The 138280-nt window shown below is 32.5% G+C and overlaps 20 protein-coding genes across 29 annotated transcripts in view; 2 read left to right on the forward strand and 18 right to left on the reverse strand.

The window, feature by feature from the left end:
• Positions 1–8408: 8408 nt before the first annotated feature.
• On the reverse strand, positions 8409–11942 carry LOC123897686. 3 transcript variants are annotated; one of them, XM_045948421.1, is made up of 5 exons: positions 11848–11942; positions 10967–11120; positions 9359–9989; positions 9021–9256; positions 8409–8922 (listed from the first exon to the last, which is right to left on the reverse strand). In XM_045948421.1, the coding sequence occupies exons 2-5, from the start codon at positions 11039–11041 to the stop codon at positions 8740–8742; spliced, it is 1125 nt and encodes a 374-aa protein (XP_045804377.1). In that variant the 5' UTR covers positions 11042–11120; positions 11848–11942; the 3' UTR covers positions 8409–8739. The 3 variants fall into 3 exon arrangements, with proteins under 3 accessions (XP_045804377.1, XP_045804378.1, XP_045804376.1); XM_045948422.1 differs by having other exon boundaries at positions 11732–11872; XM_045948420.1 differs by having other exon boundaries at positions 11815–11865.
• Positions 11943–12768: 826 nt separating this feature from the next.
• On the reverse strand, positions 12769–16948 carry LOC123897687 (NECAP-like protein CG9132). The gene is made up of 8 exons (XM_045948423.1): positions 16552–16948; positions 16267–16298; positions 15418–15518; positions 15257–15329; positions 15136–15167; positions 13772–13862; positions 13492–13606; positions 12769–13402 (listed from the first exon to the last, which is right to left on the reverse strand). Exons 1-8 carry the CDS (start codon positions 16660–16662, stop codon positions 13094–13096), a joined length of 864 nt encoding a protein of 287 aa, XP_045804379.1. The 5' UTR covers positions 16663–16948; the 3' UTR covers positions 12769–13093.
• A 1107-nt stretch (positions 16949–18055) lies between these two features.
• Positions 18056–21400, reverse strand: LOC123899461 (transcription factor bHLH30-like). Its single transcript, XM_045950595.1, has 2 exons — positions 20491–21400; positions 18056–18840 (listed from the first exon to the last, which is right to left on the reverse strand). Exons 1-2 carry the CDS (start codon positions 20767–20769, stop codon positions 18367–18369), a joined length of 753 nt encoding a protein of 250 aa, XP_045806551.1. The 5' UTR covers positions 20770–21400; the 3' UTR covers positions 18056–18366.
• Positions 21401–28909: 7509 nt separating this feature from the next.
• LOC123893953 (ketol-acid reductoisomerase, chloroplastic-like) lies at positions 28910–33891 on the forward strand. Its single transcript, XM_045943794.1, has 10 exons — positions 28910–29347; positions 29437–29529; positions 29901–29966; positions 30896–31036; positions 31970–32197; positions 32300–32417; positions 32493–32632; positions 32722–32889; positions 32978–33133; positions 33275–33891. The coding sequence occupies exons 1-10, from the start codon at positions 29072–29074 to the stop codon at positions 33641–33643; spliced, it is 1755 nt and encodes a 584-aa protein (XP_045799750.1). The 5' UTR covers positions 28910–29071; the 3' UTR covers positions 33644–33891.
• Positions 33892–35435: 1544 nt separating this feature from the next.
• On the forward strand, positions 35436–38891 carry LOC123893954 (inactive TPR repeat-containing thioredoxin TTL3-like). Its single transcript, XM_045943795.1, has 7 exons — positions 35436–36279; positions 36855–37050; positions 37151–37335; positions 37412–37745; positions 37834–38041; positions 38141–38247; positions 38332–38891. Exons 1-7 carry the CDS (start codon positions 35597–35599, stop codon positions 38485–38487), a joined length of 1869 nt encoding a protein of 622 aa, XP_045799751.1. The 5' UTR covers positions 35436–35596; the 3' UTR covers positions 38488–38891.
• A 998-nt stretch (positions 38892–39889) lies between these two features.
• On the reverse strand, positions 39890–40676 carry LOC123893956. Its single transcript, XM_045943796.1, has one exon. It carries the CDS (start codon positions 40530–40532, stop codon positions 40122–40124), a length of 411 nt encoding a protein of 136 aa, XP_045799752.1. The 5' UTR covers positions 40533–40676; the 3' UTR covers positions 39890–40121.
• Positions 40677–41612: 936 nt separating this feature from the next.
• Positions 41613–46045, reverse strand: LOC123893957 (bifunctional riboflavin kinase/FMN phosphatase-like). 2 transcript variants are annotated; one of them, XM_045943798.1, is made up of 10 exons: positions 45768–46044; positions 45495–45684; positions 44596–44726; positions 44397–44466; positions 43282–43347; positions 43053–43204; positions 42876–42953; positions 42529–42662; positions 42231–42326; positions 41613–41988 (listed from the first exon to the last, which is right to left on the reverse strand). In XM_045943798.1, the coding sequence occupies exons 1-10, from the start codon at positions 45856–45858 to the stop codon at positions 41896–41898; spliced, it is 1101 nt and encodes a 366-aa protein (XP_045799754.1). In that variant the 5' UTR covers positions 45859–46044; the 3' UTR covers positions 41613–41895. The 2 variants fall into 2 exon arrangements, with proteins under 2 accessions (XP_045799754.1, XP_045799753.1); XM_045943797.1 differs by having other exon boundaries at positions 41615–42000; positions 45768–46045.
• Positions 46046–47887: 1842 nt separating this feature from the next.
• Positions 47888–50902, reverse strand: LOC123893958 (14-3-3-like protein B). 2 transcript variants are annotated; one of them, XM_045943800.1, is made up of 7 exons: positions 50700–50902; positions 49935–50241; positions 49742–49829; positions 49055–49164; positions 48822–48970; positions 48332–48387; positions 47888–48245 (listed from the first exon to the last, which is right to left on the reverse strand). In XM_045943800.1, exons 1-7 carry the CDS (start codon positions 50770–50772, stop codon positions 48243–48245), a joined length of 786 nt encoding a protein of 261 aa, XP_045799756.1. In that variant the 5' UTR covers positions 50773–50902; the 3' UTR covers positions 47888–48242. The 2 variants fall into 2 exon arrangements, with proteins under 2 accessions (XP_045799756.1, XP_045799757.1); XM_045943801.1 differs by having other exon boundaries at positions 48332–48384; positions 50700–50871.
• Positions 50903–53230: 2328 nt separating this feature from the next.
• LOC123893959 (heavy metal-associated isoprenylated plant protein 28) lies at positions 53231–59131 on the reverse strand. 3 transcript variants are annotated; one of them, XM_045943802.1, is made up of 5 exons: positions 57577–58684; positions 56610–57077; positions 55992–56167; positions 54086–54161; positions 53231–53926 (listed from the first exon to the last, which is right to left on the reverse strand). In XM_045943802.1, exons 1-5 carry the CDS (start codon positions 58652–58654, stop codon positions 53577–53579), a joined length of 2148 nt encoding a protein of 715 aa, XP_045799758.1. In that variant the 5' UTR covers positions 58655–58684; the 3' UTR covers positions 53231–53576. The 3 variants fall into 3 exon arrangements, with proteins under 3 accessions (XP_045799758.1, XP_045799760.1, XP_045799759.1); XM_045943803.1 differs by lacking the exons at positions 53231–53926; positions 54086–54161 and adding exons at positions 55325–55885; positions 59029–59131 and having other exon boundaries at positions 57577–58751; XM_045943804.1 differs by lacking the exons at positions 55992–56167; positions 56610–57077; positions 57577–58684 and adding an exon at positions 54473–54625.
• A 1396-nt stretch (positions 59132–60527) lies between these two features.
• On the reverse strand, positions 60528–66975 carry LOC123893960 (COP1-interactive protein 1-like). Of its 3 annotated transcripts, none has more exons than XM_045943806.1 (6): positions 66830–66971; positions 66394–66479; positions 62671–66277; positions 61593–62081; positions 61119–61291; positions 60532–61030 (listed from the first exon to the last, which is right to left on the reverse strand). In XM_045943806.1, the coding sequence occupies exons 3-6, from the start codon at positions 66224–66226 to the stop codon at positions 60887–60889; spliced, it is 4362 nt and encodes a 1453-aa protein (XP_045799762.1). In that variant the 5' UTR covers positions 66227–66277; positions 66394–66479; positions 66830–66971; the 3' UTR covers positions 60532–60886. The 3 variants fall into 3 exon arrangements, with proteins under 3 accessions (XP_045799761.1, XP_045799762.1, XP_045799763.1); XM_045943807.1 differs by lacking the exon at positions 66394–66479 and having other exon boundaries at positions 60723–61030; positions 62671–64802; positions 65013–66277; positions 66830–66972; XM_045943805.1 differs by lacking the exon at positions 66394–66479 and having other exon boundaries at positions 60528–61030; positions 66830–66975.
• A 4746-nt stretch (positions 66976–71721) lies between these two features.
• LOC123893963 (nuclear matrix constituent protein 1-like) lies at positions 71722–76360 on the reverse strand. The gene is made up of 4 exons (XM_045943809.1): positions 74200–76360; positions 73115–73594; positions 72289–72461; positions 71722–72182 (listed from the first exon to the last, which is right to left on the reverse strand). Exons 1-4 carry the CDS (start codon positions 76307–76309, stop codon positions 72039–72041), a joined length of 2907 nt encoding a protein of 968 aa, XP_045799765.1. The 5' UTR covers positions 76310–76360; the 3' UTR covers positions 71722–72038.
• A 2752-nt stretch (positions 76361–79112) lies between these two features.
• LOC123893964 (intracellular protein transport protein USO1-like) lies at positions 79113–82774 on the reverse strand. The gene is made up of 4 exons (XM_045943810.1): positions 82388–82774; positions 80161–81926; positions 79807–79884; positions 79113–79690 (listed from the first exon to the last, which is right to left on the reverse strand). Exons 2-4 carry the CDS (start codon positions 81902–81904, stop codon positions 79230–79232), a joined length of 2283 nt encoding a protein of 760 aa, XP_045799766.1. The 5' UTR covers positions 81905–81926; positions 82388–82774; the 3' UTR covers positions 79113–79229.
• Positions 82775–84341: 1567 nt separating this feature from the next.
• LOC123893961 (COP1-interactive protein 1-like) lies at positions 84342–90769 on the reverse strand. The gene is made up of 5 exons (XM_045943808.1): positions 90586–90769; positions 86754–90229; positions 85616–86113; positions 84788–84960; positions 84342–84680 (listed from the first exon to the last, which is right to left on the reverse strand). Exons 2-5 carry the CDS (start codon positions 90220–90222, stop codon positions 84540–84542), a joined length of 4281 nt encoding a protein of 1426 aa, XP_045799764.1. The 5' UTR covers positions 90223–90229; positions 90586–90769; the 3' UTR covers positions 84342–84539.
• Positions 90770–93582: 2813 nt separating this feature from the next.
• On the reverse strand, positions 93583–97482 carry LOC123896606 (DNA ligase 1-like). Its single transcript, XM_045946976.1, has 4 exons — positions 95694–97482; positions 94492–94989; positions 93984–94156; positions 93583–93880 (listed from the first exon to the last, which is right to left on the reverse strand). Exons 1-4 carry the CDS (start codon positions 97480–97482, stop codon positions 93737–93739), a joined length of 2604 nt encoding a protein of 867 aa, XP_045802932.1. The 3' UTR covers positions 93583–93736.
• Positions 97483–99329: 1847 nt separating this feature from the next.
• Positions 99330–101936, reverse strand: LOC123896607 (putative leucine-rich repeat-containing protein DDB_G0290503). Its single transcript, XM_045946977.1, has 4 exons — positions 100535–101936; positions 99888–100376; positions 99576–99748; positions 99330–99473 (listed from the first exon to the last, which is right to left on the reverse strand). Exons 1-4 carry the CDS (start codon positions 101934–101936, stop codon positions 99330–99332), a joined length of 2208 nt encoding a protein of 735 aa, XP_045802933.1.
• Positions 101937–111332: 9396 nt separating this feature from the next.
• On the reverse strand, positions 111333–114757 carry LOC123896608. Its single transcript, XM_045946979.1, has 6 exons — positions 114268–114757; positions 113626–113660; positions 113157–113529; positions 111869–112366; positions 111562–111734; positions 111333–111476 (listed from the first exon to the last, which is right to left on the reverse strand). Exons 1-6 carry the CDS (start codon positions 114755–114757, stop codon positions 111333–111335), a joined length of 1713 nt encoding a protein of 570 aa, XP_045802935.1.
• A 4550-nt stretch (positions 114758–119307) lies between these two features.
• On the reverse strand, positions 119308–122220 carry LOC123896609 (kinesin heavy chain-like). The gene is made up of 6 exons (XM_045946980.1): positions 122079–122220; positions 121047–121805; positions 120922–120968; positions 120804–120816; positions 120097–120573; positions 119308–119399 (listed from the first exon to the last, which is right to left on the reverse strand). Exons 1-6 carry the CDS (start codon positions 122218–122220, stop codon positions 119311–119313), a joined length of 1527 nt encoding a protein of 508 aa, XP_045802936.1. The 3' UTR covers positions 119308–119310.
• Positions 122221–126529: 4309 nt separating this feature from the next.
• LOC123896610 (FRIGIDA-like protein 5) lies at positions 126530–129245 on the reverse strand. The gene is made up of 4 exons (XM_045946981.1): positions 128226–129245; positions 128111–128123; positions 127381–127857; positions 126530–126612 (listed from the first exon to the last, which is right to left on the reverse strand). Exons 1-4 carry the CDS (start codon positions 129243–129245, stop codon positions 126530–126532), a joined length of 1593 nt encoding a protein of 530 aa, XP_045802937.1.
• A 1899-nt stretch (positions 129246–131144) lies between these two features.
• On the reverse strand, positions 131145–135801 carry LOC123893965 (interaptin-like). The gene is made up of 4 exons (XM_045943811.1): positions 135521–135801; positions 132676–135194; positions 131858–132349; positions 131145–131524 (listed from the first exon to the last, which is right to left on the reverse strand). Exons 2-3 carry the CDS (start codon positions 135137–135139, stop codon positions 131892–131894), a joined length of 2922 nt encoding a protein of 973 aa, XP_045799767.1. The 5' UTR covers positions 135140–135194; positions 135521–135801; the 3' UTR covers positions 131145–131524; positions 131858–131891.
• An 873-nt stretch (positions 135802–136674) lies between these two features.
• Positions 136675–138280, reverse strand: part of LOC123893966 (golgin subfamily A member 6-like protein 6) — a 5288-nt gene continuing 3682 nt past the window's right edge. The window contains exons 3-6 of one of the 2 annotated variants that reach the window (XR_006803606.1): positions 137715–138167; positions 137454–137626; positions 137108–137357; positions 136675–136991 (exon numbers count right to left, since the gene is read on the reverse strand). Coding sequence is in view for 1 of the 2 variants with exons in the window: in XM_045943813.1 (XP_045799769.1) it covers positions 137220–137357; positions 137454–137626; positions 137715–138167 (764 nt within the window). In the remaining variant the exon portion in view is untranslated. The remainder of the gene's footprint in view (positions 136992–137107; positions 137358–137453; positions 137627–137714; positions 138168–138280) is intronic. The other variant, XM_045943813.1, reaches the window with a different exon arrangement.

The following is a 138280-nucleotide window of genomic DNA, read 5'->3' on the forward strand; positions in this document are numbered from 1 at the left end:
TTACAAAATTATTTGGATAAAACTCAACCATTCTCAATGATTTTTTCCACATCAAAAACTGCAAAATGACGATGAGGGATTCAAGCATGAAACACATTGTAAAAGTTCAATATTCTCTTCATCAAACCTAATATTTAGCTCATGCAACTATAAATCTAAAACACTAAACAAACAATCATGCTTATAGTGATGCAAATTTCATGCTTATTGCAAATTTCCATATGACCTTAGATATAAGTTCTTCTCATCCATCATTCCTCATTTTGGATGTCAGGATTATAACTTGAAATTGGATGTCTAATTAATTGTTTCCAACAATTCATAATCAACAACTTTAATACTCTCACTTAGATGTTGAGTTTTCAAATGCTTCTAAATTAGTCGAAGAATTAGTTTTATCTCTAAAAAGCACATAATAAAAAATTCTTCATCATATAAAGAAAATAGTGAATCAATTTAAAATATATAGTTATTCGTATACTATAAAAAAAACAATAAAACCATTTAAAATTTCTTTAATACTCTAACTTATTACACAATTTCTATTAACTATTTAAAATAATTATTCATACTATCTAATTCTAAATTTATAAACCACCTAAGAACATCATCAAAATATCGGTGTAAAATGAATTGTTTTGAGACCAACCTGGCTGTTACAAAGAAGTCTATACGTGGGTCTCCTTGTTTTGAAAAATCCTTTTTTATTGCTTAAAACATGTGCATCAGAAAACTAATCAAGTTGCACATGTTATTGCAAAATTATGTTTATCATGATGTAGAGATGTAAATTCATCAATTATGCAAACGATTGTAGGAGTTTTTTTGTTTTTTTAATGTAATTTAGCGGTTAGAAATTCATATTTTAAAGTGAATAGTGAAAGTATCAAGTGTTGAATACCGGTTTATGCATATTTCATGTAATGTTCCTACCAACATGGATATGTTCACGGGACAACGAATGTAAGAGTATAACAAAGGTACAAAAATCTAACTTTTCGCACCCCCTAGAAAACTTCAGTCACCCTCTGAAATGACCAAACTAACCCTATCGCTTTCTAGGATGCGAGTTCTTTTCGCACTGTAAGTAGCAGGTGTCAATATTTTTAACTCAAACCCAATGTATCCACCCCTAGAATGAAAGAAATCATAAAAAAAGTAGTTTGTATTCTAGAAAACGAATTCAGCTGCAGTTTGCTATCTAGAAAGTGAACTCAGCTGCAGTTTGCTATCTGGAAAGTGAACTCTGCTGTAGTTTGCTATCTAGAAAGCGAACTCCACCCCCCCCCCCCCCCCCCCCCCCGACACCCTATTTTTTGCTATTTACACACTCGTTTTATAAGTAGCGAGAGGGGTAAATTCGGAATATTCAATGTTATATATAATGGTATTGGATGCATGCAAAATGAATGAAAGAAGATAGTTATTTTAGCGTAGTTTGTTATTATCTTTTAGCAATTATCTCCTTCATGAACAACTAACACAAAACCACATTAATCTGAATATATTATTTACAACTATGTCTACATAATTACCACCAGTAATTCGCGAGATTATATTTGTTCTTGTTATTGGAAAGTAATTAGGGACAACTGTTTTGATGGAGACATAATTAGGTGTAGATAAGTATATATAGAGCATGCATGCATCTCATGCAAAAAGATATACTATATACATAGTCTCAAACCAAATTAATTAAAACCATGATTTGTTTCCTCAAAACTTAGAGCTTCCTCTATCTACAAAGATTTGTTTGATGAGTACAGTTTATAAAATTGAATACTTGTCATGAAGTTAATTTTAAAAATAAGTAGTTACAAATAATATACTTCTTTTATAGACTAGTTTGAATAAAGGGCAAGGCCCTATGTAAAAAAAAGACGAGACATGAAAAAACACTATATATCAATATGTCAAATAATAAGCAGACCCAATTTGAAGTCTTTTTGTTGGTACATATAATTGAACTTTATTTCTAATTTTAAAATAAAAAATAGCCTAAATTTGAATGGCATCAATCATGGAAAAATAAAACTCAAAGATGGATGAATAATGAAATCATAAACATTTACAAGATTATTTTTTCTCCAAATTTTATTTTATTTTCCACTATAATAAGACATAAAGTCATAATGACGTGTTTGAAAATTGGAAAAAATTGAAAAGGAAATGTGATTAAAAACAAAAACAAATTAAAAGGGTCCTTATATAAAAAATAAAAATAAAAATTAAAAGGGTCCTAGTTGTCTATGTCAAAACCCATTGAAGCTCTTGTCTTGTTAGACTGAAAGTAGTTCAATACCAAAATGAACTCTCTCTATCTCTAAAACAATAAAAGATGGTAGTCGTCACATGACAAAAAGTTTGCAACCCAAAAAAAACTATATGCGTTGTCAATCACCATGTGCTATATTTTTCAAATTTAAATTTTCTTATAAAAATAAAAAAGTTTATTCGATTCAATGAATAATTGAAGGATGAATTATAGTACTATGTTTGCATGAAATTTCTATGCTAATGTGCGACTAAGTGCTGATCCACTTATGTAGCATTTCCTTTCAATTATAGTAACAATATAGTATTATATTATAATTATTATGTATCATTGTATCATTGACCGGTGAGGTCATGGAAATAATTTATCATTTGATGTATTCGCACAGAGGTGTGTTATTCAAACATAAATTTTGAGACACAAAATTAACACAACTCTCTTTCCACTCACAAGCACGCAAAATGAGGTATGCAAAAAATATTAAAAAATAAAAAAATATATTTGTTGTATTTTTGTCAAATAAATGTGTTTACATAACAATTTCCATTCGGAAATCATAAGTATAAAATAAGTAGCAGACAATATACTCATCTTGTCACATGCATGAAGAAAAATAATAACTCAATCGGTCGGTAGCGTAGGAGATGAACTGCAAATGAGCAAATGATGGTGTGAATTGAGTAAAAACTCCAATCTGATTATGCCATTGATTACAAATGAATTTCAGTTGTCCACTCAATATGGTTTAGTGGGTAGCTAGTACGTAAGTATATTATTGGAGTGATCGAAGATGAAAAAAATAATTCAAAAGTTCGATTACAATCGGTGGATAAAATTTGGTCAAGAAATTGTTTCATTCAAGAATAAAATTTGGGTTTTCATGAACAAATTGTTCTTTGGTGAAGTTCATTAACCATTTGAGCTCAATGACTTTAATTTACTAAAATATTATACATTATAGAACTAGATTTTACATGTCAGTTATCAAAATTAAATGAAAATTTGTGTACTTAAAAGTTTGCTTAATCCATTGTGTTCAACTGTAAATATTGTAAAGTTTCTGTTAACATTAATTTTTTTTAATCAAGAATTGAAAGTGTAAAGGCTGTGTTATCATGTACACTTCCTGAAAATAAATTAAAAATATTGAAGCTTGCACTAATGGATATACATGTCCTAATCCTAAATATAAAACAATAGGTACACATATTAAAACATTGCAAGTGAAATTAAGAATCAGATTCTAAAGATGCTATTGGCTCTTTTTGTAAATATAGTTATTATTATTTCACTCTTACTTTTTAAATTTTTTAAAAAACGAGAGAAAAGAATTACACTTAGAATAATGTTATTAACACACTCTCTAATACACAATTTTCAACTAGGGTTGATATACTGGCGAGAAATTTGTGTAATTATGCATGAGGTCCTGAATTCGATATTCTACTCATTGTAAAAAAAATCAACTACATAATGATTCATTGATATAAAAAACATTATCCACAATATTCAATATAGCCAATAGCATTTTTAAAATTTGTTTCTTCATTCCTGTTGTAATCTTTTGAATAAATATCTTATGAGCCTTCCATATTAGATTTATTTTCCCAAATTTTGAATTATCAGGGTTCATTTATTTAGAAAATGGAAATTCAAACCAAGAAAATATTATATATTTTGCGCTTTATTTTTAAAACAACCAAAATCAGTCATTAGTTGTTAATGTTAGTATTTTCTCTTTCACTGGAACTTAAACCGTAAATATTTTACACCTTAACTCCTTTTAACCTTTAGCTCAAACCACCGGTTGAGATATTTTGCGCTTTGAATGGCCACTATCCTCCACTACCTTCTAGTAGGTCCTTTAGATCATTTTATTAAATTGTCATCTTCTTTTAAGCAAAGTAGCATACTATCCAAAGCAATTTATAAGAGTTGTTAACATGAAGGTATATAATCCAAATAAATAACAACTTCATTTATACTTCTGTGTTTGCTAATGTTGCATACCTTTAAAGTGGGCCAGAGAAAGCGGAATCTCTTGTTCAAAAAAAGCTAGTTAGGTTGAGCTGTGTGGACCGTATCCAACAAAAGATCCTGGCCCATAATAATGGAGTTCTAAATTTCTAATACAAGTTGCTTGATAAATGAGTAAAACTAAGAGAGATATATACAATTTGCTCTTTAATTTGGTTTTGCTTAGTAAGTGGAAGTGACGTTTTTTGAATCACGATAATGCAATTTGGGCTGACTTGCTTAGTTACCGTTATGGTCACCTACCTTCTCTATTGCTTAGTCGTCTTGATATTACGCCTAGTGCACATTCCTCTTTGTGGTGGCATGATATTATTAGTCTCGGGCGCAGGATGAGTGACAGTTGGTTTAAATCCAATATTAGTTGTTGCATTGGTAACGGTAATAATATTGGATTTTGGCAATTTAAATGCTACGAAAATCAGGCTTTTGTGATCTTTTTCCTGATTTGTATGCTAAAGAAGCAATCAAGAATGTTAGGGTTTCTGAATGTCTGCGAGGAACTGGTTTAGTGCCGTTATGGAGGTAGAATTGGTCTGAATCATTGAGTGTGAACGAAGCCCAGCAACTTACTGAATTACAAGGTCTGTTTGATGGTTTTTCCCTTCACAATAATAATCACGATCAGTGGCGCTGGATTCCGAATTCGAATGGATTGTTCACAGTTAAATCATGTTACACTAAATTATTAGACCTGCGGCAGGTCGAGCTTCAAGATGTTCATGTGCTCGAGGCCATTCAGCGCATATGGAAGTCGGATGTTCCTTCGAAAGTAAATGTTTTTGGTTGGAGGTTATTATTAAACAGATTACCAACAAGAGCATCTCTTCATCACCGAGGTATATTGACTAATCATCACGAATTATCTCGTGTCTTTTATTTTCAACAAGTTGAGGACGAAAAACATCTTTTCTTTTCATGTCCTTTTAGTAAAGGAGTATGGAACAAAATTTTATCTTGATTAGGGACATCTTTATAAACCGGAGTCGAAGGTAGAGATCGTTTCCTTTTATTTGGTGATTTGTTCAAAATGAAAGACAAAGGTCGTGTCCGGTACTTGGTATGGTTGGCAACCACTTGGAATATTTGGAATCTTCGCAATAAAGTAATTTTTAAGGGCAATATACCGGATGTTTCATCGTTATTGGAGACAATCAAACTTCATTCTTGGTTGTGGTTCACTAGTCGGTATGGGCGTATGACTTGTACTCTTTTTCCTTTTTGGTGTTTAAATTCTATGTCTTGTATTCTAAGCACTTAGTTTAGTGCTCTTTGTTGTAAGGGTTTGAGTACCCCTTGTACTCCCTTATAATATATTTTTGGTTATAAAAAAAGGAAAGAAGAGAGAGAGATATATTTTCCTATTTTATTGAACATGTAAAAATTTTATTTAAGGTTTCACCATAGTATCTGGTCCACTAGACCGTCTAATCTGATTCGGGAGTCAGTTCTGGCATTAAGTGGTTTCACCCCCCTCCCGATCGCAGTTGTGAGGATCGAACTGTGGTCCTTCCTACCAAGTTCAGTGTCAATCGCCACTAGACCAAATAACGATCGGTCATGTAACATGTTTTTGTTTCTAATTGTTCTATCCATTTCAATTAAATTGGTCAATAATGGCAGGCATTATTTTCCCATAAGAAATCAAATGTCTATTGATGAAAGGAAACTTGTGTGCTTTATGGCTGGAATGTAGTATTTAAGAACTAATGGTAGGTGGTATAAAGTACTAAAGTAATATGCACGTTAGAATTGGATGTTTATCTAAAGAAGCATAAATTGACATGTCTTTTCTTGAGCTAACTACCACTTGAAGATATTCTCATTACCTCTTTAAGGGTTTTTTGATTATTTAGTACAATTTGAAGTGATACAAAAGGAACCAAAAAAAGGAACGATGGCACTAAGTAATACCCCAAAAGGGTTATTTGCTACTTTAATTTAATTATTATGTATGAACTTTATTAATATACTTAGTGTATAATCAAATTCTCTACAATATTATGTTAATTGTTATATATTTTTTTATAATTATATTTAAACCAAGGATAATTACTTAAATATGTTTATATGAAATGGACTTCTAAACAAGGTAACAGAATATATCAGAATTTCAAAAATTCAGACTTAGTTCTAGAAAATAAGTCTATGTCAAGTTACAGATTAAACTTAGACCTTCAATATTTTGACGGACTAAATTTAAATTTAGAAAAATCTAATTCGACCTAATCTATTTCTACTCCGAAATATAATTCCAAACATGCAATAAGAATTTCATCTAAACTAAATGCTATTTTTTCTAAAGAAAAAAACTATTTTTATTCATTTGTTGGATTCTGCTTTTACGATGAATATGACATTGCCTAAGAAAAAGAATATGATAGTTGATTAATTAGCAACTAAGGTTCCACAAGATGAATGGAGTGAAAAGAAAAGAAACCGTAGAGACATGTTGATGATACCAACGGTTATTTTATTCTTTCTTTTTTTTTTATTTTTTATTTATTTACTAACAACGGATAGTCTATTGAATTTGTATTGGACTACATTCTACATTGGCAAAATTTATTTATGGGTTGTATAACAAACTTTGAGAATAATATGAATTTGAAAAAATCATGAGTGGTTAAGTTGATCTAAGATCCCCAACTCATTTAATTCTTAGTTCAAATCAGTTGAACACTTATTATATCCATTTTTATCATTATTATTGAAATGATGAAATGATGTATACTTTTTTGTACGTGTGACTAAATGATTTGAATTATTATTTTTCACCATACAAAGATCATCTCTCTTGTTAATGGACAAAACTAAATTGAAAAGAAAAGATTCATCTCATGTGCTCAATATATTTCTTTGTTGGTGGGTATTTTATTTTGTACGTGTAACATGCTTAATAAAATACTAGCATATGACTAGATTAGCTGTATTATTAAACTTTTATGATTTTAACAATTATTCTTTATCTTCTTGTTATTGGTAATAGTTATTAATCATTTAAACAATAAGGAGAAAAAAAAACTTTTAGTTATCAATAAGAAAAGAAGAAAGAAAAAAAAAGGAAAGAAAATTGTTTGGAAGAACTTTTTGCACCATCTAAGATCACTTCATATTTGGGTTCGATCTCCCGTGACTGCGATCAGGAGGGGGCTGGAACAGAACTGACCTCCGAACCAGATTAAACTGGTGGCGAAAACCAAAAAAAAAAAATATTAACATTTTCAGGGTAGGTAGCTCAACTAGTTAAGCTAGTTGAGTTAAGTGTTAAGGAGTTAAGGGTCCAAAGTTCAAGTCCTGACAAATAGAAAAAAATTAGCATCTTAATATACAGAGTAACTACTGGTAACAATTTGCCTATTAAAAAAAATCACTTCATATTTATATACTTTTAAAGAAAGTAAAAGAAAAAAAAATGATGTCATTCAAAAGTACACTTTGATACTCCAAAAAAAGTACACTTTTAAAATAAAAAATATCGAGAGAAGATATCTTTCAATAGGATTGAGAGATTATGAGCAAAAATATAAAAAGATTAACTATCCACAATAACTTTTTTTTTTTTATGATGAGGTGGGGATCGAACTCATACACTACCCAAACTCCACAATAATTACACATTGGCTGCATAGCCAAATCTCCAATAAATTTGTCAATTAACAACTTCCAAGCCTAGATCAAAGCAACAATTGGTTAATCTGGCCATGAAAACTTGGCCTACAAGCTTCCACATCAATAGTTGTCACATACTAATTTGAAACTACAGAAACTAAGGAGGTACACGAGTTTAGTTTTAAATTGTGATTTCCAAAATGATTCATTTTCAAAATATGAAAAAAGCCAATGAAACAAATAATAATATCAAATTAACGCACTTCTTTCCGTGATAAAGCATTTTCAAAGATATCATTAGGTCTAACGCAAGTGATTGGTGCGTAGTATGTGTAAGTGTTAAAAATCCAAAATATTGAGTTTTATTCATTCTCAAAAACAAATATTTCAAAGAAAAATATAAATATAAAAACAGTATATAAACTTAAAAATCAAGCAGAAAGTACCTTGTCAATAGTCAATAGAGAAAATGTAAACAAGCCTTGTATAATTTGAGTGATTAATTAAGGCTTGTTATTGGTTTTTTCCTTTCAGCATAAAAACAAGTAGATACATAATGTGGAATATTGAATGCATTAAGGCGTTTCAGTATCCTGCATAAAAACTAAGAAGTTGATTCAAAATCTGAGTATTGGTAGTGTACCACAGCTCAGGCGGAGACTAAGGTGCACAAGTTGTATCGGTGTGTGTGTCACTAATTATAACCGTTGGATATATTCATATTTAAAAAACAATTGAAATTTTAATAGGTCCAACGGTTATTATTGGTGGTGCACACAGATAATACCTGTGCATACTAGTTTCCACCTACAACTTATTCACCGTGGTATTTTGAGAAATTCCCACTCGGGTTCAGATACATCCTCTGACAAAGTTCGACATAAACTCTCGACGCGATCACCCTTTCCATTTTCATTGTTCCTATGCTTTAATGCAAGCTCTTCATACTCTTGCTTCCTTGTTGATTTCTTAGACAAAGAAAAGGGTTGCAGCCATTTTTTCTTCAAAGTCAAGCAAGTAACAATAAAGAAAAGAAATTAATACAAGTTTAACAGAATGTACTATGTACTAAAAAAAAGAGAGGGGAATGAGTATGTACCTCGCTAGTCTTGATATTAACCGTCGCATTGGGAAATAACGGAAGTTCGTCTCTGTTAATCAATACACAGGTTTCCTCAAGCTTCGATGCATTATCTCGTCGCCTGGTTTTATGGTCTTGCTCTGTAGTAACATCATCAATATCTGCTATAACATTAGAATCAATACCTGGATGAGACACAATGATTGTACTATAAGAACAATCTTCAGGCTGCATAGCTTTGACCATAGAGTACCCTACAAGAAAATTTATGCAATGATTATCAGAAGCAAAAACTTACCAAACATTAACTATGAGATAAAAATGAAACTATATCCAAGAAACACTGAAATACCAACCATATGGATCTTCAAATATGTCACTTGAGAAAGAACTCATATTTTTCTCTTCATCTGGTTCAACCGATACTGGAACGCCGTGGTTTTGTTCAGTACTGACTTTTTCAATTTCTTTGCAACAATCTCCTACAGATGCAAAGTCTGTTGCTTCACCAGAACCTGTCTTTGAAACAGTAGCTTCGTCATTTTGATTTGCATCGGAGATTTCACATGATTGTGATGAACCACGTGTATGTGTTTCCGATAAAGCGACTTCAGTAGCTGTCTTGGATGCAGACATCTTCCTATTTTGTTGATTTTCATCACTACAAACATTCGATTTAATATCTACGCCACAAACATGTGGCCTTGCGCGTGAGATAAAATTATTTGCTTTGACAAAATTGCCTGAATCGCGATTGATACTTGAGTCCTTGGTTGACTGCTTGGTATCAGCCTTTGCCGTTATTTTCTTTGAAACACGAAATGACTTCTTAGAGTTAGAGATACCAGAACCGGCACAGTGAGCTATAGGCAATACTGGGGCTGAACATGAAGATGGAGGAATTAAATCTTCCATGACATCTGAGTAGAAATTTCTAACACTTTCTCCGACAATCTGAATTTGATTCTCTAGGTACTGAACGGTTTCCTATCATCGAAAAAACAAAAGAACACAATTATAACAGAATGTTGATGTAAATCAAATGCAGGTTTATCGGTTCTACTGAGAGAGTGAGTTTGTAGTACACAACTAAGAAATCAAATGTACTGTGGAGCCATGAAATCAAATGCAGGTTTATCAGTTCAACTTATTTGACCCAAGGGTTAAAGGAGTTGAAGGATCAAGGGTTCAAACCCTTGTGAATGAGAAAATACCAATATAACAACTAATAAAGTAATATTTGTCTATCCGAAAAAAGGCAATCAAAGATTACAATAAATACGTATACGACAATTATAAGTGAAAATTTGTTTTCATGACTCCATAGTACATTCATTGTAATAATTTAAGCAGAAGCAATACTAACAATAACTATAGTGTTGGACCGGGAAGGGGGAGTTTCACTGGATTTGATCATCACATTGGGCATTGAGCAACCACACAAGTGACTTGACACCACACTTTCACACAAAACCTTGCATTAGGTTTCTGGGTCCTCTCACTAATAAAGTGCTCAACCTCAACTCTTCCAACCAATGTGAGACTTAACTCGCACTTGATAAGTCTCAACATATAGATAGATAGGATATATAAACAAATGATGAATACTTGCAGCTCTATTATTAGCTGTAAAAGAATTAAAATTGTAATCGTAGGTTTTCTATGATAGTATGGCATCTATAAAAACCTAACGAACATTGACATGTTTGTTATGCTATAAACGCTTCATTAAGTCGTTTAACCTTAAAGCAACGTTGTCAATTGCGAATTGCAGAAAATGGAGATTTTGTCAAATTTCGCTATGGTGCAATGCTACAACGCCACTCTAGCTGCTATTTGACAATATTTTGAACCAAATAACATATCGCAGAACAATAACTATATCGTCACTATAGCCACTATTTTACAACACTGCCTTAAAAAAGTATAGGATAGTATAACTACAACTGAAGACAAAGACACACCTCAACCATTGTAGATTCCACCTCGATGATCATATTCTCAAACTTCTGGTATATATTACCAAACCAAGCCATCATAACGCACTTGTTAGAATATTAGTTAGAGCAATCCAGTACTTGTATGTCCGATTTGAAGGCGGCGGTTCTATCTGCTTACCTAACGAAAAATCATTGAGGGAAATTCAACCAATATGCTTAATTGATGAATTTTTTTTTTACTTCTAAAGGTCTAAAAGTACACTGATCAGTGTTATAACAAAGACATAAAATCAATTGATCATGCCTAGTATAATATTTCTACATTTATATAGAGCAATCAAGTTATAATCAATTCTGGAGACAAAATCAATCGTCGTAACATGCCTAGTGGTCAGAAATTCCACGTGTAGGGTGGATAAGTGGGATGACCGGGGTTCGAACCCCAGCCCCTGCATATATAATGCAATGTCCCGCCAGTTGAGTTAAACTCATGTGTGCTCAATTATACTCCTCTAAAAGTGGAACCAACATATACACAAGGATTCTCTTTTCGTTAAATAAAACAAACAACATGTAAACTCCAAGTTTACTTGATCAAAATTTCCATAAACAAGAGAAGCAGGGAGATAATATAATTTTGCCTAAGAAAAGGTTACATACATAACATACACAAACACAAACATAAAAACAAGCTTGTTAACAAAAAACAAAACCCATTTAAAACATCGCTATAATATAATTGAAAGTGCAACAATAAAACCAATAATTGCATCAGAGAACAGAGTTTACTTGTTGGCTTTTGCAAGACAAACAGAGAAAAGAGAAGACTGAGCAAGTACAAAGTTTGTTGTAGAGTGAGAGGTGATGCTTACATTAGACATGTGGAATCGAAGTACTATATTTACCTTTTTGATGAAATCAATGAATGTTGTTCGTTCATTCACTCTATTTGGTGTTTTGTAGGTCCCATGATACATACCATCAATTTTTCACCTGTGGTTGTTTGTTTTTTCCTTGTAATCTTATCGGTTAAATATTTTTTGGTTAGGATATCTTTCTAAATTTTATCGGTCAATATTTCGATACACATCTTATTTATTTGGATAGGTGCTAATAAACTGCTGAGGTGAATAATTCTTTTTTTTTTTTTTTGAATTAAGGTGAATAATTCTGTTAAATTCACAAATTTATAGTGTTTATTAATTTTTGGATCTACTATACTTATCCAACTCAGGCCTTTTTATTTGTTTGTTACTTAAATTTAATTTCCATATGATCTAGGTCTGTTACTAAATATTTGTATTGGGCCGAAATTTCTGGTTTAAAATCAATATTTTTAAATTGATTCAATTTTTTTTTTTTTTGTTAATGATCTTGCTTTCTTATTTTTTATCCACCATCGAGAGTCGAGACCCACTTTAGAAAAACCAACTAAACCCTAATTACACTAAATGTAATTGAATATTTTTATCAACCCACTTGGGTTGGTTGGTTTGGTAGTATTGGCTTGGAACCTAGGAGTGTGTTCCTCTTTAAGGTCTCAGGTTCGATTCTCTCTGGTACCGATTTGGGTTGGCTAATTTAACTTCTTAAAAAAAAAAAAAATTGAATATTTTTATCACTAAATTATTTACTCTCTTTCTCTCTTCAAATGATAATCTCAAGTACTTGAGAGAATCCAAACTCTACAGCTGCTGCATCATGTTGCAGACTGCTGTGAAGTATCCATCCAACTTGAAACATACAAGGGAACAGATAAACAAGCACATAAACGCTGAATCCGGTTCATTGAACATAGCAGCATTCATCATATCAACAAAGCTATGAACTAATGAACCCCTGATTGATACCAAATAACTATTGAGGCATTGCCAAGCTATGAGAAATGTAAACAAGGCATAAAACTAAAGTGACTCGAGAGAAAGCAAAAGCTCTCATACCACTACTACTAGCCCGCAGTGCAACTAAGATAACCCACCAACCGATTAAACAAACATATATAGGTTGATTCTAAATGATATTTTGTAGGCTATGACATAATTCAATCTCCAAACTGAATCAGCAATCTGTGATATACCAGATAAACAAGGTATCCACAGTTCTGCATGTTTCCTAATCATCACAAATTCAAACTTTATAATGGATATGTATTTAAACAGCTGCTTGAAAATCACCAAAATCATCATCTACTACATCCTGTGTATTTTGGTTTCCAGCAGAATTTTTGTGTTCTGTTTCTGCTTTAACTGTTTTAGAGGTCTCAACTTCAGCAGTTTTCTCAAGGCTGAATTTTGTAGGCGAGTCTGTTGGAGACTTCTGCGGGGTAACAGGTGAACCTGGTGATGGAGGAGGTGGTGGTAACTTAATACATAGTACAGATTCTTTTTTCTCACTCTTTTCTTCCGAGGAGTTGTTTGCACCCTGCTCGAAAAACTTGGACTTCACATTGCCGCCACTTCTCTGCACACAAATAGGATAGTATTGAGATTGTGATGCTGAGAAAAAGAAAAGAAAGTCTCATGCAAAACAGAAGATGCAGATTTGCATACATTGTTCTTGATTTGCAGCACAAGAGTCTCTCCTTCTTTCAAACTATAATCAACTGAGGAGCTGTGCTGGTAATGTTGTTCCATCTCTTCTGCAGTTTTCTTTTTGTCCAGGTATCTTCAAAACAATTTAGGAAAAAGGGAAAAAATGAAAAGAAAGAAACAGCACAAGACCTTTACTATCTCTAAAGTCAACGTGAATAAAAAAATATGAAATAAAAATAGCCAGGTTTTGCAGACAGTAAAACTTTGTAAATCCAAAATATACTAGATGGAAGAGTACTTCATATGATCGTGCAAGGCAGCTTGGAAGTCATAAGCCTCTGTCCTTTCTCGGAATCCTATGCCAATAAAAGCATGCCGAAGACGGCCACCTGCATGATTTTTCAGTAATAAAGAAGATGAAAATTCATATGTAATACGAAATAGAGTGCAGACAAATATGGGATTAAATGGATAGAACTGTAAAAATTATGGATTTTAGATATAGAAAGTGAATTTTAGGCATTAAAGGAACAAAGAATCAATTTCCCTTGTATTATTACAGTAGATTATCCTAATAATAATATATATGAAAAGTAGGAGAGTACTAAGAATATGATATCAGTATGATTATGTTCTGAGAATTGATATTTTGACACAATTTGATCAAAAACATAAAGATTATGCTGTTAGGAATATCTATGATTGTTAAACACTATGTTCATTCACATATTCAGAAAGACTGAGGATTAGTTATTCCTATATTAGTCTCAAGAGTCAAGGCACTCAACTCTCAAACAAAAAATTTGATATTTCAATGTGCCCTGAGCCCTGAATTTTTTTGTTCATATTCATGCACACATTCAGAAGGACTGGAATCTAGGGGGGCACATTCAGAAGGACTAGAATCTAAGGGGGGTGTTTACTAAATTTTTTACTAATTTTACTTGCCACCAAGGAGATAATAGATCGTTGAAGTGAACAATTATATGCATTTTTTTGAAAACCATGAAAATATCAAAAACTTGTTTGCATTATTTTCATAAATGTATCATCCTTAGCTAGCATTTCATCTTCTTTCCATCACAATTGTTCGCTTTCAAGAGTCTCATATTTTCTTATTAGCAAGTTAAAATGAACACATATTTTAGAAAATGGAAATAAAAAAAGTTTTTGCAAAGTAAACGGGGCCTAGGATTTCCTATATCAATCTCATTTTGATATATTGATTTGTCCTTCTAGTATTTTGTTCTTTGGTGTTTCTTTCGAAAATTCAAGGATTACTTAAATAATAACGAAATATCACATCTATACTAGGGCTGAAGAGAACCACATTAATCAGATATATGATTGAAAGTAGGTTTCAAAAACCATTCACAAACAAGCCAAATTATCAATGAAGACAAAATAAACCATCCACAACTAATTATCGGTTTTGCTATATGCTTCATAACAAGCTAAGTTTTCATTCTATTTTGTTCAAATTGGAATAGAAACTAATTTAAGACAACTGCTCACAACATTGTTAGAGGATTTTGGAGCTAAATCAAACAGGTTCTAGTTATTTTATCATGCCCCGTTACCCCGTTCAACCTCGATCATGAGTAGTAAGATTATCAAGGGAAAAAGACTAGTAAGATGAACAATGTAGGTAAAACTTCTCACCTATGTTCTCTTCTATGCGAAGAACAAAATACCTGCATAAGATAAGTATAATTATTTTAGCATCTTATAGTACAAAAGGGATAATAACAACCAAAATCTATAAACAATTATGGAAAACCACCTGCTACTGTCAATAACAGGTTCCACAGGGTGCGGCTCTCCATTTCTTAAAAATGCCCGAGCATATAATTCACCTAGTTAAATATACTTCATTTAAGTAATAAAATCTAAAAAATAATTAACAGTATAGTCTAATTAAAGAAGATTTAATATAATCTTTACCCGTGTTCTTATCTTCTAGTTTTATGATGCATTCTTCTCCCTTGCTAACTACTTTCAATATCCCTTCCCATGTCCATTTGTTGACATCCCATTCATCAGCCCTGAAACAAACTTCACCGATATAAATGCTGAGCAATTACACACGTCCATAAACCGTAAAAGTTGAAAATCAATCTCATCACAACGAAAGCAGTTCCACTAAGGTTACAAAAGACGCACAATAAAACATAGAGTAAAGTAGCAAAAGCATTAAATGATTAAACAGAACAAAATTCCACAGTGAACACCGAAAACCATTGCTTCTATAACTTCAACATTATGCTTAATATGAACTAAAAAGCATGGTTTTAAGTAGCGGTCTGCATCCGCAATTGCAGTTGCAATATTGCTGATGCGATAGCCACCACAACCGTAACGCACCGTAATTACGGTGTGATTTTAAATCACGTGTACAGCTGCATCAAGAACCACATGAGACAATTTTGGTCATATTCGTTCAAATATTTTCACCAAAAATTAATCTTTATGAACCCCAAATCCTAATTTACGTCAAATCTAATGAATAATCTTATCATTAACGGTCGTCAACTGTATAATTTAGTCAACTGTATAATTTAAGCATCTTTCAACGAATATGTATGGAGAAAAATGAGATTCTATAGTGAGTAAATACTATAGTGGATAGTAATGCCACTTGATAGTGTCTATAAAAACTTAAAACTATTTCACACCACAACAGCTGCAATGACCGCAATCGCAATAACCACATCCACGACGCAATTTAAAACCATGCTAAAAAGATCTCAAGCACAACCGATCATAAGCTATAATTTGCAATTGATCACAAACCTATAAGAAGCTGCAGTCATTCTTGGAGGTATCTGCATAAACAATAAAACCCCATTAGCTTGACACCAAAGAAAAATCGAATTTCAAGCCCAATATCATCACTAACAGTAAATTAAACTTTTTATTATAAAAAACATAAAAAGGGTGCCACCATAATATTGATTCTGTGCACTACCATTGTTAATTAAATTAATCAAAATCAAGATTTGAATTTCCAGATTCTTATCACATACCATTGTCAAAATCAAATTTTGAAACAAACCCATTAACAAGAATCGCACTTACTATGTAGACATAACACTCGGGCACTTGAAAGAGAACGAGTTCTATGGGTTCAGTATCTTCAATTTCGTTCCCAATTTTCTCAATGTCGGGTTTGATCTCCTCTTTCTTCATGATCCAGAAACAGAAAAAGATTGCGAATCCGATGGGAGGAAGGATAAAAGCGATCTGGATTTCAGAAAGTGTGGATTTGAGGAAGAATTTTGGAAATGAAGAATCGAATTTTGGTGAATTAGGGTTTGGTAGATTTTGGTTGAAGAAAGAAAGAAAGAGAAATGGTTTGTGTGTGCTTTGATTCCTACTCAGGAAGGAGATGAAGCTGCACCGAAGCGATTCTGCATTAAAACAATGACCACCGTTTGATTCGATCACGTTTGAGATCGGACGGTTTGAAATGAAGGGTTCGGTTCTTAGATTGTGACAGTGATTGCTATATATTGCTTTGGTTTCAAGTCAAAGAAGGACCATGATGGAATGCAGTTAAAATGTTATTGCAGTCGTACAGTTAGGCATCATTAACTGTTGATTAAGATCGGACGCTTCTGATTTAAGAATATTTTTAGAATTATTAAATGAAAATAAGATTAACTTATTTTCTAGAACGTCCGATCTTGATCCAACAGTCAAAACTGTGGTGATTAGATGATTGCACAGAAAAATCAACTGCATCTAATTCAAACCCAGAGCACCCCTACCAAAAAATAAAAACAAAACTATGATAGCCTATAGTAATAAGCACATAATAAGATAGAATATGCATAATAAAGCTAAGAATAAGATGGAATATGCTCTAGAAATTTGGAGTTTCATATCATACAAGTAAATTGGTGCATTTTAAAAAAAAAAAATTGGGGCATATTTGCAAAAATATTCCACACACCAATCAAGAATCGAACTCAAGATTAGATAATTAAGTAGTTAAGAGACTCAAATATCTAACACATGTACCACAATTAGGATACATCATTAGTGCTAAGTTTTTTTTTTTGAATGTATAGTGCTAAGTTAACAGAGTTGGGATCCTCTCCATTTTCTATTGTTTCCATTTCTTCCATTACCAAAGTTTTTAAATGTTTTTGGGTATATAAATGATATTTGGACCCACTTAATGTCACACTTTTACATTTATATTTTCAAAACTATATAATAATGGAGGAAATGAAAATAATTGGAAATGGAGAGGATCCTAACTCAAGTTAACATAAGTTTAACTGTATGTTTGGTTCCACTTCCTAGATGGGCTAAAATTGATTCTAAATGTGTAAAATTAATTTTGATGTGTCTGATTTCTTTAGAGTAGAATTGACTCTGCCTCCAGAATTCACTCTAATTGAAGCCAGAAATTATAGCTTTAGCTTATGATCCAAGAATTGATTTTTACATTCAATTTTTGTTCAACTCACTTTTACATAAATGTATTCAAACATAAATATGAAATTAACATCGCAAGAGTTATCCACCGATAAGTAACAGGAACACAAAGCATTGTATAGCATAAGTCAATTAATTAATACTCAAGAAAAGTTATGTCAACATAAATTTCTCTCTAAACAAAGGACAATATATCATAGAATGAGTTCATTCATTTGGTCAAAGGTTAAAAAGTACATGTTTGGATTCATGGTGAATTTGACAAATCATAGCGAGTCACTTTGATTTTGTGTAGCTTTTGCAAAATCATTGTGGCTCACCATAATTTCATCAAACTCAGTGTGATACCAAACATGCACTTAGATCAGTTATCAATCTAGCTATCTATAAAAGCTCCCCAACACATGTACAACCCAAGTTCACAATAATACCAAAACAAAAAAGTTTTTATAAGAAATCTCCTAAAGATGAAGAACTGAATATAGAAATCCTTCTTCTCTTTCTAGTTTCTAAAACACCTTGTGAAACAGAAAATCTATCAAGTACAGATCTAAGAGCTTGATGAACCGATCCAGCAAGAAACTGTCGATACTCAGCATCTTCGAACTTCTGTTCTTTGCAGCTAATTATGACAAACACATTCTTCATTCTACCTTCTAAAGTTGCAATCTCAGCCCTTATTATCATAAGCTGAAGTGCATCAAGTGCTTGTCTTATATCAGACAATAAACCTGGTTTGTAATCACAACATAGCGATGCCACAATTGAATAAGGAAAACCATTTAAGCCACCTTCTTGTGATTCAACTCTTATCTCATCATTGTCTTTTGGTATCATTAATCCTTCACTTGCTTGTGCTGCATTTGTTTTCAGCTCTTTCAAATGTGTAATAACTTCAGCTAGTAAGGATGCTTTGTCCAACTAAGTTCAAAAAGTAGACAGAAAAACTTCAGATTATAACATGTTTGTTTGTAGTGACATGAGTTTCATGATTCAAAGTATATGCATAACTAAGTTGAGTTAAAAATTAGATGAAAATTATCAATTGAAGCGACATTGATTGTCATTTTACAACTGTCGCCGGGGAGACTTGAACTATGTCTCTTAAGGTCAAACTCATACTTAGTTCTTACTATCAAAATTAAGTTATTTTGTTCCCTTCTTTTAGGGAAGAAAATCGAACTCGAGTCCCCGAAGATCAAAAACTACATTATCAAAAAAAGGAACAAGACTCCAAAATTGAGTAAAATGGCTCAACTCATACATGGATACGAAAATTTAGCCATTCATTACCTGATCTCCACGGTTTAAGAAGTATCACTTATATAAGCACTTGCTATCAATGTAGTCAGGTTCTCGCACCGGGTCTTAGGTTCTTACGATCCTACGAGCTCGTGAATGCCACCGAGCTTAGAACCCATGGAGGTTCTTTTCTTGACCTGTCTGTAGTCAGGTTCTCGCACCGGGTCATAGGTTCTTACGATCCTAGAGGCTTTTTTGACCTGAGCTCTAGACGGCGCCGTCGCCGTCGTGAACCTCGCCGGCTGTTGGTGTATGTTTGTTCTCACCCCTCTCTCACTTTCGTTCACCCTCTCTCACTTTCAACCATCTCTTTCACTCAAACCTCTGTCCTCACTGAAACCTTATGGACTAATCTCTTTCACTCTCAAGTTTCAACCCTCTGTTTTCACTTTTTTAACCCTACTGTTGCTTCTTCTAACCCTCTATTATGAACTTATGAACATTTGGAATGATGTCTATGAAATATTAATGAAGTATGTTTATTTTGTTCATGTATTATATTTTTCTTCGTGTTTATGTGTATATGTATATGTATATATGTGAAGTTACAATTTACCCTTAAGTAGGATCTTACGAATCGAGCTACGATCCCGATCTTACGATTCTCAAACAACCTACCGATCCTACGTAGGATCTCGAACCTGACTACATTGCTTGCTATGATAAGCGCTTAATTAATCAGTTTATTCAAACAGGACTATTCTATCATTCCAATGGCCATAAAAGAGGACAAAACAAATAAATAAAGCATTATTTAGCCTTTGAAGCTACCATTTTGTTTTATGACCAATTAAACAAGACCACTTGCTAAGGTCAATAATAAAAATAATAATCGCAAGCTATGAAGCACAACAAGTAGAGAACTACACGCCACTATCATTGGCAAGTAATAGACACATGTAATAAAAATTTGTTTTTGGTCTTAACCTTCTGGTTTTCAGGGAAACGGCCCTAGTAATCCAGAGTTCAGCGAAAAAATAAGTAGAATAGACCAAAAATCATTCTAGTCAGGATTCAATCTCGGATTCTTCCTAATGATTCGTAATCATTTGAATAAATGAAAGTGGTCGAAACTCGAAAGTAATCACATGCATCATTGTCATAACTACATCAGAAATTAACCAAACAAATTATATGTACATTTCACAATAATTAACCATCCAAAAAGAAATCTTTCCCCTCAAACATTTCAATTCAATCATAACAAAACTGTTTTCAACATGGCCAAAATAAAAATAATCAAAAACTAAAAATAAAAATTAAACTAACCTTATTAGCACCTGGAATAACACTACGAAGAGTATCAAGATGTGAATTAATTCTTGCTCTTCTTCTCCTCTCAGCTTCACTATGATTCTTCAAAGCTTCAATACTTCTCTCAGGTGAAACACCCTTTCGTTCCATTTTCACAGCAGCTTCAACAAGTTCTCCTCTTTCTCTATCCAAAACAAGAGAAGAAGAAGAAGAAGATAAACCATACCCATTTCCCATTACACCTTGGAAACAACTATCATTGATTCTAGTTGAAGAAAAATCATCCATTTCCATTGAAAAATGAAAAACACCACAGTTCCCAAGAGGGTTATGTAAAGAAAATCAGAAAAGAGACACAATATGTTTTGGAAACAAGACACAAAGAAAGACAACGTTGGAAGAAGAAGATGATGTAAAAGTTGTTTTGTTTGTGTGTTTTGGGACAAATGAAATGATGAAAAGAAAAAGGGTTGTTGTTAATTTGTCATGTTGGGGTTGGAGTGTATATGGAAAGAAAATATGCAATGAAAAGTGAAGTGTGTGTCAGATATGATATGATGATAGTGAGTTTGTTGGTGAGATCCAGAGAGTAGTGCTGCTGCTGTTGTTGTTACTGTTTATATTGTTGGTTGCTGTGCTGCTGCTTCTGCTAAAGATTGTTTCTTATGGGGTGGGGGACTACATCCACACACATTTTATATACCATACCTTCTCTCTTTTCTTTTCACATTTTTCTTTTTTGGTTTGGGTCTATTCTCTCGTCAAGTGTTTTTAGTTTCCTTTCGATTATAGTTACGAAGATTAAAATGTAGTCATTTATACCAAGTTCAGTGTTAATCACCACTGAACCAACCCATATTTCTTTTCATATTTAAATTAAGCCAACTTTACTTGCATTATATTCGTCTAGGTGGAATTGAATTCGGATCTTTTGAGTCAAATCTCGAGGTAGAGTTTTGTAGATAGAAAAGAAAATGAAGTTTGAGGGATAATCGGTAATCCTATTATAAAGTGATCGGTTAGGTTTTTTGATAAAGATCTATACAGACCTTATTATTAATTATAATATATTTGCCGTTTAATATGTTTACTCGTGCACCAATCAACTAATTGATTTAAACAAAAATTGGGAATTTTTTATTTTTTTTTTAAGATAACATAGGTGATTGTTAGAATTTCAAAAATGTGTAACCAAAAAAAAAATCAAAAATGCATTACGATGGTCTATCTTAGTTATTGTCTTAAATTGAGTCAAAAAAAAAAAGTTATTGTCTTAAATTTAAAATTAGTAAAAACTTTGTACACATTATAAATTCAAGTTTTTGTTTGATGCAAATTGAAGATAAATTTAAATTCTATTCTAATATGATCTTTCTTAGTCACACTCAATCTTATAGATTTTCTCTCTTTATGTATAGTTCCAACCCTTGATTGATCGATGAGTCTTTCACTATTTGTCAATACAAATAGTTAGTCAAACTTTGATTAAAACTTTTCATAATTTTTAGACATCATTTTGTTGCTGAATTTTTTTTATAAATGTTTCATATTTCTGACTTTTGGTAAATGAAATATTCTAATTAAGGAGAGACTTTTATTTTTTAACAATTATTCTGAGAGATTTCATTGTCATATTTATATACACTTGTAAAAATTGAGTAGAATATGTTTAAAAAATTATGTCACCTATGATATTTATGTATGAATGCTAAATTGTGCAAAATACCAATCTCTCGTTTATATGAAAATGAAACTATCTCAAATGCACAAAGGTTTGGAGTAAGGAATTTAATTTTGTCATCTATTCATTCTTATCCCCTATTGAGTAGCGGATATCCCAAAAATATCCTACCATCGGAAGTGTAAAATGGAAAACGCATAGGGCACGCGAGAAATCGGTAGGGTGGCAGAAATAAATCTACTAAATAGACAAAAGAAAAGCTCAAAATATTCACAACATTTAGTAGAAAATGGTCTGATAGTGTTAAGAAGTCTCACGTCGATTGTGAGATGACCTTGACAAGTATTTATAAGCAAGTGGCAATCCTCCTTACAAACCGGTTTTATAAGAATGAGTTAGACCTCATACTCATTTCTAAGAGATGGTAGAATAATTCTAATCAACTTTGGAGTCAATGTCCACATTTTAATCTATGGAGTAGTATTTGAAAACTTTACCTTATTGTAAACTAACACACATGGTAAAACTATTTCCAACAGAAAACTGAAATCAGACTTCAATTAAAACAAGGAAAATGCTAAATAGTGTCTCGGGGCACTGTTTAAGGAAGCAAATATAGTAATATGACATTGAACTTTGTGCAGTCAACGTCTCGAAAGTCTAAAAAGTATTATTTTCAATTTAAAAATTTTCTTTTTTGGTTTCCTTAACCAGTGCCCCGGGGCACCGGTTAGCATAACCCTTCAAACAAATCTGTGGAGTCGAGAGTGCTGAAAATTCACTGTTTTGATGGTTTTGTCGTAATTAATATCACCAAATCAACCTTTTTGGAACTGAATAATAGCTGTCCATACACATCACGAGTGGTGCTTCATTTATGATGTTGAATAATGACAAGTACATTTTTTAGCACATTTTGTGGGAAACTTAGGTATGAGTTCAAAGTCTTTGAGGAATATAATTACAACCAATTGCTTGCCATTAATATTCAATGTAGGTTTGCCGTTTGCATTAGCATTTGCATTAATAGTTGGAATTTCTAGTTAATCTTTTTTTTTGTCAAGTAGTTTAATGGTTAGAAAATTCACCTTAAAGATGAATAAGTGAATTGTCCCAGGTTCGAACTCGAGCTCCTGCACATATAGTATGATGTCCCTATCAACTGAGTTAAGCTTACGATGACTAGTTTTATGTTTGAATTGACACTAATTTGCCAAAAATATGATGGTCAAGTGATTTTGTTAAAACACAGAGGTTTAGTAAAATTGCGGTAGCTCGGGCCTTAATTCTACCAACAATCTCATCTTTCCAAATATTTCATCTGTCCCAAAATATAAACAAAAGTTAGTCAACAAAAATGAATGTATTTAATTCAAATCTTTAATCAAATTTATTAAGTTTCTTTAACTCGTTTTTGTTTATATTTAAGGAGGGTGGGAGTACATATTAAGTGTATATTTAAATTGACCATAAAATTAATTTGCAATGAAATTAACATAATGAACTACGATAATTATGTTTTTCGGCACGTGTAGTGCAGACTACACGTGAAAGAAGCCTTCAGCGGGAAGGTTTAAGTGCAACATTAATACATCATTCAATTCAAATAGCAATAAAGTCAGAATTGACATGTATTAGAGATGAAAATGGTCATTTTGTGTTGGCAAAAACATAGTGGTTGTCGCATATATGTGCAGTTCACGTGAGAGAGACTCTTGGACTATTATCGACGCTTAAATGGGTCCATGAACTATTATTGGGACCGATTGATTTTGAGTTAGACACAAAAATTGGTGTTGACAATTTTTCTTATTAAATCTACGATGCTACGGAATTCTTCATCATTGTAAATTTTTTTTCTTCTTCTTAACAACCACTGTTTATATTATATTGTAATTATAATAATCACATATGAACAAAAGATAGACGGGCAACGAGCTGCGCCACTAAACCTTTTTGGATACAAAAATCCAAACTTTGAACAACTACATCGACCTCAACCTCGACCTCGACAACACAACATTACTATGCATGACATTTTAACCTCTATTTAAATATTTGTTTTCCCCTTATTATAACCACTCTAGTGTCAAGTCTATTAGAAAATAAGCGAATGAAGTTATTCACGCTTTATCTAAGACGGCCACATTTCTAACTAGTTTTCATTTTCAATGTACAAAACATAAAATAATAAAATGTTATAAAAAAAATATCTTTAAAAAAATCACAATTCACCCTACACGATATATTCAAACCACACCGCACATTCAAACATAAACAACTTGGTTTTCTTAATTACCACAATTTGCGTTTGCGTCTGTAACGCATATACTAGACATGGATTTTATTTTCATTACTTAAAAACAAAATTTAGATTTCTTTTTTTTGTAGTTATCCTACGTAGTGATTTGTGGGGGAATGTGTTTAGGCTATTCATATAATTTTTTAATGACTTAAAGAAAATATAAACTTTATAAGTTAGGCAAAGGCCAATTTTGAATGGCAGGCACCTTTAGGCTAGAGTCACCTAATCACTTTTTTAATAAGCTAATTAGCCCTGTGCCAATAATTTTCCTTTGACAATAGAATAGTAATCCATTATACACGTCAATGACGGTGACACAAAATACAGTTTTATTTGAACAAAGGCCACTTAGATTCACACTACTTTTATATTTTACAATAATGACAAAAAGGTTTCTTTTTCTCTCTTGGGTATCTTGATCCTTCTAGTGGTGGTCCATTACAACAAATAAGAATTTGAATGTGTTGTTGCATGCTCTATTAAGGATAATTCAATTGCTATTTATTAAGAATGTTAGTGATAGAAGTTCGAATTTTAGATTCTCTAGTTTATTTTAATTTGGAAGAAATTTTTATAATGTTATAAATATGAATATAAAAATTTATTTAAAAATATAAAGTGTATATATAAATTGACTTTAAAAGTAATGAGTAAAAGTGATGATAGAAAAATATTTTGAGACCACAATTTAAAATATTTTTAAGGATAAAAAATTATTTAACTTTAAATCTTTAATTTATATAACACACTTTTGGAGTAACAATAAATGTTATAAGAAATCATAGATTTGAATTGTGATCCTTTTTAAATTTGTATTATTATTTATTATATAACTCAAGACAATATTTCTTTTAATAGTTTAATTAACAAGGATTAGAGAACTCTTGATAGAAGAAATAGTATTAAAGCAAATACGGAGGAATTGTAAAAGCAATAACTAAAATGTAAATGTATTAGAACATTCTGGATAGTTAGAACACGATTAATAAATATGAGAACTCTGAAAATATTTAGTTAGTTGATTAATGTGAGTGTGTGTTTCAAGAGTGGGGAAGATATAAGAGTAAGAGAAATAGCTAGCACACACAAAAGTTATTATGGTTCATCCAAGGTGGACTAATCTAGTCCTCACAAACTTGTGAGATTTTTCACTAAGACGTTCAGCTCATAACCTTTTGCTTAGCATCACCTTATCTGATCACCATTGGATCAAATACATTTTAATTTGTATTCTTGAGCCTCAACAGACTTACAAACTACTTTTCTTCACTCGGAAAGACTTTTACAAAATTACTTAATTTATCATGAAAGAAAGATTTGAGAAGAGTTACAACGAGTATAATGATTTTTTTGGAAATTTGGTTTCTCCCAGCTCGTGAATGAGAGTGATTAATAGCAAACTAAACTATTTGTTTTTCACAAATATATTGATCAAACTTTGAGCTTGCTTTGATGAAGACTTTGTGTAGCTTTTGATGAATTCTTTGAGTAAACTCTTGGTTTATTCATTATGAACAAGTGCCAAGAGGGGAGCGTGTTTAAAAATCAAATCCGTTAGACACATCCCTTGTGTGTTTGCTATTTTGCTATGAATAGTGGATTATGGTTGTAGTATACAGGACCCTCTCAGAGTATTTAGAGGTCCCGAGCAAAAAATAAAAATGGACCCCTTATAAAAACATAATTTTTTTTATTAAAAATAACATAATATATATAAATTGTAAACAATTTCAATAACATAAAAAATAATCATTCATTGTTGTGACTAATAAAAAAAAGGTCATATTGTAATCAATATCATCAAAATAGTACATTTTAGCTACTTAAAAAAAGCCTCCTTCTAGTATTTTTTGAAGCAAATTCATCAACCAAGTCTTCATATTGTATATTCGGTGAAGGGAGGATGAGAAAGACGCTGACATGAAGTAACGTGATGAAAGCGAAAGACGTGAAACTGTGAAATAGAAAGATGCGTGCTGCCTTGCCTTGAGATTTCTTTTTTGTTGGTCTAATTATGCTTTGCTGGGCTATTATTGTTGCTGGCCCATTATTGTTGCTACTTAAACCCCTCAATATTACTACCTATTACCAAAATGTTTTTTTTTTCAGGCCCCTTTTTTTTGTGGCCATGTGCTGGAGGCCTGGTAGCCTGGCCCAAAACCGGCCCTGGTAGTATAGTGCATTATGATTGCTGGATAATTGAGCGTAGCACACAACTCATCCATAGTGAAGGAGATATTTCTATCATGTAAGTTGCAAAGCTTGCAAGTGGGAATTTCCACATATGTTAATTCCTTTATGATTCATCCATAATAGCATAACTTCACTGTCATTTTCTCTCAGTATGTGTTAGATATGCTACACCCTTATCCAATACATTATTTTATGCATTGGACAAAAATCTAGCATATCTCACACATACCAAGAAAAAAGACGGATAAGACATGCTTAAAATACATTATATATGAATGAAAAAATCTCTAAGTAAATTAAAAAACTCTAAATAATTTATCAATTTGCAAAGCCAAGAAACCTTGATTTATCAATGGATCCGAATTCTCTCCTTCTAAAGTCTATACATCAGTCTTTCAACCATATAAATAGGTCGTTAGATATATTCTACAGATGATATAGAAAAACAATAAATGTGGTGAAATAAAAACTTGATACAGAAGAAAAACCAATTAACACCAAATTCACATTAATTGCATACCTGGGGGGAGTTTAGAATATGGGCAAGTGAATTTGCTACTAATCAAATTAACATGATATGAATCAAGTCATACGCTATACAAAAATATATATATGAGGTGAGAATGGATCCTCTTCAGTGTGATTTTTACTGGAGGAAATAATGTTTAGATCTTGACCTTCCATCTCTTTTTTTATACCATGGTCAACTTGCAACAAAAAAAACTTGTGGCCAGAATTTCACTGGATCCACTTTACAATGGAGAGATCCTCTCTGAGGCACCTATCAAGCCTCTCCTTTCCGTTTGGGGCCAACCAAAGACGAGAATCATTATTGCAAGAATTATGGACATTTCAACATGTTTAGAATACATAGTAATATTAGATACGATGATTTTTAATACATGTTTTAGAATACGATAATATTGAATCAAATCAACATAATTTTGATTTGAATGCTCATGTTGATTATTTACACAAAAGTCATACGCTATATCATTTGTTTTGGTGCGTGTGTTTCAATAGGGTGTTTTTTTTTTGAGTTCTTTGTTAATTTACGGTATCAATAAAAATAATGCATTTTATATTAATATTTTAATATAATTAATAAAAATAAATCAATGGTATTTTAGAAGAATAAAACTTATATGCATTGTTTTAAGTGCAATTTTTCCTGTTCCTCTTACAAAAAGGTAGTTTTTTTATATTTTTTAATTTAAAAGAAAAAAAAGAAAACTGTTTTTAAACAATAATAATCACCTTCATGTATCTAGCACAGTAAGAACTGTGTATAAGGTGGTGTACATAAGTTTGGTCCATTTTAGAATTAGAACCCGGATCATACCGCAAGTACAACCTCCAACATGATATTAAGAAGAATTCTTGCAACAAGAAAAAAAAGAAAAGAAAAACCAAAACAAATATATAGTGTATGACTTCGGTGTACCATAGATTTTGATTCATATCATATTGGTTTGGTTTCTTTCACTTGTTCAACTTATCCTCTCTCAATTGTCAAAAAAAAAAAAAAAAAAAACTTCTCACTCTCCCAAATTAGGAAACTTACCAATTAATGTGGATTTGATGCCTTTTTTTTTTTGTTATAATATCAGATTTTGATTTCACCATATTTATTGTATTTCAATATCACTCGTAAGACATATCTAACGACATACGTAAATGATTTAGAGACTGATGTAGAGGTTTTAGAATGAGAAGATTCAAGTTCTTTATGAATTTATACTCTTTTCGTATTATTATCATATACTCCCTCCGGTCTTATATATAAGGAACACATTGAGAAAAACACACATACCAAGGAAACTTATTTTTTTTATTAAAAATTCTAAAATATTATATGTTATTCCAAAATTAACCTTGGGAATATGTTTGTGTAATTAATGCATAACATTGAAATAAGTTGCATTTTATACAATTTAATAAGGGTATACAAGAGATTATCTATTTAATAAAGAATAAATTTAAAGAGTGTTTCTTATAAAAATGACCAAATTTTTTTTCTAAAATGTTCCTTATATATAGGACCGGAGGGAGTAGTATTTATTTAGAGATTCTTTTGTCATTTTTAATTTTTTTATTAATTTCATTCTAATTAGATAGATCAAGGTATCAATATCATTCTAATTAATTTCATTCTAATTAGATAGATCAAGGTATTAATTTTTTTTATTACTATATTATCGTCCAAAAATTCAACTATGTCATTATAAAAAAATAAAATAAAATCCAAATATGTCACCTAACCCAGTGCAGTTTAGCACACACCCCCCAGTGCAAGTTAGCACACTCCCCCCCAGTGCAAGTTAGCACACACCCCTAAGCGCAGGTTAAAACGCTGAACAAAAATTTCGCAATAGCCTCTTTCGTTTCCAAACAGCTACTTCCTTCCTCCTCCGATAATGGCGGCCACCACGTCGTGTTCTCAGGCTATCTCCGCCACCTCTGAAATCAAAACCAAACCGATCACTACCAGAAGCTTTCCCATCACCAACCTCGCACTCCAATCTTCCAAACTCACTTCCAAAACCCTAACTCTTCGCCGATCCACCGGCATCGTCGCCTCATCCCTCTCCTCTCGCACGGTGTCAGTGCCAGCGATCCAAATCCCCGCCTCACTCGATTTCAACACGTCGCTTTTCAAGAAAGAAAAAGTCAACCTCGCCGGACACGAAGAGGTTCTCTCTCTCTCTCTCCCTCTCTCATTTTTTCAGATTTTGAACGTTAAACTTATTTTAATCATTGTTTTGATAATAATTAATTGCAGTTTATCGTGAGAGGTGGCAGAGATTTATTCCATTTGTTGCCAGATGCTTTCAAAGGGATTAAGCAGATTGGTGTTATCGGCTGGGGATCACAGGTGATTTTTTTCATTACTCTCAATGCTATAATAATATGTTAAACCAATACTATAACTTAATGTTATATTTAATATGAATCCAATATACTCAGAAATGTTACACCGTTCAATAACGTTTTAACTAATATAAAGTTTACAAAATCTACCGTTGGATTGAAAGTTTATATCATATAGATCATTCATATAAATTTTTATAGAAATCTAAAATCATTTGATATGTTATCGGACTCATCCAGATTAACGGTGTAAATGCTTAATATATATATATTTTTTTATTTTAAAATGGTATGGCTTAATGTTAATATTTGTTTTGTTGTTAGTTGAAAATGCATATTTTGATATGATTGTTAAGTTGGTGTTGTAATTATCAGGGACCGGCTCAAGCTCAAAACCTAAGGGACTCACTTGTTGAAGCAAATTCTGATATTGTGGTTAAGGTGTGTGATTATGGTTCTAGTTTTGTTTGTTTGTTCTATGTTACTGTCTTTTATGGAGATGGATTTTTGTTAGTTACTGCGTCATACAGTTTTCAATCTCAATTGTTCGATTTGAATCAGTGGCACAAATTGTTTAAAAGTGTTTTTTGTTATTTGTAAAATGAGCCGTTTGATATCAAATTAACGACTAAGATTGTTTACTGTGTGTGAATGTGTGCATGCATTTCTTATGGCAGGAATCTGGATCCGTCTTTTGTAGTTTTTGTGTATATGCTGTAATTGTTTATGAGGGGAATGCTGTTGATTATAGTTCTAGTTTTGTTTGTTTGTTCTATGTTACTGTCTTTTATGGAGATGGATTTTTGTTAGTTACTGCGTCATACAGTTTTCAATCTCAATTGTTCGATTTGAATCAGTGGCACAAATTGTTTAAAAGTGTTTTTTGTTATTTGTAAAATGAGCCGTTTGATATCAAATTAACGACTAAGATTGTTTACTGTGTGTGAATGTGTGCATGCATTTCTTATGGCAGGAATCTGGATCCGTCTTTTGTAGTTTTTGTGTATATGCTGTAATTGTTTATGAGGGGAATGCTGTTGATTATAGTTCTAGTTTTGTTTGTTTGTTCTATGTTACTGTCTTTTATGGAGATGGATTTTTGTTAGTTACTGCGTCATACAGTTTTCAATCTCAATTGTTTGATTTGAATCAGGGGCATAAATTGTTTAAAAGTGTTTTTTGTTATTTGTAAAATGAGCCATTTGATATCAAATTAACGACTAAGATTGTTTACTGTGTGTGAATGTGTGCATGCATTTCTTATGGCAGTAATCTGGATCCGTCTTTTGTAGTTTTTGTGTATATGCTGTAATTGTTTATGAGGGGAATGCTGTTGAAATATGTTTGTGTTTTTTTTTGCTAAAATGCAGGTTGGACTGAGGAAAGGTTCTAGTTCCTTTGCTGAAGCACGAGATGCTGGGTTTTCTGAAGAAAATGGGACTCTGGGTGACATATGGGAAACTATCTCGGGCAGTGATCTTGTGTTGCTTTTGATTTCTGATTCTGCTCAGGTTAATCACTCCTGGAATATATGCACTTATTTTTGTTCTTATATTGTTCTTTAAGTCTGTATTTATATTCTGATTCATCTCTCGTCTGTGTTACTAATACTTTTAATCATTGGTTTCTGTGATAGCAAACAATGTGACGCACTGACACTAATTATATGATCTTTACATTAGTGACAATAATGCATTTTTCTTATTATTAATATATCTATGTGCATGGTGAAATCATAAGTTTTACAAAACTTATTGTTAGATGCACATGTTGGAATTCTGGGTTAATTTCAGCTACAATAATAATATGTATCCAGATGTTGTTTGAATTAAGTGCTTAGATGTTATTGACTTATTGTCGATCTAGCCTCTACTGCTGCCTCCAACACTATTGTCATCATCCTGTCTCCACCATTTCCGCTACCCATTGGTATCACATGTAATACTGCCACATTATTGCTACTCCTGCTTATCCTGTTACCATAAACTTATGGCTTGCCACCATCAACCTCCACTACCATCCTCTCTCTCTCTCTCTCTCTCTCTCTCTCTCTCTATATATATATATATATATATATATATATATATATATATTGAAAATATACTATATATAGCATTTTCTCTTATAACCATGAATCTTAATACACTAATTCATTAAACAATATCATGCTATTTGTTTTTTTGAAGTTTAACTTGATTCTAATGAAAGGCTTTGAGTGCCATTTGACTTGGTTTGAAAGATGTGTTGGTGTTGTGGTGCTCGTTTGCCGTAACATTCAAACATATTGCATATGCCGTGGACATTTATGATTCAAATCAATTTTTGTCAATACAAATGACAAAATATGTTGCGTTTCCAATGATTTTGCAGTTTTCTAGTAATTCTTTGGTCTACTTTAGTGTCCAATATAGAAAGTTCTAATATTTTTATTTATGATGATGCAGGCAGATAATTATGAAAAGATATTTTCGCACATGAAGCCAAACAGCATCCTTGGGCTGTCCCATGGGTTTCTTCTCGGGCATTTACAGTCTTTGGGACTTGATTTTCCGAAGAACATTAGTGTAATTGCTGTGTGCCCAAAAGGTATGGGTCCATCTGTGAGGAGGCTGTATGTACAAGGCAAAGAGATAAACGGGGCTGGAATTAATTCAAGTTTTGCAGTCCACCAAGTAACCTATCATTTTCTCCCCCTCAGCTTCTCCGAACTTTGCTTCTTTTGAGTGTCTCTTGCCCCTATGTTGATTGATTAATTTATTTTGCTTTGTGTGCAGGATGTGGATGGAAGAGCTACTGATGTTGCTTTAGGGTGGTCTGTTGCTCTTGGTTCTCCATTCACTTTTGCCACTACCTTGGAGCAGGAATACAAAAGTGATATCTTTGGGGAGAGAGGTAAGAACTTTCTGCATTGTTTTGTTTATTGTCATTGATGACTTAATATATAATTACTGCTTTTGTGACTTATAGGCATTTTACTTGGCGCTGTTCATGGAATTGTGGAATCCTTATTTAGGAGATACACTGAAAATGGAATGGCCGAAGATCTGGCTTATAAAAACACCGTTGAGAGTATAACAGGAATTATATCTAAAACCATCTCCACTAAGGTTGTATTTTCATGCTCATCTAGCATAAAATTATCTTCTTATTGCCTCCCCGAGTCTGACATAATCTCTTGCACATTTTATTTGTATAGGGAATGCTAGCTGTATACAATGCTTTATCGGAAGATGGGAAAAAGGAATTTGAGAAAGCTTACAGTGCTGCTTTTTATCCCTGCATGGAAATTTTGTACGAGTGCTACGAGGATGTAGCCAGTGGCAGTGAGATTCGTAGTGTTGTTCTGGCTGGGCGTCGATTTTATGTAAGGGCATGTTTATTTTCTGTGAATAGTAAATTATTAAATAATTTAGTTTTTACTACGAACTTTAAATTGTACTTGTGTATTGCAGGAGAAAGAAGGTCTACCTGCATTTCCCATGGGTAAAATTGATCAGACCCGCATGTGGAAGGTTGGTGAGCGTGTCCGATCTACAAGACCAGCAGGTGATCAAGGCCCACTATATCCTTTTACAGCTGGTGTCTTTGTGGCATTGATGATGGCCCAGGTATCGTTAGATGGTTTTATTGAAATTAGGGTTTTAACTTTACATTTCCTAGTGATGAAGGATGAGATTTAACATTGTTGGTAAGGCAAGTTGAGCATAGAATTAACTATTCGTTTTAATTTGTGATTACAAAATTTCCAGATTGAGGTCTTGAGACGAAAAGGACATTCCTACTCTGAAATCATTAACGAGAGTCTTATTGAGGCGGTTGATTCTTTGAATCCATTCATGCATGCTCGAGGTGTTTCTTTCATGGTCGACAATTGTTCAACCACTGCTAGGTTGGGTTCAAGGAAATGGGCTCCACGATTTGATTACATCCTAACCCAACAAACCTTTGTAGCAGTGGACAATGATGCACCTATTAACGGTGACCTAATCAGCAACTTCATATCAGACCCAGTGCATGGTGCCATTGAAGTTTGTGCTGAATTGAGACCTACAGTAGACATTTCTGTGCCAGCTGATGCAGACTTTGTTCGACCAGAGTTGCGCCAATCCAACAATTAGAACACGAAGCAAATATGGCGTTTACTCTGCCAAATATTTACTGATTGCTCAGTAGAATAGTTTTCTTCTTAGTTCTGTTTTCCCTGTTCTGTTTTTATGACCGAGTGCTAGTATGCATGTTGTATTACGATTTTATAGTTGTAGTTTGTAACACTAAGTAATGCAAACTAGGAATGTTGGTCGATGTCCTATTTAATATTAGTTTAAGTTAATAAAGCATGCCGCACAAGTTTAAGGCGGATTATTAATATTATAAATGCAAGATAAAGTATTTCATTTAATAAATCTGATGTGTGTGCCCCATTTTGTTCTGAAGTGTTGAACTTCTGAAGATGACATTGATGTGTCTCTGCAGAAAACTTATGCTGAGCAGTTAAGAGTCTTAAATTTCGATCTAAACAATCGAATAGAGATTTTCAGTGTTGCTTGATGATAAATTGAACCTTTCAAGTCCAGCTGGTATACTTGATGACTTAAATACCACAATGTTATGCAGGTGGACCATTGTACTATATATAATAGGTATATTGCCTTCTTGGTAGGGTCTAGTTGGATTCTAAACCAGATTATCTCTGTTGCGCTAATTTGCCCCTTAGCATGTAAAATATAATATGATTGATAATTAAATATGGCTCAATTTCGAATATAACACCCTTCACTTTCAAATCATAAAACATAACAGACTGTATCCCATTTACTTATCCATGTTATCATTTTGAGTTTAAGTAAAAAACTACTAAATCAAATCATGTTTTGCAAATTATTTGTAACCATAACCCAAAATATGACATGTCCGGTTATTTAGAAAGACCAAAACAAAACCAGTTACCATGAAATACAGAGGTGTCACACTATGGGTATGGGACAAGGAGGCGGTGCATAGCCATGCATGTGTAATTTGGATCCATGTTGTATACCGTATTCTTCTATTCTAGTTATGGTCAAAGACAAAGCATGCATCTATTTTCATCCCATTGAGCTTTATCTTCTTGATACCAAAAAGCCTAAACATGAATGTTATGTGTAGCCTGAATAAGGTCGACACAAGATTCCAAATTGGAGAGAGAAAAAGTGGATAAACGAAATTTTTGAGTGGGGGGCATACACTTTGCTTTGTTGGATTCTTGGAAAATAATATGATGGGCCAAGCTGGCAATTCACTCTTTTCACATGCTTACCTGTCACCATGTTTCCACTTCCACTTACACCAATTAGTCAACAATTCATTCATTTTCTTAACTAAAATACATCTATATTGTTCCAAGATTGTAATAACAACGGTGAGCTTAATTCAGTTGATACAATATTGTATTATATTTATAAATATAGGGGGTTGAAGTTCGAATCCGATCATTTCACTTATCAACTTTAAATGTGAAATTTCTGACCATTATCAACAAAAAAAAAGAAGTTGGATAATAACATATAATAGAATCTTTATTTAGAAACATAGAATAAAATCATTGGAATAAACTTATCAACTTTAAATGTGAGATTTCTGACCATTATCAACAAAAAAAAAAAAGAAAAGTTGGATAATAACATATAATAGAATCTTTATTTAGAAACATAGAATAAAATAAAACATAACACGAAATAAATGATGAAAAACAAATGATGATATAAGTAATTTTTATGACATGAATCTATTTTCCTAAAATTGTCACACCCTTAAAAGGAAAATAAGTAAATGCTTACGTGTCAAAGCAATAATACCCCGTGAAGCTAGACCACGAATCTAGCAAACATATTCGTGACATGTTCAAATCAAATCATAAATAAATATAGAAACAACAACATAACACAGAGTACAAATCTTCACCAATTGACACAACACAACAAAGAAAAAAATAACTCAATCAAACACTTCTCAACTCGTTTTCGTTTTCGTTTCTTTTTCCTTTTGTTTTCCAATTTTCTATATAACCAAACAAACAACATTAGTAAATAAAAATGTCCAAAACCATGCAACAACCAGGCTCTGGTTCTCTGCGTTGCGACCACAGTAAGCCAGATTCTAAACCACTCGATCTGAACGGTTCTACAGTCAAAACCGCCGCACATAAACTCCCACGCGGCGGAAAAGCCATCTGCCGTTCCGAAGAACTAACCACCGCACCGGCGAAAATTTCGAAGCCAGGTCATCGGAGAACAGTTTCCGACGGAGCTCCGTTAATATACTCCGGCGGTAATTTGTTACCGACCGGAAACATTTGTCCATCGGCGAAGATCCTTAGACCGGGTTTACCTTCTCGTGGACCGAACCGGACCGATGTTTTGGGTTCCGGAACCGGAAACTACGGTCACGGAAGTATAATGCGTGGTTCTGGAGGATCAAATCATGTGGCTGCCGGTGCACCGGTTACGGTGAAACGTGCGATGAGTGGTTTTGATTCGGAGGAAGTGAAGAGAGTTGGAAATGAGATGTATAGGAGTGGTAATTTTGTGGATGCTTTGGCATTGTATGATCGTGCTGTTTATTTGATGCCGGGAAATGCCGCTTACCGGAGTAACCGTGCCGCGGCGCTTACGGCATTGGGAAGGTTGAGTGAAGCCGCTAGGGATTGTATTGAGGCTGTCAAGTTGGATAATGGTTATGCTAGGGCCCACAATAGACTTGCTTCTCTTTATTTCCGGTATTTAAAATTGTTCTGATGATCTGTATGTGTATGTTTGGTATCACGATGAGTTTGCCGTGTCACAACAATAATTTTGCAAAAGCTACATAGCGTAGTTACTATTAAGAGTCCCACCTTAGGTGTCAGATGGTCTGAACATGAGTTTACAAGTAGAGACAATCGTTATCTTACAAGCCGGTTTTGTAGGGTTGACTTAGGTCAAACTTTTCATTTTAAGAAGTTCCGCAAAATCACGGCAAGTCATTGTTATTCTGGCAAACCCAACGTAATACCAAACATGAACCGGAAGTTTTGTTGTTGAGTTTATCTTTTTGTGTTTGATAATGAAATGAAATTGCAATGGAATAGAATAGAATAATTTTTGGATTTTATTGGTTTTAGGGTTGATTCTCTTTGTAGTTTATTGGTTAAGTTATCATGTAGATTTTGATGTTTGTTTGTATGCATATTACTCCATTGGGTGTTTTTGTGAATATTTCATTTTGATTGGTCCATTGTGTTGTTTGTTGACATTAGGTATTGGAGGGGTTTTAAATTTTTGCTAGCTTAATAGATTTTGGAATTTTCTGTAGTTTTGGGCAAGTTGAGAATTCGCGGCGACACCTTGTTTTAGCTGGCCTGCAGGATGATCAATCGGAAGAGAAGAAGTTGTTGTTGTTGGAGAAGCATCTGAATCAATGTGCGGATGATCGGAAGAAAGGTGAATGGGAAAGGTTAATAAGGGAAGTAGATGCTGCTGTTGCGGTTGGAGCGGATTTTTCACCTCAGGTAGTTCTTTGTAGGTTTTTGACTGATGAAATGAGACTAAAATTTTTGAATTTTGGAATTGAACGTGTTGTTTTGTTTGTTGGACTGTTATAATTTGCAGCTTGTGGCTTGTAAAGCGGAAGCTTATTTGAAACTTCATCGACTTGACGATGCTGAATCTTGTCTTTCAAACATTCCCAAGTTGGAAGGTTGTCCTCCAGCATGTTCTCAAGCCAAGTTCTTTGGTATGGTTGGTGAAACATTTGTGCATTTTGTCTCGGCGCAGGTTGATATGGCCTTAGGAAGGTAAATAAACCTTGGAAACCAAACCTATAACTCTTGACTTTTGAATGAATAGGAAATAAACAATGATTTGTTTCAGGTTTGAGAATGCTGTCGCCGCAGCTGAAAAGGCCAGCTTTTTAGATAGTAGTAATGACGAAGTTGCTACAATTTTAAATGTCGTGGAAATGGTGGCGATGGCGCGTTCAAGGGGCAATACTCTTTTCAGCTCTGGCAAATATAAAGAAGCTCATGATGCTTATCGAGAAGGCCTCAAATATGACGATTCTAACTCTGTTCTATATTGCAATAGAGCTATTTGTTGGTTTAAACTCGAACAATGGGAAAAATCAATTAAAGAGTGCAACAAAGCTCTTAGCTTTCGCCCAAATTACACCAAGGCTCTTTTGCGTAGGGCCGAGTCTAACGAAAAGGTGTTTATGAGGGTGTGTTCATTTTTTTTTAATCTTTGAAGATGATGTTTCATTTCGTTATCTAATAATACACATAATCTTGTTGTAGCTTGAAATATGGGCCGAAGTTGTTAAAGATTATCAGGCCTTGAAACAAATACTCCCTAATGACAATGATGTTGCTGATTCTCTTCGGCGGGCTCTACGAGCATTGGAAAAATCTCGTAGAGTCGTAAACGGTACTAAGTTTGGAGTTGAAGTTGAAGTTGAAGAAATCACTGCATTAGATAAATTTAAAGCTGCTATTGCTTATGCTGGTAATCTCACTACTTTTTTCTTCAATCATAAATGTTGAATCCTCATTTTTCTTGCTATTAATACATACTTATTTTACAAATGAAAATATGAATTTTCAGGTGTTTCGGTAGTTCATTTTAAAGAGGCACCAAATGAACTTTGTGAAGAAATATCTCCATTCATAAATACATTATGTCTTAGATATCCCTCTATTAAATTTATCAAGGTACATAATGTTGTTAAGTGTCTTTTACGAACTTTCTAACATAATTTTTCGTATCGGTCTGATTTTTCTTTAATTTTTTTGAAGGTGGATGTCGAGGAGTGTCTAGCGATAGCGAAAGCAGAAAGCATAAGAAGCGTTCCAACTTTTAAGATTTATAAAAACGGAGAGAAAGTGAAGGAGATGATTCGCCCTACCCTTCAATTCTTAGAGGACTCGGTAAAGAAAAGTAACTGTCTATAGATTTTAGAATTCAATTAAACTCATACTACTCATTATTTATCCATTCACAAGCAATTAAACCATAGCAATGGAAGAAGGTGCTACATAGAATGCACCAAAACCCTCTTTAGTTCAAACTATAGGAATTTCATCTTTCCATGTGATACTAACATGGATACCAATTTGTAAGTTCTTTTAGGCACGAAAACCCTAGAAAGAAAGAGATATTAGTTAATTAGCATTTTGAAATCATTTATGTATATCTTTTGCACAGCATCTTTGCTTGTTTTTTACATTGTTTTCATTCAATGTATCAAACTCAAATTTAATTCTTGTCTTTTATTTTGTTGCTTGAGGCTGAAGAAAAATGCTAAACACATTTGGCCTGCAAAACATGAGGCAGAAAGATTTGGTCATTAAACATATTCAATTAACTTGTTACTATGTTCTTCAATATCTTAAATGCAAATGCAATACCTGTTAATACATTTTTTTTAGGAGACATGTTAATACTCTTGCTTTGTCTCAGCTGTATACTAGCATGACAACAAATTAACTCTAGATGTTGACAAAGCATTTACACATATTACCAACAAGCTATGAACCACGGACACTCCTTGGATTAGACGTGTTCCGGTGTCGGACACACATCGGTGTCCGATACCGACACGTACCATTACATTGAATCATGTCATTTTCTCAAATTATTATTGGTTTCGACGTGTCCGTGTTCGTACTTCATAGCCAACAAGTTTTGATGATTTTTAATGTATGTGAAACACATCAAATGGTGGTGGTTGCAGAATTGAATCAGCCACCACAAATAGTATATCTAAGCAATTTCAGGCCCTAGAGTCAACACCAAGGGGAAAATACTATTTTATTAGGCGTACTATGCTATATCTAGTGTCCAAATTAATTCACATAATAAATATACTTGCACATACTCTTACTTTTTAGAAAGAAAATGTGTGTTGCGAAAGGGTATTAGTGTGAATATGGGGGTATGGTTAAAAGGTGTATAGGAATGGGAGATATTTATCGGACCAGGATTTCGTGCAGTCCAATAACCACGCAGTTTCACGTAGTAGCAAATCTGGGTTGTTCGTTTAAGATTGGACGGTTCAGATGATTCAAACAGTAAAACAATATCAGCTGTCCATTTAGATGGGCGCAGTTATAACGTGATGCAGTTACAACAGAAAATCCTTTTGAGATAGTGACTTGTTAGTTTGACAAAAACAAAAGAAAATAAATGTGCATCTCAATTCAAGTCATATTATGGATAAATGTTAGGCATGAAATATTTTGGCAAACTAATTTTGTCTTATTATGGATAAATGAACTATATAGAAATTTCTAAAGACAAAACAACAAACCAGTAAGAAAAACTTAACATGTAAACTATTTTAAAGATCTGATACTTTCATTTCATATGATTATATCAATTGTTTAACATATAAATATTACATTAGAGATTCCAAACCAAACCCCCTTACTATAATATAGCATGAATTAAATCAAATTACACCAAATAAAACAGAAACAAAGCAATAATCATTTTTTATTCTATACCAAACATCCATATAGGCTTGGTAGATTCTCATAAGTCATAACATTAATTAATTCATCACATCACATCACATATATTATAATCACTGTCCTGCAGCAAAAGCTTCAACAGGGAAAGTCTTTGTAATACCAGCAAGACTCTTGAAATGAATCTTTCCAGTTGGTTGTTCATCAGCAGTAATCTCATTAACAGGTGGCCATAACATAAGCTCTTTAGCTTTAACACCTTTAAGTTTCTTAATCTTCTTCTTTGAAATGTAACCAGTTATCTCAGTATCGTAACTCACAAGCTTACTTATCAGATTAAATTTATGCTCAACTTTCTTCTTTTGTGTAATCCAAATGAAACCGGTTGCTTTCACGTACCCGATTTCGATGATATCAGCAAGTGGAAGAAGTCCTTCTGGTAGTTCAAATTCTTGGAGTAGAGAAACCGCTGTTTTTAGACTTTCGTCGTGTCCTTTTTTCACAATTGCTCCTTCTTTCTCTGCCATGATAGTGTTGTTGAAGGTGTGAAAAGTGAAAATGTGTTATGTTTTTCTTTGGGATGTGTTTGGTTGTTGAAGAAGTTTTCATTTTGTGTGTGTATATATAATGAGGTACAAGGTTTGTGTTTGGTGTAGAGATCAAAGTGAATTTCTTTGTAGGTGCCGTCCAATTTGTCTTTGCTCTCATGGATCTACCTTGTAGATTGAGGGCATATTACGTACTCATCTCGTCGTCCCAATTATTTAATGTTATGTTATTTTTACACTTTTTGAGATATCGCCGGTATCCAATAAAACTACGGCATACCAACAAATTATTCAAATATACCGATGAAAAATTTGGTTTCCATTGGTAAAAAGTTGACTCAAATGCACACATTCAACTCCCGCTATCGAGGCGATTACGTTTTTAATTGATGGATGATCTATAAATACTTATTTAAATGCTCTATTAGCTTCGAACATGTGAGGCTTGGAATCCAAATCACTTAAACTATAGATTAGATGTTTATTTGAATTATAGTATAAAATTTAACATGAAAATAGCATAGTAAACATTTGTTATAATAAGGAAAGTTGAACAAATTTTTGTAGGATAATTTTGTGAAAATGATGATCATGCAATAGAGATGTTAAAGAAGACGACAAGAAAGAAAAAAACAGAAGTGAACTACCAACGTAAAATAAGGAGAACACATCGAGGGTGGGGTGTATGTATCATTAATATTGAAAAGTTTGTTTTTGTTTGTTTATGTAAATTGAAAAATGGAATTAATTAAAAAAAAGATAAAATTGAAAAATGGAATTTTAATTCAATGAATAGTTAAAATTGTTTTAGTACATACATAAACATTGTTTGATTTTAAATCGATGATCGAGTACATAATTTTATATTTTCCACTTAATATTTATTTAATCAGATCAAGAAGTTTGGATGTGTTCCTTCAGTTGTGACCTTCAATGTGCTTATAAGTTGGAACCAGTGATTCGAGGTTTACTTGAACTGGACTTCAGGGCCATAAATTTTAAATTAGCTCCATACACAATTCTACTTATTGGATTCTGTCAGGCGAAAAAAGTAAAGGAAGCATTATTCGTATTCTCTGTTCTTGACGAGTTTAATATCGAAATCAACGCTACAAGTTGCGTACATTTGATCAAAGGTCCATACACATGAATTATTTGATGGAAATGATCTTGCTATTTTCTTATCTAATTTGCATCAGGAAGTTACAAATTTAAAGGCAATGCTTCATGCTATAGAAATAGGTACACCTATTATTATGAAAAGTGCAAAAAATTACATAATTACTCCATCTTCCAAATTGTAATTAGTTCACTTGATTGTGTCCTCCATGCTAAGCTTTTTCTAGCAAAAATTACTAAATAATGGCAAATCTAGTGAAGCTCTTGCAATGGACTTGTACTCTTCAAGTTTCTTCCTTTCCATTGGCCCAAGTTTCTGTTCATGCAGCTAGATTAAGTGTAGGGCAACAAATAAGATACTCCTAATAGATATCATTTCCATTGAATAGACTATTTTTCAACCTACAAAATCTCTGATCTTATTTAAGGAAAATTAAACTCCTTGCTACTAGCACCCATTCACATTTGTTAGATAATTTAATTTATATACATTGTTAGTGTAAAAAAAATTACACTATCATCTCGTAATTGTTAGATCATTGAAAATATCACCATTACCTTGTTATCCCATGCTCTTATGTAACCAACAAGACAGATTTGCATCTTATTTTGATCGGATGTAAGGTCAGTGTTTGCATCGATAAGCCAAACATCCTGTAAAATTAGTCCCAATAATATCCACGAGTTAGTTTAATATTTAACACACTCGCGGTTTATTATGTAGGTATGTACAAATAACATATACCCTTGATTTGTTAATCAATAGTCGATAATATTTAGTTTACACTATAAAGTAAATTGCGCACTTTAGAAGAATCAATTAAGAAATTGTTTAGTTATATAATTGAGTACTCACTATTTTCTTGTAGGCAACACTTGAGAAATCCAAATGAATGCTAACCAATATCTTGAAGTTCTTATCTGAATCAAATTTGGCCCAACCAAAGTAAAGTCCAACAACTTGATCAGGAATTGCAAATGTTGCATTCTCTGGATTAAAGAATTCAATTTTGTCAGATTGATAATACCATTTTAAACTTTAAAAATAAAATATGAAATTTAAAGAGCGCAAAGATAGTGTTTTAAAAACCGAACTGAATGGTTCAACTTGTTGAACCTCGAACCGAAATTTATTACGGTTCGGCTATTTTGGCAGTTCGGTCGCATAGGCAATGAAATGAGAAAATTAGAAGCTACAAAAACCTGTGGTTCCAAGGAGAGATCCATTAACATACAAGCCATTCAGATGAATTGGCTCAATAGGCAATGTGTTATCTACCCCTGCAATTATTAATTTGAAAAATTACTTTTCTTAATAGAAATAATTATTATTAATTATAGAAAATTGTCAACATACTTAAGAACTAATAAGTGAATTACAATCATCAAAAGGTGGAAGTCCCCATAGCTCAGGTTGAAACTCTAAAAGTGAATTAAGAGTAACATTTGCCAGTTTAGAACAATCAGATTCGCCACGAGACGGTACTGCGACTACCTTTATTTTTGCAGCATTAGCTGCTTTGACACCAACCCTGTTAAAGAACATTAAGAAGATCAAGAACATTAAGAAATGAATCATTCAAAGTGTTACAGAGATTCGGAAACTTACAAGGAATCCTCTATCACTAGGCAGTTAGCTGCATGTACCTCCAATCTCTTGGCAGCTTCTTCATATCTGTAACAATGATCATCAAATATTATAATTTATTACTTATCATATAATTCACACATCTCCTCTTATGTCTCTAAATCTCACATTTATTACGTTATCAACTCTATTATCCGTAGCATTCCGACACGCCTCAGGCCTATTTTCATTGTTTTCATTTTTTGTCCAACGCAAAAAAGTTGTGCACAAATAAATTTTGCTTTCTTACAAGGGTTGGTTTTAGTTCTTTTTCTTGATATGTAAATGTGTCATCTCTGCAAAGTTCATTGCCTGAGAAACGGCTACCACATCTAAGGAAGGCAGCAGGCGCGCAAATTACCCAATCGTAACATGGGGAGGTGGTCAATAAATAACAATACCGGACTCATTGAGTCTGGTAATTCGAATGACTACAATCTAAATCCCTTAACGAGGATCCAGCCAGACGACAGTTCACGGTCCAAAAACACAGAAGGATGGTGAGAGCTGTGAACCTTACATCTACGCAGTTCCTCTAACTTCCACTCAACTTCTCTATCCGTAAAAGGACGTTTATAACCTTAAAGAAATCCATTTTTCTTAGTCATATATATTAATAGAAAGATAGATCCATCCATATATCCTATCCGATTTATATTTTGATATCTAAAAAAGAATCGATTTCATTTTTCAAGAATCTTTCTCTTTTTCTACTTTAAAATATCTCTAATCCTTTAAAATACTCTCTAAAGCTATGATATAAACAAAAAGGTAGATAAAGAAATAATTTAGCGAGTACTATATAGACTGTTGCGGCCTAAAGCAGCCCACTGCGGCCACTGCACCCACTACATTGCGGTCATTGTGGCGTTGTGATGTGGATTTTCCTGTGATTTACAATCACATTGCAAATGCAGGCTGATGTGATTGCAAACACTAACACAATGATAATATTGCAACCACATCAGGTGACGCGGTCCGCAATTTAAAACCCTACTTGGGATAGTGGAGACTTTTTGCTATTGTAAAAAGGTTAAAATGTAAAAGTCCATTTATAAATGTAATCATGGTTCATTACTTAAAGCATATAATCTTACAAATCTGGAGCAGGCTTCCCAAATTTAACCTGGTCATGTCCTAGAATTACTGAGAAGCTTTCTGTCCAACCTACAAAAACCAATTTTATTATACATCAAATATAAAATTGTAAGTAGGAAGTAGTTTCAGCTTATTAATGTTAAGCTGAAACTCATTGATGAACAACATAGGTAATCAACAGAAGGAAAAAAAAAATACCTTTATGCTGAGAAATTTTTGCATATATGTATTCTTTCAAGGAGTTTGAAGCAAGAGCCATTGGCACTCCATTTTTCGCGAAATGTTTGATAATTCGATTAGCTCCAGGCAATGCTTTGACTTCTCTCCACCTAAACCAATATATGAATTGAAAAGAAAAATCATTGAATGTGTAAACAATTCAGAAAAGACTCTTCTGATTTTAGTTTTTGTTGTTGACAGAAACAATGTGCATTTGCTTTGATAACAGGTTTAGAAATCAAAATAAACTGTCTTTCTTAGCAACCTAACAATGCTGTGCTGTATATATTACAAAATATAAAAGCAGTTTTGAACCATTTTCAACCTTCAATTATGTATATTTGATATGAATATGTCTTAAAATATGTTCAGGTCATATAAAGCCGGTTTGGGTTGTGACTAGCTCGACAAATTTATAAACATATTTTCAAGTCATATCTCATCTGATATGGACTTTCAGTGCCCACTCTCACGCTCATGACTAGATATCTAGAATGTGACTTGAGTGGCCGATAGCAGGTGACCTAACAAATCTTGGATAGATTCTAATACCATATACGTAACTCAATCCTACAAATCTGACTTGTAAGCTGAATGATACCTCTCCTTAGAAACCCAAATTTTAATTTCATATCTTATTCAATATAGTCCTCCCAACCTATGAAGCACGGACGCAGACACGGACACCGGATACAACACAAACACCGATAATAATTTAAGAAAATGACACAATTCAATATAATTTGAGAAAATGACACAATTCAATCTGAAGAGTGTTCGTGCTTCATAGCTCCCAACAATATGATCTCATTTCACCTCATAACTTTATGTTGCATTTATTAATAATAAGATATGAAAAGAAAATTAGAAAATGTTACCTTTCCCTATAGAGAGGGTTAATTTCTTTGATAAATTGGTCAGATGTTAATGGAAGTTGATAGTCCTTAACTATTAAAGCAGCTGAATCCTTCTGTGTCATCCCTAGTCTCTTCTTTTCTTCCCTTTCCTTATTCAATTCCTTCCCATACTTTCCCAAAAACTCATTCAACACACCCCTTGTAGCCCTTTCTACACACCAAAATCATCAACACAAATTCAATATTCATGATTAATGGTTAAAAAAACAAGAGGGTATAAAGGGAAATAAATACCAGTATCCAAAAGTGTGCCATCTAAGTCAAAAATAACAGCTGAAACATTGGTTTCATTGTTGCAACCTTGAAACTCACAACAGAAACTCATGATAAAACCAAAGTTAAGAATATTGCAATTGGTTGGTTAAAATAATGAATAATAAATGTAGGAGTATGTTTTTAATAATATATGAACTCTTTATGTGATCTTTATCACATGAACTAAGCATAAATTGTGAGTGATAGTTGATTTGATATAGCGTTAGTGTCACGAATGAATGAGCATGTTGTTGTGGATATTCCATCGAATGAAAGAGTTTGAAGCTTTATTCTTCACGGAATTACATGCCATGCCACATATATTTTTTTTGTTTTTTTGACTTAGACATATACATTATTATTAACTTATGTCTAAATTAGTGTTTGCTTGGTACTTGGAATTGGAATATGTTACTCTCAAGGTTTTAAGTTCGATTTCTCCTAGTGCCAATTTTGGTGGGCTAAGTCCATGCAGAGCAAAAAAAAAACTCTGACTTTAAATGGAGCCCCGCAAGTAGATAGTGGGATTACTCTCCTTAAATTAGTCGGTCCTAGGCCGGATACCAAGTTTTTTTTTTTTTAAAAAAAACTTATGTCTAAATTATCTCATGTCGCTTGTGCATTCATGTTACCCCTCGTGACTCTTATATAAATAATCAATTATACAATAATTAGGAATTCTACTAGTTAATAGTATATGTTGGGACTTGGGAAAATGTTGGTGACATGCCTCTAGGAAAAAACATCTTGTGTTTGATTGTTACATTTGCTCATTTGAGAGATACTTGGCTTGAGGGGACAACGGATCGTCCATATTAAGTTAAGCTAAGAGCAATTATACAAGTAAATTAGACACTATATTTTTATTCAAAATCGTAAGACATTAGGTTTATGACACATTTCACATGTAAGGTTTACGGGTCACACTTGTCACAACAATAGTTTTAATCTATGAGAAAGAAATACATTTGAGTATTCTGCTGTTAACTCAAAAACTAACTTATATCTAATCTAAATGGTCTAAGTTGTGCGCGTCAAGATACGATGAAGCTCCTACCAAAGTGAAAGACGTTTAAGTTAGAAAAAAAATTGTATGATAATTACACTTTAATGAAAAGCAAACGGGCAACAAACTACGCCGCTAACCCTTTTTAGATTGACACAACCAATCATCTTATACATTACTTCTTGAGACCTAAAAAACACTACATTGCTATATATATATATATATATATATATATATATATATATATATATATATATATATATATATATATATATATATATATATATATATATATGACTCTTTGTACTCTTCTTAAAATATTCACAACATGCCAAGAAATTAAAAATGTCCACATTATTTAGGTTTATATAGTCCCTAAAAAAGTTTATATTGGAACATATATATTTTATATTTAATGTTATGAAAATTTATTTAATAAAACATTAATTAAAAAGTGTTTTTGAAATGATAATATTCGATATCGACTTTGCCTACTCTCTATTTTTTATAATGTGAACTTTAAATATTTATTATTATCATACAAGATTTTAGAATCAAAATGCAATGTCAATGTCAATCTCATTATTGCAATTTGTTTAATCAAACGATAGAAATATTCCTTTTTAAAACTCTCCAATGATCACCAAACATTTTAATGACACCCACAAAAAAATTAATAATGAGAAAACAAATTCATTTCCTTAAAACAAGTACCAGATAATCTCTCCTTCACTTTCAAAAACAATATTATGGTCATGAAAAACATATAACTATAGCTAGAAAACTAGTTGCATTTATTATTCAATACTTTTTCCAAAAAATTTCAATTGTTTTATAGACTACATCACACAAATATATTGATCAAAAGACACTCTAACTAGCAGCTATATTATTATTATTATTAATTATAGAGTGAAAATAGAAGTGAAAGCTACTTTCACAATTATTACTTATTACATGAATTAGTCTCAGCTCTTACGCAACTTGTTTCAGTTTTCTGCACTTGCTGTTTAGTTGTTAGCTTCCACATTTTGCAGCAAAAGAATTAGTGATGAAATTAAATCATAATAGAATAACAATGGAGTGATAAATCTGCAATGTAACAGTATCTCCATATAAAGGTGGAGCATTTCATTGGAACAGCAAATACACCAAGAACAATCCTCATCAAATCAATCTCCAACAGACAGAAGGAGGTGTTTAGGAGTGAAACAGGCCATTTCAAGACACCACACAAATAAAAACATAATATACGACAAATCGAGTTTTTCTTTTCCTCTATGGGGAAGTATGGCCGGCCAATTAACAAGAAACAGAGAAAAAGGAAACAATGGAACCCTAACTCTAGCTAGTACACAAATAAGTAATCATCCCTCTAATGTTTCATGTCCAAACACATGCATCAAATCCTAAGGAAGTTCCCACCAAACCAACCATTGGCCTCACAGTCACTGCCATTACAAAAATAATGAAATGAATAAATTGAAGTCGTCAAAGGAAAATAAATTGTAGCTACCAAATTTGAAGAATTACTCACCTCTACATCATCACCTCCACCAAGCTTAGCAGTGCCGTTTGCTTTCTGGGACTCTTCTGTGGCGGGAGGTAAGAAAAATTCAGTAAACATTGATAGAGAAGGACCACAAAAAATGCATAACTACCACAACTAATGTTCAGTATTAAACCTCACTATCTAGATGCCTTCATATATAGCTAAGCATTCTATAGTATCAGTTTCATGAAAAATCCTTAGCTAGACATAATCTACCAGATTAGGTATTAGCTACTATGTAAAAGCATATCTAGAGACAGGTGCATTTATATTTTGTGCTCCAATCCATTAAACATGTTGGACAATTCGGGGGTTTATGATAGACTGGCTAGGAAATAATCAAAAGCTTCAAACCTAGCAGTTATCATTTATCTGTACATGACTGATTGCCTTTGTCATATCCTCTGGAACTAACCGTAATTCTTGTTAAACATCTCAAAAGAAATATTTTTGTAAGTCTTTTATTGATAATTACCTCCATCATCTGGGATGTCAGAAGTCCAGAGAGTCAGATTGTCCCTCAGAAGTTGCATGATCAAGGTACTATCTTTGTAGGACTCCTCATTCAAGGTGTCAAGCTCTGAAATCGCTTCATCAAAAGCCTGCTTTGCAAGATGGCAGGCTCTGGAAAAAGGAAAACATGTTTTCTCTCAACAAGCACACCACCAATTTCAATCAAAATTCAAGTTATAAATTAAATACACATACCTTTCTGGTGAATTCAAGATCTCATAATAGAAAACTGAGAAATTCAAAGCCAGACCCAATCGAATGGGATGGGTGGGGGGTAATTCAGCCTCTGCTGCAGTGGTAGCAGACTGCAATATAGAAAACAAGTTTCAGGTAGTATCATAAAAGGATAAAATAAAGTACTCTGAATAGGATACAATAGAAAACAGCTCTTTCAAAATGAACATAGTTAAATGTAATGCTAGAAGAAAATTAACGTGGTATACAATAGAAATAAAGAAAAAAATGTTGATTCAAAGCTACGGAAGGAACAATTGCACGATATTTTTTGCAAGCACCAAAAACTTGATCGCATTAGATATATAACAATAGATGGTACAGAAGAATAATAGTGAAAGAGCAATCTATGCAGCAAAAACTTACGGACATAATGACACAAAGTTCTCCAATTCCATTAATCAATCATGTTTAAATAAAAGAAACTATAGCAAGGAAGGATAGAATAGGAAATACAAGGATAATGCCGAGACTCAAGTACCAATATGGTTTAATTGCAAAATAATTCCTTTTAGATCAATTGCTAACAGTAAAAAAGACTGCATGTTTTTATCGAACTCACAAAATTAACCAACTACGAGATAGAACCAGGTGCAAATATCATATAAACTGCAAAAACAAGATACTATACTATAATATAAATTTTACCTCATAAGCTTTCATTGACTGATCACCAGCCTCCTTCTTCTCATTGCCTGTCTTAAATTCTGCAAGGTAACGATAATAATCTCCTTTCCTGCAAGCAGAATATTCAAACATCCCATAATCCACTTGAACAAAAAAATAAATAAAATATACAACCAAAATCAGTAGTAGTATAAAACAAGACACAATTGCTCACATCTTATAGTAAAACACAGTTGATTCACCAGCTGTAGCAGAAGGTATAAGGTGTTCATCAATCACTCTCATAACATCATTACAGATGTTTGAAAGCTCTGTTTCAACCTTATGCCTATACTCCTTAATCCTTTTCGCATTTACATCATTTCCCTTCGACTCTTCCTTTTGCTCTATGGAAGACAGAATCCTCCACGAAGCTCTACGAGCACCAATCACATTCTTATAACCAACCGAAAGCAAATTCCTTTCTTCAACAGTCAGTTCAACGTCAAGATTCGCAACATTCTTCATCGAATCCACCATCTCTGTCACAAAAATAGACAGCAAAAAAAAAAATCAATTTTTTTTTCAAAATAATTCAAACTTCAAATCTGATCAGATTTCACATGAAGAACAAGCACACAACTTTGATCAACAAAAAAATAATACTTCAAATTAAACATGCAATATTGCAAAAAAAAAAAAAAAAAATAATTATTTTTTTTTGAAATAGCTACATGCTCAAATTGAACAAAGTTTTCATGTTATTTTTTCTAAGAAAACATGAGAAAATTAAAAATTAAATTTTTAACCCTAATTGATACAGTAAACAACTAACCATAAACACTAGTAAAAAACTTAAAAATTAATTTTGCAACTAAAAATGAAAAATCAAGTGAAATCAATTAAATTTACATGAATTAAGTCGAATTAAGTTGAAATTCGAAATTCCATAATCAAGTATCAAAATGAAGCAAAATTGATGAAGACATGTGAAATTAACCTTCGTATCGTTCAGCTTGTTCAGCGAGCTTAGCGATGTAGACGAAGTTATCGCGATCCTTAGAAGAAGCCATGGTAGATCTCTTTGAAATTAGGGTTTGGAAATTGGGAAATCTCTCTCTCTCTTTCAGTGTGATGACTCTGTCACTATCTTTCACTGCGTTTTCTTCTTGGTCGAGGTTCTGTAGAAAAAGAGTGGAGTGTGGAATGACGAAATTGTCCTTGGGGTTTGTTTGTTTTTTCTATTTGGTTCTGTTGACGTAGTAAGCGCATAGAATAAACTGGATTTTTAACTAATTGTAGTTTGCCACGTGTTCCGTTAAATCTTAGGTAGGAGTATTAACGGGATCTGGATTTCCTGCAGTGCAATTTGCACGTAGTTTTACGCTGTTTTGGATTTCAATCGTTAGATTAAAATCAAACGGCTCAGATTATATATTAATAAAATTACCTGTTTGTAATCTAAATCATTCATTTATGATCGGATGGCTGAGATTCGAAACTGCGTGAAACATTTACTACACCAAATCTTGTTCCGTATTAACGGACTTGGATAAGCTGCAGTTGTGAAACAACACAGTTTCACACTGTTTTGTGTTGTAGCCCTTGGATCTATTATTAAATGATATAGATTGTAAGTGTCAAATCATCATCATATAATATAAACTAATCCAATGGCTAATAATGAAAACAGTGTACTTTTTACAGCACCAAATCCATTTCCGAGTATTAACATAACATCTTCTAACTACATTCAAAGGCCGCTTAATAATTTTGTAAATTCTGTTTGACTTTTTTTTTGACTTCTAGATGATAGACCAAATATTTGGTTAAAAATGAATTTATTATTTATATATTTATTTTTGAAAAATACTGTACCAGACTACTAGTTAAAAAAATTAAATATAATAATGTTATATGTTTTTAATCTTAGATTATTTTTGGGCTGTTATATGTTTTTAAAACATGAATGAATCAGTAATTCATGTTTTGGAGATTGTAGTTGAGTGGCATGTATTTCTATGGTGCTGGTTTTTTTCAATTATGAAGTGTGGTTAAATGATCCTATTCACATTCGACCTAGTGCTCAGGTGGTTTGATCAATAGTAGGCCAAGAAATATTGAATGGTGATGTATGCGGAGGTTTTCAGGGAATACAAATAACTTCTGTTTTTTTTTTCTTTAGATTTGACGAGCATCTGATAAAATATTTCTTTTTCACTAGTTCGGTTCTGTTGTCTGCCTCATTCTTTCAGTGTCTCAACACTATCTTCCCACTAACCCATGATGACCAAAAACACAAAAAACTTTCCACTGCAGTGGAAAAATCTCCCTCGTTATCCTCTAGTAAGTATAAGTAGTAATCACTCCTCCATCTCGTATAAATAAACTATCTGAGATCACATAAGAGCTCACATTTAAAATAGAAAAATACGATTACCACAATTGTGCTAAGTAAATCATTTTGTTTTAAGCATATCATTTTACTGAATAATCTATTATAAACACTTAAAAATCACTCGATTAGATTATTTTTCATAAAACTTGATCAAAAATTATTTCTCTTATAAATCAAATTTAATTTCTTCTGAATAATTCATCGAATAAATCCGTTAACCTTAATCACTTAATTAATTATAATGATGTTCAATTATTAGTTCACCAAAACTACTTATTAAGGTGATGTATGGTAAAAATTGTCAATCTTTAAGATAAGAATAAGAAAAGAAAAATGCTGACATTGAAGCTTATCCTTAGTTGCAAATTGCAAACCCATGTTATATTATATCCTCATGAAGCATATTTCCTTTTCCCAATCACCATACCCATTTGCTTATCTCCATCATGCTTCCCATTTACTTAAAAAAGTAAATAAGAACAAACAAATGGAAATTTGAAATGATTTTTAGAGTGAGTTTGGATTGGGCAATTGGAAATTTTGAAAAAATTTAAAAGTTTTTGATAAAAGTACTGAATTATTTTTAAACTTATGCAAATAAATAAACTTTTATGTATTATTATAAATTTTTCAATATAGTTTATGAAAAAACAACTTATAAATATATAAGATATTTATATATAATGGGCTCTAAAAAACTTTTATTTACATAAGATGTTTTCATAAGCTCAAAAATAAACCAAATTCAAATGGGTCCTAAATACATAATGAAAAGTGATTAAAGATAAGAATTTTAAAAGAATCGAGTAGAATTTGAAGTTTTTAAAAAGTTGAGGGACCAATTTCAAAATATGGAAAAATAGAGACCAATTTGTAAAATATTTAAAAATTAGAGACTAATAATTTGCAAATTCTGAAAATTCATATGAAAATATACATGATAAAATTCCTCAATTTATCACTACAAAGTAATGGAAATAAGTGATACATTGTACATCTTATGAGATCACTAATCCTCATTTCATTAAAAAGAAAAACAATTTGGACTTGAATAATCATTCTCAAACTAGTTGACTTAAAAGGGAAGATGATGGAGTACTCCATCATCATCAACTCCATTATACACTTCAATGTTAAGTTGTGTAAGAGGAAAAAGATCACATAGGAAGATGCATGAATACATAGTGATAGTACCAAAGGAAAAAAAGAAAAGGTACATACTTGTTTACTTCCAATTCTATGGTGTACAAATTAGAGAAGTTTAATTTACATCATATACAAATTATTTTTCTCTATTTGATTAATAAATCTCATTATTAAATCATATGAGTTATGATAAGACTTATTGATCAAATGATAAAAAACATATTTGTACTTGTACATGATGATGTAAAACTATTTTATTTATACACATTAGACAAAATTTATACTTTATATTAAAATGTGCATAAATTTTTTATTGGTTTGACCATGAAATGATCACATAATAGAACAAGCTGCATGAGGATTGTCATCACTAAAAGTAGCACCAGTTTGATGGCCAAAGATTGAAGATTGAGAAGGATAGTGATAATAGCTAGGATCACTACTATCATAACCATGCTTATAGTAGTTATAAGAAGAGGAAGGTTGTGAAGCATAATAGGGGACAGGGCCATTGATTAGATGTTGTTGATGATATTGGTTTTGAGACTCCGCTGTGTGAGGAAGCTGCCACAACTCAGCCCTAAGTCCGGTTTTTCGAACCCTTTTTAGAACCTTCTTTTGATCGGGGTATCCATTCACAGTCACTTTTTGTAACTTCATGTCTATTTCAATGTTATCCACACCTTAAATATAAAGAAAACATAACAACTTAATAGGCCGAAAAATCATATAATCGCTACTAAATTTAGTTACATGAACATAATTATAGAAAAAAAGTGAGATTCATTTCTAATTCAATCACTAAATTTAATGATAAAAAAAAGAAAAGAAAATAAAGGTACCTTTCATTTTTTGAAGTGCAGTTTTCACTTTGTTTTCACATCCAGGGCAATCCATGTGTACCCTCATCTCTACAATCTAATTAAGATAAAAAAAATAAACATTAATTTCTTTATCCAACATGATCATGAGTATCTCAAAGTGTTTAATCAAGAAACTACAATCAATGTCGTTGTGTGTGAATGCTGTTGACCAAATATTTTTTCGACACTACTAAAACTCGAACTTGAAAGTAGCAAATTGACTTCAGAGTTCAGAGTGTCTTAGGATTGAACTTACAACCACTAGATCAGGAGAATTGGTTAAAGAAACATTGATTTGAAATTTGAATCCTCATGTATCAAGGAAAAAAAATTAGATAAAAAATGAAAGAAAGTGGTGTTGCTTACAGTCATTTTGCTCTTTATGAAAATTGAATCACTTGAATGATGTTTATGTATCTATATGTATAATAATGTATGGTAATAATATGAATATGTCTCTAAAACTATATAGCTAAATATATAGAAGGGGATGCTTTGATGATTGAACTTCTTCTTTAATTGCTTGTCATGGGATGAAGGGATGGGTTTATATTTTATTTTTTGAATCATACTAAAATATTAATTGGGCAGGCCTAAATGCACCGACTATAAGTTGTTATAGTTTTTTTAAGAATTTTGAAATTCGAACTTGAAGCAAAGTGGAAATGTTACTTTATGAATGGATCAAACATCTCAATGTACAACTCACATGTACTTAAGTTCTACTGAAGTTAAGGCATGTTATATAGATCCATGCCTAATTTAATATGTGTTTAACTTTGTGTTTGCATTCCCATTCCCTTCATTTAAAAATTGAATTCAAATTGCTCTTAGAGTATAAAATATATGCGTAGATTTTGGGCATGTTTGTTTGAGATTTAAAAAAAAAAATTGAAAAAAATCATTTTCAAGAAAATCATTTTTTTGTAGAGATTTTGAAAAAAATCTAAAACTATTTGTTGTTTGTTTACAATCATTAAAATCTATTTTTTAAGATGGTGTGGGATGATGAATGATTAAAAAAAATGGATTTTGATAAAAGCTATTGAAAATAGATTCTCATTTTGATGAAAAAAATGATTTTTTTACTAAAATGATTTTTGAAAAAATCTGAAACAAGCACAAGTAAGATAAAAAAATAGAATTATTTTTGGGAAAAATAAATTTTTTTGGTGAAAAATCTGAAACAAATAGGCCCTTTATGGAAAATAAAAGATCACATTCAAAGTGTTCTCTCCATTGAAATTTCCCCCTACCTGACATCCACTGCAATTCTCTACTTCTCTACTTCAGTAGCGGAAAACTTGAAATTTTCAATTGAGAACGATGTAAAATTCTGAAAATCTCAAGATTTTATACATCCGCTACTTAAGTAGAGAGCTAAATCCACAACTTAAGTAGAGAGCTGCAAAGGTGTCCAATTTCTCATTTTTATAATATCTACTACTTAAGTAGCAAGTAGCAGAAGAGTAAAAATAGAAATCAGAAGGGCACCGATTACAAGACATTGGCTGCGACCAAAACAAAAGTTGAAAAAAAAGAGTACAGGTTGAATGAAAGATACAATGGGCCATTTGCGTAATGTTAGCATATTTCCATTACCACATTTCTTTACATAGGTTGTTCCAGCACAAAAAGCTAAATGTCTTTATTTGCTTTTAGCTCAAGAATGCGATATCGAATCTCTTTATCAAACAGATCGTCAGATTGTAGGTTGCAATCCAAAATGCACTGTAGAACAGCTTGCAGACTAGCAATTTCTTGATCTTTGGCCTTACCCTGAGTTCATGTGCATAGTAATAATTTATTTATAACTATCATGCAGAGGTATTTGCAAAAATGGAAAGTTTGATAAAATATAATTTCAATAAGAAAACAGAAGAACCTTGATTTCAATGGAGTTGGTTTTCTCACATCTGCTGTCACAAATCAGTTTGGCATTCTGGACGTGTTCTCGCAACATATCAACTAATTTATTCTTGACATTCAAGTTATATGCACAGCTGAATCTAACAGCTCCAACAAATTGCTTTTTCCTAATAAGATTCTTCTCAACAAAATCTGCAAAGGGCAAAAAAAATTCAATTCATCAAAACTTAATAGAACAGAAGCAGAATAAGTTCTAATCAACGAAAAAACTAAGCAGATTGCACTACATATCAAAAAAAATATATAGGTCATTTTGGTTTCTACTACTTATTTTGATATGCATAATGTGGTGAATGGTTATCCATGTCATTTTCAATAGAATTTGAGTTTAAAACACAAATTTCTTCAAACTACATCAACCATAATGATAAACTGGGTAAACATTGGCCCTATCTTAGAGTTCTGCACTATCTCAGAGTCTAGCAACTTCAAATTTTCATCACGAATAGGCATAAGCACCTCATCCTGACTGCAGATAGGAATCGTAGGGAAAGTAACAATTGATATGAACACATTTATTTGATAATCATATGATAAAATATCTAAACTATAATGCATATCTAAATTAACATACCGGAAGCTTTATTTGCAAAACCAAGGGTTCCAAACAGCTCCACAGCAATCTTGTGCTGAGCAACAAATGCAAAAAGCTCCAATACTTCATCTTCATTGAAAGAATCAACCAATCCATAAATTGACAAAAGCATCAAAAAACCAAGAACCTCCAATGAATTTTCAGTATTTTCTTTCATTTTAGCTTTCATATCAAGTGCTAGCTTCAATGCTTCTTCTCTTACACAAGGTTTAATAATTGGTGAAATTCTCATAAGTTGTTCTAGCAGATAGATCCGGTAATCAGCGATAGTCACAACACTGTCTCTCTTCTTACACAGTGGAATAATGGGGTTCTGTATCATCTCCAAAACATGTCTTGATGGATCTGATGATTCTCGTATATCAACTAAAATACCACTGTAAAGTGGCTCAAATCGATCAGTTTTCTCACTTGTGTCCAACTGCAAACTTGTTCTACCAAATACAACTGCATATTTAGACAGCATATTTTTAAGCTTCCTCATATTTATCGAAGCATCAGTATATAATAGTGACAAAGACAATTAAGATTTTTTTCAGAAAAAACCATACTATGCTAGAAAGTAAGACATCTCCTAGATTGAAATATATGGATGGAAGAAGAAAACATTATACTAACAGTTAAAATCAATGTCAACATAGCACCTTAACTGAATCACTGGAAACAATGTTAGATTTCATCGATTGATAAACAAGACTAGAAGTAGTTGCCCAAATAAGACTATTAAGTGACCTTCAATGTATGTCAGAATATTGAATTTGAACCAATATATTCTGCAATATACTTGAAAAATTTAAACTACATTAAAACCTTAGCCATGGATAAAAAACCTAAAGAGTTTTTAAATAATTATGTAGATCAGTTTCTAAATAATATCATCATCATCATTAAGGGGAACAATTGTAATGAAATTCTTTCAATACACTAGATGAGTAGGAACATTTACCTGATTTTTTTTCCCCATCAATATATTTTGTCCTTGACTCAGGTTCCCTCTGTTGTCCATCGAACCACTTCTCTTTTAAATTGAGCTCCTTCACCTTTACTTTGAAATTATTCTCTTTTATCTCAAGTTCTTTCCATCGTCTTTCAAATTGCTTCTCTTTTGATTTCAAGTCCTCAACTTGGCTTTCAAAAAGCTTCTTTGTTGATTCGAGCTCCTTAACTCGACATTTGAATTCCTCCTCCTTTGATTCAAGCTCCATCACTTGACTCTTAAAATGATTCTTTTCTGATTGTAGCTCCTTCACCTGGCCTTCAAATTCATTCTCGATTGATTCAAACTCCTTCACCCGACCATCAAATTGCTTCGTTTTAGATTGAAGTTCCATAACTTGTCCTTTTAATTGCCTCTCTTTTGACTTGAGCTCTTCCACTTGGCTTTCAAAATGCTTCTTTTTAGATTCCAAGTCCTTCAGCAGGCCTTCAAATTCTCTCTCTTTTGCTTCATGCTCCTTCACACGGCCTTCATGTTGCTTCTCTTTTGACTCAAGCTGCTTCATTCGGCATTCAAAATGGTTCTGTTTTGATACCAGCTCCTTTACTTGATTTTTCTTATTTTCAAGCTCTCTGGAGCACTCCTCAATGTCTCTCTGTATGGACTGCAATCTCTTCTCTCCTACTTGCTTCTTCCTTTTGAATTTCTCAAATGATTTTTCTAACGACGCAATGTCTTTCTTCAGCGAGGAAAATGGTTTATCAGTTGATTTGCCTGGCCTTTTAATTATATCCGACAAACGAATATCATCTTCATCTTTGTGTCGATCATCATATGGTGACACCTTTGATTTCTTAACAGAAATATGCAAGGAATTGCTATTGCTATTATCAAGCAACCTTTTAACTAGCCTTGGAGTAGCAGGCTTCTTCTTAATCCGGGATAACATTGTCGACAAAAGAATATCATCATTATCATTATCATTATCATCTTCAAATTCAAAGTCTTCATAAGAAACAAGTAAGTTCCCATCATCAGCACCACTACCACATAATTTTGGCTTATGAGAAACCTCAACATCCATCATTCAACTATATAAATTAGAAATTCTCAGAAGGCTTATGAGAAACCTCAACATCCATCATTCAACTATATAAATTAGAAATTCTCAGAAATTTCCAACACTGTATATAAAAAAAATACACAAAATAAATAAATTCCTTTGAAAAATTTCTAGGTCAAACTCAATAATAAGTACTACATTACTACATTTATAGAAGCAAAATGAAAATGAAACAATAAATATGAAGAACAAACAATAGCAATACAAATAAACAGGGGTAAATGATTTGAACATATAAATATAGAGATTTATTAGCTCATACATTGCATGAAGTTGATTTTAGTTGAAAATATAAATAAATGTGAAAAAAATAAACAGAATGAAGTTGAGATGCTTACAATAATGGTTGATGTTATCTTGTTCTTGTTGTTGTTACTGTGCTACGAGAGACTTAATTGAGTACTTAATTGATAGTAAGTGGTAAAATATAAGGACAAACTTGACGATTTGATTGAGTTAGAGAACTTTTTGATATATTGATACATATTATTTGAGAAATGATAATGGTTGTATTTGGTAACACAAATAAGCTAGCTTATAGCTTATTATATGAGCTTACAAGTTTGTTTTAAAAAATTAGAGGTGTTTAGTAACAAACTTTTTTTACTAGTTTATAGCTTTTTTTCATATGCTATTTCAAGTAGCGTTTGAGCTTATAGCTTATACCTTTTTACACTTTATTCCATTTTTACCCTTTAATTTAATAACTACTCACTCTAAAAAAATCTGTCTACTATCAATTATGTCATTTTATATTTATTAACCACTTTAAAAACTAATTTTACCAGACACTTTAATTTCAATTAGCTAGTTTTTCAGCTATCAGCTATAAGTTAGCTTTTCAGCTATAAGCTAACTTATTTTTACCAAATAGACCGGTAGCTCTTTTCGTCAAAAACTTGAAATTAGAAGATAGAAGTCGGTGTTACTCAAATGATAGTAATCAAGATATAATTAATGATATTTTATTATTTTTACTCAAAGTTGAGCAAACTATTTCTTTAAGAAAAAGTTTTAAAAACAAGATATGATAGTATTTGACCTTTATTTATCCATCTACTATCGAAAAAGCTGAAAATATTGCAATCAAATGTAATCTCGATAATCCCTTGCAGATATGTCTGATATATTTCTATGAAGAGTAGAAACAAAGAAAAATAATTTTTTTTAGGACACTTGTCCGACATGTGTTGTATGAGTGTTTTACAGGTGTCGAACATCAACCTATAGAGTGTCGGAGTAAGGGAAAAAATAATTATTTTTGGACACCTATTTGAGCTGTCTAACACGTGTCTGACATGTGTAGAATAAATGTCATACGAGTGTCAGACACCGACATCGCGACACGCCTAATCACATAGGTGGTCGTGCTTCCTTGCTTCATAGATCAAATATTGGTCTTACCAAATTACTTTCTTTAGTATGAAAAGTGAATTTACAAGCATAAACTAAATGTGAGAGAGAAATGCTAGTCAAACTCTATCACACTCCACTAACACACCAATCATAAACTCTACGAGACTTAGGTTTGACTTGTCAAAAAATCTAAGACATTTTTAAAACATTAATAATTTCAATTTCAAACTCAATTTAATTCAATCAATTTTATAAAATCAATTCAAATCAACACACCAAAAAAAATCACAGCATTCCATAAGACAGCTCAAATGATAATACACAGATTTTTACACTGAATATTATTTTTTGTGGTTACAGAACCAAACACCAACCCCATCCCTATACGTACACCCACAATAAGAAACTTCATTGAGAAAATTTGAGATAAGCCCAAAATCATCCAAACTAGAATTGAATGTATTCTCATATTGGAATAAAATGTGTTCAAGGGTTAAGGATCCTCCTTTATTTCAAAAGAAATAGACAGTTTTGTTATAAAAGATCTACTACATTTTAAAAAATGCTACTGATATGATTAATTAATAACATATGGCATGTACTCCAAATAACTAAACATTTCTACATAATAACTAATTTAAACCTCTAAAAAATAAACACATAAAAACATGGGAAAGAAAAGGTACACAAGAAATAAAGATAACCCTGTTAATTATATCTCATGAGTTTTCATTCATTCCTAATAATTAGACTTTATACATAGAGTAAAGATACAGAGAGAGTCATGTTAGCAAGCTTCCATTACCACATTTCTTTACATAGGTTGTTACGGTACAAAATCTAAATGCCTTTACTTGCTTTGAGCTCAAGAATGCGATATTTAATATCCTTATCAAGCAGCATATCCTCAGATTGTAGGTCGCAATCCAAAATGCATTGTAGAACAGTTCCCAGACTAGCAATTTCTTGATCTTTGGCCTTATCCTGAGTTCAATAAAGTTCATAGTAATTTATTTATAACTATCATGCAATGTTTGATAAAATAGAACTTCAATAAGAAAAACAGAAGTACCTTGATTTCTATAGCGTTGGTTTTCTCACAACTGCTGTCACAAATCAGTTTGGCATTCTGGACGTGTTCTCGCAACATAACAACTAATTGATTCTTGTCAGCCAAGCTATATGCACAACTGAATCTAACAGCTGCAACAAATTGCTTCCTCGTGGTAAGATTTTTAACAAAATCTGCAAGATACAAGAAATTTCACTTCAATTCAGAACTTACTAGAACAAACATAAAATAAGTTCTAACTTCAGATCTGTTGGGGAAACAAAATGAAGCCAATTTAGACTTCATAGTTCATACAACAATGAACAATCTTAATATTTACTTTTTCTATGTCATTTTCAACAAAGAACACTAGCAACCACATCATCCTGACTGCATATAGGAATGGTAAATGGTAGGGAAAGTAACAATAGATATGAACACATTTGATTTGATAATCATATGATAAAATATGTAAGCATATCTTAATTAACATACCAGAAACTTTATTTGTAAAACCCAGGGTTCCAAACAGTTCCACGGCAATCTTGTGCTGAGCAACAAATGCAAAAAGCTCCAAAACTTCATCTTCATTGAAAGAATCAAGCAATCCATAAATCGACAAAAGCAGTAGAAAACCCAGAACAACCAAAGAATTTTCAGTATTTTCTTTCATGTAAGCTTTCAAATCAAGTGCTAGCTTCAACGCTTCTTCTCTTACACAAGGTTCAATATTTGGAGAGGTTCTCATCAGTTGTTCTAGCAGAAAGATGTGGCAATCATCAATAATCACAGCATTATCTCCCATCTTACACATTGGAATAACGGGGTTCTGTATCATATCCAAAACAGCTCTTGAAGGATCTGGTGAGTCTAGCATATTAACTAAACTACCATTGTAATGTGACTCAACTCCATCAATTTTCTCACTTGTATCCAACTGCAAACTTGTTCCACCAACGATACGACTTAATTGATCAGATGCAACTGTAAATAATAGTGACAGTGACAATAAGATTTTAAAAGAAACCATATACTACGCTAGAATGTAAGACATCTGCTAGATTGAAATATATGGGTGACAGAAGAAAGAATTATACAAACAGTTACAATCAATGTCAACATAGTACCTTAACTGAATAAACTGGAGACAGTGTTAGATTTCATTGATTAATAAACAAGACTAGAAGTAGTTTCCCAAATCGGACTATTAAGCTACACTTTTTGCAATATACTTGAAAATTTTAAACTACACTAATATACTAATTTATCATTAGAAGTATCATAATATTGTATTAAAACCTTAGCCATGGATAAAAAAACCAAGAGTGTTTTGCGCTTAAGAGATTCATAAAATATTCAAGGGTGAAAAATATAATCCAAACTAGTTTTACAGTGTGTGGGTGTGATACGAAAACAGGAGAATATTTCAACTTGACTAAGACATTAAATATTAACATGATTAAAAATGTTTTTAAAGAATTATGCATATCAGGTTCTAAAATGTATCATTATCATTAAGAGGTACAGTAGTAATGAAATTCTTTCAATAAACTAGATGAATAAGAACATTTACCCGATTCTTTTTCCTCGTTAATATATTTCTTCCTTGACTCAGGCTCCCTCAGTTGTCCTTCAAACTGCTTCTCTTTTAATTTAAAATCCTCAACTTGGCTTTCAAAAAGCTTCTTTTTTGATTCGAGCTCCTTAACTTGACATTCGAATTCCAGCTCCTTTGATTCAAGCTCCTTAACTTTCCCTTTAAATTTCTCCTCTTTTGCCTGAAATTCCTTTATCTGTCCTTCAAACTGCTTTCCTTTTGATTTGAGCTCCATCACTTGACTGTTGAAATGCTTCTTTTCTGATTCTAGCTCCTTCACCCGGCCTTCAAATTCATTCTCTTTTGATTCCAACTCCTTCACCCGACCATCAAATTGCTTCTCTTTGGACTCCAGTTCCATAACTTGTCCTTTCAATTGCCTCTCTTTTGACTTGAGCTCCTCCACTTGGCTTTCAAAATGCTTCTTTTTAGATTCCAGCTCCTTCACTTGGCCTTCGAATTCTCTCGCTTTGGATTCATGCTCCTTCACTCGGCATTCATGTTGCTCCTCTTTTGAATCAAACCCCTTCATTTGGCTTTCGAAATACTTCTGTTTAGACTCCAGCTCCTTCATTTGGCCTTCAAATTCTCTCACTTTTGATTCATGCTCCTTCACTCGGCCTTCATGTTGCTTCTCTTTTGACTCAAGCTCCTTCATTCGGCTTTCAAAATGCTTTTGTTTCAGTACCTGCTCCTTCATTTGGTCTTCAAATTGCCTCTCTTTTGATTCAAACTCTTTCATTTGGCTTACAAGTTGGTTCTCTTTTGACTCTAACTCCTTCATTTGGCTTTGAAACAATTTCTGTTTTGATTCTAGCTCCTTCGCTTGTACATCAAGTCGCTCCTTTTTGGATTCAAGTTCCTTAATTTGTCCTTGCAATGGCCTCAATTTTGATTTGAACTCCACCCTCTTGCTTTCTAAATGTTTTGTTTTAGATTCCAGCTCCTTCATTTGGCCGACAAGTTGGTTATCTTTTGATTCTACCTCCTTGAGTTGGCTCTCAAAATGATACTTTTTAGATTCCAGCTCCTTCAATTGGCCTTCATATTCTCTTTCTTTTGATTCAAGCATTTTCATTCGGCCTTCATGTTGCTTCTCTTTTGACTCAAGCTCCTTCATCCGGCTTTCAAAATTCATCTTTTCAGTTTCCAGCTCCTCCACTTGGGCTTTAAATTCCCTCACATTGGATTCATGCTCCTCCAATCGGCCTACAAGTCGCTTCTCTTTCGACTCAAGCTCCGTCATTTGGCTTTCAAAAAGTTTCTGTTTCAATACCAGCTCCTTTGTTTGGCCTTCAAATTCTTTCTCTTTTGATTCTAACTCCTTCATTCGGCCTACAAGTTGGTTATTTTTTGACTCTAACTCCATCACTTGGCTTTCAAACTTCTCCTTTTTAGATTTCAGGTCCTTCACTTGGCCTTCCAATTCTCTATCTTTTGCTTCATGCTCCTTCACTAGGCCTTCATGTTGCTTCTCTTTTGACTCAAGCTCCTTCATTCGGCATTCAAAATGGTTCTGTTTTGATACCAGCTCCTTCACTTGGCCTTCAAATTCCCTCTCTTTTAATTTAAACTCCTTCATTTGGCATACAAGTTGGTTATCTTTTGAATCTAACTCCTTCACTTGACTTTCAAACAACTTCTTTTTAAAATCCAGCTCGTTCATTTTGCAATCAAGTTGCTTCTCTTTAGAGTCAAGTTCCTCAACTTGTTCTTTCAATGGACTCAATTTTGATTTGAGCTCCTCCACCTCTCTTTCAAAATGCTTCTTTCTAGATTCCAACTCCTTTACTTGGTGCTCAAATTCCTTCTCTTTTGATTTATGCTCCTCCAAGCGGCCTTCAAGTTGCTTTTCTTTGGATTCAAGCTCCTTCATTCGGATTTCAAATTGCTTCTTTGTCAATTCCAGCTCCTTCATTTCGCATTCAAATTTGCTCTCTTTTGATTCAAGCTCCTTCATTTGGCCTACAAGTTGGTTAGCTTTTGATTCTACCTCCTTGACTTGGCTCTCAAAATGGTACTTTTTAGATTCCAGCTCCTTCAATTGGCCTTCATATTCTCTTTCTTTTGATTCAAGCACTTTCATTCGGTCTTCATGTTGCTTCTCTCTTGACTCTAGCTCCTTCATTCGGTTATCGGAATGATTCTGTTTTGATGCCAAATCATTCACTTGGCCTTTATATTCTCTCTCATTCGATTCATGCTCCTTCAATCGGCCTTCAAGCTCCTTCTCTCTTGATTCCAACTCCTTCACTCGTCCTTCAAAGTGCTTCTCCTTCGACTCATACTCCTCCACCTGTCGCTTACATTGCTTCTCTTTTGACTCAAGTTCCTTCATTCGGCTATCGAAATTATTCTGTTTTGATACCAAATCATTCACTTGGCCTTTAAATTCTCTCTCATTCGATTCATGCTCCTTCAATCGGCCTTCAAGCTCCTTCTCTCTTGATTCCAACTCCTTTACTCGTCCTTCAAAGTGCTTCTCCTTTGACTCATACTCCTCCTCCCGTCGCTTACATTGCTTCTCTTTTGACTGAAGTTCCTCAACATGACTTTCCAATCGCTTCTTCATTAACTCAAAGTCCTTCATTTGAGCTTGTTCATTCTTCCTTATTGATATTACCTGTAGTAACTTCTTCCTTTCCAACAATAATTTTTCTGTTTGTCCGGCAATTACTTTTTTTATTGCATCGTGATTTTTCTCTTTGGCCTCAAGTTCCATAGTAGATTCAGCAATTTTTTGGGAAAGAGCCTTGAGTTCCTCTTCCTTACTTCCACGGTCCTCATCAATGTCATCAATGATTTGACCAGGTTCTATTTCTTTTGAAATATTACCCTTGACATGAATAAGTTCTATCTCTTTTGTCTTAAACTCTTGCTTGCACTCTTCAATCAATTCCTCCATCAAATAGAGCTGTACTTCCTTTGCTACAAAATCCTCCATACATTTTTCAATTTTCTCCTGCAGTTTGTTGTGAGCTTCGCTAATTCTTCCAACACAACCAACTTGATTTTTCTTATTTTCAAGCTCTCTGGAACACTCCTCAATCTCTCTCTGTATGGACTTCCATCTCTTCTCTTCTACTTGATTCTTCCTTTTGCAATCCTCGAATAATTCTTCTAACGATGCAATGTCTTTCTTCAGCGAGGAAAATGGTTTCTCAGTTGATTTTCCCAGCCTTTTAATTATACCCGACATACGAATATCATCTTCATCTTTATGTTGATCATCAGATGGTAACACCTTTGATTTCTTAACAGAAATATGCAAGGAGTTGCAATTGGTATTATCAAACAGCCTTTTAACTGGCCTAGGACAAGTAGGCTTCTTCTCAACTGAAGCACCGCCCTTATTACTGCATGTTCCCAAACTCGAAATCCGGGGAAACCTTGGTGACAAAGGAATATGATCATCATCGTCGTCGTCATCGTCATCATCTTCAAATTCAAAGTCTTCACATGAAACAAATAAGTTTCCATCATCATCACTACCGCCAAAATTTGGCTTATCAGTACCCTCAACATCCATCATTCAACTATATAAATTGGAAAGCCTCAGAAATTTCGAACACGGTATAAAATCCTGGAAAGAATAAAAACAAAATAAATAAACAAGTTCCCTTTTGAAAAATTTCTAGATTAAACTGAATCATGAAGAAATACATTAAACTTCCAGAAGCAAAATCAAACAATAAACACCATTATTAAAATTTAGCTTATCATCCCCGCAACTGCGATCGGGAGGGGGCTGAAACCATCAGAGCTGACCCCCGAACCAGATTAAACTTGTGGTAAAAACAAAAAAAAAAAATTAGCTTATCAGAAGCATCAAAATCCATCATCATTCAACTATAGAAACTGAAATAAATAAATAAACAATAAGTTGATTATTAAATTTTAGGTTAAACTAAACCATGAAGTAATATATGACTACATTTGTAGAAGCAAAAATCAAACAATAAACACCAACAACAAACAATGGCAGAGTAAATAAACAGGGGTAAATGATTTGAACATATAAATATAGAGATTTATTAGCTCAAACATTGCATGAAGTTGATTTTAGTTGAGAAATGCATGAAAATATACTAAATATGAAGAAGAAGAAAAAAAAGAATGAAGTTGAGATGCTTACAATGTATCTTGTGGTTGAGATAAAAGCAGAAGAGAACAAAAACTGGAAGATGAAAAAGGAAGAAATTTGTAGAATTTGATCTTAGATTTGAGAGTGAAAGCAAAAAATGAAGATTTTTTTTTTTTTTGATAGAGAAAAATGAAGAAATGTTGAAAGTGTATTTGTTTTGTTATTATCTTCGGTGTGTTTGGTTGAAGGAGTGGGGTCCACCAAACAGATTCTCCAATGGCAAATAAGTTGTTTATGGTGAGAACAGGATCCTCAGCAGCACAAGTGCCTGCAGCCATCTCTGATGCATCATATCAACCGTTTGATTTCTCTTTATCATGAAAAAGGAAAATGTTTTTACTCATATTTTACAACGTCGGCTCCAGTTTCTTCAATTATGCCCAAAGTTATTTTTTTAAGGCTTAATTAGTAAAATGGTCCCTCAAAAATATTTTTGGTTTTCGATTGGTCCCTAAAGAAAAAAAATGTATGAATAGGTTCCTTAAAGAAAAAAAGTCTGAATATGTCCCTTAAAGATATATCCGTTAATCAGTTTGGTCGATATGTCTTTAAGGAACATATTCAGATATATTTTTCTTTAAGGGACCGATCTAAAAACAAAAATATCTTTAAGGGATCGTTTTACTAGTTAAGCTTTCATAATTGTATACTCACAAAGGCTTTGCACAGTACATAAATATGTACTATAATATGAATTTTTTGTGTACTTTTTTCGATTTATTTTAATTATATATATGAGTTTTGCTAATGTACACCCACTTGTTTTTTAGAAGGTGTGTATTAGCAAGTCATAACTAAAAAGTGGTAACATACACCTTGAGGTGCATGTTGCTAAAACACTCCTTCTAAAAAATAAGTGGGTGTACGTTAGCAACTCCTATAAGCATTTACTAGAATACACCCACTAATTTTTTAGAAGGTGTGCTTTAGCAACTAATAACTAAAAAGTGATTAAATACACCCTAAGGTGTACGTTGCTAATGCACATCTTCATAAAAATGGGTGAGTGTGTTATAGCAAATTCATATATATATATATATATATATATATATGGCAAATGCTAAATAGTGCCCCCGGGGCACTCTTTAAGCCCATAAATAGTAAACTTTTTATAGAATTTTTATTGGAATGCGTAAAGTCAACGCATTGGAAATTGTAGTGTTTAACTTTTTGAATAAAAAGTTTCTTTAAATAGAATGCTTAAAGAGTGCCCCGGGGGCACTCGTTAGCAAGACCCTATATATATAAGACCTATATTTTTACTCGTATGTTAAAAGGGAAGGGTATAAGATATAGTCATTACAAAATTAATTGACATCAGAAAAAAATTTATCTTTTTGCCTCTTAATGAATTCATGAGCTTTCCTGTCAATATCTGGATCAGCTACACCCCATTCTTTGTCATCATAATAACTAATGTGCATCTTTCTTTACTGACGCCATTTTCCAATCCAAGATCACACTTCCCAATCCCTCTTGTGCTCTTGTTAGAATTGAACATGAAGAACAAATTACTTAAAATATAACTCTTCTACTTAAAGAGAACACTATCTCTTTATATATGATTAATTTAATATTGATTTTCAAGCATTATTATCACAAGTAATGAGCATCAACCTTATGAATTATAGTCTACAAATTTTAACTCATGTCAAATCTTTTTATTATATTATAAAAATTTATAATGAGCTTTAATTAATATTTTTTTAACTTTTGTTTTGCAAGACACATATATAAAAAATTGCTACTATTAAAATGAGAAATATCATTCCAACAAGTTCAATATTATTCATATATGAACAAGTTGTCACTGATAAATATTACAATTATAACTATCATACACAAGACAACGATCTTATACTGACAAATAATTTTATAACGGGACTAATTTCACTCTATAAAAAAAAATCGCGACAACGCCGCGACTCGTGCGTACGCACGGGTATTATGCTAGTTTTAAATTATTTTGTTTATAATTTTGTCATTTTTTACATAATGAGATTATTTAATGTTTTTTGGTAGATAGACAATAGACAATATGACTATGGACATTGAAAATTCACGCTTATAAGATGACGAGTCGAGGTTCGAAACTCTAGTCACGAGATTTAACCTAATAATTTTGATATTTTTGTTAGTTGAACTAAAATTATTAGATTGAGATAATTTAGTTACTTTTATTGAGATAATTATTAGGTTGAACTAAAGTAATCAACGATGAAGATCCGAAAACATAGGTATTTTGGTTACTATTATTTTATCACATTATTTGTAGGCTTGAGTTTCTTCGCAAATTCATTCTTTACGTTTTTAGCTACATTGAATTTGTACTTGTATCTGATGTATCTATCAATTTGAATGAATATTTTATTTTAATAAAAAAAATGAAAAATAAAAAACTTGATTAATAATCTAATTTTACACTATGTATCAATTTTTAAAACTAAAAAATAAAACAGATTTATGGAGTTTTGTTTTTATCTTCTTTCTAAAACACATTTATAAATCACATTTTAAAAGGTAAAATCAATACTTGTTTCTCCCCTGTATACTGTATCTATTAGACTATTAATTACTGTGCAAAGTCTTTGTGGAAAAATAATTATAGGGGTGATTGAAAACTGAGGTCTGAAGCTATAAAAATGTCACAATCCATTGAGTTAACCTCACAAGGCAGAGTCTTTTTTACCTTTCTTCTCATTTCATTTCTCATCTCATTATGATAGAAGAGAAAACAAAAAGTGGGTCCATCATTATTCCTTCCCTCTTTTCAAATTATCTTGATTCCTGAGAGTTTGATTTTCTCTCTTCTCTAACTGGGCAGAAGACCGTTTAGTGCAGGACAAAATATTTTGGGAAGGAGGGAGCAGTAGCTTGGAATATATTATCATGTTCATGAGTATAAAAAAAATAGTATATTAATAGCTTGTTTGTCGCAAACTTAAAATTAAGTGCGTTGTGACTGCCAAAAAAAAAATTAAGTGCGTTGTAAGGACTGAACATTGAACATGACGATTATAATTGTATTGTGTTTGATTTTAAAATTGTTTTTGGTACTAGATAAATTGGGGACCAAAGGACAGGATAAAACTTGAAATTATTGTCCTCCACTGAACCACGGGACAACTTTTTGTCCCCTGCACAAGTTGTTTAAAATACCAAAAGAACTTTTTGTCTACCAAATATCGTACAACACAAAATTTATTCAATATTTTAAACGTTTGTCTTGTGTTGTTCTGTCTTGTACTATTCTGTCCGGTACTTACATTTTACATATGAAACGAAAAGATAAAAATAGTTTCTCGTAAATGCAACTTAGACTTATAATTTTGCGAGTGTTATTAAGCCACATCATCTTTAAATAATTTATCTCAAAATAAGGACATTGCAATTTAAAATATAATTTTTTTTTAGTGGCTGTTAACTTAAAATATAAATTTAAGTGTTTGTAATTTAAGCATATGTAGAAAAAATGAAAAGATAAAAAAAATTAGAAATTAAAATTGAACGTAAATTTAATTACTAATCATTTTATAAATAAACAAAAAAAAAAAAAACTCATTTGTTTCATGAAGGTATATTTTTTACGCAATAACTATAATTTTTTATTCACGATGAATTGGTTCAACTGATATGAGTTTAAGACTCTTTAAGCAGATAGCCAGGGCCACGGGGACTCGACTGCAACAAAAAAAACACGACAAGTCTTGTTAATTAATAATATCCAACTACTATTTTGGCTAGTTTCTATCTCTTTAAAAAAATTATATTTCAATGTGCATCCTAAATTTGATTATTAATAAATCGCTATAAGTTTTTTGTAACAAAAAAATCCAACTATTATTTTATTCAATTGTGTGACAGAAAAGCAAGCTTCGCAAAAGGTCTAAGAAAAATTACTATATCATGTAGAGTTTAATGGATACGTATGACGGTCAATTAATTTTAAATCGATAATCAATAAGAATAATTCAATCGTCCCTGTCATATAAAAAAGTGGAATAACTTAAAAAAAACATATTGTTATTAATTGACACGTGCATATTCAATTTTTATCTATTCCGTGAGGTATAAGGCATAGTTTAACTATAATAGAGTTAGAGTGATTGTTAGACTTGACATTATTTTCTATGGTTACTTGACTTGAGAGCAGAATCTGCTCTTTGTGAGTGTGAATTATCAAATGGTGCTTGCCATCAAATTTCTTTTGTCATCTTACCTATTTTCTCAGCGCCCTATAAATTTATTAAAATATCCTTGTCCGCTATTTAAGTAGCTGATATCTCTTAAAGACACCCTACCAATCTTATTTTATTTTTCATAACATCCGCTACTTAAATAGTGGACGATATTTATAAAATTTATCATTTTTATAATATCACCTACTTAAATAGCGAAAGGGTAAAAATGGAAATGCATAGAACGCACGAGAAGTAGGTAGGGCGACAAAAGAAAATTTCTCCGTTTACAGACCCCAAACAAAATCACTACGAACCAAATCATATCCTCATTCCCCCGCAGTATAAAACTTGATGTTTTCTCTCTAGGCCTCCCATGTATCTTTTATACCTCCAAATATTTCAATTTTTCCCTTGATAAAAAATTCGGTTCGTAGTAACCGAAGTTTTTATTGAAGGGCAAAAAAGTAAAATCCAGGGGGAAAAAGAACTATGGGATCTAAAGAGAAAACATCATAAAACTTTGTTGAGAAAAGTTGAGATAAGCCCAAAATTATCCAAACTAGAATTGAATGATAAGCCCAAAATTATCCAAACTAGAATTGAATGTATTCTCATAATGTATTCTCATGGGTTAGGATCCTCCTAATGACTAAACATTTATCAATAACATGTGAAAGCCTCTAAATAAACACATAAAAACATGAGAAAGAAAAGGAAGCCAAAGATATAAATAAAGATAACCCCATTAACTATATCTCATGAGTTTTCATTCATTCCTCTAATAATTAGACCTTTTACATAGAGTAAGACACAGAGAGAGAATAATGTTAAAGTCATTTGCCAGATTCTTGAGAGGTCACTTGGTTGTTGTAAGTCTACACTTCAACCTTGTGGTACTCAGTTCGAGACTGGCACCAGAGAAAGTCATTTACGCGTGAATATGTACCCGATCAAAAGTAGTGTATAAGTTAGCAGGTTTCTATTACCATATTTCAATAAATTAGGTTCTGGTACAAAAACTAAATGCCTTTAATTGCTTTTAGCTCAAGAATGCGATATTTAATGTCCTTATCAAGTAGCATATCCTCAGATTGTAGGTTGCAATCCAAAATGCACTGCAGAACAGTTCCCAGACTAGCAATTTCTCGATCTCTGGCCTTATCCTGAGTTCATGTACATACTAGTATTTATTTATAACTATCATACAAGGGTATCTGTCAAAATGGAATGTTTGATAAAATAGAATTTCAATTAGAAAAACAGAAGTACCTTGATTTCTATAGAGTTGGTTTTCTCACAACTGCTGTCACAAATCAGTTTGGCATTCTGGATGTGTTCTCGCAACATAACAACTAATTGATTCTTGTCAGCCAAGCAATATGCACAACTGAATCTAACAGCTGCAACAAATTGCTTCGTCATGATAAGATTCTTAACAAAATCTGCAAGGTACAAGAAATTTAACTTCAATTCCAAACTTACTAGAACAGACAGAAAATAAGTTCTAACAAACAAAAAAAAAACACATTGAACTGAATATTTCAAAATTTGTCAATTACATATTAGATCATTTTCATACGAACAAGTAATATCTTAATCTTAGCATCTTTGCATCTATCCTCCACAGTTTTTACATATAATCTAACAATGGGATTTTATCTACAAATAAAATAAAACTCTTTGCTTCTCTATGCTGTTAGTCTATTTTACTAACATGTTAAGAAACATATATAGGTGGTTTGGTTTCTACTGATTATTTTGATAAGTATAAATGTGGTGGACCGCAAATTTAGGAGAAAAAGACATACGCAAATTTAGACTTCATGGTTCATAAAACAATCATAATATTTACTTTTTCTATGACATTTTCAACATAATGTGAATTTAAAACTCAAATTTCTCCAAATTACATCCACCATAAATGATAAACCGGTTAAAAATAGCCCTATCTCAGAGTTCTGCACTATCTAAGAACCCAAGCAACCACCTCATCTTGACTGGAGATAGGAATGGTAGGGAAATAACAATAGAAATGAACACATTTCATTTGATAATCATATAATAAAATATCAAAATCATATCTAAATCAACATACCAGAAACTTTATTTGCAAAACCAAGGATCCCAAACAGCTCAATAGCTAAATTGTGCTGAGAAACAGATGCAAAAAGCTCCAGAACTTCATCTTCATTGAAAGAAGTAAGCAATCCAAAAATAGACAAAAGCAGTAGAAAACCAAGAACTGTCAAAGAATTTTCAGTATTGTCTTTCATGTAAGCTTTCAAATCAAGTGCTAGCTTCAATGCTTCTTCTCTGACACAAGGTTTAATATTTGGTGTGATTCTCATCAATTGTTCTAGCAGATAGATGTGATAATCAGCAATGATCTCAGCATTGTCCCCCTTCTTACAAAGTGGAATAACAGGGTTCTGTATCATATCCAAAACAAGTCTCGATGGATCTGATGATTCTCGCATATTAACTAAAATACTATTGTAAAGTGATTCAACTCCATCAGTCTTCTCACTTGTTCCACCAACGGTACAACTTAATTCATCATTCATGTAGGATGTAACTGCATATTTAGACATTAGATATTTAAGCTCCCTCATATTTATGAAGCATCAGTAAATAATAGTGACTAAGAATTTTTTAAAAAAAAAATATGGGTGACAGAAAAAAGCATTATATTAACAGTTACAACTTACAATCAATGTCAACATTGAACCTTAACTGAACTGTTGGAGATAGTGTTAGATTTCATTGGTTAATAAACAAGACTAGAAATAGTTGCACTAATAGGACCATTAAGTGCCCCTCAAAGTTTGTCAGGATATTGAACCTACTATTTTGCAATATACTAATCAATCTTTCATTAGCAGTACCATAATATTATATATAATTAAACCTTAGCCACGGATAAAAAACAGAAGAGTGTTTTGCACTTTAAGAGATTCATAAAATTTTCATGGGTGAAAAACATAATCCAAATTAATTTGTCAGTGAATGTGATTTGAAAACTGGAGAAGCTTTTCAACTTGACAAGACATACAACATTAGCATGATTAAATTTTTTTTTTAAAGAATTATGTAGAACAGGTTATAAAATATGTCATCATCATTAAGAGGCACAGTTGTTTGGAAACTCTTTCCATAAACTAGATGAATAAGAACATTTACCCGATTCTTTTTCTTTATCAATATATTTTTTCCTTGACTTAGGCTCCTTCATTTGTCCATCAAATTTATTCAACCTTGACTCGGGATCCTGTTCTTTCTCTTCAAACTGCTTCTCTTTTAACACAAGTGCTTTCCATCGTCCTTCAAATTGATTCGTTTTTGATTCGAACTCCTTAACTCGACCTTTGAATTCCTCCTTCTTTGATTCGAGCTCCTTCACTTGCCCTATAAATTCCTCCTCTTTTGACTGAAACTCCTTCATTTGTTCCTCAAATTGCTTTTCTTTAAATTCGAGCTCCTTCAGTCGTCTCTTGAAATGCTTCTTTTCGGATTCCAGCTCCTTCACTCGTCCTTCAAATTCATCTACTTTTGATCCGAACTTCTTCACCTGGCCATTAAATTTCTTCTCTTTAGACTCAAGTTCCTTGGCCTGTCCTTTCAATCGCTTCTCTTCTGACTTGAACTCCTCCACTCTGCTTTCAAAATGCTTCTTTTTGGATTCGAGTTCCTTCACAAGTAGACTCTCTTTTGATTGAAGTTCCATTGCCCGTCCTTCAAATTCTTTTAATTCAAGCTCATTCTTACGACCTTTGAGTGCTTCCTCCTTTGATTCAAACTCCTTCCTATGTCCTTCAAGCTGTTTCTCCCTTGATTCCAACTCCTTTACTCGACCTTCAAAGTGCGTCTCCTTTGACTCAAGCTCCTCCTTTCGGCTTTCAAAATGCTTCTGTTTTGATGCTAACTCCTTCATTTGACATTCAAATTCCTGTTTTTTTGATTCAAAGTCCTTCACTTGGCCTGCAAGTTGGTTATCTACTGACTCTAACACCTTCAACTGACTTTCAAAGTGCTGATTTTTAAATTCCAGCTCCTTTACTTGGTCTTCATATCTCTCCACTTTTGATTTAAACTCCTTCTCGCGGCCTTCATGTTGCATCTCTCTTGACTCTAGCTCCATTGCCCGTCCTTCAACTTGCTTCTCTTTTGATTCAAGATCCTTCATACGACCTTGGAGTGCCTCCTGCTTTGATTCAAACTCCTTCATATTTCCTTCAAGCTCCTTCTTCCTTGATTCCAACTCCTTTAATCCTGCTTCAAAGTTTTTCTCATTTGACTCAAGCTCCACCATCAGTCCTTCACATTGCTTCTGTTTTGACTCAAGTTCCTTAACCTGGCCTTCAAATTGTTTCTTCATTGACTCAAATTCCTTCATTTGAGTACATTCATTCTTCATTATTGATATTTCCTGTAGTAACTTCTTCTTTTCAGACACTAATTTTTCTACTTGTGCACCAATTAATTTGTTCATTGCATCAAGGTCTTTCTCTTTAGCCTTAAGTTCCAAAGTAAATTCAGTATTTTTTCGAGAAAGAGCCTTGAGTTCCTCTTCCTTTCTTTCACGGTCCTTATCAATGACTTGACGAAGTTCTATCTCTTTTGTAATGTTACCCTTGACTCGAATAAGTTCTATCTCTTTTGTCTTAATCAAGTCCTCCATCAAATGAAGCTGCTTTTCCTTGACTACAAAATCCCTCTTACATTCTTCAATTTTTCCCTGAATTTCGTCGTGAGCTTCATTAATTCTCCTAACAGAACAAACTTTCCTTTTCTTACTCGCAAGCTCTTTGCAACACTCCTCAATATCTCTCTTTACGGACCGCAATCTCTTCTTTTCTACCAGCTTCTTCCTTTTGCATGCCTCAAATGATTTTTCTAATAATCCAAGGTTTATCTTCAGCGAGGAAAAACATTTATCAGATGATTTGTCCGGCATTTTAATATCAGACAAACGAATATCATCATCATTTTTTTCCTGATCATCATACAATGATACTTTCGAATCCTTAACAGAAATATGCAAGGATTTGGTGTTATCTAACACCCTTTTAACCGGCACCACCGTAGTAGTAGTAGTAGTCTTCTTCTTAACAGAAGAATCATGTTTATTACTACATGTTCCCAATCTTGAAATCTGAGAAAACCTTAGTATCAAAGGAACATCGTCATCATCTTCAAAGTCAAAATCTTCACAAGAAACTGGTACCTTAAAATTCTCATCATCACCACCACAAATTTTTGGCTTATCAGAAACCTCAACAACATCCATCATTCAACTATCGAAACCGGAAATCCTCAAAAAATACAAACACGATATAAAATCCTGAGAAGAAAAAATACAAAAATAAATAATTAAACAAAAAGCTTCAATTGAAAAATTTCTAGAGACAAACACAAAATACATTACCTATGAAACATGGACACCTATGAAGCAATACAGACACAAACACAGATACGGACACGCCGACACTGATAAATAATTAAATCATGAAGTAATACATTCGCTCCCTATGAAGCATGAACACAAACACAGACACCAGACACGACACAGACATATCCACACTGATAATAATTTGAGAAAATGACATAATTTAATATAATCATAAGTGTCAGTGTCGTGTTGGTGTCAGACACCGACACATGTCCAACATCGGGACAAACCTAATCCGAAGAGTGTATGTGATTCACAGAATATTAATACATTTGTAGAAGCAAAATCAAACAATAAACACCAAGAACAAACAATATAGGCATTGATTAGGTCTAATATTGCACGCATGATGTTGATTTTTTCTAGAGAAAGCATGAAAATGTAAATGTGAAAGAGAAATGTATAAAAGGAATGAAAAATATGTTGAGATGCTTACAAAACGTGGTTGAAGGTTGATGTTATGTTGTTGTTAGAGATCGAAACCAGAAGAGAAAAATGGAAGATGAAGGTGAAGAGAGAAAAAGAAGTTTCTAGAATTTCATTTGCATTTGCATTTCATTTGGAGAGTGAAAGTGTGAGAATAAAGACAAAAATGAAAAAAGAGTGGGAAAAGTGAAGTTATTGAGCGAGTTTGTTGCTGCCTTTGGTAAGGGTCAAGGCCTGTGTGAGGCAGTGGGGTCCATAAAACAGACTCTAAAATGGCAAATAAATAACTTCTTCATTGAGTTGTTTAGGGACAGAAGACCCTCCACAGCAAGGACATATAATAAAGCCTCTTTCAAAAACAGTTTATTTTATTTTATTTTATTTTAAGTAGATACACTAAACACATTTTATTTTATTTTACATTGAGTAAGTGAGATATTTTAAGGTTTGAATTCTACTATGTTTAGTGTCTGACTGTCGGTCTCTCATCTCAATGTCAATCCTCATCGTGTGTCATGGTACCGACCTCCAGAAGGTACAGTCTGTCTCAATGTGGATGGGAGCGTATTGGGGTCGTCGGACACTGCCGATTATGGAGGACTATTGCGAGACAATAATGGTGAATTTATTTGGGGTTTCTATGGGACTGCAGCTGTTCATAACATTCTTTTTTGACGGTGTGTTCATAACATTCTATTCGCAGAGTTAATGACAGTTTTGCATGATTTGAATTTGTGTTGGAATAGTGGCTACGGTGAGATTGTGTGCTACTCGGAAGGGCTCACAATTCATCACCGCTTTGCTAATGAGGTTGATTGCATTCGTCAACTCTTAGCCAAGGACTGAGATGTTGTTATCAAGCAAGCATACTTTTCGTGAGGGAAATGCATGTGCGGATCTTTTAGCGAAATTGGGTGCTACATCTAATGCGAAGTTGGTGAAGATTTCTGCCCCAACTAGTGAGCTGCTAAGACCACTACTTGATGATTCTTGGTGTGTAGAATTTATCAGGGAATAGAGTCCCTAGCTGTTTGTTTTTTCTCTTTGTTGTAACAAAAAAAAAAGTGACATTGATGATCATTTTATAACTGTCTTCAAAAAAATTGAATTCAATACATTGAGATTACAAGGTTAAGCTCTTATAATTGAACAAACTTCTCAAGTATAACTATAAAGATAAACTTGATTTGTGTTCAGTGGAAACTTAGGATGAAGAGTTAAGTAAAGAAGAGTTGCAATCACAACAATTTTATCCTAATTCACCCTAAACCTTAAAGAAGATTTAGCCAAGAAATAAAGATAACTTTATTAACTATATAGTAGTGTATAAGTTAACACATTTCCATTACCCCATTTCTTTGAATTAGGCTGTTCCAGTACAAAACTAATTACCTAAAGAATGTGTGATATTGAATCTCCTCATCAAGCAGATCCTCATATTGTAGGTTGTAATTCAAAATGCAATATAGAACAGATTTCATACTAGTGATTTTTTTATCTCAATGGTACTTGATGGATCATGAATGAAATCAAATAATTCTGATTACCTATCTAGGTAATAATATGTTTCAATTAAGTGTTCTAGGTGAAATTGTAGATCCAATTCAATATCCGAGTTGGCACGCTCATCGTCCGAGGTATATATCAACAAAGACTACAGAGAAGAATGATAGACAACATCGAATGCAGATTGCGAGAGTTTGGCTTTATCAGGACCTTCAACCAATGATGAATCCACAACCAATACCAACAATAGTTGAATATTGACATCGTCAATTACGTAGCCGACAATTTCATGCAGTCGCTGCAGTTTTTGCTTGAATCCTAAACCAAACTTGTCTGACTAGATAGAAAATAAGCCACATTCACTTGATCCACCACGCAATTACAATTAGTCAAATAAATATTAGTACAAAGTGATCCTTTTCTCCTCAATGGTAATGACTAAACATTAAACAACTTAACCATCCATTATAACTAATAAATTAGAAGCAATTGTTGCCTAGGAAATTTGGTAGAATAGAGAATATATATACATGAGTCAACTAACTAATAAATAAGAAACGATACAACTCCCACATCTAGCAACTAAAATACCACAACCAAGAAAAATGAAAATCATGAGGCCACAAATATCAGTGCAAAATTCAGAAAAAGAAAATGAAAATCAAGAAATGAAGAAGACAATAATCAAGTAACTCAGAGGATCCTTATATCAAGGTTTTTGCAAGGTTAGGAATCTTTGAGTTACATGATTATTGTCTTCATTTCTTGATTTTCATTTTCTTTTTCTGAATTTTGCACTGATATTATTTGTGGCCTCGTGATTTTCATTTTACTTGGTTCTGGTATTTGAGTTGTTAGGTGTGGGAGTTGTATCGCTCGACGTGTTGTTTTTCTTGCTCGGATGTACCACCTTCACAAGGAACTGATTACCATCAATGACTGTATTTTCATCATTGATGATTCTAACTTTAGCTGATTTAATATGTAGAGCAGCAACATACAAATCTACTATTCCATTATCAATAGATTCAGTGACCATTTCCATTGCACCATCATCATTCACCAACTCTTTAAATTTCCCACCAGCCTTGTAATACATTGATTCAACTTTGGGGTAACCTTTTTTGATGAGAATGCGCAAAATCTCGTGATATGACCACCGATCACGGTCACACAACATTTCACGATCAGTCCCTCCCTTATACTCTATAGTATTTTCTGAGATCACAAAAAATCCATCATTATGTATCCTAACCTTAAACCAACCATCGTGACTCAAGTCTTCAAAATCTACAAAATTAACAATGAAGAAAGTAACTTCAGAAAATCTCTAATGTGAAAACCCTTATTACAAAGTACCATTTGATCCAAAAAAAGCCTACTTTTACAAACTCTATTGTACATACCTTCATAATCGTCTTCGTCTTCTTTTTCTTCTTCTCCTCCTCCTCCACAATTGGTATCCCTGGTCTTCGTCTTCAACTCTGCAATTCTCACGAAAAGAAGGAAAAAAACTCAACAATCGATTTTATGACAAAAATAAACAAAAACGTATAACAATGAAACTCAAATCCCCATAAATACAGAACTAAACCCAGAAACTTAGTTAGATTTAAACGGAAAAACAAAGAAGTAACCATTAGAGCACGAAACTTAGACGCATACCAATGAGAAAGACTGAAACACTAAAATGCATCATCATTAAGAGGAACAATTGTAATGAAATTCTTTCAATATACTAGATGAATAAGAACATTTACCTGATTCTTTTTCCACATCAATATGTTTTTTCCTTGACTTTGACTCCTTCACTTGTCCTTCAAACCGCTTCTTTTTAAACTTAAGGTCCTTCATCTTTCTTTCAAACTTATTCTTTTTTGACTTGAGCTCCTCCACTTGGTTTTCAAAATGCTTCTTTTTACGTTCAAACTCCTTCACTTGGCTATCAAATTCTCTCACTTTTGAATCATGCTCCTTCACTTGACTATTAAATTCTCTCGCTTTTGATACATGTTCCTTCACCAGCTCTTTCAGTTTGTCTTCAAACTTCATCTTTTTTGATTCAAATTCCTCCACTTGGCCAACAAGTCGGGTCTCTTTTGACTCAATTTCCATTTCCCGTCCTTCAACTTGCTTCTCTTTTGATTCAAGCTCCTTCTTACGACCTTCGAGTGCCTCTTTTTTTGATTCAAGCTTCTCAATTTGTTCGTCAAGCTTCTCCTCCCTTGATTCTAACTCCTTTAGTCGTCCTTCATAGTCCTTCTCCTTTGACACAAGCTCCACCACCCGTCCTTCACATTGCTTCTGTTTCAACTCAAGTTCCTTAACATGGCCTTCACATTGCTTCTGTTTCGACTCATGTTCCTTCACCAGCTTTTTCAGTTGGTCTTCAAACTTCTTCTTTCTTGATTCAAATTCCTCCACTCGGCCAACAAGTTGACTCTCTTTTGACACAATTTCCATTTCCCTTCTTTCAACTTGCTTCTCTTTTGATTCAAGCTCCTTCTTACGACCTTCGAGTGCCTCCTTCTTTGATTCAAACTCCTCAATTTGTTCTTCAAGCTTCTCCTCCCTTGATTCTAACTCCTTTAATCGTCCTTCATAGTGCTTCTCCTTTGACACAAGCTCCACCAGTCTTTCACATTGCTTTTGATTCAATTCCTTAATCCGACCTTCAAACTGTTTCTTCGCTGACTCAAATTCCTTCTTTTGAGCAAAAACATTCTTCCTTTCGGAGTCTAAATTGTTTGCTTCTTCGCCAATTAATTTGTTCATTGCATCAAGGTCTTTCTCTTTGGCCTTAAGTTCCAAAGTAAATTCAGCAATTTTTTCTGAAAGAGCCTTGACTTCCTCTTCCTTCCTTCCACGATCCTTATCAATGACTTGACGGAGTTCTATTTCTTTTGAAATGTTAACCTTGATTTGAATAAGTTCTATCTCTTTTGCCTTGAACTCTTGCTTGCGCTCTTCAATCAAGTCCTCCATCAAATAGAGCTGCCCTTCCTTCACTACAAAATCCTTCATACATTCTTCAATTTTTCTCTGCATTTTGTTGTAAGCTTCGATAATTCTTCTAACTGAACAAACTTCCTTTTTCTTATTTTCAAGCTCTTTGCAACACTCCTCAATATCTCTCTTTATGGACTGCAATCTCTTCTCTTCTCCTTCTGTCATCATTATGCACTCCACATATGAGTTTTCTACCAATGCAATGTCTTTCATCAGCAAGGAAAAACAATTATCAATTGATTCGCCCGGTGACACCTTCGATTTCTTAACAGAACTATGCGAGTAATTGTTGTAATCTAACACCCTTTTAGCTGAAACTGTAGTATTCTTCTTACCAGAAGCATCATGTTTACTACTACATGCTCCCAAACTCGAAATCCGGGAATACTTAGGTAACAAAGGAACATCATCCTCATCTTCACAAGAAACTGGAAACTTAAAATTCTCATCATCACCAGAAAAATTTGGCTTATCAACACCCTCAAAATCCATCATTCAATTATGGAAACTGGAAACCCTAACAAATTACAAACACAGTATAAAAATCGAAAAAATAAAAATAAAAATAAACAAGCATTAATTGAAAAAATTATGTCCCTCTGAGTTTACCTCAGTTGGTAGGAACACCGCATTATATATATGCAGAGCCGAGATTCGAATCTCGGACACTCCACTTATTGACCTAATCACCTTTAAAGTGAAATTTCTAACCACTAAGCTACTTTACAAAAAAAAAAAAAATTAATTGAAAATTTCTAGGTCAAAATGAATCATGATACATTAAACTAGCAAAAGCAAACTCAAATGATAAACAGCAAGAACAAACAATGGAACAAAAAACAGGGTAAACATTTTCAACATATAAATAAATATAGAGATTTATTAGGTCAAACATTGCATGAAGTTGATTTTTTGTTGAGAAAAGCATGAAAATAAAAAAATGTGAAAAAATAAAGATGATGAAGTTGAGATGCTTACAATACTTTTCTTCTTGGCACTGTAATGTTTGAGGTAAAACCAGAAAGAAAAAATGGAAGATGAAGAGAGAAGAGAGAAGAGGTTTCTAGATTTTGATTTGCATTTGAAAAATGAAATGAAAATAAAGAGAAAGATGACGGAAGAAGGAAAGAAAGAGAGGGAAAAATTGAATAATGTGAGTTTGTTTGTTACTACAGTTGGTAGGGATCAGGTCACAGTTGTGACTGTGTGAGAGTTTGGGGTCCACAAAACAGACATGAAAATGGCAAATAACTTCTTTATGAAGTTTTGTAGTGACAGAGGAGAGGACAGTTGAAAGAGAATCAAAGCTCATCATGACAACCTTTCAGAAAAAAAAAAAAGCTCATCATGACAAAGAATCATACTTCATTAAATTATAGTAGGTGCCTAAATTATAATTCTACTTTTTTTTCTTCTCATAATTTTTTTTTCGTCAAGGAATCTAGTTTGCTAGAAAATTTACCATTAAAATGAACAAGTGAAGTGTCTAAAGTTCGAATCTCAGCTCCTGCATATATAGTGCGATGTTCCTGCCAACTGAGTCAAGCTCACGTAGACTTTTCTTCTGATATTTTAATTAGATAAAATTGAAAAAAAAATGATTAATGGTTAAAGATGTAATAACAATTATTTATGAAAACATAATATAGAATGAATAAGTTTCGATATAAACTTACTATTTTGAACTTGTTAACATGTACAAATTTGCATCCAATAGAAAACATCCAAAACTAGTAATGTATCATAAGAAAAAAAAGTGCAGTAACATAGTGGATTTAGCATCACATCCATTTTTTCTATTATTTTTATTTTATTAAAGTTTTTAAATATTTTAAGATGTATAAAAGAAATTTGAATTCATTTAATATCATTTTTTGGCTTTTTTTTAAATGATATAATAATATAGAAAATAAAAAATAAAAAATATAAAATAGAGATGATCTCGACTTAATATACGCCCTTCGGGCCTTAATATAAGGAAACATTCACTTTTTAGATACATTGAAACAATGATGCATCTAGACTATATTATAGACTAGATACATCAATGTTTCAAAAGTATCTAAAAAGTAAGTAGTAAACTTTGGTTGTAAAAACAACTTATTTCGTTTATCCAACTAAATATTCATAGATAAGTTATTTTATATATTAAATAAGATAACTCATAAATATAAGTTGAAAACAACTTATAAATATAGGAATCTAATATAAAAATACTTTATCTGCTGGTTTTTATTATAAGAGAAATTTTATTTTCTAGGTAATTGAAAAACTAATGTATCTGATCTATATAGTCTAAATATATTAGTTTTCCGATCAACCTAACAAGTAAAATTTGGATTTGGATCATCTTCTTGTTTTAATACAATTCATATGACAAATTATGAGGATATATTTAATGTGTTTGGGCAATGAAAATGAAAAAGGCAGGGAGCTCCTTCTGCTAAAAAAAAAAATTAGGACAGAAGCTCCCTAAATATAATCTTGTGATCTTATCATACATGAAAAGGGTTGGTATTAAACTTTTTAATTGAAAAAATTAGAACAATAAACGAAAAATATTAGTATCTTAAATTAGAAATTGAATTTGTGAGTCAATGATGAGTATGGAAGATATAAACTAGCAGCTCACACTTTCAAATATAAGAAATGTTGATGTGTTAGAAGTAAAGAGAGTGTCTTAAATTTTAAAGCTGCACTATACAAATTTGATCTTAAATAGATAGATACTTCATACTTGGATAACAAAAGATTTGTTAGTGAATCTGTAAAGATAAACTTGATTTTAGCTTTTAATGAATAATAATGTGCTTTGTGTGTTCAGTGGAAACTTAGTAAAGAGTTAAGTAAAGAAAACTCACACAACAGTTTTAGTGATTAACATTCACCCTAATTCACTAAACCTTAAAAAGATGTAGCCAACAAATAAAGATAATCCTGTTAACCATATCATCAGTTGTCATTCTTTCCAATTAGAGCTTTTACAGAGTACGAAACAAAGAGGGTCGTGTTAAAGTTATTTGTGTTAAAGTCATTTACACGTGAATACGTACCCCCAACAAAAGTAACCTATAAGTTAGCACATTTTCGTTACCCCGTTTCTTTACATTAGGTTGATCCAGTACAAAAACTAATTGCCTTTAGTTGCTTTTAGCTCAAGAATGCGATATTTAATCTCCTTATCAAGCGTGTCCACAGATTGTAGGTTGCAATCCAAAATGCACAGTAGAACGGTTTCCAGACTAGCAATTTCTTGATCTCTGGCCTTATCCTGAGTTCAAGTTTACAGTAATAATTTATTTATAACTATCATGCAGGGGTATTTGTGAAAATGGAATGTTTGATAAAATAGAACTTCAATAAAAAAAACTGAAGTACCTTGATTTCAATGGAGTTCGTTTTCTCACAACTGCTCTCACAAATCAGTTTGACATTATGGACGTATTCTCGCAACATATCAACTAATTGATTCTTGTCATCCAAGTTATATGCATAACTGAATCTAACAGCTTCAACAAATTGCTTCCTCATGACAAGATTCTTAACAAAATCTGCAAGGTACGAGAAATGTCACTTCATCAAAACTTACTAGACCGGACATAACATAAGTACTAAAAATATCAGATCTCTGTTTGGGAAAGGAAATGAAGCCAATTACATCAGTTGAACTTCATACGAACAAGTAAAATCTTAATTTTAGCATCTTTGCATTAATTATCCAGTGCTTTTTCTTCTCATCTTCAAATTGCCAACTGTCTTTCTCTAAGTTGTTAGTCTATTTTACAGACATGTCAAGAAGAAAAATATACAGGTGATTTGATTTCTACTAATTTATTTGATATATATAAATGTGGTGATCCATAAACCGAACGAGGTAAAAAAAAAAACATGGCAAATTTAGATTTTACAGTTCATACAACAATCTAAATATTTACTTTTTCTACGTCATTTTCAATATAATTTGAATTTAAAACACAATTTCTCCAAACTACATTCACCACAAATGATAAACTGGGTAAAAATAGTCTCTATCTTAGAGTTCTGCACTATCTCAAAGACTAGCAACTTTAGGCTTTCATCATGAATACCATAACCGCCACAGGCTGAGACTGACTGCAGATAGGGTGGAAAGGGAAGTTACAATAGACATGAACACATTTGATAAACATATGATAAAATATCTAAAGCATATCTAAATTAACATACCAGAAACTTTGTTTGCAAAACCCAGGGTTCCAAACAGCTCCGCAGCAATCTTGTGTGGAGCAACAAATGCAAAAAGCTCCAAAATGTCATCTTCATTGAAAGAATCAAGCAATCCATAAATCGACAAAATCAGTAGAAAACCAAGAACCACCAAAGAATTTTCAGTATTTTCTTTAATGTAAGCTTCCAAGTTAAGCGCTAGTTTCAATGCTTCTTCTCTTACACAAGGTTTAATATTTGGTGAAATTCTCAGCAGTTGTTCAAGCAGATAGATCTGATAATCAGCAATAATCAAAGCATTGTCTCCCTTCTTACACAGTGGAATAACGGGGTTCTGTATCATATCCAAAACAAGTCTTGATGGATCGGATGATTCTACAATATTAACTAAGATACCCTTGTGAAGTGACTCAGTTCCGTCAGTTTGCTCACTTGTGGTAAACTGCAAAGTTGTTCCACCATTGGTATGACTTAATTGATCATCCATGTAAGATGCAACTGCATATTTACACGGCAAATATTTAAGCTCCCTCATATTTATAGAAGCATCAGTAAATGATAGTGACAATAAGAAATTTTAAACAAATATATCGGTCACAGAAGAAAGCATTATACAACAGTTACAATCAATGTCAACATAGCACCTTAACTGAACCAGTGGAGATAGTATTACTGTATTAGATTTCATTGATTAATAAACATGACTAGAAATCTTTGCACTAATATAGAACACTATTAAGTGTCCCTCAATGTTTGTCAGGATATTGAAACTACACTATTTGCAATATACTTCAAAAATTACAACTACATTAATATACTAATCTTTAGTTAGCATTACCATAATATTAAAATTTAACCTTAGCCAGGGATAAATATGCAACATTTTTTTGCACTTAAGAAATTTATTTATAAACTATTCAAGGGTGAAAAATATAATCCAAATTAGTTTGACAGGTTTGTGGGTGTGATATGGAAACTGGAAAAGCTTTTGAACTTGACTAAGACATACAACATGAACTTATTCTTTCAATGTTTTTAATGAATTATGTAGATCAGGCTATAAAAAATATCACCATCATTAAGAGGTACCAGTTGTAATGAAATTCTTTCAATAAACTAGATGAATAAGAACATTTACCCAATTCTTTTTCTTTCTCAGTATATTTTTTCCTTGGCTCAGGCCTCTTCAGTTGTTCATCATATTTATTCAGCTTTGATTCAAATTCTTTGACTTGTCCTTGAAACTGCTTCTCTTTTAACTCGAGCTCCTTCACCTTTACTTTGAATTTCTTCTCTTTTGACTCAATTTCATTCCACCGTCCTTCAAAGTGCTTCTTTTTCGATTCGAGTTCCTCCTCTTTTGTTTTAATGTCCTTCACTTGTTCTTCAAATTCCTCCTCTTTTGATTGAAACTCCTTCATTTGTTCTTCGAACTGCTTTTCTTTTGAATCAAGCTCCTTCATTCGGCTTTCAAATTCCTTCACTCTTTCTGCAAGTTGGTTATCTATTGACTCTAACTCCTTCATTTGGATTTCAAAGTGTTTCTTTTGAAATTCCAACTCCTTCATTTGACCTTTGAATTTCTTCTCTTTTGACTCAAGCTCATTCATTCGGCTTTCGAAATGCTTATGTTTCAATACCTGCTCCTTCATTTGGCATTCAAATTCCCTCTCTTTTGTTTCAAACTTCTTCATTTGGCATACAAGTTGGTTATCTTTTGACTCTAAATGCTTAACTTGGCTTTCAAACTGCATCTTTTTAGATTCCAGCTCCTTCACTTTGCCTTCAAATTCTCTCTCTTTTGACTCGTGTTCCTTCACTCGGCCTTCATGTTTCTTCTTGTTTAACTCAAGGTCCTTCATCCGGCTTTTGAAATGATTCTCTTTTGATAACAAATCCTTCACTTGGCTTTCAACCTGCTTCGTTTTAGATTGTAGCTCCTTCACCTGGCCTTCAAATTCTCTCTCTTTTGATTCATGCTCCTTCACTTGGCCTTCATGTTTCTTCTGTTTTGACTCAAGCTCCTTCATCTGGCTTTCAAAATGCTTCTTTTTAGATTCCAGCTCCTTCACTTGGCCTTTAAATTCTCTCTCATTTGATTCATTCTCCTTCAACCGGCCTTCAAGTTGCTTCTCTTTCGACTCAAGCTCACTCATCCGGCTTTCGAAATGGCTTTCGAAATGCTTCAGTTTTAATACCTGCTCCTTCATTCGGCCTTCAAATTCCCTCTCTTTTGATGCAAACTCTTTCATTTGGCCTACGAGTTGGTTCTCTTTTGACTCTAATTCCTTCACTTGGCTTTGAAATAGCTTCTTTTTTGATTCCAGCTCCTTCACTTGGCCATCAAGTTGCTTCTCTTTAAAGTCAAGTTCCTTAACTTGTTCTTTCAATGGCCTAAATTTTGACTTGAGATCCTCTACCTCACTTTCGAAATTCTTCTTTTTAGATTCAAGTTCCATCACCTGGCCTTCAAATTGCTTCTCTTTTGATTCACACTCCTTCACTCGGCACTCATGTTCCTTCTCTTTTGACTCAAGCTCTTCCATTCGGCTTTCAAAATGCTTCTTTTTAGTTTCCAGCTCCTCCACTTGGCCTTTAAATTCTTTCTCATTTGATTGATGCTCCTTCAATCGGCCTTCAAGTTGCTTCTCTTTCGACTCAAGGTCACTCATTCGGCTTTCAAAATGCTTTTGTTTCAGCACCTGCTCCTTCATTTGGTCTTCAAATTGCCTCTCTTTTGATTCAAACTCTTTCATTTGGCCTACAAGTTGGTTCTCTTTTGATTCAAACTCTTTCACTTGGCTATGAAACAACTTCTGTTTTGAATCTAGCTCCTTCGCTTGTTCATCAAGTCGCTTCTTTTTGGAGTCAAGTTCCTTAATTTGTCCTTGCAATGGCCTCAATTTTGATTTGAACTCCTCCCTCTTGCTTTCTAAATGTTTTGTTTTAGATTCCAGCTCCTTCAGTTGGCCTTCAAATTCTCTCTCTTTTGACTCAAGCTCCTTCATTTGGCTCTCAAAATGCTTTTGTTTTGACTCAAGCTCCTTCACTTGGCCTTCAAATTCTATCTCTTTTGACACAAGCTCCTTCATTTGGCTCCTAAAATGCTTTTGTTTTGACTCATGCTCCTTCACTTGGCCTTCAAATTCTCTCTCTTTCGACTCAAGCTCCTTCATTTGGCTCTTAAAATGCTTTTGTTTTGACTCAAGCTCCTTCACTTGACCTTTAAATTCTCTCTCTTTTGATTCATGGTCCTTCACCCGGCCTTCATGTTGCTTCTCCTTTGTCTCATGCTCCATCATCCGACTTTCAAAATACTTCTGTTTTGACTCAAGCTCCTCCATTTGGCATTCAAATTCCTTCTCTTTTGATTCAAACACCTTTACTCGGCCTTCATGTTGCACCTCTTTTGACTCTAGCTCAATTGCTCGTTCTTCAATTTGCTTCTCTTTTGACTCTAGCTCCTTCACCCGGCCTTCATGTTGCTTCTCTTTTGACTCATACTCCTTCATCTGACTTTCAAAATACTTCTGTTTAGACTCAATCTCCTTCATTTGGCATTCAAATTCCTTCTCTTTTGATTCAAACACCTTTACCCGGTCTTTGTGTTTCATCTCTTTTGACTCAAGCTCCATTGCTCTTCCTTCAACTTGCTTCTCTTTTGTATCAAGCTCCGTCACCCAATTTTTTAAATGCTTCTTTTCTGATTCAAGCTCATTCATATGACCTTCAAGTTCCTCCTCCTTTAATTTAAATTCCTTCTCATGGCCTTCAAGCTGATTCTCTCTTGCCTCCAGCATCTTTACCCTCCCTTCAAAGTGCTTCTCCTTCCGCCCTTCACACAGCTTCTCTTTTGACTCAAGTTCTTTAACCAGATCTTCAAGTCGCTTCCCTTCAGACTCTAATTTATCTGCTTGTCCGTCAATTAAATTGTTCATTGCATCAAGATCTTTCTCTTTGGCCTTAAGTTCCATACTACATTCATCGATTTTCTGCAAAAGAGCCTTCAGTTCCTCATCCTTCATTTCAATTTTCCCCAGAATTTTGTTGTGAATTTCATTAATTCTTCTAACACAATGAACTTGTGTCTTTTTATTCCCAAGCTCTTTGCTGCACTCTTCAATATCCCTTTTTATGGACTGCAATCTCTTTATTTCTACCCGTCTCTTCCTTTTGCATTCCTCAAACGATTTTTGGACCAATTTAAGTCCTTTCTTCAGCGAGGAAAACGGGCTATCAGCCGATTTTCCCGGCCTTTCAGTTCTATTCGACAAAGGAATACCATCTCCATCTGTGTCGTGACCATCACAGGGTGACACCTTTGATTTGTCCTCTTCGCCGTCATCATCATCCAGTGACACCTTTGATTTCTTAACAGAAATATCCAAGGAATTACTGTCATAAAAAAGCCTCTTAATCGGCAGTGTAGCAGTATCAAGTTTACTACTACATGCTCTCAAATTCGAAATCCTCGAAAACCTCGGTGTCAAAGGAGTATCCTCATCATCATCACCATCTTGAGATTCAAACTCTTCATAGGAAACAGGTTCCTTCCCATCATCATCACCACCACAAAAATTTAGCTGATCAGCACCCTCAGCATTCATTATTCAACTGCCATTCAAAAAAAAAATAAAAAAATCATCATTCAACTTTAAAAACTGGAAAGTATCAACACAGTACAAAATCCTAGGAAGAAAAAAATGAAAAATAAAAATAATAAGCTGAAATTGAAAAATTTCTAGGTCAAATGAAATATCAATGATGAAGTAAAACATTACATTTTCCAGAACCGAACTAAAATAATAAACATAAAGAACAACATGAATATAAATAAACACATTTATTAGCACAAAGCAACATTACATGACATTGATTTTGTTGATAAAGGTATGAAAATGTCAAATGTGAAAGAGAAATGTAAAAAAAAAAAAGTATGAAAAGTAAAGAGAAATTGTTGAGATACTTACAATAGATTGTTGAGTTAAGGTTATCTTGTTGTTGTTGCAGTAGGGTTTGATAGAGGAGAATAATGAAGAGAGAAGAAAGTTCTGGAATTTGGAGAGTAAAGTAAAGTGAGAATAAAGACAAAAATGAAGTTGAGAGAGTTTGTTTTGTTTTGTTTTTGTGGTCATTGGTCAAGGCGTGGTACACAGACAGAATAGACATCAAATTGGCAAATAACTTGTGACCAAAGTTTTTGAGGGATTCAGACTGTCCACAATCAGGACAAAACTCTCTAGTCTGTACCGTTTGCACAAAAATATACATAAAAAATACCATAGACATTACTCCCTCCCTCTAGTCTTATATAAAAAAAACTTTTATTTTCTAAATTCATATCGAGAGAGTAAAATTTATCTTATATATAGAATCGGAGGGAATAGTAAAGTTGATTTGAGTCGGTTTTGAACAAATTTGTTATCCAACCTAACTTAATCCAACTTAATTAGTTTTGATTGGATAAAAAATCCTTATTTTTTTTATGTCAAATCCAAATTAATATAATGCGATGATTAATGGTTTGTGACTAAAAAAAAGATTAACGCTTCATTATTCACCTTAAAAAGATGAAATTATAATCACAAAACTATTTGAGAAAAAAAAATTCTTGAAATACTTCAAAATTACCCCTTAAAATTCTTCAACTATATTATCAAAATAAAATATTTAACAGTTTTTTATTGTCTTGAGTTTAAAATCATAAATTCTTACCTGAATTAAACTGCTTTGAATTTAAATTGGTTGGTCCAGGTTGAACCCAAATTTAGATGGATTTAGGTATTAAACGAGTCGCCTGATCCCGTGTACACTCTTAGTTATTAGTAGGATTATCACGAGCGATGAAAGATAATAATTCATTTTTGTAAAAAGAAAATTAAAAAGATACTCACACCGATTTGATTATAAAGAACGACTTCAATGTATTTTTGTTTGAGATTTATTTTCGCAACCCTACCAATTTTTTGCGCGCCCTCCCTATCTTTATAAGGCCTGCTACTTAAATAGCAAACGATATTTTTTAAAAATCTCATTTTTATAATGTCCGCTATTTAAATAGCGAAATGATAAAACGGAAAATACGTAGGACGTGCAAGAAACTTGTAGAGTAACAAAAGTAAATCTGTTTTTATTTTCCTTATTTTCAAAAAGATAACTTTTGGGCCATCCTTTCATTTGAAAAACTGATTTTTTTTGTCCCTAATTTAACTTTTTTTTATTTGGAATTTCCGTCATTCATCTTATATTTTAGCCATTTTTATAATGTGATTTATTTTTTATTTACGACAACAATTTTTTGTTTGTTTGTCAGGCAGTTTAAAAATGTTATTAGAACAACTCAAATCGATAACTTTTTAATTATATTTCTTTCACACTTTTATTATATTTTTACTCTCTTTCTCCTCCTTTCAGTTTATTGTTTTTGTTGTAAAACTAGCAGAAAGAAAAGAAAAAAATTATCAATAAACATGGATATTTACTCTTTCACTAACATGGATATTTATTATGGTCTAATAAATGCTATCATGTCATAAATGAATATTTATTTATGTTATAAAAAATGACATAAAAGACAAAAATTTATAAAAAAGTTGAATCAAGAACCAAAAGATAACGTTTTAAACTAGGGTCTGTCTTGTCAAAAGAAAAAAAGATAAAAATAGTGCCTGTAACTTCATTTTTATGAAGAATAGTGCTAGCAACACACTCTTTAACAAACACACTTCAACACACTCTCTTTTATTGGTTGAAATTCACATGGGTCCCATAAAAAAATGTGGACCCATATAACTTTTATGGGACCCATATAAATTTTAACCAATAGAATAGAGTGTCTTAGAGTGTGTTTGTTAAAGAGTGTGTTGCTAGCACTCCTCTTTTTAAGAAAGCATAGTATCAAAAAAGTACTTTTACATTTTGTCAAAAAAAAATGTCAAAAAAAAAAACTTTAAGCATTAAAAAAAATCAAATTTGAATATGTGGGACATAAAAAATAGCCAAAAATAGATTCTTTTAATCGAATTTTCTCCATACGTATGAGTTGAAAATCGAACTTCAGACCACATGTTTACGAGGATCAAGACTCTTATCACTTGAACCAATTCATTATTAGTTAAACAAACCAACTTTACTTTTATTAAAAAATATATATAGTTGAAAGTAATTTGAGACCAAATATTTTCTTTAAATAAATTAAAATAATTTTTGGCCCGGAGAAAATTTAATCTCTATTTTTTTTTACAATAATTTAATCTCTATTTTTTTATGAGAAAATTAATCTCTATTTGAATCACCATGAAAATTGATTTATTTATTTATGATGCTATTGTTTATAAAAAAAAAAAGGTAATTAAGTCCTTACAATAATTTTAAAGAGACCGTTTGATCCCTTACGATAGTTACACACAGGACAAATTGATCCTTAGAACAACAAAAAATTCTTAAATAATTTTTCTCCAATCAATGACTCATTTTAGGACCAACAACAAAGTAGTCTTTCAAATGCAAAAAAAAGAAAAAGAACAAAAGTAAGTAAGTGATTGACTGAAGAAGAAATTATTTACTTATAATTATTTCATGGACCAAATTAACCCTTTTTAATTATTTTCATAGATCAAGTTGGGACTAAGTTTTCCCATTTTATTTTTCTCAATGACTAGAATTGAATCTTTTTCTTTAGTGTAAAAAAAATAAATATATTTTACTAGACCACACTGAATCTCCAAGAACTTACCTAAACCTTCTTCACTCTAAACTTTATATCAACTTTTCTTAAAATAAAAAATTTCCACTTCAAACTCAATTCAGTCCAATAATTTGTATAAAATTAATTCAATTCAACACAAAATAAGATCACCACAAACCAATTCCAATTCCCATAACACAAACAAATGTGAAGAGAACCCCAAAATCATCCAAACTTGTGAAACATGAAGAACATCAAAACTCAAGTAACATGTGGCATAGAGTAAGAACCAAAAAACTAGTTTGTATATGAAACAAAGAGAGTCCTGTCAAAGTCATTTACACCAGAATATATGTTAGCAGGTTCCCATTACCACATTTCTTTACATTAGCAGGTTTCTAATATTAGCAGGTTGTTTAAGTACTAAAAGAAAACTATTTGCCTTTATGCGCTTTTAGCTCAAGAATACGTTGTTGAATCTCCTGATTAAGCAAATCCTCAGATTCTAGGCAGTTGTTATCTAAAATGGATTGCAGAACAGTTCCCAGACAGGCAATTTCTTGATCTCTGGCTATATCCTGAGTTCAAGTTCATAGTAATTTATTTATAGCTATCATACAGGGGTGCATATATATGAAAATGGAATGTTTAATAAAACACAAATAAGAAAAATAAAAGAACCTTGATTTCAATGGAGTTGGTTTTCTCACAACTGCTCTCACAAATCAGTTTGGCATTCTGGACGTGTTCTCGCAACATATCAACTAATTGTTTCTTGCCAGCCAAGTTATATGCACAGCTGAATCTAACAGCTACAACAAATTGCTTCCTCCTGATAAGATTTTCAACAAAATCTGCAAGGTACAAGAAATTTCACTTCATCAAAACTTACCAGAACAAAACATACATAAAATAAGTTCTGATTATATTTCACCGATCATACTACTATATTATTTACTGTTTCTATGTCATTTCAATATAATTGAAATTTCAATAACAAATTCCTCCAAAATAGATCCACCATAAATGATAAAATGGGTGAAAATGACCACCGTCTTAGAGTGGGCTAATAATCTGCACATTTGATCATGAAGAGCCATAACCACCTCATCCTAACAGCAGATAAGAATGGAAGAGAAAGTAACAACAGATAACATGTTTGATGATCATATGGCATGATGCAACATACCAGAAACTTTATTTGCAAAACCAAGGGTCCCAAACAGCTCAATAGCTATCTTGTGCTGAGAAACAAATACAAAAAGCTCCATAACTTCATCTTCATTGAAAGAAGTAAGCAATCCATAAATTGACAAAAGCAATAGAAAACCAAGAACTGTCAAAGAATTTTCAGTATTTTCTTTCATGTAAGCTTTCAAATCAAGTGCTAGCTTCAATGCTTCTTCTCTTACACAAGGTTCAATATTTGGTGAGATTCTCATCAGTTGTTCTAGTAGATAGATGTGGTAACTCACAATAATCCCACCATTATCTCCCTTCTTACACAGTGGAATAATGGGGTTCTGTATCATATCCAAAACTTCTCTTGATGGATCTGATGATTCTAGAAGATAAACTAAAATGTCATTACAAAGTGACTCAACTACATCAGTTTTCTCACTTGTGTCCAACTGCAAACTTGTTCCATCAATGGTAGGACTTGATTGATCAGGCATGTCAGATGCAACTGCATATTTAATTTAAGAACCCTCATATTTATAGAAGCATCACTCAATGAAAGCAACAATATGAATTAGGAATTTAAAAAACTAAACAATATACTATGAAATAATGTAAAACATCTTGTAGATTGAAATCTATTGGTGCAGAGGAAAGCATTATTCTAACAGTTACAATCAATATCAATATAGCACCTTAAGTGAATAAATGGAGATAGTGTTAGATTGGTTAATAAACAAGGCTATAAATAGTTGCACTGATAAACCTATTAAGTGCCCCTCAATGTTTGTCAGGATATTGAACCTACATTTTAACTCATAAGGATTATACTATTTGCAATATACTTGAAGAATTAACTCTACATTAATTTACTAATCTATCATTAGCACTAGCATTACCATAATATTACAATAAACAATAGCCATGGATAAAAACACAGTTATTTTGCATTTAAAAGTTTCATAAAATGTTCAAGGGTAAAAATATAATCCAAATTCAGTTTGACTGTGTCAGTGTGTGTGTGTGTGTGTGTGTGTGATATGAAAATTGGAGAAGCTTTTCAACTTGACTAAGCAAACAACATTGCAGGATTAAAAATATTTTATACAAATTATGTTGATCAGATTATTAGAAATATAAACATCATGTAAAGAAAATAATGAAATGAATTTTTTTCAATAAACTAGATGAATAAGAAGTAAGAACATTTACCAGATTCTTTTTCCTCATTAATATATTTCATTAATGCTTCATATTGTATCCATCTCAATTCAGGCTCCTTTAGTTGTCCATCAAATTTATTCAGCTTTGACTCAAGTTCTTTGACTTCACCTTCAAACTGCTTCTCTTTTAAGTCGAGGTCCTTCACCTTCACTTTGAACTTATTCTCTTTTGACTCAAGCTCCTTTACTCGGCCTTCATGCTGCTTCTCTTTTGATTCGAGCTCCTTCACCTTCACTTTGAACTTATTCTCTTTTGACTCAAGCTCCTTTACTCGGTCTTCAAATTCTCTTTCTTTTGATTGATGCTCCTTTACTTGGCATTCATGTTGCTTCTCTTTTGAGTCGAGCTCCTTCACCTTCACTTTGAACTTATTCTCTTTTGACTCAAGCTCCTTTACTCGGTCTTCAAATTCTCTTTCTCTTGATTGATGCTCCTTTACTTGGCCTTCATGTTGCTTCTCTTTTGAGTCGAGCTCTTTCACCTTCACTTTGAACTTATTCTCTTTTGACTCAAACTCCTTTGCTCGGTTTTCAAATTCTCTTTCTTTTGTTTGATGTTCCTTTACTTGGCTTTCATGTTGCTTCTCTTTTGACTCAACCACCTTCATTCTGCTATTGATTTGCATCTGTTTTGACATCAGTTCCTCCACCAACGCCCTCAAATTGACTTCAAATTCATTCTTTGTAAATTCAAACTCCTTAACTCGTCCTAAAAGTTGGCTCTCTTTTGACTCTAACTCCTTCAATTGGCTGTCAAAGTGCTGCTTTTTAGATTTCAGCTCCTTCACTTGTTCTTCAATTTCCTCCTCTTTTGTTTCGAACTCCTCCTCCCAGCTTTCAAGTTGGTTCTGTTTTAATTCAAGCTGCTTCTTACAACTTTCAAGTGCCTCCTCCATCGACAGAAACTCATTAATATATCCTTCAAGCTCCTTCTCCCTTGATTCCAACTCCTTCACTCGTCCTTCATAGTGCTTCAACTTTGACTCAAGCTCTTCCACCCGCCCTTCACATTGCTTCTCTTTTGACTCAAGTTCCATAACCTTGCCTTCAAATTGCTTCTTCATTGACTCAAAGTCCTTCATTTGAGAACAATCATTATGCTTCTGCCTTGTCGATATTACCTTTAGTAACTTCTTCCTTTCGGACAGAAGCTCTTTCTCTTTGGTCTCAAGTTCCACAGTACATTCAGCAATTTTCTGTGAAAGAGCCTTCAGTTCCTCTTCCTTCCTTTCAATTTTTCCCAGCATTTTGTTGTGAATTTCATTCATTCTTCTAACACAGTGAACTTGCTTCTTCTTATTCCCAAGCTCTATGCTACACTCTTCAATATCTCTCTTTATGAACCGCAATCTCTTCTTTTCTAATCGCCTCTTCCTATTGCATTTCTTAACCAATTTTTGAACCAATTTAAGTTCTCTCTTCAGCAAGAAAAATGATTCATCAGCTGATTGGTCCGGACTTTTAGTTCTATTCAACGAAAGAATACCATCTTCATCTTTGTCGCGACCCTCATATAGTGACCCCTTTGATTTCTTATAAGAATTATGCAAGGCATCGTCAGTGTTATAAAAAAGCCTCTTAATCGGCAGTGTAGCAGTATCACCTTTACTACTACATGTTCTAAAATTAGAAATCCGCGAAAACCTTGGTGTGAAAAAACTATCATCATCATCATCATCATCTTTAGATTCAAAGTCTTCGCACGAAACAGGTTCCCTCCGATCATCATCATCATCACCATCATAAAACTTCGGCGTATCAGAAGACTTAACATCCATTATTCAACTTCAGAAACTAGAAATCACCAAAAAAAAAAACATTATAAAATCATGTGAAATAAATAAATAAATAACAAGCTTCAATTGAAAAATTGTAGGTGAAATTCAATCATGAAATAGTTACAAATGAGTGTGAATGTAAACAGATGCAAACGTTTAAAGATTCAGCATATAAAATACAGATTTAGTAGCTGGAATGAAAAATTTCTAGGTCAAACAGAATCGTGAAGTAATACATTACAGTTTGAGAAGCAAAATCAAACGATAAACAGGAATAACAATAGAAATGTGTAAAATGGTTGAAGAAATAAAGAGAAATTGTTGAGATGCTTACAATCACAATGGTCGATAGTTGATGTTATCTTGTAGCGATTGAAGAGAGAAATGGAAGGTTCTAGATCGTTGATTTGCATTTGGAGAGTGAAGAGAAAAATGAAGAAGAGAGGGAAAATGAAATGAATGTTGTGACTTGTGAGTTTGTTACTACTTCCTTATGGTAGTATGAGCAGGCGTGGTTTTGGGAGGGAGTGGGGTCCACTAAACAGACTCCAAAATGGGAAAATAACTTGGTCACAAAGTTGTTGAGGGACTGCCCTTCAGCGTGAGGACAATTGAATTTAGTTTAATTGGTTTTAGAGTTTCTAAATTACATTTTTTTTAAGCAAATTCTAAATTATTTTTTTTAATAGAGAAAATTATAAGTTATTGAAAACTCACATACACAAAGTGGATGAAGTGAGGTTCGAATCCCGGTCATATGGTGTTCGATGCTAGCACTTTCGGCTTAAGCTACAAATTGTGGATTTTACACTTAAATAAACATAGATTATAGAATTTCAATTCGGGATTCTAAATTTCTAATTGAATATGAATCAATTGAGTTTTTCTCTTTTTTTTTTTTTTTTTATCAAATAGTTAGTGGTTAGACTCACATATTTTAAATAGAGAGAAGTGGAGAATTTGAAGTTTAAAGTTCAACTTCTTCAATAATATCTCTAATAGTTATCAACTCAATAACATTTGTGGGACAATTTATTTTTTTCTTTTATTACCAAAAAAAGAAAAAGAATATTGTCTAACTCTCGATAAAATTGAGTCTAATAAAAAAATAAATTAAATTAACACAATATAACAAATCAAAGTTTAAATTCTGAATGAAAAAAGTGTTTATATGTTGATAATATGTTGAATAGGATTTACCTATAAAAGCTATCAGAGTTTAGTTTTCTCAATGATTAAAATTGACTATTTTTTAGTGTGAAAATAAACTTTTATTTTACTCGTTGCACACATTGACTCTCCAAATTTTTCTTTAAGAACCAAGTACCTGAATCTAATTTTATATCAACTTTTCTAAACATAAATAATTTCCACTTCAAACTCAATTCGGCACAATCATTTTTATAAAATCAATTCAATTCAACACTAAATAAAATCACTACCACAAACCAATCACAATCCCATTTCCCGCAATATAAACATGAGGAGATATTCCCAAAATCATCCAAATCTTTTGAAAAATGAATAGCATCAAAACTCAAGTAACATGTAACATAGAGTAAGAAACAAGTAACTAGTTTGCTACGAAAACATTTCTACATAACAAAATTGTATATGGAAAGTATAGGGAGCGAAGAAATGTCGATATCCCAGTTAAGTTTTCACGAGTTTTCATCCTTTCCACTTATACATTATAAATAGAGTAAGAAATAGAGAGAATGCTGTTAAAATCTCATTGAAACCTGAATATGTACTCCAACAAAAGTAGTGTACAACTGTACATGTTAACAGGTTTACATTACCATATTTCATTACAGTAGCACTAGCATGTTTAAGTACCAAAAAAACTAATTGCCTTTCTGTGCTTTTAGCTCAAGAATACGATGTCGAATCTCCTTTTTAAGCAGATCCTCAGATTCTACAATGTTGTTATCTGAAATGCATTGTAAAACAGTTCTCAGACCAGCAATTTCTTCATCTCTGGCCTTATCCTGAGTTCAATGTAATTTATTAATGACTATCATGCAGGGGTATACATGTATGAAAATGGAATTTTATATAAAATAGAATTGAGATAAGAAAAATAAAAGAACCTTGATTTCAATGGAATTTGTTTTCTCACAGCTGCTCTCACAAATCAGTTTGGCATTCTGGATGTGTTCTCGCAACATATCAACTAATTGATTCTTGCCAGCCAAGTTATATGCACAGCTGAATCTAACAGCTCCAACAAATTGCTTCCTCCTGATAAGAGTTTCAACAAAATCTGCAAAGTACAAGAAATTTCACTTCATCGAAACTTACCAGAACAAAACATACATAAAATAAGTTCCAAATTGAATTTCACAGTTCATACTACTATCTTATTATTTGATAGTCATATCATATGGCATGATGTAACATACCATAAACTTTATTTTCAAAACCAAGGGTCCGAAACATCTTCAAAGCTACCTTGTGCTGAGCAACAAATGTAAAAAGCTCCAAAACTTCATCGTCGTTGAAATAACTAAGCAAACCATAAACTGACAAAAGAAGTAGAAAACTAACAACCGCCAAAGAATTTTCAGTATTTTCTTTCATGTTAGCTTTCAAATCAAGTGCTAGCTTCAATGCTTCTTGTCTTACACAAGGTTTAATAGTTGGTGAGATTAACATCAATAGTTCTAGCAGAGAGATGTGACTATCATTAATAATCAGCGCCTTGTCTCCGTTCTTATAGAGTGGAGTATTGGGGTTCTGTAGTATATCCAAAACAAGTTCTGATGGATCTGATGATATTTGCAGACAAAAGAAAATGTCATTGAAAAGTGACTCAACTCCACCAATGCTAGGACTTAATTGATCATCCATGCTGGATCCAACTTCAGTTACAATCAATCTCAATGTAGCACCTTAAGTGAATCAATGGAGATAATGTTAGATATAGATTGGTTAATAAACAAGACTACAAATAGTTGCACTAGTGGGACTATTAAAAATATCAACATCATGAAAATAAACAATTGAAATGAAATAGTTTCAATAAACTTGATGAATAAAGAATATTTACCCGATTCTTTTTCCTCATCAATATGCTTCGTTAATGCTTCATATTGTTTCCCTCTCGATTCAGGCTCCTTCAGCTGGCCATCAAATTTACTCAGCTTTGACTCAAGTTCTTTGATGTGTCTTTCAAGATTCTTATTTTTAAATTCCAACTCCTTCTTCTGGTCTTCAAATTCGCTCTCTTTTGATTGATACTCCTTGACTCGGCCTTCAAGTTGCTTCTCTTTTGACTCAATCACACTCGTTCTTCTATAGATTTGCTTCTGTTTAAACACCAGTTCCGCCCACAACGCACCCAGATTGACTTTAAATTTATCCTTTTTGGATTCAAACTCCTTCACTCGTCCTATAAATTGGTTCTCTTTCGACTGTAACTCCTCCGATTGCCTTTCAAAGTCCTGCTTTTTAAATTCCAGCTCCTTCTCTTGGTCTTCAATTCTCTTCTCTTTTGTTTCAATCTTTTCCTCCCGGCTTTCAAGTTGATTCTCTTTTGACTTTAGCTTCACTTCCCTTCTTTCAACTAGCTTCTCTTTTGATTCAAGCTTCTTCTTACGGCTTTCAAGTTCCTCCTCCATCAATTTAAACTCCACCATACGTCCTTCAACGAGCTTCTCTTTTGATTCAAGCTCCTTCTTACGACTTTCAAGTTTCTCCTCCATCAATTCAAACTCCATCATACGTCCTTCAAGCTGCTTATCTCTTGATTCTAACGCCTTTACCCATTCTTTAAAGTGCTTCTCATTTTGCTCAAGTTCCTCCACCTGTCCTTCACATTGCTTCAGTTTTGACTCAAGTTCCTTAACCTGACCTTCAAATTTCTTCTCCATTGACTCAAAGTTCTTCATTTGAGCACAATCATTACGCTTCTGCCTTGTTGATATTACCTGTAGTAACTTTTTCCTTTCGGACTGAAGCTCTTTCTTTGTCGTCTCAAGTTCCATAGTACATTCAGCAATTTTTTGGGAAAGAGCCTTCAGTTCCTCTTCCTTCCTTTCAGCAATTTCGCGAATTCTTCTAACACAACTAATTTGTGTCTTTTTATTTGCAAGTTCTTTGAGGCACTCCTCAATTTCTCTATTTATAGACTTCAACCTCTTCTCTTCAAATCGTCTCTTCCTTTCGCATTTCTTATATGATTTTGCCAATTCACCCGGGCTTAAAGAAATATCATCATCCGGTGCCAGTGCCACCTTTGATTTCTTAACAGAAATATCCAAGGAATTGTTGTTATCAAATACCCTCTTAACCGGCATTATAGTAGTATCCCGCAACTTAACAGGCGCATCATGTTTACAATTACATGTTGCAAAACTCGAAATCCGGGAAAGGCTTGGTGTAAAAGGAACATTATCCGGTTTACTTTTCTCACATAAAAATTTTAGCTTATCAGAAGCCTCAAAATCCATCATCACTCAACTATAGACACTGAAACAAAAAAAAATAACCAATGAACTTTATTATTAAATTTTAGGTAAAAATGAAAGAAGTAATACATTATTACTAAATTTATAGAAGAAAAATCAAACAATAAACACCAAGAACAAACAATAGCAGTATAAATAAACAGGGGTAAACGTTTTCAATATGTAAATATAAAAATTTATTAGCTTAAACATTGCATAAAGTTGATTTTAGTTGAGAAATGCATGAAAATAAATGAATAAAAATAAATAAATAATTAAAAAAAAAAAAACAGAATGAAGTTAATATGCTTACAATACTTGGTTGGTTGATGGTTGATGTTAATCTTGTTTTTGTTACAGAACAGTGAGAGAAAACAAGAAGAGGAAGATTAAATGAAGAGAGACGAAGATTCTAGAATTTGATTTTGTAATTGGAGAGTGGTGTGAGAGTATAAAAAAATGATGAGAGATGGTTGCATTGCATATTGCAGCGGTAACAGTGGGCGTGGTTGTGTTGTGTGTGTGGAGTGGAGTGGGGTCCACACAAACAGACTGCAATTTTGCAAACTTGCTCAGGAAGTTGGCGGACTGAGCTGAGGTAGTGGCAGAAAAATAGGAGTTGTAAGGATATCATGAGTGATGTGATACTAGTAGTAGTAGTACAAGTTAGGAGACCTCTTTTGTCAATTTCTTTGTTTTCGTATACACGAAATAAGTCGATGCTCGGATTGACAACTTGATGTCGCAAGATCGGTTGTTAAAAAACTAAAACCTACCTTCAAGTTAAAAGTAACTTTCGGCGGATTCAGAAAGGTTTACGAACCAACCTGTGCTTCGGCTTTCGTTGGTGGGGTTTCGTCACAATAACTATTTGAAACTTATATAATTACATTTACGGATGTAATTGGTTTGGTTTGGAGAGATTTTTAATTAAAAAGGTGTTTGAGTTTATGAAATTTTCATCGGTTCGATTTTTTGTTTGATTTTTAATGTTTTTTAGAAATGAAACTTAACGAATATTAGTATTTAACTACAAGATTTTTATTCAAATCTGGATGAAGATAATATTCAATTTGATAATATCGATATTGTTATTGGAATTAGATTTTACAGATTACGTCGATTGTTTTTAAGTTCAATAAAAATAGAATTAGTAGCCACATTGTTGTTGTACTTTTTTATACATAGAAAACTAATGCATAAAAAAATAGGTTAGATTGCATTTTTGGCCTCCTAAGTTTGAGAAAGTTGCAATTTTGACCCATCTATGTTTTAAAATATCACTTTTAACCCCTATCTTTACCCTTTTTGCAAAAGATTAATTTTGGCCAAGTCAATACTTTTCTTTTTCCATCTAATAATTTAAAAAAAGAAAGAAAGAATGGAAGTGATGCAAAGAGGAAAATAAGCATCATCATATCTAATCAAATTTCTCTTTAAGCTGATTTTCACTCTCAATATTATTGGATTCCTTTAAAAAAACTAATAGTACATTTCGTTAAAAATCAAATAGTTAAAATGGTTACAACTAGTTCAAAGAAGAAATGACAGCTATTTAAAATGGTTCCGAACTTGGAATAGTGACAAGTATTATCATTATGTGTGTCGTGTCCACAACAATATTTGAATCCATAAGAGAAAATAACTTGATTATAAGACCCAGTTCATGCACATTTTAAAAATGTTAATAAAGTCATGTTTTTTTTTTTTTGGTACATAATAAATTCATGCTTTATGTTAAAGAAAGAAGAAGAAAAACCACGGTTAATCAACAAGTTTAACTGAAGGTTCAAACCAAAAGTAACCGGAACGGACCCATCATTAAATTGGTGTATTTACGGTTTAAAGTTTAATTGGTTAGACTTGATTCAATTGAGTTGAACCATTTTTAATTAAATATACATTTTAAAATAATATATAAAAACAAAAATTTATACAATATAAATCTATAACAGAAATTTTTATTTTTTATTATAATATTTCATTAAAAAATAAATTTTATTATAAGTAAAAAAGGAAAAGAAAATATATTAGTAACATGGAAGGTGTGTTCTTTAAAATAAACAAAAAGTAAATAAGAAACTTTCTAGCACTTTCTCCTGTGCGATGCACGAATATACTCCCTTCTGTCTTTTTTATAAGGAACACTCTGAGAAAAATTTTTGGTCCTTTTTACAAGAAACTTTGACAAATTTTCATATGTTTTAAATATTTAATTTCACTTATGCCCTTATTTATTATGAGGGATAATATAAAAAATATTTAAGTTAGTTGAATTAAGAGTAATTAAATAAGGGTATACATGGAATAAATTTAAATTTATAAGAGTATTAAATGAAAATAATTATTTACAATGTGCTTCATTGATTTGTGTATTTTTTACAAAGTATTTCTTATAAAAAAGACCGAAAGGAGTACATCCTATATAAATAGAGTTTATAGTTATAATAAATGTGCTCAAAGTATACTTAAACTCAAATACATCTGAATTCATCCAACACTAAGACCCACTAAGACATGGCATAAACTAAATTTTCATGCCAACTTAATTTTCACCAAAACATTAATCATCATCTTCACAATCCAAAACATTATAATCTTGGTTAATATTGAATTTAAACTTTGTTTGGTTACTTTTAAGGGGTGCTTCAACACGTTAAAGTACATAATAAAGAAAATGTTAACAATGATTTTTTTTGTGTATTAGATAATACACAAAAGAAATCATTGTTAACATTTTCTTTATTGTGTACTTTAACCTGTTGAAGCACCCTTAAGAGTAATCATGCAAAGTTTAAATTCAATATTCACGCAACAATTGAAAAGATTCAGAATGCTTTGCATTATGAAGATGATGATTAATATTTTGGTGAAAATTTAGTTGAGCATGAAATTCATGCGATGTCTAAAAGAATCTTAGTGTTGGATGAATTCAGTTGTATTTGAGTTTAAGTATACTAATCACATTTTTCTTATATATTTTGAGCACATTAAAGTACTGTAACAAAACCTATATTAATATGGTTAAAGTATTCTATACCAAGTCATTACAATTTTTAAGAGATTAAAGTGGGAAAGTTTTTTTAAAAAATTAAAGTGGGAAAGAGTCAAGCTTCGTAGGTATAATTTTTAAGAGATTAACCTGTGCTTTTTCAATTTTTTGTTAGTTTTGGCTTATATTATGAAGAGCATGAACAAATGGGGAAGAATAGGAAGGGGTTAAAAAAAAAATAACGGGTCTGGAGTCTGGACATGAGGAAGGAGAAGAGTCAAAGATGCAAACATGAATAAAAGAGAATAATAGAATAGCAAGATATAAATGGTATTGCAATCTTGAATTCATGTGTACGGTGAAACTAATCAATTCAAGTCCAAGAGTTTTTACTTTTTAATGAATTAGAAGATTTTTTGTAAAATAAATAAATTAGAAGATTTATTCATAATACACAAGTTTAAGATGTCTCGATAAATTGTTCAAATAAAAAAAATGTCTTAATGAAAGTCGAAAATAGATAAAACAATAGAAAACTTCGTTGACAAGATAGGGAAATTGCACAACAAACAATAGTAATCTACCTCAACAATGTTGCTAACAAGATGGGGAAATTGCACAATCACCTTAATATTGATATGATTTTCTTCCAACTCCTCTTTCAGATCCGCCCTCTAGCTAAACTCTTCCTACAACCACAATAAACAATTCAACCAAAATATAGAGAGTCGTCAAACAATATTGATAGAGACATCACATGAGAGTGACTTAGAATTCTCACATGAGTGACGCAAGGGAGAAGGAGGAAGAGCCGCCACACGTGAAATAAGAGAGAGGAAAGTGAGAACGAAGAGATGCGCCGCCGCACAAGGAAGAGAGGAGATATGTATTTATGATTGTTAGGGTTTGAGTTTCTTCTTTTTATAAAGAAAATGAAAATAAAATGAAAAAAGTTAAGGAGGGAAAGTTGCCGCGCTATCAACTTTCAAACACAAGTGGGCCGATAAGCCATTTATTTTATTTTATTTTATTTTATGAAAAGGAGGGTCGAAACCCATATACCCGATAAGGCATTTAATTGTATAATTTATATTGAAATTTTAGGTATAATTTAATACATTTTGTGTTACTATTATTTAGATTTAGATTAGATTTGAATTTAGATGCTGTATTTTTATTTATTTTGTAGTCGATGAGTAAATTAAATAAAGAAGTAAAAAAAAATCATGAAGACTATTATATCTAGAGCTGTAAAAAGGGCCTTAAGGGGCCGGCCCTTTAAGGGGCGGACCCACTTATTCCTGATTATTAATTTTATTTAAATTTTAAACAATTTTTCTAGTGTCGTGAACTTATTCTCTTTTTCTTCAATCAGCACTGTCCACGATCGGCACCCTAAAAAAACTGTGTTTAAAATTTAAATAAAATTAATAATCAGGAATAAGTGGGTCCACCCCTTAAAGGGCCGGCCCCTTAAGGCCCTTTTTACAGCTCTAATTATATCCTCTATTGAATAGTGCACAATAAAACAAGCAAAATGAGATTAAATAAAATAAAAGAATGACTACAAGCCCAACCTGCACACAATGGCCCAAAAAAATGGAAGAGGGCTTATGCCTTATCATTGAGACATTGACATTGGAAAAGAACAAGAACAAAAGGCCGAGAGTAATTTTCCCTACTTAAGTAGTGGACGTTATTATTCTAAAAAATTTCATTTTTATAATGTCTGCTACTTAAATAACGGAAGGGTAAAATAAGAAACTTATATGGCGTGAAGTTTGAAGTTATCATATAAAACAGTATCTCTCTCTATATAAAACTTCACATTTTATTTTTGTTTGTCATTATTTTCTTTTTAGTTATCATAAACACTTAACTACTGTTAGTCTAAATAATAAATAATTTTAACTAATTTGATACTCCCTTTAGTTATTTTTATAAGGAACACTTTGAAAATATTACACGGACTAAGGAATCACAACGTAAACGGTTATTTTAATTTAATACTCTAATAACTTTAAATGTATTTCATGTATACCCTTATTTAATTACTCTTAATTCAACTAACTTACTCCCTCCGATCCTTTTTATAAGGAGCACTTTGAAAAAATTACATAGACCAAGGAAGCACATTTAACATAGTTTTTTTCATTTAATACTCTTATAGATTTAAATTTATTTAATGTATACCCTTATTTAATTACTCTTTATTTAACTAACTTAACTTATTTTTAAATTCTCTTTCATAATAAATAAAGACATAAGTGAAATTAAACATTTAAACCATTTGAAAATTGGTCAAAATTTCTTATAAAAATGACCAATTTTTTTTCCCAAAGTGTTCTCTATAAAAAGGACCGGAAGGAGTACTTATTTTAAATATTCTCTCTTATAATAAATAAGGACACAAGTGAAATTAAACATTTATAACATTGAAAAATTGGTCAAAATTTCTTATAAAAAAGACCAATTTTTTTCCACTTTCTTTTCTTATAAAAAAACTAGAGAGTATTTGTTAATTAATCTTTGGGGATACAAATCTTTTATACTACTGTGATAGAGTGCATTTACTCTAAGTGTATTTTTAGCACAATAATACCCACGACTAAACATATGTTCTCTATATGTTCTCTAGAATGACTAAGAAAACCTTTCTTTTCCTTTTCTTCGCCACCCCACCTTAACCTAGTTTTTTTTTCTTGATCTATCAAGGAGGGGTGGTTTTAGGGTCAATTTTTGACCCAAAATCACCCCTCATAATTGTTTTTCCTTTTATTTTTTATTTAAATAAGTGATCTTCACATTGATCAAGTTTTTTGTTTTTTTGTGTTTTTTTTTTGTGATTTCGTCGTCTGAGTGCGGTGTTGTGTTGTTTGTCGTCTTGTGCGACGTTTTTATTGTCTCGTATTGTTGCGGTGTTCATTTGATTTCTATTGAAAAGATCGGCTTCAGTCAATTACCGATTCAACCAATGATTTGGGCTTCAACGCTGCAGATCCGGAGGCACGGATACTTCGGTGACTTTAACTTTATCATATTATTTGTCGTAGGCATTTTGCCGTTGTATGCTATTAACTCGGATGCTGTGAGTTTTGTTCGCAGATTCATCCTTTATGTTTTTAACAGTGTTGATTATGTGGTTGTATTTGATGTAATCTATCAATTTGAATGAATGAATATCATTTTGTTATTGTAAAAAAAAAAAAAAAAACAAACATGTTGGTTTATCAAACATATATCCATGATCTTAGGGACCGTAACGATAAACATTTATATGGCAATTTTGTTGCAGTGATGGGTACTAAATGGGATATTGAAAAAATTTCCGAAGACAAATGATTTTGGGTTGTGAAAATTAAAGATGTAAATAATTTGGGTTCAACTAAATTGTAGTGATGATGCATTGAAGGGTGAGATAAAGCTATACGTGCTATCATTTTGTGCCTTTGTGACAAGGTATTGAGATACGGGTAATGATTCATTTATCCAAAAATCTGTAACTTCAAAAAGGATTGTCTTAAAAAGGGGGGCAATGGTAGTGGATCGAAGAGAAATTAAGTTTTACTCTTTATGAATTATTGAAGCTAATTTCTAATTTCTAATTTCTAATATCATTTGCATCTCTTATAAAGATTTATTGTTAGTTGATCGAAGAGCTGCTCTATTAATCATACGTAGGTAATTTTTTGGACCGAACTAAGACTCATTTACTCTTAATTTTTTGTAAACCATTGTATTATCCACGCATGGGTCTGATTAAAATGTATATGAAAAATTGGAGTAACATTAACCATAAATTTGGATAAATTTTCATAGAACGGAAATTATGATATATTTTTTTTGAAGAAGCTAAAAGGAAATTATGATATATTATGAAATACTTCCTTATAAACTACAATAGAAATTTTATTTGCATCTTCACCGTATTTGTCGATAATCAGAATCTTTAATTATTTTCTAGAAGTAACTCTTTGAAGTTGCAAGTTGCAACATACAACTAGCCATGTGAAAACACCAGCGACGAAAGATATATCTTAACATGTTTAATATATTGTCTTTACTCTTTATTTTAAATTTTGATTAAATATTAAAAGTTCACATTATGATTTTTTTGGCATAAAAGAATAGTGGCAATGAAGAAAAAAAATGAGACATGTTTTGTAAAAAAACAAATTTAAAAATTGAGTAAATATTATTTTGTAATCGGACGTGTAAAAATTATATACACATTTCGTCATACCTCAATTTAGCATTCCTTTTTTTTATAATTGGTTTACGGTTAGCTTATGTTAGCAAGCTTATAATATAAGAGACAAGAGATGTTGCCGTTCAAATTTATTGAAAAACAGGGTTAACAGAATTCCTAACTTTTATCACGATTGAAGCACATACTCTAGTAGTTGAAAGGCTTTACTGTAAACAAATGCATATTCGATTTTTATTGTAGACAAATTTGTATTTTTTTTTTAAATATAAAGCCACAATAAAAAGATAGAAAAACTGAGAGGGAAAAAAATTTAGGTTTAGGGTTAGCTTATGTTAGCAAGCTTATAATATATAAGAAATATAACTCAAATTCAAATCTATAACGCATCTTATTTAAATTAATTTGGAACTTAATATTGCAAAAATTCAATGAAAAATTAATTAATGTAAAAATCGGGAGAAAAAAATGAGAGGATAGAAATTAATTGAATTCTATTTAAAAAAAAAAAATTGAATGTTTATTACATAAAAAAATTGGAGTTGTATAAAAAAAAAGGGTTGATTTCTATTTAAACAAAATTAAGCATTTATTTCATTACATGTGGATTATCAAATTATATCACATTGATTCATGTATCCTAGTGGCAAATTCATCAAGTAAATCTTAAAGGTCATGAGTCCGATTCTTGTTGAGGTATTTTTTAACATTTTATTTGAATTAATCAAGTAAATCTTAAAGGTCATGAGTCCGATTCTTGTTGAGGTATTTTTTAACATTTTATTTGAATTAAATTAGGGTTAAAATGAGAGGGAAAATGAGCGGAAAAAGGATTAGGTTTAGGGTTAGCGTATCAGAATAAGCTTAAAATATAAGAGATAAGAGATTTGATGATTTGCTAGATTTCTAATTATCGGTTTTTAATTGTTTAAATTGTGCAATGAAAATTGATGGTGCTTAATTGTCGTATGAAATGTTTCCTATGAAAATGGATGGTGCTTAACACTTTGTGAACATAATTTTCTTTATAAAGGAAATGACAAGTCATCGAAAACTCACATACATACAAAGTGGAGAGACCGGGGTTTGAATCCTGGTCATAATGTTCGATACTAGAACTTTCAGCATTTCTATTAGTTGAACTATGAATTGTCATAACAATGTGGTGAAATAGAATATGAACTAATTGAGTTTTTCTCTATTTATTTTTATTTTTTATTTGTCAAATAGTTTAGTGGTTAAACTAACATATTTTAAATAGAGAGAAGTTGAGAATTTGAACTTTGAACTTTGACTTCTTCAATAATATTTTTAATAGTTATCAACTAAATTACACTTGTGGGACAAATTTTTTTTCTCTTTTATTACCAGAAAAAAAAAATAGTCCAACTCTCGATAAGAATTGAGACCAATAAAAAAAGTTAAATGTCTCATGAGCTTAGCTCAGTTGGCGAGGACATCGTATTATATGTACAGTAGCCGGGTTTCGAAGCCCGGACACTACATTTATTGACTTTAAGATCAAAGTTTAAATTCTAAATGAAAAAGTGTTTTCATGTTCCGTATTAATATCTTGAATAAGATTACCTATAAAATCTATCCATTTCCAGAGTTTAGTTTTCTCAATGACTCCAAGTTTAGTGTGAAAATAAACTTTTATTTTAATCACCACCTCGTTGCACTTGCACCCCTCGACTCTCCAAGTTTGTTTTAAGAAACAAAGTAACAATTTTATATCAACTTTACTAAACATAAATAATTTCCACTTCAAACTCAATTCAGTCCAATCATTTTTATAAAATCAATTCAACACTAAATAAAATCACCACCACAAACCAGTCACAATCCCATTCCCCACAATATAAACATGAGATGAGAAGATAACCCCAAAATCATCCAAACTTTTGAAAAATGAATAGCATCAAAACTCAAGTAACATGTAACATAGAGTAAGAAACAAGTAACTAGTTTGTTACGAAAACATTTCTACATAACAAAATTGTATATGGAAAGTATAGGGAGCGAAGAAATATCGATATCCCAGTTAAGTTTTCATTCTTTCACGATTAAATAGAGAGAATCATGTCAGTCTCATTGACACCTGAATATGTACAATGTACTCCAACAAAAGTAGTGTACATGCTAACTGGTTTACATTACCACATTTCATTACAGTAGCATGTTTAAGTACCTAAAAAAACTAATTGCCTTTCTGTGCTTTTAGCTCAACAATACGACGTCGAATCTCCTTTTTAAGCAGATCCTCAGATTCTAGGATCTTGTTATCTGAAATGCATTGTAAAACAGTTCTCAGACTAGCAATTTCTTCATCTCTGGCCTTATCCTGAGTTCAAGTTCAAAGTAATTTTACTAATGACTAAAATGAAATATTAAATAAAATAGAATTAAAATAAGAAAAATAAAAGAACCTTGATTTCAATGGAGTTGGTTTTCTCACAGCTGCTCTCACAAATCAGTTTGGCATTCTGGATGTGTTCTCGCAACATATCAACTAATTGATTCTTGCCAGCCAAGTTATATGCACAGCTGAATCTAACAGCTCCAACAAATTGCTTCCTCCTGATAAGATTTTCAACAAAATCTGCAAAGTACAAGAAATTTCACTTCATCAAAACTTACCAGAACGAAAACATACATAAAATAAGTTCAAATTGGATTTCACAGTTCATACTACTATCTTATTATTTGATAGTCGTATGGTATGATGTAACATACCAGAAACTTTATTTGCAAAACCTAGGGTCCCAAACATCTCAATAGCTATCTTGTGCTGAGCAACAAATGCGAAAAGCTCCATAACTTCATCTTCATTGAAAGAAGTAAGCAATCCGTAAATTGGCAAAAGCAGTAGAAAAGCAAGAACCGTCAAAGAATTTTCAGTATTTTCTTTCATGTAAGCTTTCAAATCAAGTGCTAGCTTCAATGCTTCTTCTCTTACACAAGGTTCAATATTTGGTGAGATTCTCATCAGTTGTTCTAGTAGATAGATGTGGTAACCCACAATAATCCCACCATTATCTCCCTTCTTACACAGTGGAATAATGGGGTTCTGTATCATATCCAAAACTACTCTTGAAGGATCTGATAATTCTAGAAGAAAAACTAAAATGTCATTGCAAAGTGACTCAACTACATCAGTTTTCTCACTTGTGTCCAACAGCAAACTTGTTTCATCAATGGTAGGACTTGATTGATCATGCATGTAAGATGCAACTGCATATTTAGACATCAGAGGCAGATATTTAATTTAAGCTCCCTCATATTTATAGAAGCATCACTCAATGAAAGCAACAATATCAATTAGGAATTTAAAAAACTAAACAATCTAGTCCCAAAATATAAGTAAAAGTTGGTCAACAAAAGTGAATGTATTTGGTCCAAATCTTTAACCAAATACATCAAGTTTCTTTGACTCATTTCTGTTTATATTTTGGGACGGAGGGAGTACTGTGAAAGAATGTAAACCATCTCCTAGATTGAAATCTATTGGTGACAGACGAAAGCATTATTTTAAAAGTTCCAATCAATGTCAATATAGCACACTAAGTGAATCAATGGAGATAGTGTTAGGTATAGATTGGTTAATAAACAAGACTATAAATAGTTGCCAGGACTATTAATTTCCCCTCAATGTTTGTCAGGATATTGAAACTACATTTTAACTCATAAGATTTACACTATTTGCAATATACTTTGAAGAATTAACCCTACATTAATTAATTTACCAATCTATCATTAGCAGTACCATAATATTACAATAAAACCATAGCCATGACTTCAAGGGTGTGATATAATCCAAATACAGTTTGACAGTGTGTATGTGTGTGTGATATAAAAATTGGAGAAGCTTTTCAACTTGACTAAGCAAACAACATTGCAGGATTAAAAATATTTTATACAAATTATGTTGATCAGATTATTAGAAATATAAACATCATGTAAAGAAAATAATGAAATGAATTTTTTTCAATAAACTAGATGAATAAGAAGTAAGAACATTTACCCAGATCTTTTTCCTCATTAATATATTTCATTAATGCTTCATATTGTATCCATCTCAATTCAGGCTCCTTTAGTTGTCCATCAAATTTATTCAGCTTTGACTCAAGTTCTTTGACTTCACCTTCAAACGGCTTCTCTTTTAAGTCGAGCTCCTTCACCTTCACTTTGAACTTATTTTCTTTTGACACAAGCTCCTTTACTCGGTCTTGAAATTCTCTTTCTTTTGATTGATGCTCCTTTACACGGCCCTCATGTTGCTTCTCTTTTGAGTCGAGCTCCTTCACCTTCACTTTGAACTTATTTTCTTTTGACTCAAGCTCCTTTACTCGGTCTTCAAATTCTCTTTCTTTTGATTGATGCTCCTTTACACGGCCCTCATGTTGCTTCTCTTTTGACTCAACCACCCTCGTTCTTCTATAGATTTGCTTCTGTTTAAACACCAGTTCCGCCCCCAATGCACACTGATTGACTTCAAATTTATCCTTTTCGGATTCAAACTCCTTCACTCTGTCCTATAAATTGGTTCTCTTTCGACTGTAACTCCTCCAATTGCCTTTCAAAGTCCTGCTTTTTAAATTCCAGCTCCTTCTCTTGGTCTTCAATACTCTTCTCTTTTGTTTCAATCTTTTTAGTCTTCAATTGCCTTTCAAGTTGATTCTCTTTTGACTTTAGCTTCATTTCCCGTCTTTCAACTAGCTTCTCTTTTGATTCAAGCTTCTTCTTACGACTTTCGAGTTCCTCCTCCATCAATTCAAACTCCATCATACGTCCTTCAAGCTGCTTATCTCTTGATTCTAACGCCTTTTCCCATTCTTTAAAGTGTTTCTCATTTTGCTCAAGTTCCTCCACCTGTCCTTCACATTGCTTCAGTTTTGACTCAAGTTCTTTAACCTGACCTTCAAATTTCTTCTCCATTGACTCAAAGTTCTTCATTTGAGCACAATCATTACGCTTCTGCCTTGTTGATATTACCTGTAGTAACTTTTTCCTTTCGGACTGAAGCTCTTTCTTTGTCGTCTCAAGTTCCATAGTACATTCAGCAATTTTTTGGGAAAGAGCCTTCAGTTCCTCTTCCTTCCTTTCAGCAATTTCGCGAATTCTTCTAACACAACTAATTTGTGTCTTTTTATTTGCAAGCTCTTTGAGACACTCCTCAATCTCTCTATTTATAGACTTCAACCTCTTCTCTTCAAATTGTCTCTTCCTTTCGCATTTCTTATATGATTTTGCCAATTCACCCGGGCTTAAAGAAATATCATCTTTCGCGTCATCATCCGGTGCCACCTTTGATTTCTTAACAGAAATATGCAAGGAATTGTTGTTATCAAATACCGTCTTAACCGGCATTATAGTAGTATCCCGCATCTTAACAGGCGTATCATGTTTACAATTACATGTTGCAAAACTCGAAATCGGGGAAAGCCTTGGTGTAAAAGGAACATTATCATTATCATTTTCAAATTCAAACTCTTCACAAGTAACAAGTTCTTTCAAATCTGAATCTGGTTTACTTTTCTCACATGAAGTGAGACATTTAACATGAAAATTCCCATCATCGACAAAATCACGAAATTTTAGCATATCAGAAGCCTCAAAATCCATCATCACTCAACTATAGACACTGAAACAAAACAAAAATAAAATAAATAAACAATGAACTTTATTATTAAATTTTAGGTAAAATTAAAAGAAGTAATACATTATTACTACATTTATAGAAGCAAAATCAAACAATAGCAGTATAAATAAACAGGGGTAAACGTTTTCAACATGTAAATATAGAAATTTATTTAGCTTAAACATTGCATAAAGTTGATTTTAGTTGAGAAATGCATGAAAATAAATAAATAAATAAATAAATAAATTTTTTTAAAAAAAAAAAAAACAGAATGAAGTTAATATGCTTACATTACTTGGTTGGTTGATGGTTGATGTTAATCTTGTTTTTGTTACAGAATAGTGAGAGAAAACAAGAAGAGGAAGATAAAATGAAGAGAGAAGAAGATTCTAGAATTTGATTTGTATTTAGAGAGTGGTGTGAGAGTATAAAAAAATGACTGAGAGATGGTTGCATTGCGTATTGCAGCGGTAACAGTGGGCGTGGTTGTGTTGTGTGTGTGGAGTGGAGTGGGGTCCACACAAACAGACTGCAATTTTGCAAACTTGCTCAGGAAGTTGGCGGACTGAGCTGAGGTATTGGCAGAAAAATAAGAGTTGTAAGGATATCATGAGTGATGTGATACTACTAGTAGTAGTGATACTGCTAGTAGTAGTAGTACAAGTTAGGAGACCTCTTTTGTCAATTTCTTTGTTTTCGTATAGACGAAATAAGTCCATGCTAGGATTGACAACTTGATGTCGTAAGATTGGTTGTTAAAAAACTAAAATCTACCTTCAAGCTAAAAGTAACTTTCAACGGATTCAGAGAGGTCTACGAACCAACTTGTGCTTCGGCTTTTGCTGGCGGACTTTCGTCACAATAACCATTTGAAACTTATATAATTAAGAATGTAATTGGATTGCTTTGGATATATTTTTAATTAAAAAGGTGTTTGAATTTATGAAATTTTTATCAGTTCGATTTTTTGTTTGGTTTTTAATGTTTTTTAGAAATAAAACTTAACGAATATTAGTAGCCACGTTGTTGTTGTACTTATTTTATACATAGAAAACTAATGCATTGTCCACAAAATACTAGCTTAAGAAAATATCAAAATTATTAGATTATTGAGGTTTAAACTCTGAATCCTCTATTTATATGCGTAAGTTTCTTATGATTATTGTTATTTCTTCATTTGAAAAATCTAATACATTTCGTTAAAAATCAAATAGCTATAATAGATGTTGGAACATCATGTTAAATGTGAGAACGAGTATATTTAGTTTTTTTCTTTGAAAATTCCACTTGAAAATTGTTATAACTAGTTCGAAGAAGAAATGACAGCTAATTTAGAATAGTGACAAGACCCTGTTCATGCATCCATTTTAAATATGTTAATAAACCCATGCTTTATGTTAAAGAAAGAAGAAGAAAAACCACGGTTAATCAACAAGTTTAACTGATGGTTCAAACCAAAGTAATGAAAAAACCGGACCAATCATGAAGGTTTAAGGTTTAATTAATTAGACTGAATTCAATTGAGTCGAACCGTTTTTAATTAAATATATATTTTTAAATAATATATAAAGTTATAGAAACAAAAAGTATACAATATAAATCTATAACAGTAATTTTTATTATTTATTATGATATTTCATTAAAAATACATTTTATTATAAGTAAAAAAGGAAAAGAAAATATTAGTAAGGTACTCTTAAGAAAAAAAACAAAAAGTAAATAAGAAGATGTTAGTAATATTATCTTTATAAGCCCAATTCATTATAAAACCATAAACTATAACATACAAGTACTTTATCTCATACGATACACGGATATACAGAAAATTTCTCATCCCACTACCCACTTTCTCACCACACCTCTGGAAATTCTATTTTTGCCCTTGGTCAAGAAATTCAGAACGCGTTTTCCGAATTTTTTTAGTTCAAATTTGGAAAAAATTTGGAAATCACATTCCGAAGTTGTTTTTAAAGGCAAAAAAAATTCGGAAAACGCGTTCCGAATTTTTTGACCAAGGGCAAAAATAGAATTTTCAGGGGTGTGGTGAGAAAGTGGGTAGGTGGGATGAGAAATTTTCGGATATACATATGATACAAATAGAGAGTTTATAGTTATAACAAATGTCCTCAAAGTGTACTTAAGCTCAAATACAACCCAATCCATCCAACAATAAGACTCTCTTATGGTATAAACTAAACTTTCATGTTCAACTAAATTTTGTAATCATCATCTTCACAATCCAAAACATTCTTAATCTTTTCAATTGTTGCGGTGAATATTATTTTGCATGGTTACTCCTAAGGGTGCTTCAACACATTAAAGAAAATAAAATGTTAACAATGATCCTTTTTGTGTATGGTATAAAATTAATACACAAACAGGATGATTTTTAACATACATTTTATTTATTGTGTACTTTAATGTGCTACCTTAGAAGTAACCATGCAAAGTTTAACTTCAATATTCACCGGAACAATTGAAAATGATGGATTGTGAAGATGATGATTAAACATTTGGTGAAAATTTAGTTGAACATGAAAATTTAGTTTATGCCATGTCTAAGAGGGTCTTAGTGTTGAATGAATTCAGTTGTATTTGAGTTTAAGTATACTTTGAGCACATTAAAGTACTATAACAAACCTATATTAATATGGTTAAAGTATACTATACCAAGTCATTACAATTTTTAAGAGATTAAAGTGGGAAAGTTTTTTTTTTTTTAAAAAAAGAAGAAGATTAAAGTGGGAAAGAGTCAAGTTTCATATGTATATACAATTTTTAAGAGATTAAACTGTGTTTTTTCATTTTATTTTTTTTAGTTTGTTTGTGTATTTTGGCTTCTATTATGAAGAGCATGCACTAAAGAACAAATGGGGAAGTGAATATAAATGAATAGGGAGGGGTTAAAAAAAAATTAACGGGTCTGGACATGAGGAAGGAGAAGACTCAAAGAGGCAAAACACGAGGGGTTAAAAAAATACGTTAGTAACTATTTTATTTTAGCAAAAAAAAAAAAATTAACGTAGAATTACTTGTTTATTTCAATTTAGTGGCAGAACTAGAAAATAAAGTTTGGATAAGCTACTAAAAAAAACTATAATATATAGATGACTGCGGATATAAATGGTATTGCAATCTTGAATTCATGTGTGGTGAAACTAATCAATTCAAGTCTAAGTTTTTAATAGATTAGAAGATTTTTTGTCAAAAAAAATAAATTAGAAGATTTATTCATAATACACAAGTTTAAGATGTCTCAATAAATTGTTAAAAAAAAAGATGTCTCAATAAAAGTCTGAAATAGATAAAACAATTGAAAACTTCGTTGACAAGATAGGGAAATTGCACAACAATCAATAGTAATCTACCTCAACAATGTTGCTAACAAGATAGGGAAATTGCACAATCGCCTTAATATTGATATGATTTTCTTCAAACTCCTCTTTAAGATCCTCCACCTACAACTCTTCCTACAACCACAATAAACAATTCAACCAAAATATAAAAGACGATGAAAACCCTAACAACTAAGACATAAGAGAGTCGTCAAACAATATTGATAGAGACATCAGATAGAATGACTTAGAATTCTCAGATGAGTGACGCAAGGGAGAAGAAGGAGGAAGAGCCGCCACACGTGAGATAAGAGAGAGGAAAGTGAGAACGAAGAGATGCGCCGCCGCACAAGGAAGAGAGGAGTGATGTATTTATGATTGTTAGGGTTTGAGTTTCTTCTTTTTATAAGGAAAATGAAAATAAAATGAAAAAAGTTAAGGAGGGAAAGTTGCCGCGCTATCAATTTTCAAACACAAGTGGCAATACTATATCCGATAAGCATTTTATTTATTTTTTTGACGAAAATGAGGGCCAAAACCCATCTACCCGATAAGTTATTTAATTGTAGATGTTATATTGAAATTTTAGGTATAATTTAATACATTTTGTGTTACTAGTTATTCTAAAAATTCTCATTTTTATAACGTCTGCTACTTAAGTTGCGGAAGAGTAAAACATGAAACGCGTATAATGCACGAATAACCGGTAAGTTGGCAAAAGGAAATTTCAATACAAATTTGCATCACAAAACTCTTTAAATGGATGGGAATTTTGTATAACATGTAAAGTTCAATTCATAATCTCTTTTAAATAATTTAGAAGACATTCATTTCAACAGTGTTCAAAATAAATAAACCACTAGATAAAATTACAACAAAATCTCCATTTCTTATAAAAAAAAAAACTAAGAAGATCAATACTCAAGTGAACAAGAAGAAGAAAAACCAAGAAGCCGAGAAATAGAGATAATCTTGTTAATTTAGTCATGATTTTTCACTCTTTACAATTATAATATATATTTTAGAGCAAGAAACATATCATATTTTAGAGTATGTTAATGTACCTCAACAATAGTAGTATATATATATATATATATATATATATATATATATATATATATATATATATATATATATATATATATATATATATATATATATATATATATATATATGTTAGCAGGTTTCTATTACCACATATTCTAGCACGAAAACTTGTTGATTCTTCTCAACCAAGTAATATGCAAAACTGAGTCAAATTGCTTCATCCGGATAAGATTCTCAACAAAATCTGCAAGGTGCAAGGAAAATTTCACTTCATCAAAACTTGACACAACAGACATTAAATCAGTTCTGGTTAACAAAAAAACAAGTAGATTGGACAGAATAATTCAAAATTCGTCGAACCAATTAGAAAATAGAAGACATGCATAAAAAGATAGATAAATTTCAAGTCTCTTAACAAATGACAGAACTGTTAGGAGAAACAAAATGAAGCCAACCACATATGAGTTCAATTTCATACCAACATCTAATATCTTAATCTTAGTATCTTTGTATATACCCCTATATTGTTTATACTTATCGTTTAAAAGTATTTGACTTGATTCAATTCTGCAAGTACATTCCAGGAACAATGAGACATCGTCCAAAGAACCAGACACCAAATTACGAAAACAGATTTGAAACACGGTTCTAAGATTCCACATTCTCAAAATACGATATAAAATTTGAACCTATTCAAGAACATCTGATCCATCACAAACCTCAAAAGAGTTACACATGTAATCAACATTCTACCAATTTCTATAAGTTCGAAACTTGCACCGATTATCAACAAGAATAGAAAGCCAAAACAACAAACAAGACATGATAAGATCCAAAAATGCAATATGGATTTCATAATCATATGATGTAACATACCAAAACATAGAGACAAAAAGAGAGATACAGGTGACTGGCCAAAGCATATCTAAACTAAAGCATACCTGAAAGTTTATTTGCAAAACCGAGGGCTTCAAACAGCTTCACCGCTATTTTGTGCCGAGCAACAAATGCAAAAAGCTCCAAGATATAATCTTCATTGAAATAAGAAACCAATCCATAAATTGATAAAAGCAGTAGAAAACCGAGAACCACCAATGAATTTTCATCATTTTCTTTTATGTTAGCTTTCAAATCAAGTGCTAGCTTCAATGCATTTTTTCTTACACAAGGTTTAATATCTGGTAAGATTCTCATCAGTTGTTCTAGTAGATAGATATGGTAACCCGCAATAATCACACCATTATATCCGTCCTTACATAGTGGAATAGTGGGGTTCTGTATTATATCCAAAACAACTTTTGCTGGATCTGATGATTCTAGCAGGCTAACTAGAATGTCAGTTTGCTCACTTGGAAGCAACTGCAAACTTGTTCCATCATCAACGGTAGGACTTAATTCATTATCCATGTACGATGTAACTGCATATTTAGATAGCAGATTTATAAGCTTCTTCATATAGATAGAAGATATATTAGTTTGAAAGTATGTGTGATGTAAATACTTAACAAGCTTTTCGATTTGACTACAATGTAGTACTACATTAACATCATTAAAAATATGCATATCATGTTATTGAAAATATCGACATCATTAAAGATACAGTTGAAATAAAATTCTTTCAATAAACTAGATGAATAAGAACATTTACCGAATTCTTTTTCCTCATCGAATTTAATCAGCTTTGAATTAGGATCCTTGATTTGCCCATCAAACTTCATCTCTTTTAACTTGAGTTCTTTCACCGGTACATTGAATTTGTCCTCAACTTGGCTTTCAAATTGCTTCTTTTTCAATTTGAAATTCTTAACTTGACCTTCAAATTTCGCCTTTGATTCAAACTCCTTCAGACCATTAAATGTCTCCGCTTTTGGCTGGAACTCCTTCACTTGACCTTCAAATTGCTTTCCTTTTGATTCGAGGTCCTTCAGTCGTCTCTCGAAATGCTTCTTTCCTGATTCCAACTTCTTCACCCTGCCTTCAAATTTATCTTTTTTTGACTCAAACTCTTTTACTCGACTATCAAGTTGCTTCTCTTTAGACTCAAGTTCTTCAACCTGTCCTCTCAATTGCCTCTCTTTTGGTTTGAGCTTTTCGACATGCCTTTCAAAATGCTTCTTTTTAGATTCCAGCTCCTTCACTTGGGTTTCAAATTCTCTCACTTTTGATTCGTGGTCCTTCACCCGTCTTTCATGTTCCTTCTTATTTGACTCAAGCTCCTTCACTTGGCTATCAAAGTGCGCCTGCATTGATACCAAATCCATCACCATCTCCTTCACTTTCATTTCAAATCTCTTCTCTTTTGATTCAAACTCCTTCACTCTGGTTTCAAAATGCTTCCGTTTTGAAATATTATCCATGACTTGACGAAGTTCTTGCTTGCGCTCTCCAATCAATTCCTCCATCAAATAGAGCTTCCCTTCCTTTGCTACAAAATCCTTCACACATTCTTCAATTTTTCCCTTCAATTTCTTGTGAATTTCGTTAATTCTTCTAACACAACCAACTTGTATCTTCTTATTTTCAAGCTCTTTGGAGAACTTCTCAATATCTTTCTTTATGGACTGCAGTCTCGTCTCTTCTTCTTGTCGCATTCTTTTGCACTCCTCAAATGAGTTTTCTACCAATACAATGTCTTTCTTGAGCGAAGAAAATGATTTATCAGTTGACATGGCAGGCATTTTAATTATAGACGAAATAGGAACATCATCGTCATCATCATTATCATCATATGTTGTTGGGGACACCATCGGTTTCTTCATTGAACCGCACAAGGACTTGCTATTATGAAATAGCCTTTTAACTGGAACTTTAGTAGTATCACTTTTCTTAACAGAAGAATCCTGTTTAGTACTACATGTTACCAAACTCAAAAGGTAGGATAACCTTTTCGACAATGGAACATCATCATTGTCGTCATCGCCATTATGATCATATAGTGTTGGGGACACCTTGGATTTCTTCATCGAACCACACAAGGAATTCTTGTTATCAAATACCCTCTTAACCGGAAGTGTAGTAGTATCCCTCTTCTTAACAGAAGCATCACGTTTACTACTACTACACATTCCCAAACTCGAAGGCCTGGATAACCTTTTTGACAAAGGAACATCATAGTCATCGTCATCATCATTATGATCATATAGTGTTGGGGACACCATGGATTTCTTCATCAGACCGCACAAGGAATTGTTGTTACCAAATACCCTCTTGACCGGAAGTGTAGTGGTATCCTTCTTCTTAACAATAGCATCATGTTTACTACTACACATTCCCAAACTCGAAATCCAGGGCATCTTTTGTGACAGAGGAACATCATCATCATCAGATTCATAGTCTTCACAGGAAACAAGTTTCCTCCAATCATCATTACCAACACAAAATTTTGGCTTATCAGAAGCCTCAACGTCCATTATTCAACTGTTGAATCTGAAAAGCATCAGCAATTACAAGAACACCAAATAAAACCCTAGGAGGAAAAAATAAATAAATAAACAAATGAACAAGCTTCAATAGAAAAATTTCTAGGTCAAAATCAATCATGAAGTAATACAGAGTACACTCCTAGAAGCAAACTCAAAACCATAAAAACAAAGAATAATAGCAATGTTAATCAATGAAATACAAACACTTCTCGGATTAGGCATGTCTCGGTGTCGAATAGACCAACACATCTAGTTACATTAAATTTTCTCATTTTCTCACATGTCAATTCTTCATATATGTTAATTAACAAAGTAAACTATCAACTTTTTTTTTAACATAAAAATATTGCATGTGAAAGAGAAATATATATATATATATATATAAAGCATTAAAAACAAAATGAAGTGAGGTTTTACTACTTACTAGTTTCAGTTGGGATGGAAGAGAAAAATGGAAGAGGAAGATGAAGAGAGAAGTTTCTAAAATTTCATTGGCATTTGGAGGGTGAAGAAATGAGAAATAAATGAGAAGAGAAGTTGAAAACTTGAGAATTTGTTACGGCAAAAAGGCGTGAAGGATTGGGCTCCACAAAACAGAGCCCAAAATGCAACTAGTTTAGTTTGGTACTCAATTTAGGATGAAAAATTCTATTCCATTTACACTAAAAAAAATTCGGTTTCTAGAAATCGAAATTTGTGACAAAAGAAACATCGGGTCGAGGTTACTGAGATTCGTTTAAGGGGTGATCTCTCCGACCGGGAATCAAACCCAGGACCAAATGGTTAAGGGACTCAAGTATCTACCACTTGTGTCACACTATGTTGGTTGACCATTTTTACGTTTGTTAATACACAATTTTGATAATTAATATCTTTAATTATTTATTATTAAAATTATAAAAATTGTATATTTTAAAAATATGCATCGAGACAAATCAAATATCTCATATGTTAGTATTTGCATATAGTATATTAGTAGAAAAATATGGTCAAAGTAGATAATATGAATAATACACTAAATCAAAATTATGTATTTATTTTGGGACGAAGAGAGTAGTTTGATTCGGATAAAAAACAAAACAAAAATGAATAAAACCGAAGTTTAGTTTGGTGATTTTTTTTCTCAGTATCCTTGTTTTTTTTCCTTTTTTTGTAATACCCCTGTTTTGAATTTTTTTTTCCGTAATACCCTTATTCTGGGACAAAAACTGACGCGTTGCAGGTCTCCACTGATGGCGGAACTGGCAACGTTGCCATTACCAAGGGATGGCGGAACTTAGACTATCGCCATTGACCAAAGAATATTTTTTTATTTTTTTCGTTTTGTGAACCGTTTGATCTACATCAATGGCTGTGATGAGAGGGCTCATGGTAGGCGTGTGCACACCAAATCAGGATGTATAAATAACCTAAACCCTCGCAAATCATTCATTCTTCACAATTTTTTCTCTCTCTTCCTCTCACTCTCTTTAAATCGTCCCTCTCTCTTGCTCTTCTCCTTCATCATTGTTCATCAATGTTCTTCATGATGAAGAACGCCAAATCCCAACCCAAAACACCCCAAATTAAACCAAAAAAATTGTTTTCAAACCAAATTCGAACAAAAACAAAAAACAAAGATACAAAATCTTAGATTTTAAGTTCTCAGATATGCTTTCTTTTTTGTTGTTTTTTTTTTTTTGTGTTGATATTCTTTTTTTTTTTCCTTCTTCTTCTTCTTTGTTCTCAGATTTGCTTTTTTTTTTTTGTTTTTTTTTTATTATTGTTTTTTATTTTTTTGTTGTTGATACCGTTTCTTTTTTTTTGCCTTTTCTTCATCATATTTAGTTTTAAAAAAAAAAAAACAAAAAAAGGCAATTTCTGCCCAGAAAACAAAAAAAAAGTCTTTGGTCAATGGTGGCAGTGGCAGTTCCGCCATGCCTTCTTGATGGCGCAGATGTCGGTTCCGCCATTGATGGAGAACCTGCATGCGTCAGTTTTTATCCCAAAACAGGGGTATTACGGATTTTTTTTTTTGAAAATAGGGGTATTACAGAAAAAGGAAGAAAAACAGGGGTACTGGGAGAAAAAATCTAGTTTGGTACTCAGTTTTCAATTTTAAAAATCAATGAGTGAATCTTGTATTAATACTTTTTTGTCAAATTATATTGTATTAGTCAAACAAGGTCTTATAATTAAGGACGGAAGTAGTATAAAACAATGACTAATAAAATAAAGAAATTAAATTATTTTTGTTTATTTAGTTTTAATTATTGTATGAATTTATCCCATAAGAAAAAGTAATTGAGTTGGTAAGTATTGAAAAAATTATTGGAGTATCAGGAGTTTAAAGTTAAACCCCTCACTTCTCACTTTTCCACGCTTATATTGTGTCTCGTTTAGATTTCGATGCCCCTCCTATTCATGCCTTTGGAAATGAGGAGTGCCCTTTAGCTTTAGAACTTTTTAGGTGGAGGTTTGTTTTACAGTGTTCTTTAGTTTTGGTGTTTTAGGAGGCTTGTTTATAGCTCCTTATTTTTTATTTCGTCTCTTATATATCATGTTCCTTCGCTTAGCATTTTTTGTGCCTTGTTTGAGGCTTTCTAATAAAATTTGCTGTTTAAAAAAAACACACATAATAAATGAAAGGCATCTAACCACATTTTCCTATGTGCACATACCAATTCCTAAACACATAGTAATACGCATAATAAATGCAAGACAGATGAGTTATATTATCTTTGATTCCCAAGAGAAACCGAGAGAGATAGTAGGCTCCGGTGAAAAATAGCGGATAAACTAACTGATTGAATTTAAAATGTTTGGTAAAATTAGTAGTTGAACTAGCTTATAGATATAAAATGACATAAAAAAATAATATTTAATTTGTTTAAATATGATGGTAGGGGTAAAATTGAAAGAAACAATGATAAGTTATAAGTTCATAAGCTATTTGAAATAACGTTTAAAAAATAAACTATAAGATAGTAAAATAAACTATAATTTTTTTTTCTTAAAAAACTATTACTCCCTCCAGCCTTAATTATAAACAAATTATACTTTTTATATTCATTGGAAAACCAATGTATTTGGCCTTTAAGTACGTCTAGATACATCAGTATTCAAATGAATATAAAAAATAGAAGTTGCTTATAATTAAGACCGGATGAAATACTTAGAGCTGTAAAAAGGGCCTTAAGGGGCCGGCCCTTTAAGGGGCGGACCCACTTATTCCTGATTATTAATTTTATTTAAATTTTAAACAATTTTTCTAGTGTCGTGAACTTATTCTCGTTTTCTTCAATCAGCACTGTCCACGATCGGCACCTTAAAAAAACTGTGTTTAAAATTTAAATAAAATTAATAATCAGGAATAAGTGGGTCCGCCCCTTAAAGGGCCGGCCCCTTAAGGCCCTTTTTACAGCTCTAGAAATACTAAATAGAGCTTTTTTAACCAAATAAATTTATTAAGCTAGTTTACGTGTCATTCCAATCAGAGCTTTAGTGTGATCTAACTTACATTTTTAAAATGGTAATTTTGACATTTTAAAATAAACAAAAAGTGATGTTACGTGAGATTTTGATCCTTCTCATTCCCTACTAAAAATTAAACCGAAGACACAAAATTTAAAATATTCCATCTCCTCTGCTCCATAACCCCCTAACTAAACAGTCCATAGTAGATATCAGAAGTGATGTCTATGGAAAGCAATTTCTGTCTTAGTGATTCATAAGGTAAGGTACTGGACAAATTAATTACCAACAGTTTTTAATTTTTTATGGTCATCTGAATCTGTTTTACTTCATTTGCAGGAGAGTATTAGAGAAAGCACAACACACACTGCATCTCACTATATATATATATATATATATATATATATATATATATATATATATATATATATCCTTCTGTAACTAACTAATTTAACTGTCTCAGTTAGTTAGAGTAGCTTCAACAATAGTAGTGCTAGCACTAAAACTTGTTGATTCTTCTCAGCCAAGTAACATGCACAGTCGAATCAAATTGCTTCCTCTTGACAAGATTCTCCATAAAATCTGCGAGGTACAAGAAAATTTCACTTTAGTAGCGGGTTATAGTCGAAAAACTAAGCAGATTGGACTAAATAATTCAAAACTCATTAAACCATTTGGAAAATGGAAGAGATACATTTCAAGTCTATTTCATTTTCCAAGTATTAACACTACGATGTAAACTTGAGATACATCAGCTAATAGCTATAATTTCCATTTTGGTTCCACTTGTCTTTAATTCAATTTCAATGTACCACTTAAACATCAATAATCCATAAATCCATAATCCAACTCTATAAGGACAATGCAGGAGCAATGAAACATACATACTCCTATTTAATAGTTCCAAGTTCATACAAAAAACCAGACACCAAAGTAATAAGAAAATGGATGTGAAACACTTGCAAATCATATCTGAAACATGGTTACAAGATTCCACATTCTCAAAATAGGATACAAAATTCAAACCTACCAAAGAACATTTGTACAATCATACAAATATGTTTTGTATATATATTTTTCTCAAGCGTCGAGCTCTTTGCGATATGGATTTAAGAGAAGATCCATACCAATCCTCAGTTTCTATTAAATTCCACAAGTTCACAGTTTTGCACTGTTTTCCTTCCAACAAGAATATAAAAATCCAAAACCACACACAATACATGATGAGATCAAGATATTCAATATGGATTTGATAAACATATGATATGATTTAACATACCAAAACATAGAGATAAAATAAGAGTGACCGGTGAGTCGGTGACTAGCCAAAGCATTTCTAAATTGACATACCAGAAACTTTCTTTGCAAAACCAAGGGACCCAAACAGCTGCACAGCTATCTTGTGCTGAGCAACAAATGCAAAAAGCTCCAAGACTTCATCTTCATCGAAATAACTAACCAATCCATAAATCGACAAAAGCAGTAGAAAACCGAGAACCACCAAAGAATTTTCAGTATTTTCTTTCATGTTAGCTTTCAAATCTAGTGCTAGCTTCAATGCATCTTCTCTTACACAAGGTTTAATATTTGGTGAGATTCTCATCAGTTGTTCTAGCAGATAGATGTGTCTATCGTCAATAATCACAGCATTGTCTCCCATCTTACACCGTGGAATAAAGGGGTTCTGTATTACATCCAAAACCACTTTAGCTGGATCTGATGATTCTCGCAGATTAGCTAGAATTTCAGTTTTGTCTCTTGGGAGCAACTGAAAACTTGTTCCATCATCAATGGTAGGACTTAATTCATTATCCATGTAAGATGTAACTGCATATTTAGATAGCAGATATTTAAGCTCCCACGTAGCATATGTAACTACGTTTTAACTCAAGAAGTTTACACATTTGCAATATACTTGAGAAACTATATACATTACTATATGAATCTATCATTAGCATAGCAGTACCATAATTTTATAATTAAACTTTAGCTATGGATAAAAACTCAAGAGTTTTTTGCATTTAATAAATAGTTGAAATGAAATTCTTTCAATAAACAAGATGAATAAGAAACCATTTACCGAATTCTTCTTCCTCATCATGAGAGTTTATTAACGGTTCATATTGTTTCTCTGTCGACTCAGGCTCGTTCAGCTGTACAACAAATGTATCCAGCTTTGACTCAGGATCCTTAACCTGTCCTTCAAACTGCTTCTCTTTTAACTTTAGCTCATTCACCTTTACTTTGAATTTATTCTCTTTTGACTCAAGTTCTTTCCATCGTCCTTCAAATTGCTTCTCTTTTAATTTGAAGTCCTCAACTTGGTTTTCAAATTGCTTCTTTTGTGATATTAGCTCCTCCTCTTTCAATTCAAACTCCTTCACTTGACCTTTAAATTCCTCATTGTTCGACAGTAACTCTTTCATTTGTTCTTTGAATTGTTTTTCTTTTGATTCAAGCTCCTTCAGTCGACTCTCAAAATGCTTCTTTTCCGATTCCAACTCTTTCACTCGACCTTCAAACTTACTCTCCTTCGACTGATGCTCCTTGAATTTGCCTTGATATTGCTCCTCTTTTGCCTTAAGCTCTTTCAGTTGGCTTTCGAAATGATTCTGTTTTGATACCAAACCATTCACCAACTGCGTCACTTGTCTTTCAAAATGCTTATGTTTCGAAATATTATCCAAGACTTGACGAAGTTCCATCTCTTTCGTATTGAGCTCTTGCTTACGCTCTCCAATCAAGTCTTCCATCAAACGAACCTGCCCTTCCTTTGCTACAAAATCCTTGAAACATTCCTCAACTTTCCCCTGCATTTTCTTGCGAGCTTCGTTAATTCTTTCAACACAACTAATTTCCTTTTTCTTATTTTCAAGCTCTTTGGAACACTCCTCAATATCCCTCTTTATGGACTTCAATCTCTTCTCTTCTATTTCACTCATTCTTCTGCATTCCTCAAATGAGTTTTCTACCAATGCAAGTTCTTCCTTGAGTATGGAAAATGATTTATCAGTCCACATGACCGGCATTTTAATTCTCGCGAAAATAGGAACATCATCATCATCGTCATAATCATCATCATCATCATTTAGTGTTGGGGATACCTTTGATTTCTTCATCGAACCGCGCAAGGAATTGTTGTTATCGAATAGCCTCTTAACCGGCAGTGTAGTAGTAACACAAAAATTTGGCTTATCAGAGTCCTTAACATCCATCATTCAAAATGAACTATGGAAACTGAAAAGGTTCACAAATTACCAACACCAAATAAATAAATAAACAAGGTTCAATTGAAAAATTTCTAGGTCAAAATGAATTATGAAGTAATACATTACAATTTCAGAAGCAAAAATCAAACAATAGAAATGTAAATAAACAGATTTATTAGGTCTAATATTGCATGCTAAAGAGAAATATATAAAAATAAGAAAGAAGTGATATACGCTTACAGTAAATGGAAGATGATGGTGAAAAGTTTCTATAATTTGAATTGCAAATTGGAGAGTGAAGAGTGAGAATGAAGACCAAAAATGAAGAAACGCGTGAAGAGTTTGTTATATACACCAAAATGACAAATAACTTGTTTTATGAATGAAAGTAGTTCAGTGACTATCTGCCGTTCAGCATGAGTACAAACTGTTTACGGACTCTACCGAGATCATTTATATTGAGCTTAAGCCAACTATACAAATAAGTTGAACTACTCAAAAAATTTAACTTTTTATTTTTTTAACTAAATGAGACTTAATTGTCAAAAAAAAAAAAACTAAATGAGACTTAACTTTTTATATTTACATGTTTGTATAAATAGTTTATACTATAAGGTATCGAAATCCTATATTTTTAGGAACAAAAATTTATTTAACAAAACTTATTATACAAATGTTTATTATGACAAATACTTATAAATAATTTATTTACCGTCAGATAAAAAAAAGGTTATTTAACTCATATTTCATCCGTCCTAAAATATAAATAAAAATGAGTCATAAAAGTTAATATATTAAATCAAAATAAAAATGAGTCATCAAAAGTTAATATATTAAATCTAATTGTATTTTTTTGATAAATATATGTAATCTAAATTTTACATCATTTTTTTATTAACCCTTTGATTCCTAGGAAAGGATCACGGTAATCCAGAGTTCAGTTGTAATGTAAGTAATGTTCGTTCAAAAATAAAATATAGTTTACTTATATTTTGAATTATGAACATGCAGGGCTGGCCTCGAATTTTTGGAAGCTATATGCAAATATAAAAAATGGCCCTTTAATAAATAAAAATGCAATTTTTTTAAAAAATTTATCCTTGATTTAAATTACAAATAGCATAAAAACAAAATCATGACTGCAATTAACGTTAAAATAGTCATAGTCTAATCAATGACAATAAAATATTTTCTAACTAATTAAAACGAGTAATTTTTGTAACATTTTTTTGAAGGAAGTTCGTCAATTAAGTAATGCATTAAATTTTACACTCCCTAATTTATTAAAACTACAACTCCATAAAAGCGATCATGGGTCTTACAATTGGGCTTTTGCAGTTTGCTGTATAATATATTAATTTTTGCACCCCTAATTTACTAATATTACTACTCTTAAAAAAATTGAGGTTCATTTTCAGGAGGCCCGATGCCACAACACATATTGCACATGTGTCTGGGCCACTCTACGTGTATGTTTGGTATCACGATAGATATCACCGATACATTCACGATGAATCAAGGGTATTTTTGCGCCCACGTTTGGTTGAGAGTTGAGAGACTCTTCCTCTTTACATCATGATTCGTTAACTTTATTGGTAGTGTGCAATTTTCCTCCAAATTAGTGTCTACAGTCCTTGTCCTTTAAGGCTAGTGACGCTATAAATAAGGAGCACGGTCATAACGCCTAATTATTGAGTCATTCTGCCTTTTGACCAAGTCTAAACTTTGCGACTATAATGAAATGAACCTCAATAGGCTTGAGAAAAATTCGACTTCTTTGTGTTTGACTGCTTTTGTACGCGACTGATAAGCTATCGAATCAGGCTCATTCGGCTACCCCTTAATCGCTTGTCTTATCAATTTCGACCTACTTGTAATTTATTTTTAGGTGTAAACATATTTAAATTTCAGTCAGCAAGATAAAATTTTCATATTCCTAGATAAATTAACATTCTTAATAAGGGAATGTTTGGAAGAAGAAAAATTACATGTATGGAATCACTTTATCGAACAAGCTGGTACGGAGATGCAGGCCAAATGTAACTATTGTGGCACATTAATTAGATTCAAGGATGGTAGAAGCCTCATTTGAATTAACCAAGAGTACGAAACAGCGAGAGTCCTATCGAAATCATTTACACGTGAATATATATACCTGAACAATAATAGTGTATATGTTAGCAGGTTTCCATTACCACATTTCTAGCACAAAAACTTGTTGATTCTTCTCAGCCAATTAATATGCACAACAAATTGCCTCCTCTTGATAAGTTTCTCGACAAAATCTGCGAGGTGCAAGAAAATTTCACATCATCAAAACACACCAGAACAGGCATTAAATAAGTTCTAGTTAACAAAAAGATTAAACAGATTGGACTGAAAATTTCAAAACCCATCAAACCATTTAGAAAATGAATGACATACATGAAAAGAGAGATAAATTTCCAGTCTATTTTATTTTCAAGCATTAACACTAACATGTCAATTTTCTCTTAACAAAGTTCTAATATCTTAATCTTAGTATCTTTGTATATTATCCTGCATAGTTTTTGGTAATTTAATCATATTATGTAACATACCAAAACATAGAGACAGAAAGAGAGATACCGGTGACTAACCAAAGCATATCTAAATTAAAACATATCCGAAACTTTATTTGCAAAAACGAAAGGTCCCAAACAGCTCCACGGCTATCTTGTGCTGATCAACAAATGCAAAAAGCTCCAAGACTTCATCTTTATTGAAATAAGTAACCAGTCCATAAATCGACAAAAGCAGTAGAAAACCAAGAATCGTCAAAGAATTTTCAGTATTTTCTTTCATGTTAGCTTTCAAATCAAGTGCTAGCTTCAATGCACCTTCTCTTACACAAGGTTTAATATTTGGTTTTGGCGAGATTCTCATCAGTTGTTCTAGCAGAAAGATGTGGCACTCATAAATAATCACAACATTGTCTCCGTTCTTACACGGTGGAATAGTTGGGTTCTGTATTATATCCAAAACAATTTTTGCTGGATCTGATGATTCTCGCAGATTAGCTAGAATGTCAGTTTCCAAACTTGTTCCATCGTCAATGGTAGGACTAAATGCATTATCCATGTAAGATGTAACTGCATATTTAGATAGCAGAAATTTAAGCTCTCATATTCATAGAAGCAACAGTAAATGAAGGTTACACTAGGAATTTAAAATATATATATATACAAATCTAATCATTAGCAGTGCCATAATTTTATAATTAAACTTTAGCTATTGTTTTTTGCATTGAAGAGATTGATGAAATGTTCAAGGGTGAAAACTATAATGCAAATTAGTTTGACAGTTGATATAAAAACTGGACGAGCCTTTCAACTTGACTAAGATATACTAAGTCATTAAATGAAACAGTTGAAATGAAATTCTTTCAATGATCTAGATGAGTAAGAAGAACATTTACCCAATTCATTTTCCTCGTCAAAATATTTTATCAATGGTTCATGTTGTTTCTCTGTCAACTCAGACTGCTTCAGTTGTCCATCAAATTTATCGAGCTTTGACTCAGGAACTTTGACTTGTCCTTCAAACTGCTTCTCTTTTAACTTGAGCTCTTTGATCTGTATTTTGAACTTATTCTCTTTTGACTCGAGTTCTTTCCACCTTTCTTTAAATTGCTTCTCTTTTGATTTATAGGCCTCAACTTGGTTTAAAAATTGCTTCTTTTTTGTTTCGAGCTCCTTAACTCGGCCTTTGAATTCCTCCTCTGTTGATTCAAACACCTTCACTTGTCCTTTGAATTCTTCCTCTTTTGACTGGAACACCTTCATTTGTTCTTCAAATTGATTTTCTTTAGATTCGAGCTCCTTCTGTCGGCTCTCAAAATGCTTCTTTTCTAATTCAAATTCCTTCACTCGTTCTGCAAGTTGGTTATCTATTGACTCCAACTCCTTCATTCGGATTTCAAAGAGCTTCTTTTGAAATTCCAACTCCTTCATTTGACCTTCCAATTTCTCCTCTTTTGACTCAAGCTCATTCATTCGGCTTTCAAAAAGCTTCTGTTTCAATACCTGCTCCTTCATTTGGCATTCAAATTCCCTCTCTTTTGATTCAAACTTCTTCATTTGGCATACAAGTAGGTTATCTTTTGACTCGTGTTCCTTCACTCGACCTTCATGTTTCTTCTCGTTTAACTCAAGGTCCTTGATCCGGCTTTTGAAATGATTCTCTTTTGATAACAAATCCTTCACTTGGCTTTCAACCTGCTTCGTTTTAGATTGTAGCTCCTTCACTTGGCCTTCAAATTTTCTCTCTTTTGATTCATGCTCCTTCACTTGGCCTTCATGTTTCTTCTGTTTTGATTCAAGCTCCTTCATCTGGCTTTCAAAATGCTTCTTTTTAGATTCCAGCTCCTTCACTTGGCCTTTAAATTCTCTCTCATTTGATTCATTCTCCTTCAACCGGCCTTCAAGTTGCTTCTCTTTCGACTCAAGCTCACTCATCCGGCTTTCGAAATGGTTTTCGAAATGCTTCAGTTTCAACACCTGCTCCTTCATTCGGCCTTCAAATTCCCTCTCTTTTGATGCAAACTCTTTCATTTGGCCTACAAGTTGGTTCTCTTTTGACTCTAATTCCTTCACTTGGCTTTCAAATAGCTTCTTTTTTGATTCCAGCTCCTTCACTTGTCCATCAAGTTGCTTCTCTTTAGAGGCCAGTTCCATAACTTGTTCTTTCAATGGCTTCACTTTTAATTTGAACTCCTCCATGTCCCTTTCAAGCTGCTTCTTTTTAGATTCCAGTTCCATCACTCTGTCTTCATGTTGCTTCTCTTTAGACTCAAGCTCCTTCATTCGGCTTTTGTAATGATTTTGTTTTGATGCCAAATCATTCACTTGGCCTTTAAACTTTCTCTCATTCAATTCATGCTCCTTCAATCTGCCTTCAAGTTGCCCCTCTTTCAATTCAAACTCCTTCATTCGACTTTCGAAATTCTTCTGTTTCAATACCAGCTGCTCCATTTGCCTTTCAAATTCCCTCTTTTCTGATACAAACTCCTTCATTTGGCATACAAGATGATTATCTTTTGACTCTAACTCCTGCACTTGTCTTTCAAATTGCTTCTTTTCAGATTCCAGCTCTTTCACTCGCCCTTCAAATTCTCTCTCTTTTGATTCATGCTCCTTCACCCGGCCTTCATGTTGATTCTCTTTTGACTTAAGCTGGTTCTGTTTTGATACCAGATCATTCAACAGCTGTGTCATTTGCCTTTCGAAATGCTTATGTTTTGAAATGTTATCCAAGACTTGACGAAGTTCCAACTCTTTTGTCTTGAGCTCTTGCTTGCACTCTCCAATCAAGTCGTCCATCAAATGGAGCTGCCCTTCCTTTGCTACAAAATCCTCGAGACATTCCTCAACTTTTTCCTCCATTTTCTTGCGAGCTTCGTTAATTCTTTCAACACAACTAATTTCCTTTTTCTTATTTTCAAGCTCTTTGGAACACTCCTCAATATCCCTCTTTATGGACTTCAATCTCATCTTTCCTACTCGTCTCATCTGTTTGCATTCCTCAAACGAGTTTTCTACCAATGCAAGTTTTTCCTTGAGTAAGGAAAATGATTCATCAGTTGACATGACAGGCCTTTTATTTCTAGAGAAAATAGAAACATCGTCGTCATCACCACCACCACCACCATCATCATCATAATCATAAAGAAACACCTTAGATTTCTTCCTCGAACCACACAAGGAATTGTTGTGATCAAACACCCTCTTAACCGGCAGTGTAGTAGTACTCCTCTTACAAAAGTCTTCACAAGAAGCTGAACGCCGTATATTTTTCTCGCACGATGCAACCATTTTCAAATTTAAGTTACCATCATCATCACCACCACTAAAAATTAGCTTATTAGAACCCTGACCATCCATGATTCAACTATATAAACTTCAAACCCTCAGCAATCACTTCCAACACCTCAAAACCCTATGAAGATAAAATAAAAACTTCAACTTTTAACTTTGAAAATTTCTAGCACAATCATCAAATAATACATGACAGTTCCATAAGTCAAAATCTTAGTCAAACAATAAATACCTAAAAAAATAGACTTTTAACCTTTTAATAACAACAAAAAAAAACAATGTAAAAAAATGTAAACTTTTCAAGTTTCAACATATAAATATACAAATTTAGTAGCTCTAACATTGCATGATATTGATTTTCTAGACAAAAGGTATGAAAATATATAATAAATATGAAAGAAAAAATATACAAAAAGTATGAAGAAAAAAAAGTGAAGATTTTATTACCTTAATTAGTTAAATTTGTGAAGCTTTCAATGCATGGTTTGTGTTATCTTCTTCAAGTGAAAGATGGAAACTTTAGAAGAGAAAAAATGGAAGAGGAATTTGAAGGATGAAAATGAAATGCAAAGAGTGAGACACAGAGAAAAGAATAAAAGGTTGTTTGTTTTTTTGGTTGCCTGTGGGATTTGTTGTGTGTGGAAGTGGGGACCACATAACAGACACTAAAATGGCAAATAACTTGCTCACAAAGGATTGGTAGAGTTCAACATTTCTTTATTTTGCTTTTTCTTTTTTAAAAGAGGACAAAAATTGTTTCTATTCAAGATTCCCTCATACAAAAAACCAAATCCAAAATATCATTATTTTTTGGCTTAATTAGATGTTTTGAGTTTGAATCCAATTCTGACAACGTGGTAATATTCATTTTTCCTATTAAATAATTTTATACCGACACGATATATAAATTAAATTCGTAATTTTTATACAATAAGAATTTAATTTATATGCACCGTCGGTGTAAAGATATTTTGCACATGCGTCCAATAATATACAGACACATCATGTATGGTCATTAAAAACACATGATGTGTCACATTCATTAAATGATGTGGCAACGCGTCATTGGATGTATGTGTAAAAAAAAATTACACCGACGGTGCACAGCAATTAAACTCATACAATAATGGTGTAGAATTATATATTGAATGCATGTGTAAAAAAGGTTTTACACCAACAGTGTATACAAGTTATATTCTTAATTATATTTGAATGCATATGTAATTTTTTTTTACACCGACAGTGTATATAAATTAAATGATGGTGTAGAGTATTGAATGCATGTGTAAAAAAGTTTTACACCGACAATGTATACAAGTTATATTCATCAAAATGCATGTGTAAAAAAATTTACACCGACAATGTATACAAGTTATATTCAAATTGAATGCACGTGTAAAAAAGTTTTACACCGACGGTGTATACAAGTCATGTGTAAAATGTTTTAAACCGCCAGTGTATACGAGAGAGAGAGAGAGAGAGAGAGAGAGAGAGAGAGAGAGAGGGAGGGAGGGAGAGAGAGAGAGAGAGAGAGAGAGAGAGAGAGAGAGAGAGAGAGAGAGAGAGAGAGAGAGAGAGAGAGAGAGAGAGAGAGAGAGGAATTAAGCATATATACATGATTCTTAACCTACTCAATCCCTAAAGGGGGAAAATCAACTAAAAAGGAATAGTATCTGAACAATTATTACAATATTTCAACAGAGTGGAATAGAGAAAATTGTGTTAATTCACTTTTACATTGAACATTTGGACAGAGTGGAATAGAGAAAATTGGGTTAATTCATTTTTACATTGAACATTTGGAGGATGACCTTGCTTCCAATACAACTGCTATTTACCCTTCTATCTATTTATTTAGCTCAATAATCCTACTTTGAGTCTGGTTAAGTAGATCCACAAAATATAGAATGGCTTTGTCCTGAAGATAAGTAACATTCAACATATTTATGAGTAACATTCAAGTGCATGAAGATAAGTAACATAGAATGTTTCATAAAATAGAATTTGATTAAGGAAAAAAAGAAAGAAAAAAACCTTGATTTTAATGAAGTTAGTTGCCTTTATTTGTAGGCCAAGTTACCATATGCACAAATGAATCTTACAGTTTCAGTATGTTGCTGCTTCCTGATAAGATTCTACACAAAATCTACATGCCTTTCTGACTCCTTAGCTCAAGAATGCGATTGTCAACTTCGTTAAGTAGATCCTCAAATTGTAGGTTATTATCTGAAAGGCATCGTAGAACAGTTTCCAGACTAGCAATTTCTTGATCTCTGGCCTTATCCTGAGTTCAAGTTCAAAGTAATTTATAACTATCATTAAGGGGTATTAATATGGAATGTTTCATAAAATAGAAATTGAATAAGAAAAAAAAAAAAACCTTAGTTTCAATGGAGTTAGTTTTGTTGCAACTGCTCTCAGAAATCAGTTTTGCATTCTTCACATGTTCTCGCAAGAGATCAAGTAGTTGATTATTGTCACTTAAGTTAAATGCACAACTGAATCTAACAGCTTCAACATATTGATGTCTCTTGATAAGACCGGCAACAAAATCTGCAAGGCGCAAGAAAATTTCACTTCATCGAAACTGACAAGAACAGCAATGAAATAAGTTCTTGTTAACAAACATAGGACAACATACCAGATATTTTATCTGCAAAACCCATGGCTCTAAACAGTTCTATAGCTATGTTGTGCTCAGAAACAAGTCCAAAAAACTTTAAAACGTCATCTTCATCGAAAGAAGGAAGCAATCCATAAATTGACAGAAGGAGTAGAAAACCAAGAACCGACACATAATTTTCATTATTTTCTTCCGCGTTAGCTTTCAAATCAAGTGCTAGTTCCAATGCTTCTTTTCTTACATCAGGTTCAATATGCGGTGACATTCTCATCAGTTGTTCGAGCAGAAGAATGTGGCTATCACTGATAATCACATCATTGTCTCCCATCTTACAATTTTCAATAGTGGGATGCAGTATTATTTCCAAAACAACTTTTGATGGATTTGATACTCCTTGCAGATTAACTTTAGTGTCACTGTCAGCCAACTCAAATTTATCATTTTCCTCAATGATGGGACTTGATTGATTACCTGTGTCCGATGTAACTGCATAATTAGCTAGCAGATATTTAAGCTTCCTCAGTATTTATCGAAGGATCGGTAAATCAAGTTGACAATATAAACTTTATATAACATTATATAAA

Source organism: Trifolium pratense, linkage group LG7, assembly GCF_020283565.1.
Source record: "Trifolium pratense cultivar HEN17-A07 linkage group LG7, ARS_RC_1.1, whole genome shotgun sequence".
Taxonomy (NCBI): domain Eukaryota; kingdom Viridiplantae; phylum Streptophyta; class Magnoliopsida; order Fabales; family Fabaceae; genus Trifolium; species Trifolium pratense.

What these genes read in the sequence shown, in the direction of transcription:
- LOC123896609 (XM_045946980.1), bottom strand. Translation starts at nt 122,220, where the DNA reads ATGTGTAGTAGTAGTAAACGTGATGCTTCTGTTAAGAAGAGGGATACT. An exon ending in AAAAGGAAAGCAATTTGAAG is followed by an intron (nt 120,969 to 121,046) that starts GTCAAGTGAAGG and finishes CGAAATTTGAAG; the next exon opens with GTCAAGTTAAGAATTTCAAA. An exon ending in TTTTGCAAATAAACTTTCAG is followed by an intron (nt 119,400 to 120,096) that starts GTATGCTTTAGT and finishes TGCACCTTGCAG; the next exon opens with ATTTTGTTGAGAATCTTATC.
- LOC123893959 (XM_045943802.1), bottom strand. Translation starts at nt 58,654, where the DNA reads ATGATGGATGTTGAGGTTTCTCATAAGCCAAAATTATGTGGTAGTGGT. An exon ending in CCAACTCCATTGAAATCAAG is followed by an intron (nt 54,162 to 55,991) that starts GTTCTTCTGTTT and finishes TATCTTAATTAG; the next exon opens with ATTGTAGAGATGAGGGTACA. An exon ending in TGCACTTCAAAAAATGAAAG is followed by an intron (nt 53,927 to 54,085) that starts GTACCTTTATTT and finishes TTTATATTTAAG; the next exon opens with GTGTGGATAACATTGAAATA.
- LOC123893964 (XM_045943810.1), bottom strand. Translation starts at nt 81,904, where the DNA reads ATGATGGATTTTGAGGGTGTTGATAAGCCAAATTTTTCTGGTGATGAT. An exon ending in TGATGTGGAAAAAGAATCAG is followed by an intron (nt 79,885 to 80,160) that starts GTAAATGTTCTT and finishes TGAGAATTGCAG; the next exon opens with AGTTGAAGACGAAGACCAGG. An exon ending in AGACGAAGACGATTATGAAG is followed by an intron (nt 79,691 to 79,806) that starts GTATGTACAATA and finishes TTAATTTTGTAG; the next exon opens with ATTTTGAAGACTTGAGTCAC.
- LOC123899461 (XM_045950595.1), bottom strand. Translation starts at nt 20,769, where the DNA reads ATGGAAATGGATGATTTTTCTTCAACTAGAATCAATGATAGTTGTTTC. An exon ending in TTATTCCAGGTGCTAATAAG is followed by an intron (nt 18,841 to 20,490) that starts GTTAGTTTAATT and finishes TTTTGAACTTAG; the next exon opens with TTGGACAAAGCATCCTTACT.
- LOC123893963 (XM_045943809.1), bottom strand. Translation starts at nt 76,309, where the DNA reads ATGATGGATGTTGTTGAGGTTTCTGATAAGCCAAAAATTTGTGGTGGT. An exon ending in TGATAAAGAAAAAGAATCGG is followed by an intron (nt 73,595 to 74,199) that starts GTAAATGTTCTT and finishes CTAAATATGCAG; the next exon opens with TTACATCCTACATGAATGAT. An exon ending in TTTTGCAAATAAAGTTTCTG is followed by an intron (nt 72,462 to 73,114) that starts GTATGTTGATTT and finishes TGTACCTTGCAG; the next exon opens with ATTTTGTTAAGAATCTTATC.
- LOC123893960 (XM_045943805.1), bottom strand. Translation starts at nt 66,226, where the DNA reads ATGATGGATGTTGAGGGTACTGATAAGCCAAATTTTGGCGGTAGTGAT. An exon ending in TTTTACAAATAAAGTTTCTG is followed by an intron (nt 61,292 to 61,592) that starts GTATGTTAATTA and finishes TGTATCTTGCAG; the next exon opens with ATTTTGTTAAAAATCTTACC. An exon ending in CCAACGCTATAGAAATCAAG is followed by an intron (nt 61,031 to 61,118) that starts GTACTTCTGTTT and finishes TATTGAACTCAG; the next exon opens with GATAAGGCCAAAGATCAAGA.
- LOC123896606 (XM_045946976.1), bottom strand. Translation starts at nt 97,482, where the DNA reads ATGGATGTTAAGTCTTCTGATACGCCGAAGTTTTATGATGGTGATGAT. An exon ending in TAATGAGGAAAAAGAATCTG is followed by an intron (nt 94,990 to 95,693) that starts GTAAATGTTCTT and finishes TTAAATATGCAG; the next exon opens with TTGCATCTGACATGCCTGAT. An exon ending in CCAACTCCATTGAAATCAAG is followed by an intron (nt 93,881 to 93,983) that starts GTTCTTTTATTT and finishes ACTTGAACTCAG; the next exon opens with GATATAGCCAGAGATCAAGA.
- LOC123897686 (XM_045948421.1), bottom strand. Translation starts at nt 11,041, where the DNA reads ATGATGGCTTGGTTTGGTAATATATACCAGAAGTTTGAGAATATGATC. An exon ending in CATATTTGAAGATCCATATG is followed by an intron (nt 9,257 to 9,358) that starts GTTGGTATTTCA and finishes ATTTTCTTGTAG; the next exon opens with GGTACTCTATGGTCAAAGCT. An exon ending in TTAATATCAAGACTAGCGAG is followed by an intron (nt 8,923 to 9,020) that starts GTACATACTCAT and finishes TTGACTTTGAAG; the next exon opens with AAAAAATGGCTGCAACCCTT.
- LOC123893965 (XM_045943811.1), bottom strand. Translation starts at nt 135,139, where the DNA reads ATGGATGGTCAGGGTTCTAATAAGCTAATTTTTAGTGGTGGTGATGAT. An exon ending in TGACGAGGAAAATGAATTGG is followed by an intron (nt 132,350 to 132,675) that starts GTAAATGTTCTT and finishes CTAAATATGCAG; the next exon opens with TTACATCTTACATGGATAAT.
- LOC123896607 (XM_045946977.1), bottom strand. Translation starts at nt 101,936, where the DNA reads ATGGATTTTGAGGCTTCTGATAAGCTAAAATTTTTATGTGAGAAAAGT. An exon ending in TTTTGAAAATAAAGTTTATG is followed by an intron (nt 99,749 to 99,887) that starts GTATGTTACATC and finishes TGTACTTTGCAG; the next exon opens with ATTTTGTTGAAACTCTTATC. An exon ending in CAAATTCCATTGAAATCAAG is followed by an intron (nt 99,474 to 99,575) that starts GTTCTTTTATTT and finishes CATTGAACTCAG; the next exon opens with GATAAGGCCAGAGATGAAGA.
- LOC123897687 (XM_045948423.1), bottom strand. Translation starts at nt 16,662, where the DNA reads ATGAAGAAAGAGGAGATCAAACCCGACATTGAGAAAATTGGGAACGAA. An exon ending in CCTGTTATTGACAGTAGCAG is followed by an intron (nt 15,168 to 15,256) that starts GTGGTTTTCCAT and finishes TATCTTATGCAG; the next exon opens with GTATTTTGTTCTTCGCATAG. An exon ending in GCCTTGCACGATCATATGAA is followed by an intron (nt 13,607 to 13,771) that starts GTACTCTTCCAT and finishes ATTGTTTTGAAG; the next exon opens with ATACCTGGACAAAAAGAAAA.
- LOC123893954 (XM_045943795.1), top strand. Translation starts at nt 35,597, where the DNA reads ATGTCCAAAACCATGCAACAACCAGGCTCTGGTTCTCTGCGTTGCGAC. An exon ending in CTTGCTTCTCTTTATTTCCG is followed by an intron (nt 36,280 to 36,854) that starts GTATTTAAAATT and finishes AATTTTCTGTAG; the next exon opens with TTTTGGGCAAGTTGAGAATT. An exon ending in GTTGATATGGCCTTAGGAAG is followed by an intron (nt 37,336 to 37,411) that starts GTAAATAAACCT and finishes GATTTGTTTCAG; the next exon opens with GTTTGAGAATGCTGTCGCCG.
- LOC123893957 (XM_045943797.1), bottom strand. Translation starts at nt 45,858, where the DNA reads ATGAGTTTCTGTTGTGAGTTTCAAGGTTGCAACAATGAAACCAATGTT. An exon ending in AACCCTCTCTATAGGGAAAG is followed by an intron (nt 44,727 to 45,494) that starts GTAACATTTTCT and finishes ATATTGGTTTAG; the next exon opens with GTGGAGAGAAGTCAAAGCAT. An exon ending in GGGAAGCCTGCTCCAGATTT is followed by an intron (nt 43,348 to 44,396) that starts GTAAGATTATAT and finishes TCATTGTTACAG; the next exon opens with ATATGAAGAAGCTGCCAAGA.
- LOC123896608 (XM_045946979.1), bottom strand. Translation starts at nt 114,757, where the DNA reads ATGGATTTTGAGGCTTCTGATATGCTAAAATTTCGTGATTTTGTCGAT. An exon ending in CCGAAAAGGATAAATTTGAA is followed by an intron (nt 113,530 to 113,625) that starts GTCAATCAGTGT and finishes AAGCAACATGAG; the next exon opens with GGCCGTGTAAAGGAGCATCA. An exon ending in CCAACTCCATTGAAATCAAG is followed by an intron (nt 111,477 to 111,561) that starts GTTCTTTTATTT and finishes ACTTGAACTCAG; the next exon opens with GATAAGGCCAGAGATGAAGA.
- LOC123893958 (XM_045943800.1), bottom strand. Translation starts at nt 50,772, where the DNA reads ATGGCTTCTTCTAAGGATCGCGATAACTTCGTCTACATCGCTAAGCTC. An exon ending in ATCTTGAATTCACCAGAAAG is followed by an intron (nt 48,971 to 49,054) that starts GTATGTGTATTT and finishes TCCTTTTTCCAG; the next exon opens with AGCCTGCCATCTTGCAAAGC. An exon ending in TGACATCCCAGATGATGGAG is followed by an intron (nt 48,388 to 48,821) that starts GTAATTATCAAT and finishes CTCCCGCCACAG; the next exon opens with AAGAGTCCCAGAAAGCAAAC.
- LOC123893961 (XM_045943808.1), bottom strand. Translation starts at nt 90,222, where the DNA reads ATGAATGCTGAGGGTGCTGATCAGCTAAATTTTTGTGGTGGTGATGAT. An exon ending in TTTTGCAAACAAAGTTTCTG is followed by an intron (nt 84,961 to 85,615) that starts GTATGTTAATTT and finishes CGTACCTTGCAG; the next exon opens with ATTTTGTTAAGAATCTTGTC. An exon ending in CGAACTCCATTGAAATCAAG is followed by an intron (nt 84,681 to 84,787) that starts GTACTTCAGTTT and finishes ACTTGAACTCAG; the next exon opens with GATAAGGCCAGAGATCAAGA.
- LOC123893956 (XM_045943796.1), bottom strand. Translation starts at nt 40,532, where the DNA reads ATGGCAGAGAAAGAAGGAGCAATTGTGAAAAAAGGACACGACGAAAGT.
- LOC123893953 (XM_045943794.1), top strand. Translation starts at nt 29,072, where the DNA reads ATGGCGGCCACCACGTCGTGTTCTCAGGCTATCTCCGCCACCTCTGAA. An exon ending in ATTCTGATATTGTGGTTAAG is followed by an intron (nt 29,967 to 30,895) that starts GTGTGTGATTAT and finishes GCTAAAATGCAG; the next exon opens with GTTGGACTGAGGAAAGGTTC. An exon ending in CAAGTTTTGCAGTCCACCAA is followed by an intron (nt 32,198 to 32,299) that starts GTAACCTATCAT and finishes CTTTGTGTGCAG; the next exon opens with GATGTGGATGGAAGAGCTAC.
- LOC123896610 (XM_045946981.1), bottom strand. Translation starts at nt 129,245, where the DNA reads ATGGATGTTAAGGACTCTGATAAGCCAAATTTTTGTGTTACTACTACA. An exon ending in TTTTGCAAAGAAAGTTTCTG is followed by an intron (nt 126,613 to 127,380) that starts GTATGTCAATTT and finishes TGTACCTCGCAG; the next exon opens with ATTTTATGGAGAATCTTGTC.